Here is a 144,179-nt window from a genome sequence, read left to right as displayed (position 1 = left end):
CAGTATCAGGTGGGACCATCATTTACCCCAATACACTGTCAGCCTTCACAGAGAGTTGAACCAGTATCAGGTGGGACCATCATTTACCCCAATACACTGTCAGCCTTCACAGAGAGTTGAAAAGCAGTATCAGGTGGGACCATCATTTACCACTGTCAATACACTGTCAGGGTATCAGGTGGGACCATCATTTACCCCAATACACTGTCAGCCTTCACAGAGAGTTGAACCAGTATCAGGTGGGACCACCATTTACCCCAATACACTGTCAGCCTTCGCAGAGAGTTGAACCAGTATCAGGTGGGACCACCATTTACCCCAATACACTGTCAGCCTTCGCAGAGAGTTGAACCAGTATCAGGTGGGACCACCATTTACCCCAATACACTGTCAGCCTTCACAGAGAGTTGAACCAGTATCAGGTGGGACCACCATTTACCCCAATACACTGTCAGCCTTCATCATTTACAGAGAGTTGAACCAGTATCAGGTGGGACCACCATTTACCCCAATACACTGTCAGCCTTCGCAGAGAGTTGAACCAGTATCAGGTGGGACCACCATTTACCCCAATACACTGTCAGCCTTCCAGTATCAGGTGGGACCATCATTTACCCCAATACACTGTCAGCCTTCGCAGAGAGTTGAACCAGTATCAGGTGGGACCATCATTTACCCCAATACACTGTCAGCCTTCGCAGAGAGTTGAACCAGTATCAGGTGGGACCACCATTTACCCCAATACACTGTCAGCCTTCGCAGAGAGTTGAACCAGTATCAGGTGGGACCATCATTTACCCCAATACACTGTCAGCCTTCGCAGAGAGTTGAACCAGTATCAGGTGGGACCACCATTTACCCCAATACACTGTCAGCCTTCGCAGAGAGTTGAAAAGCAGTATCAGGTGGGACCACCATTTACCCCAATACACTGTCAGCCTTCGCAGAGAGTTGAAAAGCAGTATCAGGTGGGACCACCATTTACCCCAAATACACTGTCAGCCTTCGCAGAGAGTTGATCAGGCTGTTGATTGGTGGCCTGTGGAATGTTGTCCCACTCCTCTTCAATGGCTGTGCGAAGTTGCTGGAAATCGGCAGGAACTGGAACACTCGTGTCGTGTATATGTCGATCCAGAGCATTCCAAACATGCTCAATGGGTGACATGTCTGGTGAGTGTGCAGGCCATGAATGAATGGACATTTTCAGCTTCCAGGAATTGCGTACAGATCGTCGCGACATGGGGGCCGTGTATTATCATGCTGAAACATGAGGTGATGGCGGCGGATCCACATGACGCCATACACATTACATATAGACACATTACACGCCATCTGCCCGGTACAGTTAAAACCGTGATTCATTCGTGAAGAACACACTTCTCCAGCGTGCCAGTGACCATCGAAGGTGAGCATTTGCCCACTAAAGTCAGTTACGACGCCGAACTGCAGTCAGGTCAAGACCCTGGTGAGGACGACGAGCACCCAGATGAGCTTACATGAGATGGATTCTGACAGTTTGTGCAGAAATGATTCAGTTGTGCAAACCCACAGTTTCATCAGCTGTCCAGGTGGCTGGTCTCAGACGATCCCGAAGGTGAAGAAACCGGATGTGGAGGTCCTGGGCTGCCGTGGTTACAAGTGGTCTGTGGTTCTGAATGTACTGCCAAATTCTCTAAAACAACATTATGATAGAGAAATGTTTGATGTCATAAGGTGAACGCACCAATTTGTAAGTCGCTCTGGATAAGAGCGTCTGCTAAATGACTTAAATGTAAATGTAAATTCTCTGGCAACAGCTCTGGTGGAGATTCCTGCAGGCAGCATGCCAATTGCACGCTGCCTCAAAACTTGAGACATCTGTGGCATTGTCTTGTGTGACAAAACTGCACATTTTAGAGTGGCTTTTTATTGTCCCCAGCACAAGGTGCACCTGTGTAATGATCATGCTGTTTAATCAGCTTCATGATATGCCACACCTGTCAGGTGGATGGATTATCTTGGCAAATGAGAAATGCTCACTAACAGGGATGTAAACACATTTGTGCTAAATAAGCACATGGAACATTTCAGATATGTTATTTCAGCTCATGAAAGATGGGACAAACATTTTATCTTTATGTTCAGTATAGGTAGAATTGATTTATTTTACCTTAATTTAATTAGGCAAGTCAGTTAAAAACAAATTCTTATTTTCAACAACGGCCTAGGAACAGTGGGTTAACTGCCTGTTCAGGGACAGAACGACAGACCAAGCTTGTCAGCTCGGGGGTTTGAACTTGCAACCTTCCGGTTACTAGTCCAACGCTCTAACCACTAGGCTACCCTGCCACCCCAGTATTGTGGTGCTATCCAGGGCTCATCTGGGAAAGAGACCTCGGTCTCAGCTTTGACTCTCTGTCAAAATAAAAGGTACAAAAAAAGAAACCCAGCCTATTGCCCTCTTCACCTCTACCATAGTAGGGTGGTTCCCCTCTCGTTCTCTCTCTCCTTCTGACAGAGAAACCCAGCCTATTGCCCTCTTCACCTCCACCATAGTAGGGTGGTTCCCCTCTCCTCTCTCCTCCTTCTGACAGAGAAACCCAGCCTACCCCTTCAACAGTAGGGTGGTTCCCTCTCATTCATCCTCCTTCTGACAGAGAAACCCGCCTCCCTACCACTGAGGAAGTACAGTTTCCCGCTCAGCCCAGTCAAAACTGTTGCTGCTCTGGCCCCTACCATAGTGGTGGTTCCCCTCTCCTCTCTCTCCTTCTGACAGAGAAACCAGCCTATTGCCCTCTTCACCACCTGAAACCCCACCTCTTTCTGAGGAATACCTAGGATAGGATAAAGTAATCCTTCTCCCCCTCCCCCCTTAAAGACCTAGATGCACTATTGTAAAGTGGCTGTTCTCTGGATGTCTGACAGAGAAACCACCTATTTGTAAGTTCACCTCTGGATAAGAGCCCCTCTGCTCTAAATTCTGACTTAAATGTAAATGTAAATGTACTATAGTAGGGTGGTTCCTCTCTCGTTCTCTCTCTCCTTCTGACAGAGAAACCCAGCCTATTGCCCTCTTCATCTCTACCATAGTAGGGTGGTTCCCCTCTCGTTCTCTCTCTCCTTCTGACAGAGAAACCCAGCCTATTGCCCTCTTCATCTCTACCATAGTAGGGTGGTTCCCCTCTCGTTCTCTCTCTCCTTCTGACAGAGAAACCCAGCCTATTGCCCTCTTCACCTCTACTATAGTAGGGTGGTTCCTCTCTCGTTCTCTCTCTCCTTCTGACAGAGAAACCCAGCCTATTGCCCTCTTCACCTCTACTATAGTAGGGTGGTTCCTCTCTCGTTCTCTCTCTCCTTCTGACAGAGAAACCCAGCCTATTGCCCTCTTCATCTCACCATAGTCGGGTGGTTCCCCTCTCGTTCTCTCTCTCCTTCTGACAGAGAAACCCAGCCTATTGCCCTCTTCATCTCTACCATAGTAGGGTGGTTCCCCTCTCGTTCTCTCTCTCCTTCTGACAGAGGAGAAACGCTTTAGCCATTGTCTCCGCTTCCTCCTCTCTTACTGCCATATCCTCCCACTGGTCAACACGGGATCCTATCCCTTCTGAACCCCACTCATCCTCTTGATCGTCCCCCACACTTCTCGCCCTTCCAATGCTAGCCTTGTGTATACGGTACGAAAGTGATTTGTCGTTTTCCAGGAAGTAGCCTCGTAGTCCATTCCCTTTTGTAGGAGTTTTGAATGGTCTTCAATGTAAAAACATAAAAATGCATCTGGGAGAAGTACATTCATCCACAAACAAGAATATAATCTGAATGCTGATTGTCTGACAGCCTTGTTATAGTAAAACAATAAGGCCCGAGGGGGTGTGGTATATGCCAATATACCATCAAGTTTATAATATTTCACAAATTTGATGATAGAATTGTCAAAGCCCGTTCAAAAAAGATGGGGACAGGACCCCGGCAGCATGAAGCAGGACGACGCCACCTGCGCATGGCATTACCAGACTGATTACCGCTGTAGTGAATCGGAACGCAAGCTCACGAGACCTCTGGATGGTTGTACCAGGCTAGATCCTCTCCACTAAAACCAGAAACCACATATGTTGAGAGGTGTCGTAATAGTGGCATGCCGTAGTGTAAATGTCATCAACAACACGTGCCGACTCCGGACAATGAAAGGACTGGCACATTCACTATCTATACTTTTATTTCCATTGTTCACGTAACATGATTATGACATCACGTAACATGATTATGACATCACATCCATATCAATATTCCACAAACACCTCATTCTGAAATGATTGTCCACACACACACACGCTTCTTTCAGCAATATCCTACTTTCTAAAACAACTAACATCGTTTGCTAAGATTATGAACATTGATATTAAAAGACAAGTTATTGTAAAGTGTTAAGAACAGGGAAGAAGAGCTATTCTATGGACTACAAACTTAATATTTTGGTTTGTTGCATAATTAGCATAGTAATCACATGAATGAACCATAATAAAATAGAAAGAACAATGATCACTTTATTAAAATGTTTATAGATCCCACCGGCTTGTTTGCTCATGTCATTTCTCACGTTGGATTGAGTGACGTGTGATAGTATGTTGTTTATCTGCTTTATACTGTTCAGTCTGCTGTCTTTATGCACCTTTTCATGCTTTCCTTTTTTTTATAGTTTAAATGTATTTGATACAAATTGGCTTAATCTTGAAACCATTAACCTTTCACAAAAACATTGCTGGCTTAAAATAAAAATACAATTCTTGGAAACATGCATCAGTGTGCAGATATATATTTTTTTACATTATGAGGTCATCATTGTTCATCATTCCCAGTCTAAACCGGCACCTCGTTAGGGGACCAACGGTCATCAAGCGGCACTCTTTCAATCATCACGATTATCCACCCTGCTAGCATCCACTAACTGTAGAGGCTCCTCCTCTTCATCTTCACCCTACTAGCATCCACTAACTGTAGAGGCTCCTCCTCTTCCTCTTCACCCTACTAGCATCCACTAACTGTAGAGGCTCCTCCTCTTCCTCTTCACCCTACTAGCATCCACTAACTGTAGAGGCTCCTCCTCTTCCTCTTCACCCTCCTAGCATCCACTAACTGTAGAGGCTCCTCCTCCTCCTCACCCTACTAGCATCCACTAACTGTAGAGGCGCCTCCCCTTCCTCTTCACCCTACTAGCATCCACTAACTGTAGAGGCTCCTCCTTCTCCTCTTCACCCTACTAGCATCCACTAACTGTAGAGGCTCCTCCTTCTCCTCTTCACCCTACTAGCATCCACTAACTGCGGAGGCAGCCTCCACTTCTTCATCATCATCAATACTCATGGAATACTCTTCACATCTTTCGTCAGAACCTCTTCAGTTTTTGTGTTCTGATGGATCTTCTTGTGTCGTCCCAGCTTCATAGAACTGGTGAATGTCTTACCACATTCGGCACAGCTGTACGGTCTCTCTCCTGTATGAGATCTGTTGTGTATCGTGAGTTCAGAAGCTTTTCTGAATGTTTTCTCGCAGACAGAGCAGGAGAAAGGCCTCTCTCCCGAGTGCGTCTGTAGGTGTTCTTTCAGGCGCCCTGCTTGAGAGAAACTATTCCCACACACAAAGCAGCTGTGGGGTTTTTCTCCTGTGTGTAACTGCTGGTGTCTTTTCAAGGCAGAGGAGAAGCTGAACCGCTTGTCACAGTGGGGGCAGGGGTACGGTTTCTCTCCAGTGTGTACTTTCTGGTGGTCTTGCAGATGTCTTTTCTGAGTGAACTGCTTCTCGCACACAGAGCAACTGAAGGGCTTCTCTCCTGTGTGGATCCTCATGTGTAACTTGAATGCGGACAACTTCTGGCAATCTCTCCTACATATGTTACAGGTATAGGGACTCTCCCCCAGGTGGACTTTGCTGTGCGTTTTGAGGTACGAAGCAGTAGTGAAGCGCTTCCCACACACAGAGCAGCAGTGTGGTTTCTCTCCCGAGTGCGTCGGGTAGTGTTCCTTCAAACGTGACAGTTGAACAAAACCTTTCCCACACACTGTGCAAATGTGAGGTTTCTCTTCTCTGTGTAACTTCTTGTGTCTATTCAGAGCTATGGTGGAACCGAACATCTTGTCGCAGTCTGAGCAACCATAAGGTTTTTCAACTGAATGTACACTCTCGTGTCTTCGCAGATGTCCTTTGTGGTTGAACTGCTTCCCACACACAGAGCAGCTGTACCTCAGAGCTGTATTGTGGTTCACCTGGTGTTGTTCAGTTTCTCCTGATGTTGACGGACTCTCATCTTCCTCAGAACTCAGAGGAGGATTGAGACGAGGAGGATCCAAGTCCAATCCAACTTCTTCTCCATCAGAATTGATCAGAACACTAAATTCCTCCTCCTCCTCATCTTCCTCCTTCAGTCCTTCGTTTTTAGCATTCATCTCTGGTGTTTGGTTGTGGTTGTCAAACTCAACAGGTTGTGGTAGTCCAGGTGGTAGATGGGTCTTCTGATGTTTCCATAGGTTGTGGGAACTGGTGAAGCTCTGGCCACATTCAGTGCAGCTGTAAGGTTTCTCCCCTGTGTGATCTCTGTGGTGTACTTTAAGGTCTGCTGGTCTTGCAAAACTCTTCCTGCATACAGAGCAGGAGTAAGGTTTCTCTCCTGTGTGCGTCCGGAAATGTTGCTTCAAACGCGATGACTGGGTAAAACTCTTCCCACACACAGAGCAGGGGTAAGGTTTCTCTCCAGTGTGTGTCAGCAGGTGTATTTTCATGGCTCCCAAATGGGCGAACTTCATCCCACAGGTGGGGCAGTGGTAAGGTTTCTCTCCAGTGTGAGTTTTCAGATGTGCTTTCAGGTGTCCCTTCTCACGGAATTGGTTTCCACACAAAGTACAGGGGTAAGGCTTCTCTCCTGTGTGAATTCTCATGTGTTTTTGTAGCGCCGATAATTTTTGGCAGTCTTTTCCACACACTGAACAGCAGTGAGAGCTCTTAGCTGTGTGATTCTCCTGGTGATGTTCAGGTTCTCCTGATGTAGAGGGACTCTCTTCAATGTCAGAACTCTGACTGGGATTATATCCTGTGTGAAAAAAATTGGAACAGGTTAAACAAAGCAGCAGACGAGTCAAGAGAAAATCCCCAGGTTTAACTGAAATCCTGGCTGGAGGATTCCGGGATTTCCTGTTTATTCTCTCCTGATTCCGTGAATCTTCCAACCAGGATTTCTGAAAAACCTGGTCATTTTTGGGAAAGTTTATCTGACTCACAAACTCATCTCAACATACCAAGAAGAGAAGAATCCCAGTCCATTTCTTCTCCATCAGAATTAATCAGCCCAACAACTTCCTCCTCCTCTTCTTCCTCTTCTTCTTCTTCCTCCTCTTCTTCTTCTTCCTCCTCCTCCAGTTCTTCAGTTTTAATCTTCAGTCCAAGTGTTTGCTCCTCCTCTTTAATGTTAACAGTCATCCCAGCAGTTTGAGTGGAGGCTTCACTATGGCTCTGGTCAGAAGGCAGAGACTCTGTGGGTTTGTGCCCAGCCTGGTGAGAAAATAAACATTTATTTAGGATGGAGAATAACAATCAAAATGGTTCAAATGGCCTTAAAACGTTATTTTTGTTCCACCAGCCACTAAAATGTCTTACCAGCTAAACTATTAATATCCCGCTTAAATGACACCAACAAAACAGATGTGCATGCTTTGTAATGTTTCAAAAACAATACAGTGTTGCTAGTAAAAAGTGGTATTTAGTCCAATCACTTTTTTGTGACCCCGTTAACCTCTTCAGTCGACCCTCTACTTTTTTGAACATTCTGTTAAAAATCGCACAACATTTCAGCGCCCTGCTACTCATGCCAGGAATATAGTATATGCATTTGCTTAGTCTGTGTGGATAGAAAACACTCAAGACGTTTAAAAAACTGGTTAAATCACTGCTGTGGCTTTACCAGAACGGCATTTACATCGAAAAGCACAGGAAAAACTGATCACTGAAAATGGGGAAAATATATCCATGCGCTACTTGAACCCATTGATAAACGTGAACCACAATTAATTGACTGAGGTTGCAGTACCTACAGCTTCCACAGGGTGTCTAGAGTCTTGTCATTTCCCTTCGAGTTTTTTCTTGGTCAAACACATACAGGACACCGTATCTAATCCGGTCTAGGACCGGATATTTTTGTTGAGTTTCTAGCCGGACATTTTTCCAGACGGACAGCTAATGATCTTTACATCGCCTCCTGATGAATTTTATCGCTTATTAACGTTTACTAATACCTAAAGTTGCATTACAAACGTATTTGAAGTGTTTTGTGAAAGTTTATCGTCGACTTTTTGAATTTAAAAAAATGACGTTACGTTTTGAAACAATGTTTTTTCGTTTATCACACAGTCTACATATAACGATATCTAGGCTTTATATGGACCGATTTAATCGAAATAAAGACCCAAATAGTGTTTATGGGACATCTAGGAGTGCCAACAAAGAAGATGGTGAAAGGTAATGAATGTTTTCTATTTTATTGTGCGGTTTGTGTAACGCCGAAATGCTAATTATTTTGTTTACGTCCCCTGTGGGTCTTTTGGGGTGTTGCATGCTATCAGATAATAGCTTCTCATGCTTTCGCCGAAAAGCATTTTAAAAATCTGACTTGTTGCCTGGATTCACAACGAGTGTAGCTTTAATTCGATACCCTGCATGTGTATTTTAATGAACTTTTGAGTTTTAACTAATACTATTAGCATTTAGCGTAGCGCATTTGCATTTCCAGAGCTCTAGTTGGGACGCAAGCGTCCCGGGTAGAAGCAACAGGTTAAATCAGCCAGTGAAAGTGCAGGGCGCCAAATTCAAACAGAAATCTCATAATTCAAATTCAGCAAACATACAAGTATCTTATACAATTTTAAAAGGTAATCTTGTTGTTAATCCCACCACAGTGTACGATTTCAAAAAGGCTTTACAGCGAAAGCACACCAAACGATTGTTAGGTCACCGCCAAGTCACAGAAAAAAACAACCATAAAGCAGAAATAGAGATAAAATGAATCACTAACCTTTGATGATCTTCATCAGATGACACTCATAGGACTTCATGTTACACAATACATGTATGTTTGTTTGATAAAGTGCATATTAATATCCAAAAATCTCATTTTACATTGGCGTGTTATGTTCAGTAGTTCCAAAACATGTGGTGATTTTGCAGAGTCAATTTACACAAATACTCATAATAAACATTGATAAAAGATAGAACTGTTATACATGGAACTTTAGATAAACTTGTCCTTAATGCAACCGGTGTCTCAGATTTTTTAAAACTTTACGGAAAAATACCATGCAATAATCTGAGTACAGCACTCAGAGACCAAAACAGCCAAACAGATATCCGCCATGTTGTGGAGTCAACATTAGTCAGAAATAGCGTTATAAATATTAACTTACCTTTGATGATCTTCATCAGAATGCACTCCCAGGAATCCCAGTTCCACAATAAATGTTTGATTTGTTCAATAAAGTTAATAATTTATGTCCAAATACCTCCTTGTTAGCGCGTTCAGCCCTGTAGTCCATATTAATAATGCCCGAGCAGACGCGCGTTTACTAGGAGCTAACTTTCACGTGACCGCGCATGGTCAGCTGCTGCTGGCAGACCTCTGACTCGTTCCCCTCTCATTCGGCCCCCATTCACAGTAGAAGCATCAAACAAGGTTCTAAACACTGTTGACATCGAGTGGAAGCCCTAGGAAGTGCAAGATTACCAATATCCCACTATCTTCAATAGGGGATGAGTTGAAAAACTACAAACCTCAGATTTCCCACTTCCTGGTTGGATTTTTTTCTCAGGTTTTTACCTGCCATATGATGAGTTCTGTTATACTCACAGACATCATTCAAACAGTTTTAGAAACTTCAGATTGTTTTCTATCCAAATGAACTAGTTTACTAGTTTACTCTGGGCACCTTATTCATCCAATACTGCCCCCAGCCATAAGAAGTTTTAAGGGCGGTGGGTCACCGTGGTAACGGGACTCATGTTTGTGCTTGTGAGATTGAGTCTGACTAGTAGAAGTGCTACGTTCTCTTCCCTAGCGTGTTGAAACTCAAACATTGAAAAACCAACCTAGCTTGTGAACAAAACCACGTAGATCGCAAAGAAACAAAGTGACACTTCAGTCGACTTTTCTTTCCAAGTAAATTAGACAAACTTTTATACCTGTGCCCAGCGCTTCTAAAAATTAATATTTTAACTCAGCTCTTCACGTGCGCACAGCCCCCAGCCAGGCAGCGTTGCAACACGAGGTGGGATAGGCTATAGGAGTCGCAGTTCTTGGACTTTGTGCGATTCATTTTCCAGTTAAGAAACAAAACCGGCAGATGGCGGGTGTTAATTTTACACCCTGGCCACCAGAATGAAGAGACGGAGTCACTTTCCCAGGTTACAGATGGCAGGTGTTAATTTTAGGCCCTGGCCACCAGAATGAAGAGACGTTGGAGTCACTTTCCCAGGTTACAGATGGCAGGTGTTAATTTTAGGCCCTGGCCACCAGAATGAAGAGACGTTGGAGTCACTTTCCCAGGTTACAGATGGCAGGTGTTAATTTTAGGCCCTGGCCACCAGAATGAAGAGACGTTGGAGTCACTTTCCCAGGATACAGATGGCGGGTGTTAATTTTAGGCCCTGGCCACCAGAATGAAGAGACGTTGGAGTCACTTTCCCAGGTTACAGATGGCATGGTGTTAATTTTAGGCCCTGGCCACCAGAATGAAAGTGGTTCCACACTTTCCCAGGTTACAGATCCACGGGACTCAATTTTAGGTGACCAAAATGACAGCGTTCAAGGATAAGATAAATTTTAGGCTCACCAGAATGAAAATCTTGGATCACTTTCCCAGGATAAAGATCTACAGGGTTCACACTTCTAAAAGAGTTAACAAAATCATCAAGGCAACAGGACAAGTTTCACACTGTCTGGGGACAGAGTCCATGAGACCAAAGGAGACAGCTGCAGGACACTGTCTAAGAGTCCACAGACTCAAAGGTGACAGGAGACAGCGTAACGTGCAAATTAAGATAAAGGCTCATTAAAATCTTGGATCTGCAGGACAGGACACTTTAAAATTGCCAGTTAACAAAATCTGCAAGGCAACAGGACTACAGGACCAAACGCTGCAGGACAGGACTAGCCAGACGCTGCAGGACAGGACTAGCCAGACGCTGCAGGACAGGACTAGCCAGGAGCTGCAGGACAGGACTGAGACGGTGCAGGACAGGACTGCAGGACAGGACTAGCCAGACGGCACAGGACTGCCAGACTCAGGACAGGACTAGCCAGGCGCTGCAGGACAGGACTACGCTGCAGGACAGGACTAGCCAGCAGGAACAGGACTAGCCAGACGCTGCAGGACAGGACTAGCCAGGCGCTGCAGGACAGGAGGGACTAGGCTGCAGGACAGGACTAGCCAGACGCTGCAGGACAGGACTAGCCAGACGGTGCAGGACAGGACTAGCCAGACGCTGCAGGACAGGACTAGCCAGACGCTGCAGGACAGGACTAGCCAAACGCTGCAGGACAGGACTAGCCAAACGGTGCAGGACAGGACTAGCCAAACGGTGCAGGACAGGACTAGCCAAACGGTGCAGGACAGGACTAGCCAGACGCCGCAGGACAGGACTAGCCAGACGCCGCAGGACAGGACTAGCCAGCCAACGCTGCAGGACTAGCCAGCAGGACAGGACTAGCCAGACGCTGCAGGACAGGACTAGCCAGACGGTGCAGGACAGGACTAGCCAGGCGGTGCAGGACAGGACTAGCCAGACGCTGCAGGACAGGACTAGCCAGACGCTGCAGGACAGGACTAACCAGACGCTACAGAACAGGACTAGCCAAACGCTACAGGACAGGACTAGCCAAACGGTGCAGGACAGGACTAGCCAGGCGCTGCAGGACAGGACTAGCCAGACGCTGCAGGACAGGACTAGCCAGACGCTGCAGGACAGGACTAGCCAGACGCTGCAGGACAGGACTAGCCAGACGCTGCAAGACAGGACTACGCTGCAGGACAGGACTAGCCAAACCTCAAGTGACATGTGCTCTTCAGAACGCTCTTTCCCCATAGTGAGAGCTGCAGACCTTGAGGTCTATAGGGAGTCCATTAGAGGGCTGCCTCACCCTTGTTAAGGGAACCACGCTCAGCTGGTATCGAGGCTTGGCCCTGCTGCACCACAGTCCTGACTAAAATGCACGCTCAATGGAGAGTCTCCCAATGGATCATTTTTGTACATTTTTTATTTTATGTTACCTTTATTTAACTACGCAAGTCAGCTAAGAACAAATTCTTACTTAAGATGATAATCCACTGTTCCCCGATAGGCTAACTGCTTTGTTCAGGGGCCTTGTAAGGTCGGGGATTCGATCCAGCAACCTTTTGGTTACTGGCCCATTGCTCTAACCACTAGGCTAATGCTTAGTCCAGGGCTAGTCTTAATCTGTGTCTGGGATATGGGCCTTTAGAATTAAAGGTGAAAGATTGGCCCAAATATGAAGGACAAAAGTTTGGTTGATAGGATAATGATTTCCACCGACCTTGACCAGTATATTCGGGAAGACAGCAGCATCTTGTAGAAGTAGAATCCCACTCCCAGTAGCCTGGTTAAGGCTCACAGCACCACAGATCCCTGAAGAGTTACGCTGGTGTCTCAGTAGGTTCTCAGAGAGCGAGAACCTCATTCCACACCCGGAGCACTGGTACGGTTTCTCTCCAGTGTGAACTCTCTGGTGTTTCAGCAGCTTTGACTCAATAGTGAAACTCTTCCCACATTCGGTGCATTGGTACAGGTTCTCCCCGGTGTGGATTCTCTGATGTTCCTTCAGCTTGGTTGAAGTGGAGAAGCTCTGGTCACAATGGATACAGTTGTAGAAGTTGACTCCAGTGTGTGACTGGGCATGTATTTTCAAAGACACCAGTTGAGCAAATCCCTTACCGCATTCTCCACATTGGTACGGCGTTTCTCCGGTGTGGAGTCGTTCATGCTTCACCAGTGTCCCAGATAGAGCAAAGCGCTTGGGGCAGTAGGAGCAGCAGTAAGGTCTCTCGCCAGTGTGCACTCTCTCGTGGTTCTTCAGCTTGGCCGCAGTGGAGAAAGTCTTGTCACAATGAGCGCAGAGGAAAGGTTTCTCCCCTGTGTGTGTCTGTTGGTGAGATTTTAGGTGCGCCAACTGAGAAAAACTCTTCCCGCACTCAGGGCAGCTATAAGGTTTCTCACCCGAGTGCAACAACTGGTGTCTCTTCAAGTCTCCCATGTGAGTAAACCTGCTCCCGCAGTCAGAGCAGGGGTACGGCTTCTCTCCACTGTGCACTTTCTGGTGCGTCTTGAGGTTTGCGGCTTGGGAGAAGCCCTTCCCACACACCATACACTCGTAAGGCTTCTCTCCTGTGTGTGTTCTCTGATGTAGCATTAGTTTGTAGGAGCTGGATAGTTCTTTTCCACACGTTGAGCAGATGTGAGGGCCCAGAGCTTTGTTGTTCTCCTGGTGTTGGTCAGGTCCTCCTAATGTAGAGGGACTCTCCTCACTCTCAGAGCAATGGTCAGGTCTCTCTGCTGTGGTAAAGAGGTCGTATGGATAAGTAAGCACCTTAAATATGTTAAGATTTGAGACTGTCAATAATATAGATGTTTCTTAATTTGGGTAATTGGAAATAAGCCATTTATTTAAAATTTCCTCAAATAAAGTAAAGGTGAATGTGTAGGCTAACCCATACCTTCATAAATTAATCTGTGAACTCACCGACAGCAGGATCTTCCTCCTCTTCTTTTACTTCTAGTACTAGACTGAGACCAGACTCCTCTACAACTGTGGGTTCAACCTGGTTGTTTTGGTCAACATAAGCCTAGGGTTAATAATCAGACAACTCACTCAGTATAATATGTCAACAGCAGCATTAATCTTAGTTATATTGTGTTAAGGGCCTTAATGACTGGTTTAAGGGTGCAAAATTCCAGTAACTTTCTTAAAAAATTCCCAAGTTTTCCAGAAATACAGGTTGGAAGATTCCTGGAATCAGAAAGAAATAAGCAGGAAATCTGGAATCCACCAACACAGATAAAAAATGTTTTAAAAAACGTATTAAGAAAATAAATACAAAATTGCACTGGATACACCATATAAACCTACCGTACTGGTACCATCCACAGAGGTGGCCTCCTGCCGCTGTGACCCACCCTGTAGACCTTCATGGATACGACGACGGTGACTGGTCCTATTCGCTGACGAGGAGAAACTCTTCCCGCAGTCGGCGCACTGGAATGGTTTCTCTCCGGTGTGAACCCTCTGGTGTCTTTTAAGGAGTGACGATGACGAGAATCTCTTCTCGCATTGAGAGCAGTGGTACGGTTTCTCTCCGGTGTGCTGGCGCATGTGTATCTTTAAGGTCCACGGCTGAGTGAACTCCTTCCCACATTCTGAGCAGCTGTACGGCTTGGCGGTACTATTCGCTTCGCTTATATGGGATTGTTCATGTCTTGTTAGAGAGCTTGGGAAAACAAAGGTCTTTTTGCATGTGGAACACTGGTACGGTCTCTCCCCAGTGTGCATCCTCTGGTGCATCTTGAGCTCTGCTGCAGAGTTGCAGCCCCTCTCACACTCAGAGCACGGGAAAGGTTTTTTCATGCTGAGTTTCTGCTTCTCTCCGGCGTGCGTCATCATGTGGACCTTCAAGTGCCACATACGTGAGAAACTCTTCCCACACACAGAGCAGTGGCAAGGTTTCTCTCCGGTGTGTGTCCGATGGTGTAGTTTTAACTCTCCTTGGCTGACAAACCTCTTCCAACAGTTCTTTTCCGGGCAGATGTACGGTTTCTCTCCTGTGTGCAACCTCTCGTGTGTTTTGAGGGTCCCTGTATCACTGAATCTCTTCCCGCACACAGAGCAAGGATATGGTTTCTCTCCTGTGTGCGTTCTAAGATGTCTCTGTAGTTTTGATGGGTGAGGAAACTCTTTCCCACACTCCGGGCAGCGGTAAAACGTCTTCTTGGCTGTGCGATTCTCCTGGCGTCGTTCTGCTGATGCCTCATCACTAGAGCTGTGGTTTGGACTCTCTCCTGTTACAACAGTAAGGATAAAACAAGTTATGGTGCGTCCCAGATGCTACCCTATTTCCTATATAGCACACTACTTTTGACCTGGCACTATACAGGAACTAGGGTATCATAATCTACTGTAGCGCTCTAGGTTCATGAATTAAAACTAATAAATCATCTCCTCGAGGGGCATTAAAGTATCGTCAGTGGGATTTAAAGTATTGTCCATCTGTGGGTAGGGGCTGTGGGTAGGGGGCTGTGGGTAGGGGCTGTGGGTAGGGGGCTGTGGGTAGGGGGCTGTGGGTAGGAGGCTGTGGGTAGGGGGATGTGGGCTGTGGGTAGGGGGCTGTGGGTAGGAGGCTGTGGGTAGGGGCTGTGGGTAGGGGGCTGTGGGCTGTGGGCTGTGGGTAGGGGACTGTGGGTAGGGGACTGTGGGTAGGGGACTGTGGGTAGGGGACTGTGGGTAGGGGACTGTGGGTAGGGGACTGTGGGTAGGGGGCTGTGGGTAGGGGACTGTGGGTAGGAGGCTGTGGGTAGGGGGCTGTGGGTAGGAGGCTGTGGGCTGTGTGTAGGGGGCTGTGGGTAGGGGACTGTGGGTAGGGGGCTGTGGGCTGTGGGTGGGGGCTGTGGGTAGGGGGTGTGGGCTGGGGTAGGAGGCTGTGGGTAGGGGCTGTGGGTGGGCTGTGGGTAGGGGGCTGTGGGTAGGAGGCTGTGGGCTGTGGGTAGGGGCTGTGGGTAGGAGGCTGTGGGTAGATGACTGTGGGTAGATGACTGTGGGTAGGGGCCTGTGGGTAGGGGCCTGTGGGTAGGGGCCTGTGGGTAGGAGGCTGTGGGTAGGGGGCTGTGGGTAGGAGGCTGAGGGTAGATGACTGTGGGTAGGGGCCTGTGGGTAGGGGCCTGTGGGTAGGGGACTGTGGGTAGGGGGCTGTGGGTAGGGGCTGTGGGTAGGAGGCTGTGGGTAGGGGGCTGTGATGGAAATAAAATAACAATAAATCTGTCTTCTGTCTCAAGACAATAAATAACCATCAAAACCATTTAAAATAGGCATTTATTTTTAGGGATAAAAAATAAATAAAGTTGGATGTGTCTGACTAGGACTTTATCGCCCCCTAGTGGTGAAGGAGACGTGTCAATGAAAGTTTGCATCACGTGGAATTAAAATCGCCCCGGGAACAAGGAAAGCAGGTCCGGGACCAGGCTAATTAATTGCCCACATGGGACAACAAAGCTGGAATCTTTTAATATTTCAAGAAAGACGTTACTGTAAAACAACCAACACTGTTCTTTCCCCCTCAGACATCATTACAACCAACACTGTTCTTTCCCCCTCAGACAGACATCATTACAACCAACACTGTTCTTTCCCCTCAGACATCATTACAACCAACACTGTTCTTTCCCCCAGACATCATTACAACCAACACTGTTCTTTCCCCTCAGACATCAGTACAGCCAACACTGTTCTTTCCCCTCAGACATCATTACAACCAACACTGTTCTTTCCCCCAGACATCATTACAACCAACACTGTTCTTTCCCCTCAGACATCAGTACAGCCAACACTGTTCTTTCCCCTCAGACATCAGTACAGCCAACACTGTTCTTTCCCCTCAGACATCAGTACAGCCAACACTGTTCTTCCCCCTCAGACATCATTACAACCAACACTGTTCTTCCCCCTCAGACATCATTACAGCCAACACTGTTCACCCCCCCCAGACATCATTACAGCCAACACTGTTCTTCCCCCTCAGACATCATTACAGCCAACACTGTTCACCCCCCCCCTCAGACATCATTACAACCAACACTGTTCTTTCCCCCAGACATCATTACAACCAACACTGTTCACCCCCTCAGACATCATTACAACCAACACTGTTCTTCCCCCAGACAGACATCATTACAACCAACACTGTTCTTTCCCCCTCAGACAGACATAATTACAACCAACACTGTTCTTTCCCCTCAGACAGACATCATTACAAACAACACTGTTCTTTCCCCTCAGACATCATTACAACCAACACTGTTCTTTCCCCTCAGACATCAGTACAGCCAACACTGTTCTTTCCCCTCAGACATCAGTACAGCCAACACTGTTCTTTCCCCTCAGACATCATTACAACCAACACTGTTCTTTCCCCCAGACATCAGTACAGCCAACACTGTTCTTTCCCCTCAGACATCAGTACAGCCAACACTGTTCTTTCCCCTCAGACATCAGTACAGCCAACACTGTTCTTCCCCCTCAGACATCATTACAACCAACACTGTTCTTTCCCCCTCAGACAGACATCATTACAACCAACACTGTTCTTTCCCCTCAGACATCATTACAACCAACACTGTTCTTTCCCCCAGACATCATTACAACCAACACTGTTCTTTCCCCTCAGACATCAGTACAGCCAACACTGTTCTTTCCCCTCAGACATCATTACAACCAACACTGTTCTTTCCCCCAGACATCATTACAACCAACACTGTTCTTTCCCCCAGACATCAGTACAGCCAACACTGTTCTTTCCCCTCAGACATCATTACAGCCAACACTGTTCTTCCCCCTCAGACATCATTACAACCAACACTGTTCTTCCCCCCTCAGACATCATTACAGCCAACACTGTTCACCCCCCCAGACATCATTACAGCCAACACTGTTCTTCCCCCTCAGACATCATTACAGCCAACACTGTTCACCCCCCCCCTCAGACATCATTACAACCAACACTGTTCTTTCCCCCCCAGACATCATTACAACCAACACTGTTCACCCCCCCCTCAGACATCATTACAGCCAACACTGTTCTTCCCCCCTCAGACATCATTACAACCAACACTGTTCTTTCCCCCTCAGACAGACATCATTACAACCAACACTGTTCTTTCCCCTCAGACAGACATCATTACAACCAACACTGTTCTTTCCCCTCAGACATCATTACAACCAACACTGTTCTTTCCCCTCAGACATCAGTACAGCCAACACTGTTCTTTCCCCTCAGACATCAGTACAGCCAACACTGTTCTTTCCCCTCAGACATCATTACAACCAACACTGTTCTTTCCCCCAGACATCATTACAACCAACACTGTTCTTTCCCCTCAGACATCAGTACAGCCAACACTGTTCTTTCCCCTCAGACATCAGTACAGCCAACACTGTTCTTTCCCCTCAGACATCAGTACAGCCAACACTGTTCTTCCCCCTCAGACATCATTACAACCAACACTGTTCTTTCCCCCTCAGACAGACATCATTACAACCAACACTGTTCTTTCCCCTCAGACATCATTACAACCAACACTGTTCTTTCCCCCAGACATCATTACAACCAACACTGTTCTTTCCCCCCATCATTACAACCAACACTGTTCTTTCCCCTCAGACATCATTACAACCAACACTGTTCTTTCCCCAGACATCATTACAACCAACACTGTTCTTTCCCCCAGACATCATTACAACCAACACTGTTCTTTCCCCTCAGACATCAGTACAGCCAACACTGTTCTTTCCCCTCAGACATCAGTACAGCCAACACTGTTCTTCCCCCTCAGACATCATTACAACCAACACTGTTCTTCCCCCTCAGACATCATTACAGCCAACACTGTTCACCCCCAGACATCATTACAGCCAACACTGTTCTTCCCCCTCAGACATCATTACAGCCAACACTGTTCACCCCCTCAGACATCATTACAACCAACACTGTTCTTTCCCCCAGACATCATTACAACCAACACTGTTCACCCCCCTCAGACATCATTACAGCCAACACTGTTCTTCCCCCTCAGACATCATTACAACCAACACTGTTCTTTCCCCTCAGACAGACATCATTACAACCAACACTGTTCTTTCCCCTCAGACAGACATCATTACAACCAACACTGTTCTTTCCCCTCAGACATCATTACAACCAACACTGTTCTTTCCCCTCAGACATCAGTACAGCCAACACTGTTCTTTCCCCTCAGACATCATTACAACCAACACTGTTCTTTCCCCCAGACATCATTACAACCAACACTGTTCTTTCCCCTCAGACATCAGTAGAGCCAACACTGTTCTTTCCCCTCAGACATCAGTACAGCCAACACTGTTCTTTCCCCTTAGACATCATTACAACCAACACTGTTCTTTCCCCTCAGACATCAGTACAGCCAACACTGTTCTTTCCCCTCAGACATCATTACAACCAACACTGTTCTTTCCCCCAGACATCATTACAACCAACACTGTTCTTTCCCCTCAGACATCAGTACAGCCAACACTGTTCTTTCCCCTCAGACATCAGTACAGCCAACACTGTTCTTTCCCCTCAGACATCAGTACAGCCAACACTGTTCTTCCCCCTCAGACATCATTACAACCAACACTGTTCTTTCCCCCTCAGACAGACATCATTACAACCAACACTGTTCTTTCCCCTCAGACATCATTACAACCAACACTGTTCTTTCCCCCAGACATCATTACAACCAACACTGTTCTTTCCCCCAGACATCATTACAACCAACACTGTTCTTTCCCCTCAGACATCATTACAACCAACACTGTTCTTTCCCCCAGACATCATTACAACCAACACTGTTCTTTCCCCCCAGACATCAGTACAGCCAACACTGTTCTTTCCCCTCAGACATCAGTACAGCCAACACTGTTCTTTCCCCCCAGACATTTACAACCAACACTGTTCTTCCCCCTCAGACATCATTACAGCCAACACTGTTCACCCCCCTCAGACATCATTACAACCAACACTGTTCTTTCCCCCAGACATCATTACAACCAACACTGTTCACCCCCTCAGACATCATTACAGCCAACACTGTTCTTCCCCCCTCAGACATCATTACAACCAACACTGTTCTTTCCCCCTCAGACAGACATCATTACAACCAACACTGTTCTTTCCCCTCAGACAGACATCATTACAACCAACACTGTTCTTTCCCCTCAGACATCATTACAACCAACACTGTTCTTTCCCCTCAGACATCAGTACAGCCAACACTGTTCTTTCCCCTCAGACATCAGTACAGCCAACACTGTTCTTTCCCCTCAGACATCATTACAACCAACACTGTTCTTTCCCCAGACATCATTACAACCAACACTGTTCTTTCCCCTCAGACATCAGTACAGCCAACACTGTTCTTTCCCCTCAGACATCAGTACAGCCAACACTGTTCTTTCCCCTCAGACATCAGTACAGCCAACACTGTTCTTCCCCCTCAGACATCATTACAACCAACACTGTTCTTTCCCCCTCAGACAGACATCATTACAACCAACACTGTTCTTTCCCCCAGACATCAGACAACCAACACTGTTCTTTCCCCAGACATCATTACAACCAACACTGTTCTTTCCCCAGACATCATTACAACCAACACTGTTCTTTCCCCTCAGACATCATTACAACCAACACTGTTCTTTCCCCCAGACATCATTACAACCAACACTGTTCTTTCCCCCCAGACATCAGTACAGCCAACACTGTTCTTTCCCCTCAGACATCATTACAGCCAACACTGTTCTTTCCCCTCAGACATCATTACAGCCAACACTGTTCTTCCCCCTCAGACATCATTACAACCAACACTGTTCTTCCCCCTCAGACATCATTACAGCCAACACTGTTCACCCCCCAGACATCATTACAGCCAACACTGTTCTTCCCCCTCAGACATCATTACAGCCAACACTGTTCACCCCCCTCAGACATCATTACAACCAACACTGTTCTTTCCCCCAGACATCATTACAACCAACACTGTTCTTTCCCCCAGACATCATTACAGCCAACACTGTTCTTCCCCCTCAGACATCATTACAACCAACACTGTTCTTTCCCCCTCAGACAGACATCATTACAACCAACACTGTTCTTTCCCCTCAGACAGACATCATTACAACCAACACTGTTCTTTCCCCTCAGACATCATTACAACCAACACTGTTCTTTCCCCTCAGACATCAGTACAGCCAACACTGTTCTTTCCCCTCAGACATCATTACAACCAACACTGTTCTTTCCCCCAGACATCATTACAACCAACACTGTTCTTTCCCCTCAGACATCATTACAAGCCAACACTGTTCTTTCCCCTCAGACATCAGTACAGCCAACACTGTTCTTTCCCCTCAGACATCATTACAACCAACACTGTTCTTTCCCCTCAGACATCAGTACAGCAACACTGTTCTTTCCCCTCAGACATCATTACAACCAACACTGTTCTTTCCCCCAGACATCATTACAACCAACACTGTTCTTTCCCCTCAGACATCATTACAACCAACACTGTTCTTTCCCCTCAGACATCATTACAGCCAACACTGTTCTTTCCCCCTCAGACATCAGTACAGCCAACACTGTTCTTCCCCCTCAGACATCATTACAACCAACACTGTTCTTTCCCCCTCAGACATCATTACAACCAACACTGTTCTTTCCCCTCAGACATCATTACAGCCAACACTGTTCTTTCCCCCAGACATCATTACAACCAACACTGTTCTTTCCCCCAGACATCATTACAACCAACACTGTTCTTTCCCCTCAGACATCATTACAACCAACACTGTTCTTTCCCCCAGACATCATTACAACCAACACTGTTCTTTCCCCCAGACATCAGTACAGCCAACACTGTTCTTCCCCCTCAGACATCAGTACAGCCAACACTGTTCTTTCCCCTCAGACATCAGTACAGCAAACACTGTTCTTCCCCCTCAGACATCATTACAGCCAACACTGTTCACCCCCCTCAGACATCATTACAGCCACACTGTTCTTCCCCCTCAGACATCATTACAACCAACACTGTTCTTCCCCCTCAGACATCATTACAACCAACACTGTTCTTTCCCCCAGACATCATACAACCAACACTGTTCTTTCCCCTCAGACATCATTACAGCCAACACTGTTCTTCCCCCTCAGACATCATTACAACCAACACTGTTCTTTCCCCCAGACATCATTACAGCCAACACTGTTCACCCCCTCAGACATCATTACAACCAACACTGTTCTTTCCCCCAGACATCATTACAACCAACACTGTTCTTCCCCCAGACATCATTACAGCCAACACTGTTCTTTCCCCCCAGACATCATTACAACCAACACTGTTCACCCCCCAGACAGACATCATTACAACCAAAACTGTTCTTCCCCCAGACATCATTACAACCAACACTGTTCTTTCTCCCCATCAGACAACCAACACTGTTCTTTCCCCCTCAGACATTACAACCAACACTGTTCTTTCCCCCTCAGACATCATTACAGCCAACACTGTTCTTTCCCCCCAGACATCATTACAGCCAACACTGTTCTTTCCCCCCTCAGACATCATTACAGCCAACACTGTTCTTTCCCCCACAGACAGACATCATTACAACCAACACTGTTCTTTCCCCCCTCAGACATCACTACAACCAACACTGTTCTTTCCCCCAGACATCGCTACAACCAACACTGTTCTTTCCCCCTCAGACATCATTACAGCCAACACTGTTCTTTCCCCCCTCAGACATCAATACAGCCAACACTGTTATTTTCCTCCTCAGACATCATTACAGCCAACACTGTTCTTTCCCCCTCAGACAGACATCATTACAACCAACACTGTTCTTTCCCCCCTCAGACATCATTACAGCCAACACTGTTCTTCCCCCAGACATCATTACAGCCAACACTGTTCTTCCCCCAGACATCATTACAGCCAACACTGTTCTCCCCCCCAGACATCATTACAACCAACACTGTTCTTCCCCCAGACATCATTACAGCCAACACTGTTCTTTCCCCCTCAGACATCACTACAACCAACACTGTTCTTTCCCCCTCAGACATCACTACAACCAACACTGTTCTTTCCCCAGACATCATTACAGCCAACACTGTTATTTCCCCCAGACATCATTACAACCAACACTGTTCTTTCCCCCTCAGACAGACATCATTACAACCAACACTGTTCTTTCCCCCCTCAGACATCACTACAACCAACACTGTTCTTTCCCCCCTCAGACATCACTACAACCAACACTGTTCTTTCCCCCTCAGACATCACTACAACCAACACTGTTCTTTCCCCCTCAGACATCAACCAACACTGTTCTTTCCCCCAGACATCATTACAGCCAACACTGTTCTTCCCCCCTCAGACATCATTACAACCAACACTGTTCTTTCCCCCAGACATCATTACAACCAACACTGTTCTTTCCCCCTCAGACATCATTACAGCCAACACTGTTCTTCCCCCCTCAGACATCATTACAGCCAACACTGTTCTTTCCCCCAGACATCAACCAACAGACATCATTACAGCCAACACTGTTCTTTCCCCCTCAGACATCATTACAGCCCCCCTCAGACATCATTACAGCCAACAACCCCCTCAGACATCATTACAGCCAACACTGTTCAAACCCCCTCAGACATCATTACAGCCAACACTGTTCACCCCCTCAGACATCATTACAGCCAACACTGTTCTTCCCCCTCAGACATCATTACAGCCAACACTGTTCTCCCCCCAGACATCATTACAACCAACACTGTTCTTTCCCCCAGACATCATTACAACCAACACTGTTCTTTCCCCCAGACATCATTACAGCCAACACTGTTCTTCCCCCAGACATCATTACAGCCAACACTGTTCTTCCCCCTCAGACATCATTACAACCAACACTGTTCTTTCCCCCAGACATCATTACAACCAACACTGTTCTTCCCCCCCAGACATCATTACAGCCAACACTGTTCTTTCCCCCAGACATCATTACAACCAACACTGTTCTTTCCCCCAGACAGACATCATTACAACCAACACTGTTCTTTCCCCCCAGACATCATTACAACCAACACTGTTCTTTCTCCCCTCAGACATCATTACAACCAACACTGTTCTTTCCCCCTCAGACATCATTACAGCCAACACTGTTCTTTCCCCCTCAGACATCATTACAACCAACACTGTTCTTTCCCCCTCAGACATCATTACAACCAACACTGTTCTTTCCCCCTCAGACATCATTACAACCAACACTGTTCTTTCCCCTCAGACATCATTACAACCAACACTGTTCTTTCCCCCTCAGACATCATTACAACCAACACTGTTCTTTCCCCTCAGACATCCCCAACACTGTTCTTCCCCTCAGACATCATTACAACCAACACTGTTCTTCCCCCTCAGACATCATTACAGCCAACACTGTTCACCCCCCAGACATCATTAAAGCCAACACTGTTCTTCCCCTCAGACATCATTACAGCCAACACTGTTCTTTCCCCCCTCAGACATCATTACAACCAACACTGTTCTTTCCCCTCAGACATCATTACAACCAACACTGTTCTTTCCCCTCAGACAGACATCATTACAACCAACACTGTTCTTTCCCCTCAGACATCATTACAACCAACACTGTTCTTTCCCCTCAGACATCAGTACAGCCAACACTGTTCTTTCCCCTCAGACATCAGTACAGCCAACACTGTTCTTTCCCCTCAGACATCATTACAACCAACACTGTTCTTTCCCCCAGACATCATTACAACCAACACTGTTCTTTCCCCTCAGACATCAGTACAGCCAACACTGTTCTTTCCCCTCAGACATCAGTACAGCCAACACTGTTCTTTCCCCTCAGACATCAGTACAGCCAACACTGTTCTTTCCCCTCAGACATCAGTACAGCAAACACTGTTCTTCCCCCTCAGACATCATTACAGCCAACACTGTTCTTCCCCCCTCAGACATCATTACAACCAACACTGTTCTTCCCCTCTCAGACATCATTACAACCAACACTGTTCTTTCCCCCAGACATCATACAACCAACACTGTTCTCCCCCAGACATCATTACAGCCAACACTGTTCTTCCCCCTCAGACATCATTACAACCAACACTGTTCTTTCCCCCCCTAGACATCATTACAGCCAACACTGTTCTTTTCCCCCTCAGACATCATTACAACCAACACTGTTCTTTCCCCCAGACATCATTACAACCAACACTGTTCTTCCCCCAGACATCATTACAGCCAACACTGTTCTTTCCCCCAGACATCATTACAACCAGTTCACCCCCCCAGACAGACATCATTACAACCAAAACTGTTCTTCCCCCAGACATCATTACAACCAACACTGTTCTTTCTCCCCCAGACATCATTACAACCAACACTGTTCTTTCCCCCTCAGACATCATTACAACAACACTGTTCTTTCCCCCTCAGACATCATTACAGCCAACACTGTTCTTTCCCCCTCAGACATCATTACAGCCAACACTGTTCTTTCCCCCTCAGACATCATTACAGCCAACACTGTTCTTTCCCCCAGACAGACATCATTACAACCAACACTGTTCTTTCCCCCTCAGACATCATTACAACCAACACTGTTCTTTCCCCCAGACATCATTACAACCAACACTGTTCTTTCCCCCTCAGACATCATTACAGCCAACACTGTTCTTTCCCCCTCAGACATCATTACAGCCAACACTGTTCTTTCCCCTCAGACATCATTACAGCCAACACTGTTCTTTCCCCTCAGACATCATTACAACCAACACTGTTCTTTCCCCCTCAGACATCATTACAGCCAACACTGTTCTTTCCCTTCCCCCAGACATCATTACAGCCAACACTGTTCTTTCCCCCAGACATCATTACAACCAACACTGTTCTTTCCCCTCAGACATCATTACAGCCAACACTGTTCTTTCCCCCTCAGACATCACTACAACCAACACTGTTCTTTCCCCCTCAGACATCACTACAACCAACACTGTTCTTTCCCCCAGACATCATTACAGCCAACACTGTTCTTTCCCCCTCAGACATCATTACAACCAACACTGTTCTTTCCCCCTCAGACATCATTACAACCAACACTGTTCTTTCCCCCTCAGACATCATTACAACCAACACTGTTCTTTCCCCCTCAGACATCACTACAACCAACACTGTTCTTTCCCCCTCAGACATCACTACAACCAACACTGTTCTTTCCCCCTCAGACATCACTACAACCAACACTGTTCTTTCCCCCTCAGACATCATTACAACCAACACTGTTCTTTCCCCCAGACATCATTACAGCCAACACTGTTCTTTCCCCCTCAGACATCATTACAGCCAACACTGTTCTTTCCCCCAGACATCATTACAACCAACACTGTTCACCCCCTCAGACATCATTACAGCCAACACTGTTCACCCCCTCAGACATCATTACAACCAACACTGTTCTTTCCCCCCAGACATTACCAACACTGTTCTCCCCCTCAGACATCATTACAACCAACACTGTTCTTTCCCCCCCCAGACATCATTACAGCCAACACTGTTCTTTCAGACATCATTACAGCCAACACTGTTCCCCCCTCAGACATCATTACAGCCAACACTGTTCTTCCCCCTCAGACATCATTACAACCAACACTGTTCTCCCCCCAGACATTTACAACCAACACTGTTCTCCCCCCAGACATCATTACAACCAACACTGTTCTTTCCCCCAGACATCATTACAGCCAACACTGTTCTTTCCCCCAGACATCATTACAACCAACACTGTTCTTTCCCCCCAGACATCATTACAACCAACACTGTTCTTCCCCCAACACTGTTCTTCTTCCCCCAGACATCATTACAGCCAACACTGTTCTTCATTACCCCCTGTTCACCCCCCCCAGACAGACATCATTACAACCAACACTGTTCTTCCCCCAGACATCATTACAACCAACACTGTTCTTTCCCCCTCAGACATCATTACAACCAACACTGTTCTTTCCCCCTCAGACATCATTACAACCAACACTGTTCTTTCCCCCTCAGACATCATTACAACCAACACTGTTCTTTCCCCCTCAGACATCATTACAACCAACACTGTTCTTTCCCCCTCAGACATCATTACAGCCAACACTGTTCTTTCCCCCCTCAGACATCATTACAACCAACACTGTTCTTTCCCCCTCAGACATCATTACAACCAACACTGTTCTTTCCCCCCAGACATTACAACCAACACTGTTCTTCCCCCAGACATCATTACAGTGTTCTTTTCAGACATCATTACAACCAACACTGTTCTCCCCCCCAGACAGACATCATTACAACCAACACTGTTCTTCCCCCAGACATCATTACAACCAACACTGTTCTTTCCCCCTCAGACATCATTACAACCAACACTGTTCTTTCCCCCTCAGACATCATTACAACCAACACTGTTCTTTCCCCCTCAGACATCATTACAGCCAACACTGTTCTTTCCCCCCAGACATCATTACAGCCAACACTGTTCTTTCCCCCTCAGACATCATTACAGCCAACACTGTTCTTTCCCCACAGACAGACATCATTACAACCAACACTGTTCTTTCCCCCTCAGACATCATTACAACCAACACTGTTCTTTCCCCCAGACATCATACAACCAACACTGTTCTTTCCCCCTCAGACATCATTACAGCCAACACTGTTCTTTCCCCCTCAGACATCCCCAACACTCAGACATCATTACAGCCAACACTGTTCTTTCCCCCTCAGACAGACATCATTACAACCAACACTGTTCTTTCCCCCTCAGACATCATTACAGCCAACACTGTTCTTCCCCCAGACATCATTACAGCCAACACTGTTCTTCCCCCAGACATCATTACAGCCACCAACACTGTTCTTCCCCCAGACATCATTACAGCCAACACTGTTCTTTCCCCCTCAGACATCATTACAACCAACACTGTTCTTTCCCCCAGACATCATTACAACCAACACTGTTCTTTCCCCCTCAGACATCATTACAACCAACACTGTTCTTTCCCCCTCAGACATCATTACAACCAACACTGTTCTTTCCCCCAGACATCATTACAATAACACTGTTCTTTCCCCCTCAGACATCACAACCAACACTGTTCTTTCCCCCTCAGACATCATTACAACCAACACTGTTCTTTCCCCCTCAGACATCATTACAACCAACACTGTTCTTTCCCCTCAGACATCATTACAACCAACACTGTTCTTTCCCCCAGACATCATTACAGCCAACACTGTTCTTTCCCCCTCAGACATCATTACAACCAACACTGTTCTTTCCCCCAGACATCATTACAACCAACACTGTTCTTCCCCCTCAGACATCATTACAGCCAACACTGTTCACCCCCTCAGACATCATTACAACCAACACTGTTCTTTCCCCCAGACCCCAACACTGTTCAGACATCATTACAGCCAACACTGTTCTTTCCCCCTCAGACATCATTACAGCCAACACTGTTCACCCCCTCAGACATCATTACAGCCAACACTGTTCTTTCCCCCCTCAGACATCATTACAGCCAACACTGTTCACCCCCTCAGACATCATTACAACCAACACTGTTCTTTCCCCTGTTCTCCCCAGACATCATTACAGAACACTGTTCTTTCCCCCAGACATCATTACAACCAACACTGTTCTTTCCCCCAGACATCATTACAACCAACACTGTTCTTTCCCCCAGACATCATTACAGCCAACACTGTTCTTCCCCCCAGACATCATTACAACCAACACTGTTCTTCCCCCAGACATCATTACAGAACACTGTTCTTTCCCCCAGACATCATTACAACCAACACTGTTCACCCCCTCCAGACATCATTACAGCCAACACTGTTCTTCCCCCAGACATCATTACAACCAACACTGTTCTTTCTCCTCAGACATCATTACATTCTTTCCCCTCAGACATCATTACAGCCAACACTGTTCTTTCCCCCTCAGACATCATTACAACCAACACTGTTCTTTCCCCCTCAGACATCATTACAACCACATCAGACATTACAGCCAACACTGTTCTTTCCCCCTCAGACATCATTACAACCAACACTGTTCTTTCCCCCTCAGACATCATTACAACCAACACTGTTCTTTCCCCCAGACATCATTACAACCAACACTGTTCTTTCCCCCAGACATCATTACAGCCAGACAGACATCATTACAACCAACACTGTTCTTTCCCCCAGACATCATTACAACCAACACTGTTCTTTCTCCCCTCAGACATCATTACAACCAACACTGTTCTTTCCCCCTCAGACATCATTACAACCAACACTGTTCTTTCCCCCTCAGACATCATTACAGCCAACACTGTTCTTTCCCCTCAGACATCATTACAGCCAACACTGTTCTTTCCCCCTCAGACATCATTACAGCCAACACTGTTCTTTCCCCACGACAGACATCATTACAACCAACACTGTTCTTTCCCCCTCAGACATCACTACAACCAACACTTATCGCTACAACCAACACTGTTCTTTCCCCTCAGACACAGCCAACACTGTTCTTTCCCCCTCAGACATCATTACAGCCAACACTGTTCTTTTCCCCCTCAGACATCATTACAGCCAACACTGTTCTTTCCCCCTCAGACATCATTACAGCCAACACTGTTCTTTCCCCCTCAGACATTATTACAGCCAACACTGTTCTTCCCCCCCAGACATCATTACAGCCAACACTGTTCTTCCCCCTCCCCCAGACATCATTACAGCCAACACTGTTCTTTCCCACCCCAGACATCATTACATCACTTAGACATCATTACAGCCAACACTGTTCTTTCCCCCTCAGACATCATTACAGCCAACACTGTTCTTTCCCCCTCAGACATCACTACAACCAACACTGTTCTTTCCCCCAGACATCATTACAGCCAACACTGTTCTTTCCCCTCAGACATCATTACAACCAACACTGTTCTTTCTCCCCTCAGACATCATTACAACCAACACTGTTCTTTCCCCTCAGACATCATTACAGCCAACACTGTTCTTTCCCCCTCAGACATCACTACAGCCAACACTGTTCTTTTTCCCCTCAGACATCACTACAGCCAACACTGTTCTTTCCCCCTCAGACATCATTACAACCAACACTGTTCTTTCCCCCAGACATCAGACATCATTACAGCCAACACTGTTCTTTCCCCCCAGACATCATTACAACCAACACTGTTCTTTCCCCCAGACATTACAACAACACTGTTCTTCAGACATCATTACCCCACTGTTCACCCCCTCAGACATCATTACAACCAACACTGTTCTTTCCCCCCAGACATTACAACCAACACTGTTCTCCCCTCAGACATCATTACAGCCAACACTGTTCTTTCCCCCTCAGACATCATTACAGCCAACACTGTTTCAAACCCCCTCAGACATCATTACAGCCAACACTGTTCACCCCCCCTCAGACATCATTACAGCCAACACTGTTCTTTCCCCTCAGACATCATTACAACCAACACTGTTCTCCCCCAGACATTACAACCAACACTGTTCTCCCCCAGACATCACAACCAACACTGTTCTTTCCCCCAGACATCATTACAACCAACACTGTTCTTTCCCCCAGACATCATTACAGCCAACACTGTTCTTCCCCCAGACATCATTACAACCAACACTGTTCTTCCCCCCAGACATCATTACAACCAACACTGTTCTTCCCCCCCAGACATCATTACAGCCAACACTGTTCTTTCCCCCTCAGACATCATTACAGCCAACACTGTTCTTTCCCCTCAGACATCATTACAGCCAACACTGTTCTTTCCCCCAGACATCATTACAACCAACACTGTTCTTTCCCCTCAGACATCATTACAGCCAACACTGTTCTTTCCCCTCAGACATCATTACAACCAACACTGTTCTTTCCCCTCAGACATCATTACAGCCAACACTGTTCTTTTCCCCCTCAGACATCATTACAGCCAACACTGTTCTTTCCCCCTCAGACATCATTACAGCCAACACTGTTCTTTCCCCCTCAGACATCATTACAGCCAACACTGTTCTTTCCCCCCAGACATCATTACAGCCAACACTGTTCAGACATCATTACATCTTTCCCCCCAGACATTACAACCAACACTGTTCTCCCCCCCCAGACATCATTACAGCCAACACTGTTCTTTCCCCCTCAGACATCATTACAGCCAACACTGTTCTTTCCCCAGACATCATTACAGCCAAAACTGACAGACATCATTACAACCAACACTGTTCTTTCCCCCTCAGACATCATTACAACCAACACTGTTCTTTCCCCCTCAGACATCATTACAACCAACACTGTTCTTTCCCCCAGACATCATTACAACCAACACTGTTCTTTCCCCCAGACAGACATCATTACAACCAACACTGTTCTTCCCCCCAGACATCATTACAGCCAACACTGTTTTTCCCCTCAGACATCATTACAACCAACACTGTTCTTTCCCCCTCAGACATCATTACAACCAACACTGTTCTTTCCCCCTCAGACATCATTACAACCAACACTGTTCTTTCCCCCTCAGACATCATTACAACCAACACTGTTCTTTCCCCCAGACATCATTACAGCCAACACTGTTCTTTCCCCCTCAGACATCATTACAGCCAACACTGTTCTTTCCCCCAGACATCATTACAACCAACACTGTTCTTTCCCCCTCAGACATCATTACAACCAACACTGTTCTTTCCCCCTCAGACATCATTACAGCCAACACTGTTCTTCCCCCAGACATCATTACAGCCAACACTGTTCTTTCCCCCAGACATCATTACAGCCAACACTGTTCTTCCCCCCAGACATCATTACAACCAACACTGTTCTTCCCCCCAGACATCATTACAGCCAACACTGTTCTTTCCCCCCAGACATCATTACAACCAACACTGTTCTTTCCCCCAGACATCATTACAGCCAACACTGTTCTTTCCCCCTCAGACATCATTACAACCAACACTGTTCTTTCCCCCTCAGACATCATTACAACCAACACTGTTCTTTCCCCCTCAGACATCACTACAACCAACACTGTTCTTTCCCCTCAGACATCACTACAACCAACACTGTTCTTTCCCCCTCAGACATCACTACAACCAACACTGTTCTTTCCCTCAGACATCATTACATCATTACCAACACTGTTCTTTCCCCCTCAGACATCATTACAACCAACACTGTTCTTTCCCCCAGACATCAACCAACACTGTTCACCCCCTCCAGACATCATTACAGCCAACACTGTTCACCCCCTCAGACATCATTACAACCAACACTGTTCTTTCCCCCCCCAGACATTACAACCAACACTGTTCTCCCCCTCAGACATCATTACAGCCAACACTGTTCTTTCCCCCCTCAGACATCATTACAACCAACACTGTTCTTTCCCCCTCAGACATCATTACAGCCAACACTGTTCTTTCCCCCCTCAGACATCATTACAGCCAACACTGTTCTTCCCCCTCAGACATCATTACAACCAACACTGTTCTCCCCCAGACATCATACAACCAACACTGTTCTCCCCCAGACATCATTACAACAGACATCATTACAGCCAACACTGTTCTTTCCCCCAGACATCATTACAACCAACACTGTTCTCCCCCCCAGACATCATTACAACCAACACTGTTCTTTCCCCCCAGACATCATTACAACCAACACTGTTCTCCCCCAGACATCATTACAACCAACACTGTTCTTTCCCCCAGACATCATTACAGCCAACACTGTTCTCATTCCCCAACACTGTTCTTTCCCAGACAGACATCATTACAACCAACACTGTTCTTCCCCCAGACATCATTACAACCAACACTGTTCTTTCCCCCTCAGACATCATTACAACCAACACTGTTCTTTCCCCCTCAGACATCATGTTCTTTCCCCCTCAGACATCATTACAACAACACTGTTCTTTCCCCTCAGACATCATTACAACCAACACTGTTCTTTCCCCCTCAGACATCATTACAGAACACTGTTCTTTCCCCCAGACATCATTACAGCCAACACTGTTCTTTCCCCCTCAGACATCATTACAACCAACACTGTTCTTTCCCCCAGACAGAACACTGTTCTTTCCCCCTCAGACATCATTACAGCCAACACTGTTCTTTCCCCCTCAGACATCATTACAGCCAACACTGTTCTTTCCCCCTCAGACATCATTACAACCAACACTGTTCTTTCCCCCTCAGACATCATTACAACCAACACTGTTCTTCCCCCAGACATCATTACAGCCCCTGTTCTTCCCCCAGACATCATTACAGCCAACACTGTTCTTTCCCCCTCAGACATCATTACAACCAACACTGTTCTTCCCCCTCAGACATCATTACAACCAACACTGTTCTTCCCCCAGACATCATTACAGCCAACAGACATCATTACAGCCAACACTGTTCTTTCCCCCTCAGACATCATTACAACCAACACTGTTCTTTCCCCTCAGACATCATTACAACCAACACTGTTCTTTCCCCCTCAGACATCATTACAACCAACACTGTTCTTTCCCCCTCAGACATCATTACAACCAACACTGTTCTTTCCCCCCAGACATCATTACAACCAACACTGTTCTTTCCCCCAGACATCATTACAACCAACACTGTTCTTTCCCCCTCAGACATCATTACAGCCAACACTGTTCTTTCCCCCTCAGACATCATTACAGCCAACACTGTTCTTTCCCCCCAGACATCATTACAGCCAACACTGTTCTTTCCCCCAGACATCATTACAACCAACACTGTTCTTTCCCCCTCAGACATCATTACAACCAACACTGTTCTTTCCCCCAGACATCATTACAGCCAACACTGTTCAGACATCATTACAACCAACACTGTTCTTTCCCCCTCAGACATCATTACAACCAACACTGTTCTTTCCCCCTCAGACATCATTACAACCAACACTGTTCTTTCCCCCTCAGACATCACTACAACCAACACTGTTCTTTCCCCCAGACATCATTACAACCAACACTGTTCTTTCCCCCCTCAGACATCATTACAACCAACACTGTTCTTTCCCCCAGACATCATTACAACCAACACTGTTCTTCCCCCCCCAGACATCATTACAGCCAACACTGTTCTTCCCCCTCAGACATCATTACAACCAACACTGTTCTTTCCCCCAGACATCATTACAGCCAACACTGTTCTTTCCCCCCTCAGACATCATTACAGCCAACACTGTTCACCCCCTCAGACATCATTACAGCCAACACTGTTCTTTCCCCCAGACATCATTACAACCAACACAACCAACACTGTTCTTTCCCCCCATCATTACAGACATCAGACATCATTACAGCCAACACTGTTCTTTCCCCCAGACATCATTACAACCAACACTGTTCTTCCCCCCATCATTACAGACACTGTTCTTCCCCCAGACATCATTACAGCCAACACTGTTCTTTCCCCCTCAGACATCACTACAACCCACTGTTCTTTCCCCAGACATCATTACAACCAACACTGTTCTTCCCCCAGACATCATTACAACCAACACTGTTCTTTCCCCCAGACATCATTACAGCCACACTGTTCTTTTCCCCCAGACATCATTACAACCAACACTGTTCTTTCCCCCCCAGACATCATTACAACCAACACTGTTCTTTCCCCCTCAGACATCATTACAGCCAACACTGTTCTTTCCCCCTCAGACATCATTACAACCAACACTGTTCTTTCCCCCTCAGACATCATTACAACCAACACTGTTCTTTCCCCCTCAGACATCATTACAGCCAACACTGTTCTTTCCCCCCAGACATCATTACAGCCAACACTGTTCTTTCCCCAGACATCATTACAACCAACACTGTTCTTTCCCCTCAGACATCATTACAGCCAACACTGTTCTTTCCCCCTCAGACATCATTACAGCCAACACTGTTCTTCAGACATCATTACAGCAAACACTGTTCTTCCCCCTCAGACATCATTACAGCCAACACTGTTCTTTCCCCCTCAGACATCATTACAGCCAACACTGTTCTTTCCCCCTCAGACATCATTACAACCAACACTGTTCTTTCCCCCCAGACATTACAACCAACACTGTTCTCCCCCCCTCAGACATCATTACAGCCAACACTGTTCTTTCCCCCTCAGACATCATTACACCAACACTCCCCCTCAGACATCATTACAGCCAACACTGTTCTTTCCCCCTCAGACATCATTACAACCAACACTGTTCTTTCCCCCCAGACATCATTACAACCAACACTGTTCTTCCCCCAGACATCATTACAACCAACACTGTTCTTTCCCCCAGACATCATTACAACCAACACTGTTCTTTCCCCAGACAGACATCATTACAACCAACACTGTTCTTCCCCCAGACATCATTACAACCAACACTGTTCTTTCCCCCTCAGACATCATTACAACCAACACTGTTCTTTCCCCCTCAGACATCATTACAGCCAACACTGTTCTTTCCCCCTCAGACATCATTACAGCCAACACTGTTCTTTCCCCCAGACATCATTACAGCCAACACTGTTCTTTCCCCCTCAGACATCATTACAGCCAACACTGTTCTTTCCCCCACAGACAGACATCATTACAACCAACACTGTTCTTTCCCCCTCAGACATCATTACAACCAACACTGTTCTTTCCCCCTCAGACATCATTACAGCCAACACTGTTCTTCCCCCAGACATCATTACAGCCAACACTGTTCTTCCCCCCAGACATCATTACAGCCAACACTGTTCTTTCCCCCAGACATCATTACAACCAACACTGTTCTTTCCCCCAGACATCATTACAGCCAACACTGTTCTTTCCCCCTCAGACATCATTACAACCAACACTGTTCTTTCCCCCAGACATCATTACAGCCAACACTGTTCTTTCCCCCTCAGACATCATTACAGCCAACACTGTTCTTTCCCCCTCAGACAGACATCATTACAACCAACACTGTTCTTTCCCCCTCAGACATCATTACAGCCAACACTGTTCTTTCCCCCTCAGACATCATTACAACCAACACTGTTCTTTCCCCCTCAGACATCACTACAACCAACACTGTTCTTTCCCCCTCAGACATCATTACAGCCAACACTGTTCTTTCCCCCAGACATCATTACAGCCAACACTGTTCTTCCCCCCTCAGACATCATTACAACCAACACTGTTCTTTCCCCCAGACATTACACAACACTGTTCACCCCCTCAGACATCATTACAGCCAACACTGTTCACCCCCTCAGACATCATTACAACCAACACTGTTCTTTCCCCCAGACATTACAACCAACACTGTTCTCCCCCTCAGACATCATTACAGCCAACACTGTTCTTTCCCCCCTCAGACATCATTACAGCCAACACTGTTCTTCCCCCTCAGACATCATTACAGCCAACACTGTTCTTTCCCCCAGACATCATTACAGCCAACACTGTTCTTCCCCCTCAGACATCATTACAACCAACACTGTTCTCCCCCAGACATTACAACCAACACTGTTCTCCCCCAGACATCATTACAACCAACACTGTTCTTTCCCCCAGACATCATTACAGCCAACACTGTTCTTTCCCCCAGACATCATTACAACCAACACTGTTCTCCCCCAGACATCATTACAACCAACACTGTTCTTTCCCCCAGACATCATTACAACCAACACTGTTCTTCCCCCAGACATCATTACAACCAACACTGTTCTTCCCCCAGACATCATTACAGCCAACACTGTTCTTTCCCCCCAGACATCATTACAACCAACACTGTTCACCCCCCAGACAGACATCATTACAACCAACACTGTTCTTCCCCCCAGACATCATTACAACCAACACTGTTCTTTCCCCCTCAGACATCATTACAACCAACACTGTTCTTTCCCCCTCAGACATCATTACAGCCAACACTGTTCTTTCCCCCTCAGACATCATTACAACCAACACTGTTCTTTCCCCCTCAGACATCATTACAGCCAACACTGTTCTTTCCCCCTCAGACATCATTACAGCCAACACTGTTCTTCCCCTCAGACATCATTACAGCCAACACTGTTCTTTCCCCCAGACATCATTACAGCCAACACTGTTCTTTCCCCCAGACAGACATCATTACAGCCAACACTGTTCTTTCCCCCTCAGACATCATTACAACCAACACTGTTCTTCAGACATCATTACAGCCAACACTGTTCTTCCCCCAGACATCATTACAGCCAACACTGTTCTTCCCCCAGACATCATTACAGCCAACACTGTTCTTTCCCCCTCAGACATCATTACAACCAACACTGTTCTTTCCCCCTCAGACATCATTACAACCAACACTGTTCTTTCCCCCAGACATCATTACAGCCAACACTGTTCTTTCCCCAGACATCATTACAGCCAACATCTTTCCCCCTCAGACATCATTACAACCAACACTGTTCTTTCCCCAGACATCATTACAACCAACACTGTTCTTCCCCCAGACATCATTACAGCCAACACTGTTCTTCCCCCCAGACATCATTACAGCCAACACTGTTCTTTCCCCCTCAGACATCATTACAACCAACACTGTTCTTTCCCCCTCAGACATCATTACAACCAACACTGTTCTTTCCCCCTCAGACATCACTACAACCAACACTGTTCTTTCCCCCTCAGACATCATTACAGCCAACACTGTTCTTTCCCCCTCAGACATCATTACAGCCAACACTGTTCTTTCCCCCAGACATCATTACAACCAACACTGTTCTTCCCCCCAGACATCATTACAACCAACACTGTTCTTTCCCCCCAGACATCATTACAACCAACACTGTTCTTTCCCCCTCAGACATCATTACAACCAACACTGTTCTTCCCCCAGACATCATTACAGCCAACACTGTTCTTTCCCCCCAGACATCATTACAACCAACACTGTTCACCCCCCCAGACAGACATCATTACAACCAACACTGTTCTTCCCCCCAGACATCATTACAACCAACACTGTTCTTTCTCCCCTCAGACATCATTACAACCAACACTGTTCTTTCCCCCTCAGACATCATTACAGCCAACACTGTTCTTTCCCCCTCAGACATCATTACAACCAACACTGTTCTTTCCCCCTCAGACATCATTACAGACAACACTGTTCTTTCCCCCCAGACATCATTACAGCCAACACTGTTCTTTCCCCCCAGACATCATTACAACCAACACTGTTCTTTCCCCTCAGACAGACATCATTACAACCAACACTGTTCTTTCCCCCAGACATCATTACAACCAACACTGTTCTTTCCCCCAGACATCATTACAACCAACACTGTTCTTTCCCCCAGACATCATTACAACCAACACTGTTCTTTCCCCCAGACATCAGTACAGCCAACACTGTTCTTTCCCCTCACATCAGTACAGCCAACACTGTTCTTTCCCCCAGACATCATTACAACCAACACTGTTCTTTCCCCTCAGACATCATTACAGCCAACACTGTTCTTTCCCCTCAGACATCAGTACAGCCAACACTGTTCTTTCCCCCAGACATCATTACAGCCAACACTGTTCTTCCCCCTCAGACATCATTACAGCCAACACTGTTCTTTCCCCTTCAGTACAGCCCACTGTTCTTCCCCCTCAGACATCATTACAGCCAACACTGTTCAGACATCATTACAACCAACACTGTTCTTTCCCCCTCAGACATCATTACAACCAACACTGTTCTTTCCCCCTCAGACATCATTACAGCCAACACTGTTCTTTCCCCCAGACATCATTACAGCCAACACTGTTCTTTCCCCCCAGACATCATTACAGCCAACACTGTTCTTTCCCCCACAGACAGACATCATTACAGCCAACACTGTTCTTTCCCCCTCAGACATCATTACAGCCAACACTGTTCTTTCCCCCTCAGACATCATTACAACCAACACTGTTCTTTCCCCCTCAGACATCATTACAACCAACACTGTTCTTTCCCCCTCAGACATCATTACAACCAACACTGTTCTTCCCCCAGACATCATTACAGCCAACACTGTTCTTCCCCCAGACATCATTACAGCCAACACTGTTCTTTCCCCCTCAGACATCATTACAACCAACACTGTTCTTTCCCCCTCAGACATCATTACAACCAACACTGTTCTTCCCCCCAGACATCATTACAGCCAACACTGTTCCCCCCAGACAGACATCATTACAACCAACACTGTTCTTTCCCCCTCAGACATCATTACAACCAACACTGTTCTTTCCCCCAGACATCATTACAACCAACACTGTTCTTTCCCCCTCAGACATCATTACAACCAACACTGTTCTTTCCCCCTCAGACATCATTACAGCCAACACTGTTCTTTCCCCCTCAGACATCATTACAGCCAACACTGTTCTTCCCCCAGACATCATTACAACCAACACTGTTCTTTCCCCCAGACATCATTACAACCAACACTGTTCTTCCCCCAGACATCATTACAGCCAACACTGTTCTTCCCCCAGACATCATTACAACCAACACTGTTCTTCCCCCAGACATCATTACAGCCAACACTGTTCTTTCCCCCCAGACATCATTACAACCAACACTGTTCACCCCCAGACAGACATCATTACAGCCAACACTGTTCTTTCCCCAACCAACACTGTTCTTTCTCCCCTCAGACATCATTACAACCAACACTGTTCTTTCCCCCTCAGACATCATTACAGCCAACACTGTTCTTTCCCCCTCAGACATCATTACAACCAACACTGTTCTTTCCCCCCTCAGACATCATTACAGCCAACACTGTTCTTTCCCCCCTCAGACATCATTACAACCAACACTGTTCTTTCCCCCTCAGACATCATTACAACCAACACTGTTCTTTCCCCCTCAGACATCATTACAACCAACACTGTTCTTTCCCCCTCAGACATCATTACAACCAACACTGTTCTTTCCCCTCAGACATCAGTACAGCCAACACTGTTCTTTCCCCTCAGACATCAGTACAGCCAACACTGTTCTTTCCCCCAGACATCATTACAACCAACACTGTTCTTTCCCCTCAGACATCATTACAGCCAACACTGTTCTTTCCCCTCAGACATCATTACAGCAAACACTGTTCTTCCCCCTCAGACATCATTACAGCCAACACTGTTCTTTCCCCCTCAGACATCATTACAGCCAACACTGTTCTTTCCCCTCAGACATCATTACAGCCAACACTGTTCTTTCCCCCTCAGACATCATTACAGCCAACACTGTTCTTCCCCCTCAGACATCATTACAGCCAACACTGTTCTTTCCCCCCAGACATCATTACAACCAACACTGTTCTTTCCCCCTCAGACATCATTACAGCCAACACTGTTCTTTCCCCCTCAGACATCATTACAACCAACACTGTTCTTTCCCCCTCAGACATCATTACAGCCAACACTGTTCTTTCCCCCTCAGACATCATTACAACCAACACTGTTCTTTCCCCCCAGACATCATTACAACCAACACTGTTCTTCCCCCAGACATCATTACAGCCAACACTGTTCTTTCCCCCCAGACATCATTACAGCCAACACTGTTCTTCCCCCAGACATCATTACAACCAACACTGTTCTTCCCCCCAGACATCATTACAACCAACACTGTTCTTTCCCCCTCAGACATCATTACAGCCAACACTGTTCTTTCCCCCTCAGACATCATTACAGCCAACACTGTTCTTTCCCCCTCAGACATCATTACAGCCAACACTGTTCTTTCCCCCACAGACAGACATCATTACAACCAACACTGTTCTTTCCCCCTCAGACATCATTACAACCAACACTGTTCTTTCCCCCTCAGACATCATTACAGCCAACACTGTTCTTCCCCCAGACATCATTACAGCCAACACTGTTCTTCCCCCAGACATCATTACAGCCAACACTGTTCTCCCCCCCAGACATCATTACAACCAACACTGTTCTTCCCCCTCAGACATCATTACAGCCAACACTGTTCTTTCCCCCTCAGACATCATTACAACCAACACTGTTCTTTCCCCCTCAGACATCATTACAGCCAACACTGTTCTTTCCCCCACAGACATCACATGTTTTTCCCCCAGACATCATTACAACCAACACTGTTCTTTCCCCCTCAGACAGACATCATTACAACCAACACTGTTCTTTCCCCCTCAGACATCACTACAACCAACACTGTTCTTTCCCCCTCAGACATCATTACAACCAACACTGTTCTTTCCCCCTCAGACATCACTACAACCAACACTGTTCTTTCCCCCTCAGACATCATTACAGCCAACACTGTTCTTTCCCCCAGACATCATTACAGCCAACACTGTTCTTCCCCCCTCAGACATCATTACAGCCAACACTGTTCTTTCCCCCAGACATCATTACAACCAACACTGTTCTTCCCCCTCAGACATCATTACAGCCAACACTGTTCACCCCCTCAGACATCATTACAACCAACACTGTTCTTTCCCCCAGACATCATACAACCAACACTGTTCTCCCCCTCAGACATCATTACAGCCAACACTGTTCTTTCCCCCCCCAGACATCATTACAGCCAACACTGTTCTTCCCCCCAGACATCATTACAGCCAACACTGTTCACCCCCAGACATCATTACAACCAACACTGTTCACCCCCCCTCAGACATCATTACAACCAACACTGTTCTCCCCCCCAGACATCATTACAACCAACACTGTTCTCCCCCAGACATCATTACAACCAACACTGTTCTTTCCCCCCAGACATCATTACAGCCAACACTGTTCTTTCCCCCAGACATCATTACAACCAACACTGTTCTTCCCCCCCAGACATCATTACAACCAACACTGTTCTTTCCCCCCAGACATCATACAACCAACACTGTTCTCTCCCCCAGACATCATTACAACCAACACTGTTCTTCCCCCAGACATCATTACAGCCAACACTGTTCTTTTTCCCCCAGACATCATTACAACCAACACTGTTCACCCCCAGACAGACATCATTACAACCAACACTGTTCTTCCCCCAGACATCATTACAACCAACACTGTTCTTTCTCCCCTCAGACATCATTACAACCAACACTGTTCTTTCCCCCTCAGACATCATTACAGCCAACACTGTTCTTCCCCCAGACATCATTACAGCCAACACTGTTCTTTCCCCCCCAGACATCATTACAACCAACACTGTTCTTCCCCCAGACATCATTACAGCCAACACTGTTCTTTCCCCCTCAGACATCATTACAACCAACACTGTTCTTTCCCCCTCAGACATCACTACAACCAACACTGTTCTTTCCCCCTCAGACATCACTACAACCAACACTGTTCTTTCCCCCTCAGACATCATTACAGCCAACACTGTTCTTTCCCCCTCAGACATCATTACAGCCAACACTGTTCTTCCCCCCTCAGACATCATTACAGCCAACACTGTTCTTCCCCCTCAGACATCATTACAGCCAACACTGTTCTTCCCCCCCAGACATCACTACAACCAACACTGTTCTTTCCCCCTCAGACATCATTACAACCAACACTGTTCTTTCCCCCTCAGACATCATTACAACCAACACTGTTCTTTCCCCCTCAGACATCACTACAACCAACACTGTTCTTTCCCCCTCAGACATCATTACAGCCAACACTGTTCTTTCCCCCAGACATCATTACAGCCAACACTGTTCTTTGCCCCAGACATCATTACAGAACACTGTTCTCCCCCCAGACATCACTACAACCAACACTGTTCTTTCCCCCTCAGACATCATTACAGCCAACACTGTTCTTTCCCCCTCAGACATCATTACAGCCAACACTGTTCTTTCCCCCTCAGACATCATTACAGCCAACACTGTTCTTCCCCCCTCAGACATCATTACAGCCAACACTGTTCTTCCCCCCCTCAGACATCATTACAACCAACACTGTTCACCCCCTCAGACATCATTACAACCAACACTGTTCTCCCCCAGACATCATTACAGACAACACTGTTATTTTCCTCCCCAGACATCATTACAACCAACACTGTTCTCCCCCAGACATCATTACAGACAACACTGTTATTTTCCTCCTCAGACATCATTACAACCAACACTGTTCTTCCCCCCAGACATCATTACAGCCAACACTGTTCTTTCCCCCAGACATCATTACAACCAACACTGTTTCCCCCCAGACATCACTACAACCAACACTGTTCTCCCCCAGACATCATTACAGCCAACACTGTTCTTCCCCCCAGACATCATTACAGCCAACACTGTTCTTCCCCCCAGACATCATTACAACCAACACTGTTCTTCCCCCCCAGACATCACTACAACCAACACTGTTCTCCCCCCCAGACATCATTACAGCCAACACTGTTCTTCCCCCAGACATCATTACAACCAACACTGTTCACCCCCCCAGACAGACATCATTACAACCAAAACTGTTCTTCCCCCAGACATCATTACAACCAACACTGTTCTTTCTCCCCTCAGACATCATTACAACCAACACTGTTCTTTCCCCCTCAGACATCATTACAGCCAACACTGTTCTTTCCCCCAGACAGACATCATTACAACCAACACTGTTCTTTCCCCCTCAGACATCATTACAGCCAACACTGTTCTTTCCCCACAGACATCATTACAACCAACACTGTTCTTTTCCCCTCAGACATCATTACAGCCAACACTGTTCTTTCCCCCTCAGACATCATTACAACCAACACTGTTCTTTCCCCCTCAGACATCATTACAACCAACACTGTTCTTTCCCCTCAGACATCATTACAGCCAACACTGTTCTTCCCCCAGACATCATTACAGCCAACACTGTTCTTCCCCCTCCCCAGACATCATTACAGCCAACACTGTTCTTTCCCCAGACATCATTACAACCAACACTGTTCTTTCCCCCAGACATCATTACAACCAACACTGTTCTTTCCCCCTCAGACATCATTACAACCAACACTGTTCTTTCCCCCTCAGACATCATTACAGCCAACACTGTTCTTTTCCCCCTCAGACATCATTACAGCCAACACTGTTCTTTCCCCCTCAGACATCATTACAGCCAACACTGTTCACCCCCCTCAGACATCATTACAGCCAAGACTGTTCTTTCCCCTCAGACAGACATCATTACAACCAACACTGTTCTTTCCCCCTCAGACATCATTACAACCAACACTGTTCTTTCCCCCTCAGACATCATTACAGCCAACACTGTTCTTTCCCCCTCAGACATCATTACAGCCAACACTGTTCTTTCCCCCAGACATCATTACAGCCAACACTGTTCTTTCCCCCTCAGACAGACATCATTACAGCCAACACTGTTCTTTCCCCCAGACATCATTACAGCCAACACTGTTCTTTCCCCCAGACATCATTACAGCCAACACTGTTCTTCCCCTCAGACATCATTACAGCCAACACTGTTCTTTTCCCCCTCAGACATCATTACAGCCAACACTGTTCTTCCCCCTCAGACATCATTACAGCCAACACTGTTCTTCCCCCTCAGACATCATTACAACCAACACTGTTCTTTCCCCCTCAGACATCATTACAGCCAACACTGTTCTTTCCCCTCAGACATCATTACAGCCAACACTGTTCTTCCCCCTCAGACATCATTACAATACACTGTTCTTCCCCCTCAGACATCATTACAGCCAACACTGTTCTTTCCCCCAGACATCATTACAGCAAACACTGTTCTTCCCCCTCAGACATCATTACAGCCAACACTGTTCTTTTCCAGACATCATTACAGCCAACACTGTTCTTTCCCCTCAGACATCATTACAGCCAACACTGTTCTTTCTCCCCCAGACATCATTACAGCCAACACTGTTCTTTTCCCCTCAGACATCATTACAACCAACACTGTTCTTTCCCCCAGACATCATTACAGCTCTGTTTCACTGTTCTTTCCCCTCAGACATCATTACAGCAACACTGTTCTTTTCCCCTCAGACATCATTACAGCCAACACTGTTCACCCCCCTCAGACATCATTACAGCCAACACTGTTCTTCCCCCCTCAGACATCATTACAGCCAACACTGTTCTTCCCCCCTCAGACATCATTACAACAAACACTGTTATTTTCCTCCTCAGACATCATTACAGCCAACACTGTTATTTTCCTCCTCAGACATTGCATGGGTGACAGAACAGCAGATACTGCAACAACAAAAATACCACGCTGCTCACATCCGTTTCATCTACAAAACATAACAAAGAGCCTGTCTGAGGCAAAGAGTGTCTCTGTTTCCACTAATAGGGCAAAGAGTGTCTCTGTTTCCACTAATGGGGCAAAGAGTGTCTCTGTTTCCCCTAATGGGGCAAAGAGTGTCTCTGTTTCCCCTAATGGGGCAAAGAGTGTCTCTGTTTCCCCTAATGGGGCAAAGAGTGTCTCTGTTTCCCCTAATGGGGCAAAGAGTGTCTCTGTTTCCCCTAATGGGGCAAAGAGTCTCTCTGTTTCCCCTAATGGGGCAAAGAGTCTCTCTGTTTCCCCTAATGGGGCAAAGAGTGGCTCTGTTTCCCCTAATGGGGCAAAGAGTGGCTCTGTTTCCCCTAATGGGGCAAAGAGTGGCTCTGTTTCCCCTAATGGGGCAAAGAGTGGCTCTGTTTCCCCTAATGGGGCAAAGAGTGTCTCTGTTTCCCCTAATGGGGCAAAGAGTGGCTCTGTTTCCCCTAATGGGGCAAAGAGTGGCTCTGTTTCCCCTAATGGGGCAAAGAGTGGCTCTGTTTCCCCTAATGGGGCAAAGAGTGGCTCTGTTTCCCCTAATGGGGCAAAGAGTGGCTCTGTTTCCCCTAATGGGGCAAAGAGTGGCTCTGTTTCCCCTAATGGGGCAAAGAGTGTCTCTGTTTCCCCTAATGGTGCAAAGAGTGGCTCTGTTTCCCCTAATGGGGCAAAGAGTGGCTCTGTTTCCCCTAATGGGGCAAAAAGTGGCTCTGTTTCCCCTAATGGGGCAAAGAGTGGCTCTGTTTCCCCTAATGGGGCAAAGAGTGGCTCTGTTTCCCCTAATGAGGATTCCATCTTTAAAGACTCATCAAATTGAACTGTCCCCTTGAGAGAGAACCATTTTATTTCTAGTTAACATTCAGTCGGCTACTTACCTGTATAATTAAAACTCCACTCCTCTAAATCTTCCTCCTCCTCTTTGACTACGATGTTAAATCTAGGTATTTCACTGAAGCTGTCAAGGCCTCCAGGGTAACCAATCTCCTGCCCCTGCGGTGTGTGGTCCCGGTCACCGTGGTTACCGTCAGGACCTAGTGACAGCGTTGGATGGGGTTCAGTTGAGCAGGATGGGGACGGCTCACCAAAGTCCTAGAATACAGAATCAAGTCAAATTGTATTTAAAGCGCTTTTTTTTTATCGCAACACACTGTAGAGTAAAACAAAACGGTCAGTGCCACTTGTCAGTTTAAAAAAACGACATCATTTAAGAACCACCTTCTTCTGACTCATTAGCCTGCTGTGGGTTTACAAGCCTGTATGAAAGGTATTCTACGGTGACCCTTGACCCTATTCCGTCAGGGAATATGCACACACACAAACAAAAAAACACATTTCCAATTCACACATGTGTGTATTAATACACACTGGCACATGTGTGTATTAATACATACTGGTAAATGTGTATATTAATACATACTGGTAAATGTGTATATTAATACATACTGGTAAATGTGTGTATTAATACATACTGGTAAATGTGTATATTAATACATACTGGTACATGTGTATATTAATACATACTGGTAAATGTGTATATTAATACATACTGGTAAATGTGTATATTAATACATACTGGTACATGTGTATATTAATACATACTGGTAAATGTGTATATTAATACATACTGGTAAATGTGTATATTAATACATACTGGTAAATGTGTATATTAATACATACTGGCACATGTGTATATTAATACATACTGGCACATGTGTATATTAATACATACTGGTAAATTATTAATACATACTGGTAAATGTGTATATTAATACATACACATTTATATTAATACAGTAAATGCTTCAACTTTGCGAACCAAAACAAAGATATAAAACTGTATTTTTTTGTGAAGAATCAACAACAAGTGGGACACAATCATGAAGTGGAACGACATTTATTGGATATTTCAAACTTTTTCAACAAATCAAAAACTGAAAAATTGGGCGTGCAAAATTATTCAGCCCCGTAAAAGCTCTGGAGCATCACTTTAACACTAAAGTGCGTCGTTAGAACCTTCGTAGAAGCATCACTAAATCTCTGAGCTGTTTCTCTGTTGGCTTCATAGAAGCATCACTAAATCTCAATCAGTTGCACTTGAAAATGCTTGTTATTCACTAACCGCCTCAGACCACAGAACAGCTCAGTGTGTCGTTAGATGACTTTATATATACATACATAGAAGATCTCTGCTAAATATAGAATCAAGATGTTTATCTGTCTCTGTGACCGCTGGTAACTTCAGAACAACGTTCACATCAAAAAAGACCTACAAAATTGTCATTGTCTTGGCACCTATTATAAACAACAAGTGAAGAATAAATAGAAACTTCTAATGAAAATGGAGATGACAGCAGTATAAGGCTCAGTCTAGGCTACATAGGTCTACAACTCATGTTGAAATACATATTATCTTCAAGCAATTTCTATTTTGCTTATTTTTCGGCTACTGTCTGATGTGTCACGTGTACAATGATGTGCCAAATCTATGATTTAGTGCAATATTATAGGGTAGGCTAAATGCTTCTCCGCCGAAACAGTTCGGAAGAGTTCGTCATGCATATATGTTGTAACGGGGTGGCAGGGTAGCCTAGTGGTTAGAGTGGAGGGGTGGCAGGGTAGCCTAGTGGTTAGAGTGGAGGGGTGGCAGGGTAGCCTAGTGGTTAGAGTGGAGGGGTGGCAGGGTAGCCTAGTGGTTAGAGTGGAGGGGTGGCAGGGTAGCCTAGTGGTTAGAGTGGAGGGGTGGCAGGGTAGCCTAGTGGTTAGAGTGGAGGGGTGGCAGGGTAGCCTAGTGGTTAGAGTGGAGGGGTGGCAGGGTAGCCTAGTGGTTAGAGTGGAGGGGTGGCAGGCAGGTAGCCTAGTGGTTAGAGTGGAGGGGTGGCAGGGTAGCCTAGTGGTTAGAGTGGAGGGGTGGCAGGGTAGCCTAGTGGTTAGAGTGGAGGGGTGGCAGTGGTGGTTAGAGTGGAGGGGTGGCAGGGTAGCCTAGTGGTTAGAGTGGAGGGGTGGCAGGGTAGCCTAGTGGTTAGAGTGGAGGGGTGGCAGGGTAGCCTAGTGGTTAGAGTGGAGGGGTGGCAGGGTAGCCTAGTGGTTAGAGTGGAGGGGTGGCAGGGTAGCCTAGTGGTTAGAGTGGAGGGGTGGCAGGGTAGCCTAGTGGTTAGAGTGGAGGGGTGGCAGGGTAGCCTAGTGGTTAGAGTGGAGGGGTGGCAGGGTAGCCTAGTGGTTAGAGTGGAGGGGTGGCAGGGTAGCCTAGTGGTTAGAGTGGAGGGGTGGCAGGGTAGCCTAGTGGTTAGAGTGGAGGGGGTGGCAGGGTAGCCTAGTGGTTAGAGTGGAGGGGTGGCAGGGTAGCCTAGTGGTTAGAGTGGGGGGGAGGCAGGGTAGCCTGAGTTAGTGGTTAGAGTGGAGGGGTGGCAGGGTAGCCTGTGGTTAGAGTGGAGGGGTGGCAGGGTAGCCTAGTGGTTAGAGTGGAGGGGTGGCAGGGTAGCCTAGTGGTTAGAGTGGAGGGGTGGCAGGGTAGCCTAGTGGTTAGAGCGTTGGACTAGTAACCGGAAGGTTGCAAGTTCAAACCCCCGAGCTGACAAGGTACAAATCTGTCGTTCTGCCCCTGAACAGGCAGTTCCCAGGCCGTCATTGAAAATAAGAATTTGTTCTTAACTGACTTGCCTGGTTAAATAAAGGTAAAATAAAATAAAAACTTTAATGTGTTACAGAGTTAATGTTTAAGTTAATTCATTAAGCTGTATCTAAAGATATTTCTTTACAGTTATTTACATATGTAATTGTATTGGTTTGTATTGAATTACGCTTTTTGACTGCAAGTTCCAGAATGACTTGCGACATCGTGGTGACTGAGACGGCATGTGGTTTACATCGTGGTGACTGAGACGGCACGTGGTTTACATCGTGGTGACTGAGACGGCATGTGGTTTACATCGTGGTGACTGAGACGGCATGTGGTTTACATCGTGGTGACTGAGACGGCATGTGGTTTACATCGTGGTGACTGAGACGGCATGTGGTTTACATCGTGGTGACTGAGACGGCATGTGGTTTACATCGTGGTGACTGAGACGGCATGTGGTTTACATCGTGGTGACTGAGACGGCATGTGGTTTACATCGTGGTGACTGAGACGGCACGTGGTTTACATCGTGGCGACTGAGACGGCACGTGGTTTACATCGTGGTGACTGAGATGGCATGTGGTTTACATCGTGGTGACTGAGACGGCACGTGGTTTACATCGTGGTGACTGAGACGGCATGTGGTTTACATCGTGGTGACTGCCACGGCACGTGGTTTACATCGTTTTCATGCTCATCAAACCACTTTATTAGGATCTCTTTTAGTCCTCATTTGGACTAATCTTCTAAGAGTCCTTAAACATTCAAATACAATGTATAAAACAATCCCATGTCCACATATAGAACAGAGTCCCAACAGTATAAATAATACACTCTCATATTGACCACATAAATACTCTCCGAACAGACAGGCTCCTTCATCTACCATAGTCCTGCACAACCTTCACATGTGTTATTTAAGTGGTTCTAAAATATTATATGAATGTATATATTTAAAAAGGCTTCTGGTTTGCTCAGATACATTTTTCAATTTCTGAATCTAAATGTTGTCTTTCCCCATTTCTCTTTTCTGCCGGGATAAGATAAGATGGTGGACAATCGATTCCAGGTATTGATTGAATGTCTCTTACCAACTCAATACTGTTGTGAATGGAGTTGGGCCGTTTTAAATGGTGTAACATTGTGAAATAAAATAAGCAATGTTTTTATTCCCCCCCTCTTCTCTCAATTATCTTGTTGATTGTTGACCACCCGAGAGCATTATGAATGACAACCTGAAGAATCACATCTCCTCAAAAACAATCCTCCCTGCTTTGTTCTGTCCGATCTGCAGCATCCTCGTGGCACTTAATGTTGTTCTGTCCGATCTGCAGCATCCTCGTGGCACTTAATGTTGTTCTGTCCGATCTGCAGCATCCTCGTGGCACTTAATGTTGTTCTGTCCGATCTGCAGCATCCTCGTGGCACTTAATGTTGTTCTGTCCGATCTGCAGCATCCTCGTGGCACTTAATGATGCGTTACATTTAGTAGCCACTCGTGCATCGTGGGGGGGGATTGTCATCCTGGATGGATGGGGGATTGTCATCCTGGATGGATGGGGGATTGTCATCCTGGATGGATGGGGGGATTGTCATCCTGGATGGATGGGGGATTGTCATCCTGGATGGGGGTGGGGGGGGGGATTGTCATCCTGGATGGATGGGGGATTGTCATCCTGGATGGATGGGGGATTGTCATCCTGGATGGATGGGGGATTGTCATCCTGGATGGATGGGGGGGGGATTGTCATCCTGGATGGATGGGGGGGGATTGTCATCCTGGATGGATGGGGGATTGGGATGGATGGGGGGATTGTCATCCTGGATGGATGGGGGGATTGTCATCCTGGATGGATGGGGGGATTGTCATCCTGGATGGATGGGGGGATTGTCATCCTGGATGGATGGGGGGATTGTCATCCTGGATGGATGGGGGGGATTGTCATCCTGGATGGATGGGGGGGATTGTCATCCTGGATGGGGGTGGGGGGGGGATTGTCATCGTGAATTAAATGATTCACCATAGGTTGACGGTGATCAGTCAGAATGGCTGTGTATTCAATTCAAGGGGCTTTAATGGCATGGGAAACATGTGTTAACATTGCCAAAGCAAGTGGGGTAGATAATATACAGTGTATTTATTGGAGTTTACCTTGCTCTATGGGGTTGATTGGACCTAACCTATGGGGTTGATTGGACCTGACCTATGGGGTTGATTGGACCTGACCTATGGGGTTGATTGGACCTGACCTATGGGGTTGATTGGACCTGACCTATGGGGTTGATTGGACCTGACCTATGGGGTTGATTGGACCTAACCTATGGGGTTGATTGGACCTGACCTATGGGGTTGATTGGACCTGACCTATGGGGTTGATTGGACCTAACCTATGGGGTTGATTGGACCTAACCTATGGGGTTGATTAGACCTGACCTATGGGGTTGATTGGACCTAACCTATGGGGTTGATTGGACCTAACCTATGGGGTTGATTGGACCTGACCTATGGGGTTGATTGGACCTAACCTATGGGGTTGATTGGACCTGACCTATGGGGTTGATTGGACCTAACCTATGGGGTTGATTGGACCTGACCCATGCCAGGACCACAACATAACAGAGGTGCCTGAACCCATTTTACCATGGGATACTTTGTATTCCTCATTTACTGAAGTGTTTCCTTTATTTTGGTAGTTTACCTGTAGGTCGAACAGAGCAGCCAGAAAACTAATTGACTCAAGTGTTTCCTTTATTTTGGTAGTTTACCTGTAGGTCGAACAGAGCAGCCAGAATACTAATTGACTCAAGTGTTCCCTATATTTTGGCAGTTACCTATAGGTCTATGTGGGCTTATTAGTTTAGTGGTTCTTAACCTGGGGATCCCAGGGGTTGCACTTTTTGCCTTAGCACTACACACCTGATTTCAATTATCAAAACTTGACGAATTGATCATTTGAATCAGCTGTGTGGTGCCAGGGTTTATCATTAACTTTCAGAAAACTGCCTTTTAAAAACGCAGACCTAAAACAATAGGCGTGTTGCACCATTTAACCTGTGTTTTATATTGAAAGGTAGTGGTGTTTTTATTCTTCAATAGAGTGATCAGGGGCAAATACAGTGATTAAAGTGATTAAAGTACAGCTATTAAAGTAGTGATTAAAGTACAGCTATTAAAGTAGTGATTAAAGTAGTGATTAAAGTAGTGATTAAAGTACAGTGATTAAAGTAGTGATTAAAGTAGTGATTAAAGTAGTGATTAAAGTACAGTGATTAAAGTAGTGATTAAAGTAGTGATTAAAGTACAGCTATTAAAGTAGTGATTAAAGTAGTGATTAAAGTAGTGATTAAAGTAGTGATTAAAGTACAGCTATTAAAGTACAGCTATTAAAGTAGTGATTAAAGTACAGCTATTAAAGTAGTGATTAAAGTAGTGATTAAAGTAGTGATTAAAGTAGCTATTAAAGTAGTGATTAAAGTAGTGATTAAAGTAGTGATTAAAGTAGTGATTAAAGTGATTAAAGTACAGTATTAAAGTAGTGATTAAAGTAGTATTAAAGTAGTGATTAAAGTAGTGATTAAAGTAGTGATTAAAGTAGTGATTAAAGTACAGTGATTAAAGTAGTGATTAAAGTAGTGATTAAAGTAGTGATTAAAGTACAGTGATTAAAGTAGTGATTAAAGTAGTGATTAAAGTACAGCTATTAAAGTAGTGATTAAAGTACAGTTAAAGTAGTGATTAAAGTACAGCTATTAAAGTAGTGATTAAAGTACAGTGATTAAAGTACAGTGATTAAAGTAGTGATTAAAGTAGTGATTAAAGTAGTGATTAAAGTACAGTGATTAAAGTACAGCTATTAAAGTAGTGATTAAAGTACAGTGATTAAAGTACAGTGATTAAAGTAGTGATTAAAGTAGTGATTAAAGTACAGTGATTAAAGTATTAAAGTAGTGATTAAAGTACAGCTATTAAAGTACAGCTATTAAAGTAGTGATTAAAGTACAGTGATTAAAGTAGTGATTAAAGTACAGCTATTAAAGTAGTGATTAAAGTACAGTGATTAAAGTAGTGATTAAAGTACAGCTATTAAAGTAGTGATTAAAGTACAGCTATTAAAGTAGTGATTAAAGTAGTGATTAAAGTAGTGATTAAAGTACAGCTATTAAAGTAGTGATTAAAGTACAGTGATTAAAGTACAGTGATTAAAGTACAGCTATTAAAGTAGTGATTAAAGTAGTGATTAAAGTACAGCTATTAAAGTAGTGATTAAAGTAGTGATTAAAGTAGCTGATTAAAGTAGTGATTAAAGTACAGCTATTAAAGTAGTGATTAAAGTAGTGATTAAAGTAGTGATTAAAGTACAGTGATTAAAGTACAGCTATTAAAGTAGTGATTAAAGTAGTGATTAAAGTAGTGATTAAAGTAGTGATTAAAGTAGTGATTAAAGTAGTGATTAAAGTACAGTGATTAAAGTAGTGATTAAAGTACAGCTATTAAAGTAGTGATTAAAGTACAGCTATTAAAGTAGTGATTAAAGTAGTATTAAAGTAGTGATTAAAGTAGTGATTAAAGTACAGCTATTAAAGTAGTGATTAAAGTAGTGATTAAAGTACAGCTATTAAAGTAGTGATTAAAGTAGTGATTAAAGTAGTGATTAAAGTAGTGATTAAAGTACAGCTATTAAAGTAGTGATTAAAGTACAGCTATTAAAGTAGTGATTAAAGTAGTGATTCAAGTAGTGATTAAAGTACAGCTATTAAAGTAGTGATTAAAGTAGTGATTAAAGTACAGTGATTAAAGTACAGTGATTAAAGTAGCGTCATTTATATCAGATGACAACAGAAGTCTAGCAGCCACATTCAGTAAAATAGCTTAAAATCCAGGCAACAAGTCAGATTTTTAAAATGCTTTTGGCCCAGCATTATCTGAAAAATACCCCAAAAAGACCCGAGGCGTCAAAATTTAGCATTTCTTTCATTCATTACCATCTTCTTTGTTGGCAATGAAAGAGCAAGGTATTTCTTGCAAAGATGATGCATGGCTACCGGAGAGACACATGACGTCACAGGCGAGAAGTACACATTAGTCAGAGTGAAGTCAACTGATCGAATGCACAATGCCCATGTTAGCCAGACTGCCAGCATAATGGAGTCTGCCACTAGTACAGTCAGTGTAGTCAGATCCCCATTGAGACCGTGTCTGTGCCTCGATCTAGGTTGGGCAAAACTAAACATGGCGGTGTTCGCTTTAGCAATCTCACTGGAATAAAGACCTCCTCCATTCCTGTCATTAGTGAAAGATATTCTGATATCTCACATCTCAAAATAGGGCTACTTCATGTTAGATCCCTCACTTCCAAGGCAGTTATAGTCAATGAACTAATCACTGATAATGATCTTGATGTAGTTGGCCTGACTGAAACATGGCTTAAGCCTGATGGATTTACTGAGTTAAATGAGGCCTCACCTCCTGGTTACACTAGTGACCATATCCCCCGTGCATCCCGCAAAGGCGGAGGTGTTGCTAACATTTACGATACCAAATTTCAAATTAACAAAAAAAAACGACTGCGTTTTCATATTTTGAGCTTCTAGTCATGACATTGATGCAGCCTCCCCACTTTTTATAGCTACTGTTTACAGGCCTCCTGGGCCATACACAGCGTTCCTCACTGAGTTCCCTGAATTCCTATCGGACCTTGTAGTCATGGCAGATAATATTCTAATCTTTGGTGACTTTAATATTCACATGGAAAAGTCCACTGACCCACTCCAAAAGGCTTTCGGAGCCATAATCGACTCAGTGGGTTTTGTCCAACATGTCTCTGGACCTACTCACAGCCACAGTCATACTGGACCTAGTTTTGTCCCATGGAATAAATGTTGTGGATCTTAATGTTTTTCCTCATAATCCTGGACTATCGGACCACCATTTTATTACGTTTGCAATCGCAACAAATAATCTGCTCGGACCCCAACCAAGGATCATCAAAAGCTGTGCTATAAATTCTCAGACAACCCAAAGACGTCAGAGTACAAAAATCAGTTAGCCAACTGAGGAACTAAATGTAACCTTGCGTAATACCTTAGATGCAGTCGCACCCCTAAAAACAAAAAAACATTTGTCATAAGAAACTAGTTGCCTAGTTTGTTTTCACTATTTATTTTACCTCTTGGTGATGTCATTCGGAAACATAATGTTAACTTTCACTGCTCTGCGGACAATACACAGCTGTACATTTTGATGAAACATGGTGAAGCCCCAAAATTACCCTTCCTGGAAGCCTGTGTTTCAGACATAAGAAAGTGGATGGTGGCAAATGGTTTACTTTTAAACTTGGACAAAACAGAGATGCTAGTTCTATATCCCAAGAAACAAAGAGATCTTCTGTTGGATCTGACAATTAAATCTTGACAGTTGTATAGTCATCTCAAATAAAACTGAAGGACCTCGGCGTTACTCTGGACCCTGATCTCTCTTTTGACGAACATATCAAGACTGTTTCAAGGAGAGCTTTTTTCCATCTACGTAACATTGAAAAAATCAGAAACACTCTGTCCAAAAATGATGCAGAAAAATTAAGCTATGCTTTTGTTACATCTAGGTTAGACTACTGCAATGCTCTACTTTCCGGCTACCCGGATAAAGCACAAAATGAACTTCAGTTAGTGCTAAACACGGCTGCTAGAATCTTGACTAGAACTCAAAAGTTTGATCATACTACTCCAGTGCTAGCCTCCCTACACTGGCTTCCTGTTAAGGCAAGGGCAGATTACAAGGTGTTACTGCTAACCTACAAAGCATTACATGGGCTTGCTCCTACCTATCTCTCTGATTTGGTCCTGCCGTACATACCTACACGTACGCTACGGTCACAAGACGCAGGGCTCCTTATTGTCCCTAGAATGTATATTTCTTATTGTCCCTAGAACAGCTGGAGGCAGGGCTTTCTCCTATAGAGCTCCATTTTTATGGAATGGTCTGCCTACCCATGTGAGAGACGCAGACTCAGTCTCGACCTTTAAGTCTTTACTGAAGACTCATCTCTTCAGTAGGTCCTATGATTGAGTGTAGTCTGGCTCAGGGGTGTGAAGGTGAATGGAAAGGCACTGGAGCCACGAACCACCCTTGCTGTCTCTGCCTGGCCGGTTCCCCTCTCTCCTCTGGGATTTTCTGCCTCTAACCCTATTAAGGGGGCTGAGTCACTGGTGCTCTTCCATGCCGTCCCTAGGAAGGGTGCGTCACTTGAGTGGGTTGAGTCACTGACGTGATCTTCCTGTCCGGGTTGGCCCCCCCTCGGGTTTGTTTCCCATGGGGGAGATCTTCGTGGGCTATACTCGGCCTTGTCTCAGGGTAGTAAGTTGGTGGTTTGAAGATATCCTTCTAGTGGTGTGGGGGCAAAGTGGGTGGGGTTATATCCTGCCTGGTTGGCCCTGTCCGGGGGTATCGTCGGACGGGGCCACAATGTCTCCTGAACCCTCCTGTCTCAGCCTCCAGTATTTATGCTGTAATAGTCTACGTGCTGGGCGGCTAGGGTCAGTCTGGTGTATTTCTCCTGTCTTATCCGGTGTCCTGCATGAATTTAAGCACAACCCCTCTAATTCTCTCTCAATTTCTTCTCTCGGATGACCTGAGCCCTTGGCCTCAGGACTACCTGGCCTGATGACTCCTCTCCACGCTTCTTCCATGGTTCCTGCTGTTCTAGGGAGTTTTTCCTAGCCACTGTACTTCTACATCTGCATTGCTTGCTGTTTGGGGTTTTAGGCTGGGTTTCTGTACAGGCATTGCTTGCTGTTTAGGGTTTTAGGCAGGGTTTCTGTACAGCACTTTGTGACATCATCGGTTAATGTAAAAGGGACTTTATAAATACATTTGATTGATTTTAAACATTAGAAAGTAGTAAACTGAGTGGGACTTCCTGTGGTTTAAAGAAGGATCACATAATTCCATCCAGGTAGGCAGGAGGGACCTGCCAATTAATTATACTCATGAGCAAACATACCATAACTGCGGGCCAACCTTGGCTTTATATCTGTTTAAATAACACCCTCCAGGTGGCAGTACGCTCCCTTTCAGGTTGTTTACCAACTCATAGAAGGAGTAGTAAATTGACTACTTCAAAATGGAGATGGCCTCAATGGCGCTGCCCGTGCGCTCAGAGACGCCTTAATGAGAGGTACAACGCTGTGATCTTAAGACATCTCTATTCTCCCAACCGCCACAATCAGAGACCGGTTAGATCTGGTTCAGGGCACCGGAGCGGAACTCCACGACGTCCGGTCTCTGCTCTGTTCTTTAGAAACTTCCTTCACCATGGAGTTGAGTAACCTAGCTAGGTCTGGGAGACATCTGTAGACCCAACCAACAGAAATAACAACGGCATTCCACTAGTGCTGAGCAATTTGCCAAAATAACTGCTATTCTTCATTTTTTTTAAACAACTAATTGACCAACGTTTCATTTCTTTCTGTGAGCTCAATGCGCACACTGCAGTTTCTCTAGAGATACACCAGATCCAGCCTGAACTGTGAGATGTAGTTTCCAACAATAATATTCCACATAATTACCACGTTTAATGTGCTAAACATGGGGCGGCAGGGTAGCCTAGTGGTTAGAGTGTTGGACTAGTAACCGGAAGGTTGCAAGTTCAAACCCCCGAGCTGTCGTTCTGCCCCTGAACAGGCAATTAACCCACTGTTCCTAGGCAGTCATTGAAAATAAGAATTTGTTCTTAACTGACTTGCCTAGTAAAATAAACGAACTACAATGACCATAATCTAATGTGCATTTATTTGTCTGGTCTGTGTTTCTTTTATGCCTGCTACAGCATGATTTGAGAGGTATCTATACCTGAAAATACATGATTGATAGTTGCATGAAGAGGCAGGTAGCCTAGTGGTTAGAGCTTTGGGCCAGTAACCGAAAGGCTGCTGAATCCAATCCCTGAGTTGACAAAGTAAAAATCTGTCGTTCTGCCCCTGACATGGTGGATGTTGAGTAAGGCAGCCCGCCGCACCTCTCTGGTTCAGAGGGGTTGGGTTAAATGTATTAGACACATTTCAGTTAAAGTATTCAGTTGTACAACTGACTAGGTATCCCAATTTCCCCAATCAGCAGTCATAAAAGTATGCCTTCTTTACTTTAAAGAACTACAAAATAGTGATTGTCAGGCAGCAGCTGAGATGACTTGGCATGAAATGAAAGTCATAAAATAAAACAAATGTAAGAAACACACAACTGACATATTTTAGAGTAAATTAATGGTTAATATGTGAAACGCAGTAACTGTCATCACTACCATCATGGGAGTTTTATTAATAGTTGTATCCTGTGCATTCAACCCCAATAATCGAAACAGAAAATAGTTTATTTTTCTGAATCGAACCGACCTCAAAAATAACGAATCGCTCAGCGCAGCGGGGAATGGTCGTGTTCGTGTGTAAACCAAGTATATGTCGGGAGAAGAGTGGAGAATGCTAAAGGCTAGCTACTATTCTGCCGACGTGTACTTGGTTTACACAAGATCAATCCCCGCTACTGATAGCTAACGCTAGTTATCTCCATCCAGCCACTACCTATTGTGCTAAAACCAATCCGATACTTGTTTTAAATCTGGGAGTGCACATTTTGGGAAAAGGGTGGAGAAACGGGACGCAACTAGCTAGCTAGAGAACGTTTCGTTTGCTAGCAACCAAAGTCGTGGTTCTCACCTCCTCCATCTTGAATCCTCCAGGAATTGTTGAAGCAGCTAGCTAAATGCTGTAGCGGGAAATGAATTTCTGAAATCGTCCACGTCCTTTCTCTGAAATGAAATGTTCACCACGAGGTCACGTTAGCTGGTTAGCTAGCGAATTAAACAGCCTCGCTACTAGTAGCACTTGCCATTACAATTTGACAAAGGTTAGCTAGCTAGGCTAACGGCAGCCAGGAAGCTAGCTAACTGCTTTGCTAAACCCGATTACAAAACTATAAAAATAGTAGTTGGAAATATTGCCTGCTCCGTGTTTACAGTTCAAGTTTGGCAACGTCACAGCATATTTTTCAACCGTATCATTGTGATATTTGACGAATTTCAAACAGAATTACGTGGACAGCTAATCCAGACTGCTGGCTAGCTACATCAGCGTCTTTCTGCTTCCGGTCTAACTTCCGGCCCGGATTAGCTTCTACTGTGGACTCCGCTATACCGCCACCACCAGTTCAGGAGCACATTTGCAGTGGTGTTTCACAACATATATATTTCAATTTCTTAATCCAAATAATGTTATTTTAATAATACTGAGTTGACTGTTATTGATATTTCATATGCCGATCTCCTGAAACATCACCTAAATGTGTAATAGACAGAGTGGAAGAGGAGAAGTCCAGGGGCTACATGACTCAGGCTGCTTCCCTGATTTGACCTCTACAAGATTATCAGCAGATTCCATCACCGTCATCTACCATCCTCTGACCACTCCCTCCGCTCAAACCATGAACTGACCCGCTCCTCTTCGGAGGATGCAGCGTTCAAAGACTCGGCCTCTATTCGTCGACCTGTCATGATATATTGCTTGTCATTTTTGTTGTTGCAGGGTAGCCTAGTGGTTAGAGTGTAGGGGCGGCAGGGTAGCCTAGTGGTTAGAGAGTTGGACTAGTTAACCGAAAGGTTGCAAATTCAAATCCCCGAGCTGACAAGGTACAAATCTGTCATTCTGCCCCTGAACAAGGCAGTTAACTGTTCCTAGGCCGTCATTGAAAATAAGAATGTGTTTTTTAACTGACTTGCCTAGTAAAATAAAGGTAAAATACAATTTTTAAATGTGTTGTGTTTGAAGCGTTTTGGGATTCTATGAAAAACCCTATAGAAGTGTAATAAATGATTAGTAGTGGTGTATTGTAAATCCCAGTAATATACTTCTAGCGAGGGGTAGCCAACCCTTCTCACGCATCACTAGTGGAGAAAAGCAACGAGTAGTAACAACTTTTACAAGTTGTAGATCCCAAATTCTTACTCTTAATACAATTAATGGTCTTCATTTTTCGGTTCCGCTTCCTGAACCATGAAACTCATTATTTGAAGCCTGTTTTGTTGAGTGGGCCTTAGAATTTACTTCCATGAAAATTAGACCATTGGAATTTACTTCCTGGATTGAAATAGCTGTGAAAGCGACGGCAAAGATGATGGATAATACTGACAGGATACAGTACATGTCTCTCCGTTGGGAGTCGTTGTCCACAAAAGCGGCACCGCGGGCTGTCAAGCTTCGGTCTATCCTTTCTTTGGATTGGTGAATACATCTCATCTCATTATTGTAATCCAGTTTTGAATATTCAATGAGGGTTGTTGACGTCAACCGCCGTTATTCAATGGAGAGAGATGCTATGCCCCATTTCATGAAAATGCATAGCCATCTTGAGACACCGCGGATTTAAAGTGTTTTTTTTTTCTTAGAGTTGCGGGGATGTCACGTGTCCTACTTATATAAGTACACTCGTAACAACTTCAACTATACGCCTATTAGACAAAATAACTCAGGTAGCAAATTATTTGTTGTTGAACAAATCCGACAATCTCTTTGGCCTCCATACAAAACTCCTTGCTTGGTGGGCGAAACAACGCCACCTGCTGGAGAGAGAAAGATTTCCCGCCGAGTTGGACACTCCGTTCCTTTTCCTCTGGTGAGGGCCCCTTCCACGTTACTTCTGGCTCATGTCCCATAATCCCTTGAATGGGCTTCAAGATTATATGATCAAAGTCACGAAAACACGGTCATTTAAGATATATACATTTGCTCATAAACCGTTGCCTTTTATCAAAATATTTGACGCTCAGAAACGAATTACCCATCTCCTAAAGTTAGACATTTGAACTACCACTCTTGCAGCCTTGTTACCATACTGGAGCGTGGTAAAAATATTATACTGGGTTTTGTGACTGAACCTGCCAGTAGTTTTTTTGTAGACCTGCAAACCAGACTGTATAAAATAAGGAGGAAGCCATCAACGGCGTCACCCCATTGTTTCCTATGTGAAGTCTCAGTGGCGCGTTTGAAGATCAGGAAGTGTCATTACAGCATGTCGCCATCTTGCTATATGGAGGAGTTTTTGGAAAGATCACATGCAGTTTGAGCTACTCCAGGAAGTGACGTTGAAGGCTAGCTCAGCACTGCTCCCTTTCATTGGGATGTGTGTGATTTTTAAAAAATCGGTTCAAGGTAGTCACCTGCAGTGGTGTAAAGTACTGAAGTTAAAATACTAGTTACATTTTGAATGCTTAGCAGGACAGGAAAATGGTCTAATTCACACACTTATCAAGACAACATCCCTGGTCATCCCGACTGTCTCTGATCTGGCGGAATAACTAAACAGAGAACATCCCTGGTCATCCCTACTGTCTCTGATCTGGCAGAATAACTAAACAGAGAACATCCCTGGTCATCCCTACTATCTCTGATCTGGCGGAATAACTAAACAGAGAACATCCCTGGTCATCCCTACTGTCTCTGATCTGGCGGAATAACTAAACAGAGAACATCCCTGGTCATCCCGACTGTCTCTGATCTGGCGGAATAACTAAACACAAATGCTTCGTTTGTAAATGATGTCCGAGTGTTGGAGCCCCTGGCGGCTCTCTGTAAATAAAACTAAAACAAAAAACAATTGTCCCATCTGGTTTTCTTAATACAAGGAAGTTGTAATTAGTAATACTTCTACTTTTGACAGTTAAGTATATTTCAAATCAAATACTTTTAGACTTTTACTCACGTAGTATTTTATTGGGTGACTTTCACATTTACTTAAGTAATTTTCTATTAAGGTATCTATACTTTTACTCTTATGACAATTTAGTACTTTTTCCACCACTGGTGACCTGGAATGCATTTCAATTAACAGGTGTGCCTTGTTCAAAGTTCATTTGTGGAGTTTCTTTCCTTCTTAATGTGTTTGAGACGATCAGTTGTGTTGTGACAAGGTAGGGTTGGTTTACAGAAGAGTCCTATTTGGTAAAAGTACACATTATGGCAAGAACAGCTCAAAATAACAAAGAGAAACAACAGTCCATTACTTTAAGACACGAAGATCAGTCAATCCGTAAAATGTAAATAACTTTGAAAGTTTCTTCAAATGCAGTCGCAAAAACCATCGAGCGCTATGATGAAACTGGCTCTCATTTGTTTTTCAACAGGACAATGACCCAAAACACACCCCCAGGCTGTGTAAGGAGAGTGATAGAGGGCTGCATCAGATGACCTGGTCTCCACAATCACCCGACCTCATCCCAATTGAGATGGTTTGGGATAAGTTGGACCGCAGAGTGAAGGAAAAGCAGCCAACATGTGCTCAGCATATGTGGGAACTCCTTCAAGACTGTTGGGAAAAAAAGCATTTACTCATGAAGCTGGTTGAGAGAATGCCAAGAGTGTGCAAAGCTGTCATCAAGGCAAAGGGGGGCTACTTTGAAGAATCTCAAATATATTTTTGTTTAACACTTGGTTACTACATGATTCCATATGTGTTATTTCATAGTGTTGATGTCGTCACTATTATTCTACAATGTGACTGGTGGAAAAACCACAATGAGTAGAAACCTTTGCCTGGTACATCTCTAATGAGTAGGTGTGTCCAAACCTTTGCTGGTACTCTTCAATGAGTAGGTCACAAACCTTTGCCTGGTAAACAATGAGAACAAACCTTTGCCTGGTACTATATATCTTCAATGAGTAGGTGTGTCCAAACCTTTGCCTGGTACTATATATCTTCAATGAGTAGGTGTGTCCAAACCTTTGCCTGGTACTATATATCTCAAATGAATTTGAAGATGACAATTTGGAGCCCATTTTCAGCCTACAAAACCAGAACCCAGAAGTTAAAATGACACGTCACTTTCATAGGGTATTGAAATTCACCCCAACCCTGCAGTGCCATCTCTATTATCCTCTCCTCCATACCAGGTAACTAAGGTGTATCTTCTAACACACCTGAGGTAACTCTGTCAATGGCATTTGCTTACTGTGTATCACAAATGAAAGAACCAATCAAAGTCATTATTTACTTGGCTCTTTATTTTTCGACACAACACTACAGATAAACATATTTTCATAATATTTAGCCGTCTTTGTTGAGTATAAACATCGAAATAAAAGAGAGCTTCTTGTAAACATACACCCGTGTTCTTCCAAGAAGCACAGTGCATTCAGAAACTATTCAGACCCCTTGACTTTTTACACATTCTGTTACGTTACAGCCTTATTCTAAAATGGATTCATTATAAAATCATCATCTATCTCCACACAACGACACAATAAGACAATACCACACAATACCCCATAAAGACCCAATACCCCAATGCCCCATTACCCCACAACGACACAATGCCCCACATTGACTCAATACCCCACAACGACTCAATACCCCACAACGACTCAATGGTTACCCCATGACACAACAATAACCCACAAGTGAACAACACCCCACAACCCTACAATGCCACAATACCCCACAATGCCCCAATACCCCATAAAAACCAATTACCCATAATGCCAAAAATGCCCCAATACCCCACAATGCCCCATTAAGGCAAATGCCCCAATACCCCACAATGCCCCATTTACCCCACAACAACAACACAATGCCACAATACCCCATAAAAACCAAATACACCACAATGACTCAATATACCACAACGACTCAATACCCCACATACCCCACAATGCCCCATAAAACCCAATACACCACCGTGACTCAAAAATAATGATAATGCCACAATGCCCCATAAAACCCAAACCCCACAACGACTCAATACCCCAATAATGCCCCAATTCCAATTTGCCCCACTAAAAATGAGTAGGTGACCAAACCTTTGACTGGTACAATATATCTCCCAAACGACATTTGAAGATGACAATTTGGACACATTTTCAGCCTACAAAACCACACAACCCAGAACAAAATGACACGTCACTTTCATAGGGTATTGAAATTCACCCCAACCACTGCAGTGCCATCACTATTATACCCCTCCATACCAGGTACACTGTGTATCTTCTAACACACTGTACCCCTCTGTCAATGGCACTTTGCCCCCAAAAAACGACACTGTACCCCAAAGTACATTACCCCACAACGACACTGTATTTTTCCACAACACACTGATAAACATATTTTCACTAATATTTAGCCGTCTTTGTTGACATAAACCCCATCGAAAAAAAGACACTTCCCCGTAAACATACACCCGTGTTCCCAAGAAGCACACTGCATTCCCAAACTATTCCCCCTTGACACTGTACCCACAAAGTCACTGTACCCCACAACCTTACTGTAAAATGGACACTATAAAATCATCATCTATCTACCCACAACGACACAATAAGACAATAACGACACTGTACCCCACTATACCCTAAACGACCCAATACCCCAATGCCACCATACCCCACAACGACACTATACCCCACATTGACTCACATATACCCCACAACGACTCAATACCCCACAACGACTCAATACCCCATGACACAACAATAACCCACAACGACACAACACCCCACAACCCTACAATGCCACAATACCCCACAAAAACCCAATACCCCACAACAACTCAATACCCCATAATGCCAAAATGCCCCAATACCCCACAATGCCCCATTACCCCACAATGCCCCAATACCCCACAATGCCCAATACCCCACAACAACAACACAATGCCACAATACCCATAAAAACCAAATACACCACAATGACTCAATATACCACAACAACTCAATACCCCACAACGACACAACAATACCCCACAATGCCCCATAAAACCCAATACACCACCGTGACTCAATACCCCATAATGCCACAATGCCCCATAAAACCCAATACCCCACAACGACTCAATACCCCATAATGCCCCAATTCCCCACAATGCCCCATAAAAACCCAACACGACTCAATAACCAACAACGACACTATACCCCACAACGACACTATACCCCACAACGACACTATACCCCACAACGACACTATACCCCACAACGACACTGTACCCCACAACGACACTATACCCCACAACGACACTATACCCACAAAACAACCCACAATACCCCACAACTATACCCCACTATACCCCACACAATGACACTATACCCCACAATGACACTATACCCCACAACGACACTATACCCCACAACGACACTGTACCCCACAACGACACTGTACCCCACAACGACACTGTACCCCACAACGACACTGTACCCCACTATGCCCCACTATTACCCGCAACGACACTATACCCCACTATTACCCACAACGACACTATACCCCACAACGACACTGTACCCCACTATACCCTACAACGACACTATACCCCACAACGACACTATACCCCACTATTACCCACAACGACACTATACCCCGACAATGACACTGTACCCCACAACCCCACAACGACACTGTACCCCACAACGACTACTGACCTGTACCCCACAACGACACTCTACCCCACAACGACACTCTACCCCACAACGACACTATACCCCACCCCACGACACTATACCCCGCAACGACACTATACCCCACAACGACACTATACCCCACTATACCCTACAACGACACTATACCCCACAACGACACTATACCCCACAACGACACTATACCCCACTATTACCCACAACGACACTATACCCCACAACGACACTGTACCCCACTATACCCCACAACGACACTATACCCCACAACGACACTGTACCCCACTATACCCCACAACGACACTATACCCCACAACGACACTGTATATACCCCACAACGACACTATACCCCCAACGACACTGTACCCCACCCCATACCCCACAACGACACTATACCCCACAACGACACACTATACCCCACAACGACACTGTACCCCACAACGACACTGTACCCCACAACGACACTGTACCCCACAACGACACTGTACCCCACAACGACACTATACCCCACAACGACACTATACCCGACACTGTACCCCACAACGACACTGTACCCCACAACGACACTGTACCCCACAACGACACTGTACCCCACTACACTTACCCCACAACGACACTATACCCCACAACGACACTATACCCCACAATTACACCCCACAATGACACTGTACCCCACAACGACACTGTACCCCACAACGACACTATACCCCACAACGACACTATACCCCACAACGACACTCTACCCCACAACGACACTGTACCCCACAACGACACTACACCCCACAACGACACTGTACCCCACAACGACACTATACCCCACAACGACACTATACCCCACAACGACACTACACGATATACCCCACACACACTATACCCCACAATGCGACACTATACCCCACTATACCCCACAACGACAAAGCTGAAACAGGTTTTTAGACACGCTGGCAATTTTATTGTTGGCAAAAAAAAAACAACAAAAAAAACTTATTTACATAAATATTCAGACCCTTTGCTGAGACTCTAAATTGAGCTCGGGTGCATCCTGTTTCCATTGCTCAACCTTGAGATGGATCTACAACTTGATAGGAGTCCACCTGGTGTAAATTCAATTGACTGGACATGATTTGGAAAGGCACACACCTGTTTTTCAGCAGAAGGGACTGAAAGTCAGGAGGGAAAGAAGAACAGAGCAAAGGACAGAGATCCTTGAAGAAAACCTGCTCCAGAGCGCTCAGACCGGGGCGAAGGTTCACCTTCCATCAGGACAACAACCCTACAGCACACAGCCAAGACAACGCAGGAGTGACTTCGGGACAAGTCTCAATGTCCTTGAGCGGCCCAGCCAGGGCTCGGAATTGAATCATCTCTGGAGAGACCTGACCTGAAAAATAGCTGCGCAGCGACGCTCCCCATCCATCCAAACCTGACAGAGTTTGAGAGGATTTGCAGAGAAGAATGGGAGGAACGCCCCAAATACAGGTGTGCCAAGCTTGTAGCGTCATACCCAAGAAGACTATGCTATAATCGCTGCCAAAGGCGCTTCAACAAAGAACTGAGTAAAGGGTCTGAATATTTACAGTTGAAGTCAGAAGTTTACATACATTTAGGTTGGAGTCATTAAAACCTGTTTTTCAACCACTCCACAAATGTCTTGTTAACAAACTATAGTTTTGGCAAGTCGGTTAGGAAATCTACTTTGTGCATGACACAAGTAATTCTTCCAACAATTGTTTACAGATTATTTAACTTATAATTCACTGTATCACAATTCCAGTGAGGGAGGAAAATGATGTGGATATATTGAAGCAACATCTCAAGACATCAATCAGGAAATTAAAGCTTGGTTGCAAATGGGTCTTCCAAATGGACAATGACCCCAAGCATACTTCCAAAGTTGTCACAAAATGGCTTCAGGACAACAAAGTCAAGGTATTGGAGTGGCCATCACAAATCCCTGACCTCCATCCTATAGAAAATGTGTGGGCAGAACTGAAAAAGCGTGTGTGAGCAAGGAGGCTTACAAACCTGACTCAGTTACATCTTTTAAGGAGGAATAGGCCAAAATTCACCCAACTTATTGTGGGAAGCTTGTGGAAGGCTACTCGAAACGTTTGACCCAAGTTAAACAATTTAAAGGCAATGCTACCAAATACTAATTGAGTGTATGTAAACTTCTGACCCACTGGGAATGTGATGAAAGAAATAGAAGCTGAAATAAATAATTCTCTCAACTATTATTCTGACATTTCACATTCTTAAAATAAAGTGGTGATCCTAACTGACCTAAGACAGGGAATTTTTACTAGGATTAAATGTCAGGAATTGGGAAAAACGTATTTTAAATGTATTTGGCTGAGGAATATGTAAACCTCTGACTTCAACTGTATGTAAATGTGAAATTTCCAGGAAAAAATACCTGTTTTTGCTTTGTCATTTGGTATTGTGTGAATGTTGATGAGGGGAAAAAACAATTTAATCCATTTTAAAATAAGGCTGTAACGTAAAAAAAATGTGTAAAAAGTCAAGGGGTCTGAATACTTTCCGAATGCACTGTGTATATTTTACGTCAAGATGTTCAGGGCTAGTTCTTGTTTCCCCCTTTCCACCATGCTAGCGTTGACATAAGAGGTTGCCTCCTCCTCTTCATCTATGACACTATTGGCTCTTCAGTCTTGACCCCGCCAGCCTGGTCCTCCTCAGGAAGTGAGATGTGGCGTCTCTTCTTGTGTCTCCCAAGACTCTGAGAAGTGGTAAGTCTCTGGCCACATTCGTCACAGCTGTAAGTTCTCTCTCCTGTATGAACACTATTGTTAAGGTCTGATGATCTTGTTAAAACCTTCCCACAGACAGAACAGGGGTAAGGTTTCTCCCCGTGCGTCTCCTTTGTGTGTCCAAAAGTGATGCTTCATCAGGTCTGCTCGTCTAAAACTCTTCCCACAAACAAAACATCTGTACGGTTTCACGTGTCATGTGTCTTTTTCAGATCAAATAACCGTTGCCAGTCCCACACACAGAGCAACTGTATCTCTGAGCTTTGAGATTCCTCTAGGTTTCTTTAGGTTCTCCTGATGTAGAGGTTCTCCCCTCCGAACTCTCGTCTGTGTGAATGAGAAAACATAGGTTAGAAGGTCCAGTAACGTCAAACATGTGATTTCCTGTCTTTTATACACATTTCCACACTATGAGGTTGGGAAAAAAATCCTGTGAAATTATGAAAATAATACAATTCTTGCTTGAGAATTTGCTCTTATCTACGAAGATATTTGTTTATTTTAATTGAAAACACACAGCCGGGTACTTAATAAAATTTAAATTCATATGGAGTTAAAAAACAGTGGCATTGGATTTTTAAATAAAAGAGCGATGTCAATATTGTATTCATGTAATTCATGGCTGTTCTGCTTCCACTTACCGAGACGATGAAGATCCCAACCAACCTCTTCTCTAGCTGAATGAATCAGACCACCAACTTCCTCACCTTCTCGCTCCCCTTCAATTGTAACAGGGTTTTGAAACTCAACAGGTGTTAAACCAGCATGAGTTTTCTGATGTCTCTGAAGTTTTTGAGAACTAATGAAGCTCTGGCCACATTTAGGACAGCTGTAAGGTTTCTCTCCTGTATGATATCTGAGGTGGACTTTAAGGCCTGCTGATCTTGCAAAACTCTTATCGCAGACAGTGCAGGAGAAAGGTTTCTCTCCAGTGTGTGTCCGGAAATGCTCCTTCAAGTAACGTGCTTCAGAAAAATTCTTCCCACACACAGAGCAGGAGTGGGATTTCCCTTCTATGTGCAACAGTCTGTGTTTACGCAGGGACGAAGCACATCCAAACCTCTTGTCACAATCAGGGCAAGGGTGTCGTTTCTCTCCAGTGTGCACTGACCGGTGGTCTTCAAGATATGCCTTCTCGCTGAAACTCTTCCCACACACAGAGCAACTATAAGGTCTCTTTCCTGTGTGAGTCTTCTCATGCTTCAGGAGTTGTTTAGACAAGGCAAAGCTTTGCTCACAGACAGAACAGTGGTGGGGTTTCCCTGTGTGTTGCAGAGAGTGGTCCTTTAACTGATCTGGACGGCTGAAACTCTTTCCACAGACAGAGCAGGAGTGGGGTTTCTCTCCTGAGTGCATCAGGAAGTGTTCCTTCATGCGCGATTGTAAGCTAAAACCCTTCCCGCACACAGAGCAGGAGTAAGGTTTCTCTTCTGCGTGTAACCACTGGTGCCTTTTCAAGGCTGAGGCGAAACCAAACCTCTTGTCACATTTGGAGCAGACGTAAGGTTTCTCTCCAGTGTGCACTATCTGGTGGTCTTGAAGATGTCTTTTTACACGGAACTGCTTTCCACACACAGAGCAAGGGTATGGCTTTTCTCCTGTGTGTATTCTCATATGTATTAGCAGTTTTGATAACTTTTTGCAGTCTTGTCCACACACTGAACAAAAGTGAATCTTCTTAGCTGTGTGATTCCCCTGGTGTTGTTCAGGTAATCCTGATGTAGAGGGACTCCCTTCACTGTCAGAGCAGTGGTCAGGTCTCTCTGCTGTGGGATAAGATGGGATGGATAAATTATGCGAGAATTTGGAACTGTAACAAAAAAAAAAAATTTGTCCTTTGAATAACTAAAAGTTATACAAAGATGTATAAAAAAAATGTTTTGCAATTCAAGCCCTTACAGAATAAGTACCTTAAACTTACCAAAAGCAGGATCCTCTTCCTCCTCTTTCACTATGATAACGAGTGGTGGTGTAAAACCATGACTCTCTCCTGTGTGCGTTCTCTGGTGCTTGGTTAGAATTGACGATGAAGAGAAACTCTCCCCACACACGGAGCAACTGTACAGCTTCTCTCCTGTGTGCAACGTCTGGTGTTTTTTCAGGTTTCCTTTGTCACTGAATTGCTTCCCGCAGACAGAGCAGGAGTAAGGTTTTTCTCCTGTGTGAGTTCTCATGTGTATTTGTAGTTTTGATAACTTGTGACAGTTTTTTCCACACACTGAACAGCAGTGAATCTTCTTAACTGTGTGATTCCCCTGGTGTTGTTCAGGTAGTCCTGATGTAGAGGGACTCACTTCACTCTCAGAGCAGTGGTCAGGTCTCTCTTCTGTGGTAACGACATAAATATGGATTAACTCAAATTAGTCAACGACTAAGTCAAAATGTTTGTTCCTGACGAAACAGAAAATAAATATTGTAAAATTATAGGGTCCATACTTTTCTCGAAAATGCTACATGTTAGCTTTTCCCATGAGATAACCTGGCACAGTTAGCCCTAAGCTAACCACCAGAGGGATATTTTGAACCTCCAAATCAAGGCTGTTCCACTTCAAATCAAAAATAAAATGTTACTGGTCGTGTACACAGTATTCTGCCGTTGATATAGCAGGTGCAGTGAAATGCTTATGTTTCTAGATCCAACAGTGCAGTGTTACCTAACAATATAAAACAATACATACAAATCCCACCAAAATGTACCAGAACAGTCCAGAATATATATACAATGGTGTGTGTATAGACAGTATATGAATAGGAATACATATGAAGTGGGTAAAACAGGATGTAAACATAATTAAAGTGACCAGTGTTCAATGTCTATGACCATAGGGCAGCAGTCTAAGGTGGTAGCCGGCTAGTAACAGTGTCTATGTCCATAGGGCAGCAGTCTAAGGTGGTAGCCAGCTAGTAACAGTGACTATGTACATAGGGTGTAAGTCTAAGGTGGTAGCCAGCTAGTAACAGTGACTATGTCCATAGGGCAGCAGTCTAAGGTGGTAGCCAGCTAGTAACAGTGACTATGTACATAGGGTGTAAGTCTAAGGTGGTAGCCAGCTAGTAACAGTGTCTATGTCCATAGGGCAGCAGTCTAAGGTGGTAGCCAGCTAGTAACAGTGTCTATGTCCATAGGGCAGCAGTCTAAGGTGGTAGCCAGCTAGTAACAGTGACTATGTACATAGGGTGTAAGTCTAAGGTGGTAGCCAGCTAGTAACAGTGACTATGTACATAGGGCAGCAGTCTAAGGTGGTAGCCAGCTAGTAACAGTGACTATGTCCATAGGGCAGCAGTCTAAGGTGGTAGCCAGCTAGTAACAGTGACTATGTCCATAGGGCAGCAGTCTAAGGTGGTAGCCAGCTAGTAACAGTGTCTATGTCCATAGGGCAGCAGTCTAAGGTGGTAGCCAGCTAGTAACAGTGACTATGTACATAGGGCAGCAGTCTAAGGTGGTAGCCAGCTAGTAACAGTGACTATGTCCATAGATAGGGCAGCAGTCTAAGGTGGTAGCCAGCTAGTAACAGTGACTATGTACATAGGGCAGCAGTCTAAGGTGGTAGCCAGCTAGTAACAGTGATTATGTCCATAGGGCAGCAGTCTAAGGTGGTAGCCAGCTAGTAACAGTGAGCAGTCTATGTACCAGCTATAGGGCAGCAGCAGTCTAAGGTGGTAGCCAGCTAGTAACAGTGACTATGTCCATAGATAGGGCAGCAGTCTAAGGTGGTAGCCAGCTAGTAACAGTGACTATATACATAGGGCAGCAGTCTAAGTTGGTAGCCAGCTAGTAACAGTGACTATGTCCATAGATAGGGCAGCAGTCTAAGGTGGTAGCCAGCTAGTAACAGTGATTATGTACATAGGGCAGCAGTCTAAGGTGGTAGCCAGCTAGTAACAGTGATTATGTACATAGGGCAGCAGTCTAAGGTGGTAGCCAGCTAGTAACAGTGACTATGTACATAGGGCAGCAGTCTAAGGTGGTAGCCAGCTAGTAACAGTGATTATGTACATAGGGCAGCAGTCTAAGGTGGTAGCCAGCTAGTAACAGTGACTATGTATACATAGGGCAGCAGTATACATGTCAATGTCTGCAAGGTGGTAGCCAGCTAGTAACAGTCATTAATGAGCCAGCTAACATGTCATGTCCATAGAATGAGGATATACATGTCAATGCAGCATCATTAAGGTGGTAGCCAGCATCAGTAACATGTCAATGTCTGCAGCATCATTAATGAGGATATGTCAATGTCTGCATCATTAATGAGGATATATATTAATGAGGATATACATGTCCTGCAGCATCATTAATGAGCAAACATGTCAATGCAAATTAATGAGTATACATGTCAATCATTAATGAGGATATACATGTCAATGGTCAATGTCTGCAGCATCATTAATGAGGATATACATGTCAATGTCTGCAGCATCATTAATGAGGATATACATGTCAATGTCAGCATCATTAATGAGGATATACATGTCAATGTCTGTCTGCAGCATCATTAATGAGGATATACATGTCAATGTCTGCAGCATCATTAATGAGGATATAGCATCATTAATCAATGTCTGCAGCATCATTAATGAGGATATACATGTCAATGTCTGCAGCATCATTAATGAGGATATACATGTCAATGTCTGCAGCATCATTAATGAGGATATACATCATCAATGAGGATATACTGTCAATGTCTGCATCATTAATGAGGATATACATGTCAATGTCTGCAGCATCATTAATGAGGATATACTGTCAATGTCTGCAGCATCAATGTCTGCAGCATCATTAATGAGGATATACATGTCAGCATCATTAATGAGGATCATGTCAGCATCATTAATGAGGATATACATGTCAATGTCTGCAAATTAATGAGGATATACAGCTGCAATCAAATTAGATATACATGTGTCTGCAGCATCATTAATGAGCTGCCTTTTCAATGAGTTTGTCAATGAGCTCATTAATGAGGTTAGTGTTTGAGGATATACATGTCAATGTTGTTTTCTAAAATCCTCATTACGCTCAGGTAGGGATCAGACCCCAGCATCAAGATTCTTTGTCTTCACTCATTAATGGGGATATACATGTTTCATATATAAAACCTTTTGAGGATAAATGTAAATTAATGAGGATATACATGTCAAAGCATCATTAATGAGGATATACATGTCAATGTCTGCAGATCATTAATGAGGATATACCTTTATCATTAGAACTGTCAATGTCTGCAGCATCATTAATGAGGATAGCCTAGTGAGTTAGAATGCGTCATGGACTAGTAACTGCAATCATTAATGAGTTGCAAGTTCGAATCCCGAGCTGACAAGGTACAAATCTGCAGCATCATTAATGAGGATATCTGCCCCTGAACAGGCAGTTAACCCACTGTTCCTAGGCCGTCATTGAAAATAAGAATTTGTTCTTAACTGACTTGCCTGTATTTCATAGTTTTGATGTCTTCACTATTATTCTATAATGTAGAAAATAGTACAAATAAAGAAAAACCCCTTGAATGAGTAGGTGTGTCCAAACTTTAAACTGGTATATATAAAACACAATATGTAAAAAATATATATATATTGGCTGATGTGGAATTTGTTACAGGAAATAATCATGCTGTCAGCTGGTTGTGTTAGCATAGGGCTACGTTTTCTCATGCTGTCAGCTGGTCGTGTTAGCATAGGGCTACATTTTCTCATGCTGTCAGCTGGTCGAAAATAAGAATTTGCAACTGACTTGCCTGGTTTTGATGTTATCTCATGCTATCAGCTGGTTGTGTTTTAAACTGCACAATATGTAAAAATATATATATATTGGCTGGCTTTGTTACGTTTTCTCATGCTGTCAGCTGGTCGTGTTAGCATAGGGCTACATTTTCTCATGCTGTCAGCTGGTCGTGTTAGCATAGGGTTACGTTATCTCATGCTATCAGCTGGTTGTGTTAGCATAGGGCTACGTTTTCTCAAGGTATCAGCTGGTCGTGTTAGCATAGGGCTACGTTTTCTCAAGGTATAAGCTGGTCGTGTTAGCATAGGGCTACGTTTTCTCAAGGTATCAGCTGGTTGTGTTAGCACAGAGCTACGTTTTCTCATGCTGTCAGCTGGTTGTGTCAGCATAGGGCTACGTTTTCTCATGCTATCAGCTGGTTGTGTTAGCATAGGGCTACGTTTTCTCATGCTATCAGCTGGTTGTGTTAGCATAGGGCTACGTTTTCTCAAGCTATCAGCTGGTCGTGTTAGCAAAGGGCTACGTTTTCTCATGGTTAAAGCAAGAGGTCGCAAGTATGGACCCATTAAATATCAAAGTTATAGTACAAAACAAACACTTTTACTCACCAAAAGCAGGATCCTCCTCCTCCTCTTTCACTTTGACATCCAGTACAACAGACTCCTCTACCGCTGCAGACACCTGCTGCTGTGATCCCTGTCCAGGAGCTTGGCTCAGGCTATCCACAGGTCCTTCTCCAGCATGGAGACAGGACCGATTTGCCGACGAGGATAATTTATTTCTGCAGAGAGAGCAGGGGTAAGGTTTCACCTTAGTGTGAACTCGCTGGTGTCTTTTGTGGAGTGGTGAAGCTGAGAAACTCTTATCACACCGACAGCTGTGGTGTGGTTTCTCTCCGGTGTGCTGTTGCATGTGTATCTTGAAAGTCCACGATTGGCTGAATTCCTTCCCACATTCTGAGCAGCTGTATTGTGCGACACTAGTGTGGGATTGTTTGTGTCTTGCTAGAGAGCTACGGTGAACAAAGGTATTTTTACAGGAGGTACACCGGTAAGGTTTCTCTCTATCAGCATTGACAAAAACAACACTTTCCTCCTCCTCCTCCTCCTCCTCCTCCTTTGACATTAATTGCCAGCTCCTGTTCCTCGTCTTCGATCTTGATATTCATAGTTTGACTGCCTGATGATGCCGTATTTGCAATTCCCAGTGTACACTGGTTGCTATGGTTACTGGCATTGCTGCATTTGCGTTTGCGAAGACCTTCGGTCGAAGCGAAACCCCTCCCGCAATCAGAGCACTCGTAAGGTTTCTCTCCAGTGTGCACAGTCTGATGCTGCCTGAGCCTCGACGGTGACTCGTATCTCTTCCCACACTGTGAGCATTGGTAAGGTTTCGGTGTGGGTGCTCCTGTATGGCGTCGTACGTGTCTCGATAGAGTTCCCTTACAGCCAAAGCTCATCTCGCAGTAGGAGCACTGGTGAGGTCTCTCCCCTGTGTGCTTTCTCATATGCATCTTCAGTTCATATGCAGAGAAACATTCCTTTCCACAATCGGAGCACGGGTGCTTCTTTGTCGCGTCTGGCTGTTTCTCTCCAGGGTGGGTCATCTGATGTCTTTCCAGGTGGGGCTGTAGTGTGAATCGCTTCCCGCACACAGAGCACTGGTAAGGCTTCTCTCCTGTATGTGTTCGGAAGTGTCTCTTCAGTTTGGAGGGGTGAACAAAGTCTTTTCCACATATTGGACAGACGGAAGACTCCTTAGCAAGGTTTGTGTGTGTTCTCAGGTGTCTGTTGAAATTAGATGGGTGAGCGATCTCTATTCCACATTCTGGGCAGCGCCAAAACTTCTTAGCTCTAGGATTCTCCTGGTGCTGTTCAGGTTCTGCTGGTGCCCCATCACTAGAGCTGGTGTTAGAACTCGCTCCTCGTTCGACTGGAAAAGAAAGAGGGGGGGGTTATTCAACCTCAAAAAACACAAGAGGCTTTTAACACCCGCGTTCTGAAATCGTTTCTATAGTTCGATAACATAAGCATTCCAGAAACATTTGTGTTCAAATGATGTGATTTGATCTCTGAGGATTACAGCTAGTTGATTGCACCCAAATTGACCATTCTAATTTAAGGGATTCATATGATCTTCATGTAATCAGTAATAAGTAATACATAATAAGTACCAGACATCCAATTAAAATGGTCAAAAGTCACCCCCATCTCACCCAGACAACCAGTGTTACAGTATCAGTTCTTTACAGTGCCTTGTATATAATATATATATAATATAATAATAAGTAATATATATTTTACCTTTGTTTAACTAGGCAAGTCAGTTAAGAACAAATTCGTATTTTCAATGACTGCCTAGGAACAGTGGGTTAACTGCCTGTTCAGGGGCAGAACGACAGATTTGTACCTTGTCAGCTCGGGGATTTGAACTTGCAACCTTTCGGTTACTAGTCCAACGCTCTAACCACTAGGCTACCCTGCCGAACCCTTTACGGAATAGTGACGATAAAAAAGCCATTGCTTAAAGAAAAAAATAAGCAAACACGTTTGGTGTTTGCCAAAAGACATGTGGGTTACTCCCCAAACATATGGAAGACGGTGCTCTGGTCAGATGAGACTAAAATTGAGATTTTTTGCCATCAAGGAAAACGCTGTATGGCGAAAACCCAACACTTCTCATTACACCGAGAACACCATCCCCACAGTGAAGCATGGTGGTGGCAGCATCAGGGACTGCAGGGAGGAAACCTGGCACCATCCCCACAGTGAAGCATGGTGGTGACAGCATCAGGGACTGCAGGGAGGAAACCTGGCACCATCCCCACAGTGAAGCATGGTGGTGACAGCATCAGGGACTGCAGGGAGGAAACCTGGCACCATCCCCACAGTGAAGCATGGTGGTGACAGCATCATGCTGTGGGGATGTTTTTCTCATGGGAAACTGGTCAGAATGGAAGGAATGATGGATGACGTTAAATACAAGGAAATTCTTGAGGGAAACCTGTTTCAGTCTTCCAGAGATTTGAGACTGGGACGGAGGTTCACCTTCCAGCAGGACAATGACCCTAAGCATTCTGCTAAAGCAACACTCAATTGGTTTAAGGGGAAACATGTAAATGTCTTGTAAGGGCCTAGTCAAAGACCAGAACTCAATCCAATTGAGAAGCTGTGGTATGACTTAAAGCTTGCTGTACACCAGCGGAACCCATCCAACTTGAAGGAGCTGGAGCAGTTTTGCCTTGAAGATTGGGCAAAAATCCCAGTGGCTAAATGTGCCAAGCTTATAGAGACATACCCCAAGAGACATGCAGCTGTAATTTCTGCAAAAGGTGGCTCGACAAAGTATTGACTTTGGGGGGGTGAATAGTAATGAACGCTCAAGTTCCGTTTTTTTTGTCTTATTTCTTGTTTGTTTCACAATATAAAATATTTTGCATCTTCAAAGTTGTAGGCATGTTGTGTCAATCAAACGATACAACCCCCCCAAAAAATATATTTTAATTCCAGGTTGTAAAAGCAACAAAATAGTAAAAATGCCAAGGGAGGTGAACACTTTCACAAGTCACTGTATGTCTGACGAGAACTGCGGCTTGGAGTATTGCTTCTTTGTAATGCACTCCTTGTGAATCTGGTGATTTTATTTTATTCCCTGTTCAGACAAAATTCGCCATTGAAGATGCTTGCATTATTTGCCATTAATTATTGTGGAGGAACCAGGTTTTGCCCACTAGAGTTTGGTTAAAGCATCAGGCTGCTAAGAGATGGACAAACAATTGCTTTCATGGGAGGACTGGCTTGACTTGTGAGGATGACCACACAATTTATTTTCATTATGATAAAAAGCTATTGGTTTTCTACCCAAAGTTGAAAATGTTTTGATCCATTTGATCAATAAACACAGGAGACCAGTAAAATTGATAAAATGATGTGGCACTAGCAGGAATAGTGGCATCTATTGGGAAAAACCTGGTACTTGCACACAAATTTATGGTAAATAATGCAAGTTATTTAAATGGCTAATTTCTCTGAACAGATAAAAAAAAAACATCACCAGATTCACAGGGAATGCATTACATAGTATGGAGAAGCAATACTCCAAGCCGCAGCTTCGTACTACACACTGGTTGTTAGGGTGAGATTGGCATTGGGGTGTGGGGTCGGTTGGTGCCTTTTGAGAATTGTATTGGATTTCTCATACACTACATGGCCAAAAGTATGTGGTCACTGCTCGGCAAACATCTCATTCCATAATCATGGGCATTAATATGGCCTCACTTTGATATGGACTCACTTCCACCAAACTTTATAGTTAGCACGATGCATTCGGACAGGTAGCGTTCTTCTGGCCTTTGCCAAACCCAGATTAGTCCGTCGGACTGCCAGATGGTGAAGCGTGATTCATCACTCCAGGAAACATGTTTCCACTGCACCAGATTCCAATGGCGGCGAGCTTTCCACCACTCCAGCCGAAGCTTGGCATTGCGCATGGTGATCTTAGGCTTGTGTGTGGCTGCTCGGCCATGGAAACCCATTTCATGAAGCTCTCGGCGAACAGTTCTTGTGCTGACGTTGCTTCCAGAGGCAGTTTGGAACTCGGTAGTGAGTGTTGCAACAGAGGACAGTTTGGAACTCGGTAGTGAGTGTTGTAACAGAGGGCAGTTTGGAACTCGGTAGTGAGTGTTGCAACAGAGGACAGTTTGGAACTCGGTAGTGAGTGTTGCAACAGAGGACAGTTTGGAACTCGGTAGTGAGTGTTGCAACAGAGGACAGTTTGGAACTCGGTAGTGAGTGTTGCAACAGAGGACAGTTTGGAACTCGGTAGTGAGTGTTGTAACAGAGGACAGTTTGGAACTCGGTAGTGAGTGTTGTAACAGAGGACAGTTTGGAACTCGGTAGTGAGTGTTGCAACAGAGGACAGTTTGGAACTCGGTAGTGAGTGTTGCAACAGAGGACAGTTTGGAACTCGGTAGTGAGTGTTGCAACAGAGGACAGTTTGGAACTCGGTAGTGAGTGTTGCAACAGAGGACTGTTTGGAACTCAGTAGTGAGTGTTGTAACAGAGGACAGTTTGGAACTCGGTAGTGAGTGTTGCAACAGAGGCAGTTTGGAACTCGGTAGTGAGTGTTGCAACAGAGGGCAGTTTGGAACTCGGTAGTGAGTGTTGCAACAGAGGACAGTTTGGAACTCGGTAGTGAGTGTTGCAACAGAGGACAGTTTGGAACTCGGTAGTGAGTGTTGCAACAGAGGACAGTTTGGAACTCGGTAGTGAGTGTTGCAACAGAGGCAGTTTGGAACTCGGTAGTGAGTGTTGCAACAGAGGGCAGTTTGGAACTCGGTAGTGAGTGTTGCAACAGAGGGCAGTTTGGAACTCGGTAGTGAGTGTTGTAACAGAGGACTGTTTGGAACTCGGTAGTGAGTGTTGTAACAGAGGACTGTTTGGAACTCGGTAGTGAGTGTTGTAACAGAGGACTGTTTGGAACTCGGTAGTGAGTGTTGTAACAGAGGACAGTTTGGAACTCGGTAGTGAGTGTTGCAACAGAGGACAGTTTGGAACTCGGTAGTGAGTGTTGCAACAGAGGACAGTTTGGAACTCGGTAGTGAGTGTTGTAACAGAGGACAGTTTGGAACTCGGTAGTGAGTGTTGTAACAGAGGACAGTTTGGAACTCGGTAGTGAGTGTTGTAACAGAGGACAGTTTGGAACTCGGTAGTGAGTGTTGTAACAGAGGACAGTTTGGAACTCGGTAGTGAGTGTTGCAACAGAGGACAGTTTGGAACTCGGTAGTGAGTGTTGCAACAGAGGACAGTTTGGAACTCGGTAGTGAGTGTTGCAACAGAGGGCAGTTTGGAACTCGGTAGTGAGTGTTGCAACAGAGGACAGTTTGGAACTCGGTAGTGAGTGTTGCAACAGAGGGCAGTTTGGAACTCGGTAGTGAGTGTTGCAACAGAGGACAGTTTGGAACTCGGTAGTGAGTGTTGCAACAGAGGACAGTTTGGAACTCGGTAGTGAGTGTTGCAACAGAGGGCAGTTTGGAACTCGGTAGTGAGTGTTGCAACAGAGGCAGTTTGGAACTCGGTAGTGTTGCAACTGAGAACATATGATTTGTACACGCTACAGCACTCTGTGGTCCTGTTCTGTGAGCTTGTGTGGCCTACCATTTCGCGGCTGAGCCGTTGTTGCTCCTAGACGTCTCCACTTCACAATAACAGCACTTACAATTGACCGGGGGCAGTTGAGCTCTTCGGTCCAATGATGATGCCACGTTGAAAGTCACCGAGCTCTTCAGTAAGGCCATTCTACTACCAATGTTTGTTTATGGAGATTGCATGGCTGTGTGATTGATTTTATTTTATAAATGTTTTCAATTTAATTTGACATGTTCAAAAAAATAATTACCCCCTTTTCGTGATATCTAATTGGTTGTTCCATTCTTGTCCCATCGCTGCAGCTCTCGTACGGACTCGGAGAGGCGAAATTCGAGAGCTTTTGGCCACGTAGTGTATCTTACTCAATGGAAGGACTAAGTTTGATCCAGATCAGATGTGGGTATTTATTGACTATTATGTGAATCCTATAAATCTAAAGGGCCCATTTGGATTCAATCAATTAGCTTCATTTCTCAGAGATTAAATATAATTTCAACAAAATAATGTTGCAGGAAAGCGAATCTTATCTGTTACCAACTACAGACGCAATTTCATAAGAATCATTGTGATGGTGGTTGTCATGGCTACCTGAAATGACATGGAATGATTCAAGGGGTAAACAAAACGTATGACTATTTTATAGCTATTATCGGTCACTGTCCTGTGTTTTTATTCCAGAAACAATGAACCTTTTATTGAATTAAACAGATAGTCCATCTACAGATAGTGTGACCATCTAAACGAATAGTGTGTCCATCTGTACAGCAGCTACAGATGGACTATCTGTTGCTTAGCAACTGCCTCCCACGGTTACAGTTATGTTTAGAATAAGGGTAAGGTTAGGGTTATGTTTAGAATAAGGGTATGGTTAGGGTTATGTATAGAATAAGGGTATGGTTAGGGTTATGTTTAGAATAAGGGTATGGTTAGGGTTATGTTTAGAATAAGGGTATGGTTAGGGTTATGTTTAGAATAAGGGTATGGTTAGGGTTATGTTTAGAATAAGGGTAAGGTTAGGGTTATGTTTAGAATAAGGGTAAGGTTAGGGTTATGTTTAGAATAAGGGTAAGGTTAGGGTTATGTTTAGAATAAGGGTAAGGTTAGGTTTAGAATAAGGGTAAGGTTAGGGTTATGGGGTAAGGTTAGGGTTATGTTTGAATAAGGGTAAGGTTGGGGTTATGTTTAGAATAAGGGTAAGGTTAGGGGTTATGTTTAGAATAAGGGTAAGGTTAGGGTTATGTTTAGAATAAGGGTAAGGTTAGGGTTATGTTTAGGGTTATTATGTTTAGAATTAAGGGGGTTATGTTTAGAATAAGGGTAAGGTTAGGGTTATGTTTAGAATAAGGGTAAGGTTATGTTTAGAATAAGGGTAAGGTTGGGGTTATGTTTAGAATAAGGGTAAGGTTAGGGTTATGTTTAGAATAAGGGTAAGGTTAGGGTTATGTTTAGAATAAGGGTAAGGTTAGGGTTATGTTTAGAATAAGGGTAAGGTTGGGGTTATGTTTAGAATAAGGGTAAGGTTAGGGTTATGTTTAGAATAAGGGTAAGGTTTGGGCTAGAAGATAGATAGTTGACATGCTACTGATGTCTGTAGAGAATCTACAGGTAGATTATCCAAATAAAGTGTTACCAATTAACCTGCTATATATATAATGGAACTGTATAATCTCTGAGATGTAATTAATGAAGCATGTTTATTTACCAGTATCATCCATGTCCCAGTCTTCCTCTTCCTCCTTGACTACAATGTTAAATCTGGGTATCTCACTGCAGGTGTCCATGTCTCTGTGGTTAGAGTCAGGAACCAGTGACTCCGGAGGGTTGGGTTCAGTGGAGCAGGAGAAAGGGGGGTTGGATGGGTCGGCAGAATCCTAAAACAAAGAATGAGATGTTAAAGAGGCAATCTGCAGTTGCTACATTCATTTCATGACATATGAATTACTTCTATATACCCATTGACCCATTCTGTGGTTCCCCATCAGAACCCAAAATATAAACTTGTTTTACTCCGATGTTTGTAAATAAAGTACATGTAAACAAACACTATTTAACCTCAAAACATGGTTAAAACTATCATTTTCATATCATGGATGGTCAGTCCTTGCATCAATAGCCCTGTTTATGAATCTGAGAGTGGTTACATTTCTTCAGGCCACCTCTCAGCTTTGTTATTAGCTTCTAAGAGGGGAGACAAGACCCTTTGTGATCGTTTCAACTACTAATTGAAGCTTTAATACATAGCTGAATGAATTATCTAACTAGCTAATGCTTTAGGCATAGCCATCCCGACTGGTTTAGCATTAGTTATATTCATTCTCACCTCATCCATCGTGAATTCTTCAGAAATAGTTTCCTATGAAAGAGTTGGGTCACTGAATTAAACTAAAGCAGATTCTTCTCAAATCCCCGACAGTTCACCACGAGGTCACATTATCTAGCGGATTACTTTCCATACAACTCAGATAGCTAACTAGCTAGGCCAACGGTAGCTAGATCATTTACTTTCCTAGACCAGATAGAAAAACTATATGAAATGGTCGTTGAAAATATCGCTAGCTCCACGTATATAGTCCGAGTTGGGCAAAATCAAAGTCTAATTTAAACGACATCAAATGATATCAGACACATTTCAGACAATTCCAAACTAAGCTAGCTAGCTATCAACATAAGCATCTTCTTTCTTCCAGCCCAGCTTCCGGGTTAGATTCTTCTGTCAATCCGCATTACCCCGAAACAGCAGAAGGCTCTACGGGACACTAGCTTGTTATCAACGTTACAGTTTGAAAATATTGAAATATTTTACCGGTACAATTAATAATATATGCATGGTTAGCTACCAGCTAGCTACATTAGTGTCTTCCTGCTTCCGGCCTAACTTCCGGTCCGTCCTCGACTCTGCTGCCGACCCATTCTGCGTTACCGCCACCACCAGATCATCTTTTTCTATGGTATCATGGCGGTCCGCAAACAAACGTTTATTTGCATGCCGCCACCTACTGTGCTGGAATGTACGATCAATCATGATCTTCCAAATTCTGTACTACCATGAAAAAAACATAACAACCAAATACCAACTTCTACCACCCAGTGGCGGTTCTAGACCATTTCAACTGGGGGGGCCAAGCTGGGGCCAGTTGTACTGTTAGAGGGGCCAGTTACATTAGACGTTATTGTTGTCATATCGTTTTCTTCACTGCATTAGCAGGCAAAATACCATGTTCGGCGTTTCCACTGTCTAATAACGGATGTAAAAAAAAAAAACGATAGCAAAAATGTGTTATGTCAAAATGATTTCAAACTCCACATTTAGGGGGGCACAAGGGGGTCCAAAATTGTTGTCACAGGGGCACTGCACCCCCCTCCCCAACCCTCCTACCCTATTAAACTGTATCTACAGTGCATTGGGAAAGTATTCAGACCCCTTAATTTTTTTCCACATTTTGTTACATTACGCCTTATTCAAAACATTTATGAAATATTTTTTTCACTCATCAATCTACACACACAATACCCCATACTGTCAAAGCAAAAAACAGATTTTTAGAAAATTTTGTGAAATGTCTATAAAAAAAATAACTGAAATATTACATTTAAATAAGTATTCATACCCTTTACTCAGTACTTTGTTGAAGCACCTTTGGCAGCGATTACAGCATCAAGTCTTCTTGGGTATGACGCTACAAGCTTGGTACACCTGTATTTACGGAGTCTCTCCCATTCCTCTCTGGAGATCCTCTCAAGCTCTGTCAGGTTGGATGGAGAGCGTCGCTGCACAGCTATTTTCAGGTCTCTCCAGAGATGTTTAATCGGGTTCAAGTCCTATCTCTGGCTGAGCCACTCAAGGACATTGACTTGTCCCGAAGCCATTCCTGTGTTGTCTTGGCTGTGTGCTTAGGGTCATTGTCCTGTCGGAAGGTGAACCTTCACCCGAGCCTGAGGTCCTGAGCGCTCTGGAGCAGGTTTTCATCAAGGATCTCTCTGTACTATGCTCCGTTCATCTTTCCCTCCATCCTGACTAGTCTCCCAGTACCTGCCGCTGAAAAACATCCCCACAGCATGATGCTGCCACCACCATGCTTCACCATAGGGATGGTGCCAGGTTTCCTCCAGATGTGACACTTGGTATTCAGGCCAAAGAGTTCAACCTTGGTTTCATCAGACCAGAGAATCTTGTTTTTAGTTTTTAGGAGCCTTATGGAAAACTCCAAGGAGGCTTTCATGTGTATTTTACTGAGGAGTGGCTTCCATCTGGCCACTCTACCATAAAGGCCTGTTAGGTTCTCCCATCTCCACAGAGGAACTCTAGTCGTCTATCAGAGTGACCATCGGGTTCTTGGTCAACTCCCTGATTGCTCAGTTTGGCCAGGCAACTAGCACTAGAAGGAGTCTTGGTGGTTCCAAACTTCTATTTAAGAATGATGGAAGCAACTGGTCTTGGGGACCTTCAATGCTGCAGATTTTTTTTGGTGTGTGTAGATTGCTGAGGAACATGTTTTATTTAATCAATTTTAGAATAAGGCTGTAATTTAACAAAATGTGGAAAAGGTCAAGGGGTCTGAATACTTTCCGAAGGCACTGTGTATCATACTGAAACACTCTACCCTTGGGATTGTTCAGCATCTCAAGAACCATTTCAAATGTAACATCTTTCACCCCTAATATCTCTTTTGCTCCACAATAACCTTCAATCTGGCATTTCTTCTTTCCACAACCCGAGTCATATTGATAACCTTACCAATGAAAGTTATGAAGTCAACTTGATTCATTATTCAAAGTATCTCGAAACCAGAGTATCCTCGAAACCATGCCAGGACTAGCTGAAACACCCCGACCTTAGGTCTACTCATGGACACCATGCCAGGACTAGCTGAAACACCCAGACATTAGGTCTACTCATGGACACCATGCCAGGACTAGCTGAAACACCCCGACCTTAGGTCTACTCATGGAAACCATGCCAGGACTAGCTGAAACACCCCGACATTAGGTCTACTCATGGAAACCATGCCAGGACTAGCTGAAACACCCCGACATTAGGTCTACTCATGGACACCATGCCAGGTCCACCCCACTTAGTCTACTCATGGAAACAGCCAGGACTGCTGAAACACCCCGACATTAGTCCACTCCATTCCATCATTCCACTGTAGTTCCACCAGTCTGTCTAACAGCCTCTGCATACGATACATCATGACTCATTTTATATCTCTGACTCTCTCTCTGCACCTGGCATCCACCCCCTCCCCCAACAAACACACACACAATTACAACACAACCTTCACATTTGCATCCACCCCCATTTATCCCCCCCAACAAACACACACACAATTACAACACAACCTTCACATTTGCAGTAATCCCGTTCCCCTTCACACATCTTTTCCTTCCTTCATATTGAACCCATTCATGTCCCATTCTTTGGCATTTAAAACACTGCAATAGGGATGGGACAAATTCTCTGACATTGAAACTGATGAATCCTCTCTGTTCTTGTCTGAGCAGCACTGATAAGCTTTCCCTTCTTTAATAACCCTCGTTCCTCCTGATCAACCTGTTGGCCTCAATTACTCTGCCTCCCTCTTCACATGCTCTTTAATATCATCTATAGACAGAGATATTGGGACACCAGTGACACCACTCCCCTCAACCAATCAGAAGCACCAGGAACATGGGTTTTTAATCTTCTTCTCATCACCACTTTTCACTCCAACACATTACTGCTCTTACTTCCTACCTTCACCACCAGTTCAGTTCAACCAATCAGAAGCACCAGGAACATGTTTTTTAAAATCTTCTTCTCATCACCACTTTTCACTCCAACACATTACTGCTCTTACTTCCTACCTTCACCACCAGTTCAGGAGCTCATCAATGTGCCTCGTTACAGAAAGCTGGGCGCATGACGCATGACGTCACTATTTCACAGGAGAGGCGCATGACGTCATGACGTCACTATTTCACAGGAGAGGCGCATGACGTCATGACGTCACTATTTCACAGGAGAGACGCATGACGTCACTATTTCACAGGAGAGGCGCATGACGCATGACGTCACTATTTCACAGGAGAGGCGCATGACGCATGACGTCACTATTTCACAGGAGAGGCGCATGACGCATGACGTCACTATTTCACAGGAGAGGCGCATGACGCATGACGTCACTATTTCACAGGAGAGGCGCATGACGCATGACGTCACTATTTCACAGGAGAGGCGTTTGAACGTCATTAAAATGTTGTTTGTTTTTTTCTTCTTCCAGAAATGCCTTCTTGAACATCTGAACTTGCATGTACCTTAATAACAAACTCGTATATAATATATAAATTAAATATGAAATCACAAAGCTGTTTAGATGCAGAGAAAATACAGAATCTTGCCAAGCCATGATTGGTGGTGATATTCGTCGTAGCACTTCATCCCAACCTGTATGATCTGTCAAAAAGGGAAAAGCTAGCAGGTGGAATAAATTGGGGGAAGTGGATGCTGAGTTCAAAGTTCAAAGTTGGTGAAGATTAATGTCCTGAATGGACAACAGTAGTGTCGAAAAAAAAACTGGAACAACGATGAAATTGTGTCAAATTGGAGTGGAGGTAAATGTCTATGAATGATGACGATTCGCTTCTTGTTCGGGTGCGTCTGTTGAGCGAGGATGCATATGTAGGAAACCCGTTTGAGCGAGGATGTAGGAGACCCGTTTGAGGTGTTGAAAATAGTGAAGTACGCACTGGGAAAAGTGGAGTCTGTCAGAGTGACCAGGACAGTGGAGTCTGTCAGAGTGACCAGGACAGTGGAGTCTGTCAGAGTGACCAGGAGTGGAGTCTGTCAGAGTGACCAGGACAGTGGAGTCTATCAGAGTGACCAGGAGTGGTCTTATTTTGATTCGTTGTATTTCTGAAGAACAGAGGAAGTTTGCAGTGGGCTTCAAGAGAATCCGGACAACAGAAGTATCGTGCTTTGAACTCGGGAGTAGAACTCCCGTCAGAGGAGTCATCTGGGGGTGAAGACGGATGTTCAGGTTGAATACATGAAGACAATTCCTGGTGTGGTTGGTTCCCGGCGTCTGACCCGCTGGGTGAATGGAGAAACAGAAGTCTGTCGGTGCTGTTGTTTTACGACGAAGAGCATCTACCTACACATGTGAAGCTTGGTTATGTCAGATACACTGCAAGAGCTTTCATTCCCAAACCACTGCAGAGGAAGAGCTGTAAAGGATCACGGTTCAGGTGTGTGCAGACTGACGGAGTATAATGAACAACGGTGTGTAGAAGGACGACAGTGTGGTAATTGTGGTGGGGATCCTGAGTTCCTGGAGTGTCCTGTAAGGGTGAAGGAGATTAAGGTGTCAAAAGTTAGAGCAGTCAATCGAATCTCCTATGCAGAGGCAAATTAAAATAATTGATAAAACAAGTGATGCTTGTGAAGGTGTGGTGGTGGACTCACCACAGCCTGTAGTAAATGTTTACTGCCAGTCAAAAGATTACAAAAAGGTGGATTTTGTGGCGTTCATTGCCACAGTTATAAACTGTACGGCTCAAGTCTCAAAGAAACTGGACATTATTGTGGCGTTCATTTCCACAGTTATAAACTGTACAGCTCAAATCTCAAAGAAACTGGACATTATTGTGGCGTTAATTTCCACAGTTATAAACTGTACGGCTCAAATCTCTAAGAAACTGGACATTATTGTGGCTGCGGCAGAAAAGTTTCAGGGACTTTTAAGGATTTTACAACGAAAGACTTGCCGGAACACGGCCAACCCCTCCCAGGATCCCTTGGGCCTGATCTTATCTGCTGTTTGACACGGCCCGCCCTCCCAGGATCCCTTGGGTCTGATCTTATCTGTTGTTTGACACGGCCCGCCCTCCCAGGATCCCTTGGGCCCGATCTTATCTGCTGTTTGACACGGCCCGCCCTCCCAGGATCCCTTGGGCCCGATCTTATCTGCTGTTTGACACGGCCCGCCCTCCCAGGATCCCTTGGGCCCGATCTTATCTGCTGTTTGACACGGCCCGCCCTCCCAGGATCCCTTGGGCCCGATCTTATCTGCTGGATCCCTTGATCATCTGGTTTGACCCGCCCTCCCAGGATCCCTTGGGCCCGATCTTATCTGCTGTTTGACACGGTCCGCCCTCCCAGGATCCCTTGGGCCTGATCTTATCTGCTGTTTGACACGGTCCGCCCTCCCAAGATCCCTTGGGCCCGATCTTATCTGCTGTTTGACACGGCCCGCCCTCCCAGGATCCCTTGGGCCCGATCTTATCTGCTGTTTGACACGGCCCGCCCTCCCAGGATCCCTTGGGCCTGATCTTATCTGTTGTTTGACACGGTCCGCCCTCCCAGGATCCCTTGGGCCTGATCTTATCTGCTGTTTGACACGGTCCGCCCTCCCAGGATCCCTTGGGCCTGATCTTATCTGTTGTTTGACACGGTCCGCCCTCCCAGGATCCCTTGGGCCTGATCTTATCTGCTGTTTGACACGGTCCGCCCTCCCAGGATCTCTTGGGCCCGATCTTATCTGCGGTTTGACACGCCCCGCCCTCCCAGGATCCCTTGGGCCCGATCTTATCTGCTGTTTGACACGGCCCGCCCTCCCAGGATCCCTTGGGTCTGATCTTATCTGCTGTTTCAGTTGTTCTGGGGGGAATCCTGTTTCCATCCCGCACAGTAGGCGGCGGGATGCACATTATATTGTGAAATTAAGCAATTAGACCCGAGGAGGTGTGATATATGGCCAATATACCACGGCTAAGGGCTGTTCTTAAGCGAACAGCCCGACGCAACGTGGAGTGCCTCGACGCAGACCTTAGCCGTGGTATATTGGCCATATATCACAAACCCCTGAGGTGCCTTATTTCGATTATAAACTGGTTACCAAAGTAATTAGAGCAGTAAAACTAAATGGTTTGTCATACCCGTGGTATACGGTCTGATATACCATGACTTTGAGCCAATCAGAATTCAGGGATCAATAGGGGGATGTTTCCTTTTTTATTTTACGGATGGGATAGGGTATTTGTATATTTTTTCCAAGCAAAGTATAAGAGAGTTATACTCCAGTCCAGTAGGTGGCGGTAATGCAGCATTTACCGGATGCCAACCGCCGTCAAACCTCATCGAAGAAGAAGCAGCCATGATTGGTTGAGATATTAATGGGGTTTGGACATTCACGAGAAAGACTCCATTATTTCGCTCAAGGCTTCTCTGTCAAATGGCACCTCCTGCTCTCTGTTACCGTGGAGATTTGAAAGATCCATTGGATATATAAACATGATCATCATGGACAACATGCAACGTGTAGCTACAGGTCTCAATGATAATGATTGGATGTATAAACATGATCATCATGGACAACATGCCACGTGTAGCTACAGGTCTCAGTGATAATGTTGTCCAGTGGTGATTTCAGCATGTCGTTGGGGGAAACACCATGGTTTAGATGAATGCCTCGTTGGGGGAAACACCATGGTTTAGATGAATGCCAGCAAAGCCACGACACTATAACTGTAAACAAAACATTAAATATGAACTATAAAACGGTGACAAACGTTGCCCACAAACTTTTAGGGTCTACACATGAATCTGTCACAAGAGAGTGGAGCTGATGGCCGACGAGCTTCAATAAGGTTTCTACTGACTCCTTGTGGATTTGTGTAACTGGATAAGAACCGCATTCTCCTTCAATAAAAATAATGAATGTCGACATGAGTTTTAACTTTTGAAGCCAAAACACACACACATGATTACATTCACGTTCAGTAAATTCACAAATGATTGTTCTTTTATAATTAACACTAATAGGCAACTGTAAGAAAACGAGCTGCGACGAGGCCTATTCGTTCAGCAATTCCGAAATGGACAGCGACAGAAATTCAGATGATGTTGAGGCCTCACAGAGAAAGACAGAAACCCAGACTCAGCGGTTAGCCTACTATTTGAAGTACTTTATTAGGCTAAAAAGGAATGAATCATCTTCACTCTGGGTTATGAAAAGAGAACAGAATGAATCATCTTCACTCTGGGTTATGAAAAGAGAACAGAATGAATCATCTTCACTCTGGGTTATGAAAACAGAACAGAATGAATCATCTTATGAAAACAGAACAGAATGAATCATCTTCACTCTGGGTTATGAAAAGAGAACAGAATGAATCATCTTCACTCTGGGTTATGAAAAGAGAACAGAATGAATCATCTTCACTCTGGGTTACGAAAACAGAACAGAATGAATCATCTTCACTCTGGGTTATGAAAAGAGAACAGAATGAATCATCTTCACTCTGGGTTACGAAAACAGAACAGAATGAATCATCTTCACTCTGGGTTATGAAAAGAGAACAGGACAATACAATCACGAGGATTCACTTTTATAGACAGACAGACGCACTGAAAAAGCATTGGGAAAACAACCCTCGCAATACGAGCTGGAATTACATGGGTCTATTTACTGAACTTTTTGACAAACAAAAATATTTGAATGAGAAGAGACTAATATGTTGTTGGGTCTCTATCTCACCACCCTCATGGAGAAGAGACTGTCACTGGCAAACATGGTTATGAGGAAGGGATACTATAATATAACGTGTTGTTGGGTCTCTATCTCACCACCCTCATGGAGAAAATCACAAGAGATAATTATAACACACAAAGTAAAGAAAAAACAATTAAATGCATCATTCTTACATTACCTAAAATTATTAATAAGCTACTAATGAGATAGACCTATATAAGCAATATAACAATGCAGATGTACAAACTATGGCAAAAAGCTCTGGCCACATTCAGCACAGCTGTAAGGTTTCTCTCCTGTATGAACTCTATTGTGCATTTTAAAGGTCTGATGATCTTGCTTAAAACTTTTCCCACATACAGGACAGCTGTACGATTTCTCTCCTGTGTGCACTGTCATTTTGTCTTTTTCAGATCAAATAACCGTTGCCAGTCTTTCCCACACACAGAGAAACTGTATCTCTGTGCTTTGAGATTCCCCTAGGTTTCTTTAGGTTCTCCTGATGTAGAGGTTCTCCCCTCCGAACTCTCGTCTGTGTGATTGAGAAAACATAGGTTAGAAGGTCCAGTAACGTCAAACATGTGATTTCCTGTCTTTTATACACATTTCCACACTATGAGGTTGGAAAAAATACTGTTTATTTTAAATTATGATAAAACCCTTTTACCGTAAGTGCTGTTTGAATTTAGACATTTCAATCTGGTGGGATGGAGTTTTGGCCTGTCTGGTGACATCACCAGACGGTAAAGTAGTTAACAGACCAATAAGAAAGAGAGTTCCAAACCTCTCTGCTAATAACAGCTCATTTTCAGTTTTCCCCCTCCCTACTCAGACAACTCCCAGACAGTCTTAGCAAAATTCTTGCTTGAGATGTTGCTTGTTTATCTTTGACCATTTAAATTGAAAACAGTCAAAGCAAGGTACTTCATTTTTACCCAGAAATGATTTCACATGGAGTAAAAAAATGTCTGCATTGGATTTTTAAATAAAAGAGCGATGTTCATTCAAAGTCAATATTGTATTCATGTAATTCATGGCTGTTCTGCTTCCACTTACCGAGACGATGAAGATCCCAACCAACCTCTTCTCCATCTGAATTAATCAGACCACCAACTTCCTCATCTTCTCCCTCCCGCTCTCCTTCAATTGTAACAGGGTTTTGAAACTCAACAGGTGGTAAACCAGCATGAGTTTTCTGATGTCTCTGAAGTTTTTGAGAACTAATGAAGCTCTGGCCGCATTTAGCGCAGCTGTAAGGTTTCTCTCCTGTATGATATCTGAGGTGGACTTTAAGGCCTGCTAATCTTACAAAACTCTTCTTGCAGACAGGGCAAGGGTGTCGTTTCTCTCCGGTGTGCACTGACTGGTGGTCTTCAAGATACCTCTTCTCACTGAAACACTTCCCACACACAGAACAGTAGTGGGGTTTCCCTGCATGTTGCAGAGAGTGGTCCTTTAGCTGATCTGGACGGCTGAAACCCTTCCCACACACAGAACAGCAGTGGGGTTTCCCTGCATGTTGCAGAGAGTGGTCCTTTAACTGATCTGGACGGCCAAAACCCTTCCCACACACAGAGCAGGAGTAAGGTTTCTCTTCTGCGTGTAACCACTGGTGCCTTTTCAAGGCTGAGGCGAAACCAAACCTCTTGTCACATTTGGAGCAGACGTAAGGTTTCTCTCCAGTGTGCACTTTCTGGTGGTCTTGAAGATGTCTTTTTACACGGAACTGCTTTCCACACACAGAGCAAGGGTATGGCTTTTCTCCTGTGTGTATTCTCATATGTATTAGCAGTGATGATAGCTTTTGGCAATCTCTTCCGCACACTGAACAGCAGTGAGAGCTCTTTGCTGTGTGATTCTCCTGTTTTTTTTTAGGTTCTCCTGATGTAGAGTGACTCACTTCACTGTCAGAGCAGTGGTCCTGTTTATCTGCTGTGGGATAAGATGGGATGGATAAACTACGTGAAAATGTGGAATTGTCACCATAGTTTTTTTCCCGTTGAATAACTGAAAGTAATATAAATAATTATTAATAAAATATTTTTGCAATTCAAGCCCTTACAGAATAAGTACCTTAACTTACCAAAAGCAGGATCCTCGTCCTCCTCTTTCACTTTGATAACGAGTGGTGGTGTAAAACCATGACTCTCTCCTGTGTGTGTTCTCTGGTGTTTGGTAAGATTTGACGATGAAGAGAAACTCTCACCGCACACGGCGCAACTGTACAGCTTCTCTCCTGTGTGCACCGTCTGGTGTTTTTTCAGGTTTCCTTTGTCACTGAATTGCTTCCCACAGACAGAGCAGGAGTAAGGTTTTTCTCCTGTGTGAGTTCTCATGTGTATTTGTAGTTTTGATAACTTCTGACAGTTTTTTCCACACACTAAACAGCAGTGAATCTTCTTAACTGTGTGATTCCCCTGGTGTTGTTCAGATAATCCTGATGTAGAGGGACTTCCTTCAGTCTCAGAGCAGTGGTCAGGTCTCTCTGCTGTGGGATAAGATGGGATGGATAAACCATATGTAATGTGGAACTATATATTTTTTCCCCCTTTGAATAACTGAAAGTAACGCAATGATTGTTTTAATTTTTTTTTTTAAATTTGGCAATTCATGCCCTTACAGAATAAGTCCCTTTAACTTACCAAAAGCAGGATCCTCTTCCTCCTCTTTCACTATGATAACGAGTGGTGGTGTAAAACCATGACTCTCTCCTGTGTGTGTTCTCTGGTGATTGGTAAGAATTGACGATGAAGAGAAACTCTCCCCGCACACGGCACAACTGTACAGCTTCTCTCCTGTGTGCAACGTCTGGTGTTTTTTCAGGTTTCCTTTGTCACTGAATTGCTTCCCGCAGACAGAGCAGGAGTAAGGCTTTTCTCCTGTGTGAGTTCTCATATGTATTTGTAGTTTTGATAACTTTTGACAGTTTTTTCCACACACTGAACAAAAGTGAATCTTCTTAGCTGTGTGATTCCCCTGGTGTTGTTCAGGTAGTCCTGTTGTAGAGGGACTCCCTTCGCTGTCAGAGCAGTGATCATGTCTCTCTGCTGTGGGATAAGATGGGATGGATAAACTATGCGAAAATGTGGAACTAACTATATATTTTTCCCTTCGAATAACAAAGTTATACAAAGTTCGATAAAAACAAATGTTTTGCAATTCAAGCCCTTACAGAATAAGTACCTTTAACTTACCAAAAGCAGGATCCTCGTCCTCCTCTTTCACTTTGATAACCAGTGCTGGTGTAAAACCACACTCTTCTACAGACACTTGATTCTCTCCTGTGTGTGTTCTCTGGTGATTGGTAAGAATTGACGATGAAGAGAAACTCTCCCCACACACGGAGCAACTGTACAGCTTCTCTCCTGTGTGCAACGTCTGATGTTTTTTCAGGTTTCCTTTCTCACTGAATTGCTTCCCACAGACAGAGCAGGAGTAAGGTTTTTCTCCTGTGTGAGTTCTCATATGTATTTGTAGTTTTGATAACTTGTGACAGTTCTTTCCACACACTGAACAGCAGTGAATCTTCTTAGCTGTGTGATTCCCCTGGTGTTGTTCAGGTAGTCCTGTTGTAGAGGGACTCCCTTCACTCTCAGAGCAGTGGTCAGGTCTCTCTTCTGTGGTAAAGACATAAATATGGATTAACTCAAATTAGTCAACACCCTGACTAAGTCAAAATGTTTGTTCCTGACGAAACAGAAAATAAATATTGTAAATTTATAGGGTCCATACTTTTCTCGAAAATGCTACATGTTAGCTTTTCCCATGAGATAACCTGGCACAGTTAGCCCTAAGCTAACCACCAGAGGGATATTTTGAACCTCCAAATCAAGGCTGTTCCACTTCAAATCAAATAAAATGTTACTGGTCGTGTACACAGTATTCTGCCGTTGTTATAGCAGGTGAAGCTAAATGCTTATGTTTCTAGCTCCAACAGTGCAGTGTTACCTAACAATACATTTTGGTGGGATTTGTCTGTATCAGAACAGTCCGGAATATATATATATATATTTTTTTTACCTTTATTTAACCAGGCAAGTCAGTTAAGAACAAATTCTTATTTTCAATGACGGCCTAGGAACAGTGGGTTAACTGCCTGTTCAGGGTCAGAACGACAGATTTGTACTTTGTCAGCTCGGGGGTTTAAACTTGCAACCTTCCGGTTACTAGTCCAACGCTCTAACCACTAGGCTACGATGTGAGCAAATGAGCTAAGATTAGGGAGGTAAGGCAATAAATAGACGGTAGTTTGAAAGTAATTGCAATTTAGCAATTAAAACACTGGAATGAGATGTGCAGAAGATGAATGTGCAAGTAGAGATACTGGGGTACAAAGGAGCAAAATAAATAAATAAATACCAGTATGGGGATGAGGTAGGTAGATAGATGGGCTGTTTACAGATGGGCTGTGTACAGGTGCAACTCTGACAGCTGATGCTTAAAGTTAGTGAGGGAGATATGAGTCTCCAGCTCCAGTGATTTCTGCAATTCGTTCCAGTCATTGGCAGCAGAGAACTGGAAGGATAGGCGGCCAAAGGAGGAATTGGCTCTGGGGGTGAGGAACAGTGAACGGAGGAAATGTCATGCTGAAACAGGAAAGGGCCTTCACCAAACCGTTGCCACAAAGTTAGAAGCACAGAATCGTATAGAATGTTATTGTATGCTGTAGCTCTAAGATTTCCCTTCACTGGAACTAAAGGAGCCTAGCCCGAACCATGAAAAACAGCCCCAGACCGTTATTCCTCCTCCACCAAACTTTACAGTTGGCACTATGCATTCGGGCGTGATTCATCACTCCAGAAAACGCGTTGGCACTGCTCCAGAGTCCAATGGCAGCGAGCCTTACACCACTCCAACCGACGCTTGACATTGTGATCTTAGGCTCATGGAAACTCATTTCATGAAGCTCCCGACAAACAGTTCTTGTGCTGAAGTTACTTCCAGAGGCAATTTTGGAACTCGGTAGTGTGTGTTGCAACTGAGGACAAGACGATTTTTACGTGCTACAGCACTCGGCAGTCCCGTTCACGTGAGCTTGTGTGGCCTACCACTTCGCGGCTGAGCCGTTGTTGCTCCTAGATGTTTGCACTTCACAATAACAGCACTTACAGTTGATTGGGGCAGATGAGCTCTTCAGTACGGGCCATTCTATTACCAATGTTTGTTTATGGAGATTGCATGGCTGTGTGCTTGATTTTATACACCTGTCAGCAACGGGTGTGGCTGAAATAGCCAAATCCACTAATATGACTTTTGTCCACATACTTTATCTTACTCAATGGAAGGACTAAGTTTGATCCAGATCAGATGTGGGTATTTATTGATTATTATGTGAATCCTATAAATCTAAAGGGCCCATTTGGATTCAATCAATTAGCTTCATTTCTCAGAGATTAAATGTAATTTCAACAAAATAATGTTGCAGGAAAGCGAATCTTATCTGTTACCAACTACAGACGCAATTTCATAAGAATCATTGTGATGGTGGTTGTCATGGCTACCTGAAATGACATGGAATGATTCAAGGGGTAAACAAAATGTATTACTATTTTATAGCTATTATCGGTCACTGTCCTGTTTTTATTCCATAAACAATGAACCTTTTATTGAATTAAACAGATAGTCCATCTACAGATAGTGTGACCATCTAAACGAATAGTGTGTCCATCTGTACAGCAGCTACAGATGGACTATCTGTTGCTTAGCAACTGCCTCCCACGGTTACAGTTATGTTTAGAATAAGGGTAAGGTTAGGGTTATGTATAGAATAAGGGTAAGGTTAGGGTTATGTATAGAATAAGGGTAAGGTTAGGGTTATGTATAGAATAAGGGTATGGTTAGGGTTATGTATAGAATAAGGGTATGGTTAGGGTTATGTTTAGAATAAGGGTAAGGTTAGGGTTATGTATAGAATAAGGGTATGGTTAGGGTTATGTATAGAATAAGGGTATGGTTAGGGTTATGTTTAGAATAAGGGTAAGGTTAGGGTTATGTTTAGAATAAGGGTATGGTTAGGGTTATGTTTAGAATAAGGGTATGGTTAGGGTTATGTTTAGAATAAGGGTAAGGTTAGGGTTATGTTTAGAATAAGGGTAAGGTTAGGGTTATGTTTAGAATAAGGGTAAGGTTAGGGTTATGTTTAGAATAAGGGTAAGGTTAGGGTTATGTTTAGAATAAGGGTAAGGTTATGTTTAGAATAAGGGTAAGGTTAGGTTTAGAATAAGGGTAAGGTTAGGGTTATGTTTAGAATAAGGGTAAGGTTAGGGTTATGTTTAGAATAAGGGTAAGGTTAGGGTTATGTTTAGAATAAGGGTAAGGTTAGGGTTATGTTTAGAATAAGGGTAAGGTTAGGGTTATGTTTAGAATAAGGGTAAGGTTATGTTTAGAATAAGGGTACGGTCAGGGCTAGTAGATAGTTTGCTCAGGTGGTAAATCATGGCACTTCTAATGCCAGGGTTGTGGGTTCGATTCCCACGGAGGACCCGTACAACAACAAAAACGCATGTAGCAGACTCTCTGATCCAGAGCCACTACAGTAGTGAGTCATTTAGCAGACTCTCTGATCCAGAGCCACTACAGTAGTGAGTCATTTAGCAGACTCTCTGATCCAGAGCCACTACAGTAGTGAGTCATTTAGCAGACTCTCTGATCCAGAGGCACTACAGTAGTGAGTCATTTATCAGACTCTCTGATCCAGAGGCACTACAGTAGTGAGTCATTTAGCAGACTCTCTGATCCAGAATTTCTACAGTAGAGAGTCATTTAGCAGACTCTCTGATCCAGAGCCACTACAGTAGTGAGTCATTTAGCAGACTCTCTGATCCAGAGGCACTACAGTAGTGAGTCATTTAGCAGACTCTCTGATCCAGAGTTAATACAGTAGAGAATCATTTAGCAGACTCTCTGATCCAGAGTTAATACAGTAGAGTCATTTAGCAGACTCTCTGATCCAGAGCCACTACAGTAGAGAGTCATTTAGCAAACTCTCTGATCCAGAGCCACTACAGTAGTGAGTCATTTAGCAGACTCTCTACTGTAGTGCCTCTGGATCAGAGAGTCTGCTAAATGACTCACTACTGTAGTGGCTCTGGATCAGAGAGTCTGCTAAATGACTCACTACTGTATTAACTCTGGATCAGAGAGTCTGCTAAATGACTCACTACTGTATTAACTCTGGATCAGAGCATCTGCTAAATGACTCACTACTGTAGTGGCTCTGGATCAGAGAGTCTGCTAAATGACTCACTACTGTAGTGGCTCTGGATCAGAGAGTCTGCTAAATGACTCACTACTGTAGTGGCTCTGGATCAGAGAGTCTGCTAAATGACTACAATGTAAATGTATTCGTTGACATGCTACTGATGTCTGTAGAGAATCTACAGGTAGATTATCCAAATAAAGTGTTACCAATTAACCTGCTATATATATAATGGAACTGTATAATCTCTGAGATGTAATTAATGAAGCATGTTTATTTACCAGTATCATCCATGTCCCAGTCTTCCTCCTCCTCCTTGACTACAATGTTAAATCTGGGTATCTCACTGCAGGTGTCCATGTCTCTGTGGTTAGAGTCAGGAACCAGTGACTCCGGAGGGTTGGGTTCAGTGGAGCAGGAGAAAGGGGGGTTGGATGGGTCAGCAGAATCCTAAAACAAAGAATGAGATTGAATTAGTTATATATACCCATCAGAACCCAAAATATAAACCTGTTTTACTCAGATGTTTGTAAACAAAGTACATGTAAACAAACACTATTTAACCCTAAAACATGGTTAAAACTCTCATTTTCATATCATGGATGGTCACTCCTTGCATCAATAGCTCTGTTTATGAATTTGAGAATGGTTACATTTCTTCAGGCCACCTCTCAGCTTTGTTATTAGCTTCTAAGAGGGGAGGCAAGACCCTTCGTGATCGTTTCAACTACTAATTGAAGCTTTAATACATAGCTGAATGAATTATCTAACTAGCTAATGCTTTAGGCATAGCCATCCCGACTGGTTTAGCATTAGTTATATTCATTCTCACCTCATCCATCGTGAATTCTTCAGAAATAGTTTCCTATGAAAGAGTTGGGTCACTGAATTAAACTAAAGCAGATTCTTCTCAAATCCCCGAAAGTTCACCACGAGGTCACATTATCTAGCGGATTACTTTCCATACAACTCAGATAGCTAACTAGCTAGGCCAACGGTAGCTAGATAATTTAGTTTCCTAGACCAGATAGCAAAACTATATGAAATGGTCGTTGAAAATATCGCTAGCTCCACGTATATAGTCCGAGTTGGGCTAAATCCAAGTCTAATTTAAACGACATCAAATGATATCAGACACATTTCAGACACTTCCAAACTAAGCTAGCTAGCTATCAACATAACTCTCTTTCTTCCAGCCCAGCTTCCGGGTTAGATTCTTCTGTCAATCCGCATTACCGCAAAACAGCAAAAGGCTCTACGGGACACTAGCTTGTTACTAACGTTACAGTTTGATAGAAACCTGAGGAATTATTGACAATATTTACCTGTACACTAAATAATATATGCATGGTTAGCTACCAGCTAGCTACATTAGTGTTTTCCTCCTTCCGGCCTAACTTCCGGTCCATACGAAGACTCTGCTGCCGACTCATTCTGCGGTACCGCCACCACCAGTTCATCTTTTTCTATGGTCTCATGGCGGTCCGCAAACAAACGTTTATTTGCATGCCGCCACCTACTGTGCTGGAATGTACGATCAATCATGATCTGACCAATTCTGCACAACCATGAAAAAAACATAACAACCAAATACCAACTTCTACCACCCCCCCTCCTCCCCCCAAAAACACTCCCCAACCCTCCTACCCCCTTAAACTGTATCTATATCATGCTGAACCCCCTCCCCCATAGTATTGTTCAGCAGGTTAAGAACCATTTCAAATGTAACATCTGTTACCCCCCAATATCTCTTTGCTGTCTCCACAGTAACCTTCAATCTGGCATTTATTCTTTCCACAACCCGAGTCGTATTGATAACCTTACCAATAAAAGCTACAAAGTCAACTTTATTCATTATTCAAAGTGTCCTTTGACACCAGACATTCATGAGAGCAAGATTTCTGAACAGGCTTCCAAACCAGCAGAAACACAACCAACCTTAAGTACAGTTGTTCTATCAGTCCTCGCTGTAGTCCCACCAATCTGTTTTAACAGCCTCTGCATACTATACATCATGACTCATTCTATAATCTCTGAGCCTCTCTCTACCTGGCATCTACCAAATGCTGCACTATATTTGTCACATCCTCCCGAATACAACAGGTGTAGTTGACCTTACCGTGAAATGCTTTACTTACAAGCCCCTAACCAACAATGTAGTTCAAGAAAATGATTTACTAAATAAACTCAAGTTTAAAAAATTATTCAAAAAGTAAGAAAATTACATAACAATAACGAGGGTATTTACAGGGGATACCGGTACAGAGTCAATGTGGGGGTTACAGGTTAGTCAAGGTCATTTGTACATGTAGGTAGGGGCAAAGTGACTATGCATAGATAATAAGCATCGAGTAGCAGCAGTGTAAAAATAATGGAGGGGGGGTCAATGTAAATAGTTCGGGGGGTCAATGTAAATAGTTCGGGAGGTCAATGTAAATAGTTCGGGAGGTCATTTGATTCATTGTTCAGCATTCTTATGGCTTGGTGGTAGAAGCTGATCAGGAGCCTCTTAGACATAGACTTGGCGCACCGGTACCACTTTCCATGCGGTAGCAGAGAGAACAGTCCATGACTTGGGTGACAGGAGTCTTTGACAATTTTTGGGGCCTTCCTCTGACACAGCCTAGTATAAACAGTACCAGTCAAAAGTTTGGACACGCCAACTTATTCAACCTGTCAAATGTCAGTGACGACACAGTGAGGACCTGTTTATAGGTCTTGCTCACATCGGCTACAGAAAGTGTGATCACACAGTAGTCCGGAACAGCTGGTGCTCTCATGCATGCTTCAGTGTTTCCCCGCTCCTTGAAAGTGGCAGCTCTAGCCTTTAGCTCGGTGCGGATGTTACCTGTAATCCATGGCTTCTGGTTGGGACATGTATGTACAGTCACTGTGTACAGTCTGTGCTAGCAAAACAGTCCTGTAGCGTAGCATCTGCGTCCTCTGACCACTTACGTATTGAGCGAGTCACGGGTACTTCCTGCTTTAGTTTTAGCTTGTAAGCAGGAATCAGGAGGATAGAATTATGGTTAGATTTGCCAAATGTTGTATTTGTATTTATTAGGGATCCCCATTAGTTCCTGCCCAGGCAGCAGCTACTCTTCCTGGGGTCCAAACACACCAAAGCATCCAGATTACATATAAAACAAAAGATAAAACAGTGAACTATGTTTATACTGAATTAACTATTTTATTTTATTTCACCTTTATTTAACCAGGTAGGCAAATTGAGAACAAGTTCTCATTTACAATTGCGACCTGGCCAAGATAAAGCAAAGCAGTTGGACACATACAACAACACAGAGTTACACATGGAGTAAAACAAACAATACAGTCAATAATACAGTGGAAACAAGTCTATAAACAATTTGAGCAAGTGAGGTGAGATAAGGGAGGTAGAGGCAAAAAAAAGCCATGGTGGCGAAATAAATACAATATAGAAAGTAAAACACTGGAATGGTTGATTTGCAGTGGAAGAATGTGCAAAGTAGAGATAGAAATAATGGGGTGCAAAGGAGCAAAATAAATAAAGTAGGGAAATAGGTAGTTGTTTGGGATAAATTATAGATGGGCTCTGTACAGGTGCAGTAATCTGTGAGCTGCTCTGACAGCTGGTGCTTAAAGCTATTGAGGGAGATAAGTGTTTCCAGTTTCAGAGATGTTTGTAGTTTGTTCCAGTCATTGGCAGCAGAGAACTGGAAGGAGAGGCGGCTAAAGGAATAATTGGTTTTGGGGGTGACCAGAGAGATATGCCTGCTGGAGCGTGTGCTACAGGTGGGTGCTGCTATGGTGACCAGCGAGCTGAGATAAGGGGGGACTTTACCTAGCAGGGTCTTGTAGATGACATGGAGCCAGTGGGTTTGGCAACGAGTATGAAGCGAGGGCCAGCCAACGAGAGCGTACAGGTCGCAATGGTGGGTAGTATATGGGGCTTTGGTGACAAAACAGATGGCACTGTGATAGACTGCATCCAATTTATTGAGGACGGTATTAGAGGCTATTTTGTAAATGACATCGCCGAAGTCGAGGATTGGTAGGATGGTCAGTTATACAAGGGTATGTTTGGCAGCATGAGTGAAGGATGCTTTGTTGTGAAATAGGAAGCCAATTCTAGATTTAACTTTGGATTGGATATGTTTGATGTGAGTCTGGAAGGAGAGTTTACAGTCTAACCAGACACCTAGGTATTTGTAGTTGTCCACATATTCTAAGTCAGAGCCGTCCAGAGTAGTGATGTTGGACAGGCAGGGAGGTGCAGGCAGCGATCGGTTGAAGAGCATGCATTTAGTTTTACTTGTATTTAAGATCAATTGGAGGCCACGGAAGGAGAGTTGTATGGCATTGAAGCTTGCCTGGAGGGTTGTTAACACAGTGTCCAAAGAAGGGCCAGAAGTATACAGAATGGTGTCGTCTGCGTAGAGGTGGATCAGAGACTCACCAGCAGCAAGAGCGACATCATTGATGTATACAGAGAAGAGAGTCGGTCCAAGAATTGAACCCTGTGGCACCCCCATAGAGACTGCCAGAGGCCCGGACAACAGACCCTCCGATTTGACACACTGAACTCTATCAGAGAAGTAGTTGGTGAACCAGAGGCAATCATTTGAGAAACCAAGGCTGTCAAGTCTGCCGATGAGGATGTGGTGATTGACAGAGTCGAAAGCCTTTGCCAGGTCAATGAATATGGCTGCACAGTATTGTTTCTTATCGATGGCGGTTAAGATATCGTTTAGGACCTTGAGCGTGGCTGAGGTGCACCCATGACCAGCTCTGAAACCAGATTGCATAGCAGAGAAGGTATGGTGAGATTCGAAATGGTCGGTAATCTGTTTGTTGACTTGGCTTTCGAAGACCTTAGAAAGTCAGGGTAGGATAGATATATGTCTGTAGCAGTTTGGGTCAAGAGTGTCTCCCCCTTTGAAGAGGGGGATGACCGCAGCTGCTTTCCAATCTTTGGGAATCTCAGACGACACGAAAGAGAGGTTGAACAGGCTAGTAATAGGGGTGACAACAATTTTGGCAGATCATTTTAGAAAGAAAGGGTCCAGATTGTCTAGCCCGGCTGATTTGTAGGGGTCCAGATTTTGCAGCTCTTTCAGAACATCAGCTGACTGGATTTGGGAGAAGGAGAAATGGGGAAGACTTGGGCGAGTTGCTGTGGGGGGTGCAGTGCTGTTGACCGGGGTTGTGGTAGCCAGGTGGAAAACATGGCCAGCTGTAGAAAAATGCTTTGTCACGTATGAATAGGAGTGGAAGGTAGGAGTCAGGTGCAGAGAGCAGAGGGTTCAAGAAAAATAGGCACTTTATTCCGGTCATGCCCAAACATAGGGCGGAAAACACTGACCAACCCAAAACACGGTCCGGAGCACAAAACCACAGCCAACACTAAACGTGAACACAAAATAATCCTGCACAAACTAGAGCCTAACAAGCTAAAATAGGCTGACGTGCGGCCACCGGCCCCGTGCGCGACCCGGGGGGGCGAGTGGAAGTCCCTCAGAAGTGAAGGGTCCAAAATGTCCCCCACCGGTACCCAGCACCTCTCTTCCGGACCGTACCCATCCCAGTCCACGAGGTACTGTATGCCCCTCACCCGGCGTCTCGAGTTTCAGGCATTGGAGTGTTTCAGGCATTGGAGCTTAAAGGATCTTGGATAACTAATCCTCTCCTGAATGTGTCCTGAAGTGATCCTTCAAGGTGGATGATTGAGTAAAACTCTTCCCCCACACAGAGCAGGAGTGGGTTTTCTCTCCTGTGTGTAACTTATGGTGTCTTTTCAAGGCTGAAGCGAAAGCAAAGCTCTTGTCACAGTCGGGGCAGGCATAAGGTTTCTATCCAGTGTGTTAGCATAGGGCTACGTTTTCTCATGCTGTCAGCTGGTCGTGTTAGCACAGGGCTACGTTTTCTCATGCTATCAGCTGGTTGTGTTAGCACAGGACTACGTTTTCTCATGCTATCAGCTGGTCGTGTTAGCATAGGGCTACGTTTTCTCATGCTGTCAGCTGGTCGTGTTAGCATAGGGCTACGTTTCCTCAGGCTGTCAGCTGGTTGTGTTAGCATAAGGCTACATTTTCTCATGCTATCAGCTGGTTGTGTTAGCATAGGGCTACGTTATCTCATGCTATCAGCTGGTTGTGTTAGCATAGGGCTACGTTATCTCATGCTGTCAGCTGGTCGTGTTAGCATAGGGCTACATTATTTCATGGGAAACGCTTAAGCAAGAGTTCTCAAGAAACTAAGCCTAAGTTTAAGCAAGAGGTCGCAAGTATCGTACAAAATAAACGCTTTAGCTCACCAAAAGCAGGATCTTCCTTCTTCTCTTTCACTTTGACATCCGGTACTAGAATAGACACCTGCTGTTGTGATCCCTGTCCACGAGATTGGTTCAGTGTCTTGCTAGAGAGCTAGGGTGAACAAAGGTATTTTTACAGGCGGTACACCGGTAAGGTTTCTCTATCAGCATTGACAAAAACACCAATTTCCTCCTCCTCTTTGACATTAATTGCCAGCTCCTGTTCCTCGTCTTTGATCTTGATATTCATAGTTTGACTGCCTGATGATGCCGTTTCTGAAATTCCCAGTGTACACTGGTTGCTATGGTTACTGGCATGGCTGCATTGATGTTTGCGAAGACCTTCGGTCGAAGCGAAACCCCTCCCGCAATCAGAGCACTCGTAAGGTTTCTCTCCAGTGTGCACAGTCTGATGCTGCCTGAGCCTCGATGGTGACTCGTATCTCTTCCCACACTGTGAGCATTGGTAAGGTTTCGGTGTGGGTGCTCCTGTATGGCGTCGTACGTGTCTCGATAGAGTTCCCTTACAGCCAAAGCTCATCTCGCAGTAGGAGCACTGGTGAGGTCTCTCCCCTGTGTGCTTTCTCATATGCATCTTCAGTTCATATGCAGAGAAACATTCCTTTCCACAATCGGAGCACGGGTGCTTCTTTGTCGCGTCTGGCTGCTTCCCTCCAGGGTGGGTCATCTGATGTCTTTCCAGGTGGGGCTTCAGTGTGAATCGCTTCCCGCACACAGAGCACTGGTAAGGCTTCTCTCCTGTATGTGTTCGGCGGTGTCTCTTCAGTTTGGAGGGGTGAACAAAGTCTTTTCCACATACTGGACAGACGGAAGACTCCTTAGCAGGTTTTGTGTGTGTTCTTAGGTGTCTGTTGATATTGGATGGGTGAGCGATTTCTATTTCACATTGGGGGCATCGCCAAGGCTTCTTAGCCGTAGGATTCTCCTGGTGTTGTTCTGTTGATGCCTCTTCACCAGAGCTGGGGTTAGGATTCTCTCCTGTTACAATAGGACAAGAAAAGTTCAATGACAAATTAGGGATGCACAATTTAATCGGTGAACATATCGGAATCGGCCGATATTAGCTAAAAATGCCAACTAGTTTTGCGCCGACGTGCAAAACTGATGTCAAAGCTGGCATGCATACCTATATAATGTAGGTGTAATTTTGCGCTACACGTGCAACACAGCATTCCTAACCTAGCCCACAATGTCTGCTGTGTGGATCGAGCAGTCAACAAGTCCAGCAGTCATTTGAAAGAGTAAGACAATTTCAGCGAGACAACTCAAAAGCGAAATCCATTAAAACGCCAAGATAATGGTATTCATTGCCCTTGACAATCAACCGTTCTCTGTCGTGGGTGATGTTGGCTTTCGCCGACTGGTTGAGCACCGGGACACATGTTGCCCTACCGGAGTTACACAGTAGTAGCGTCACTGCTATTAGCTTCACAACATACTATGGCCGTTTGGGTCTTTGTGTGTCAAAAAAGACACACGTCAAATAACACTATTTTCACTAAATTAGCATTTCATTTGACCCGTCAAATAACACAGTTCTATTATAGAATGTTATGTGTTCTGAATTTGCACGTCGAAGCCAAGCGCCACCAATACTATCAGTAGCACTGTCAAAACTGTACAAAACAAGTCTGCAAACAAGCAAACACCGGCCACGAGCGATGTGTTTACAAATACTGCGTTGGTAATAAAGCATTATTTGTTCGACCGCAACTTCTGGGGTAGCTAGCTTTTAGCTTGGTAAAGCACCAATACAACCAGCCTCGACCGCAACTTCTGGGGTAGCTAGCTTTTAGCTTGGTAAAGCTAGCACCAATACAACCAGCCTCGACCGCAACTTCTGGGGTAGCTAGCTTTTAGCTTGGTAAAGTACCAATACAACCAGCCTCGACCGCAACTTCTGGGGTAGCTAGCTTTAGCTTTAGTTTTGTATCTAGCTTTAGCTTGGTATCTAGCTAGCACCAATACAACCATCTTGAAAACAATGACCAGTTGAAACTGCAGTCATTTTCATTATTCTTAGCATTATTCTTGTGAGTAAGTATTAGCTAGGAGGCCACTTGTTTTTCACCTATTGAAATTGAACTTAAGTTCGTGAAAATAAATAGCTAGCCAGCTACTTAACTTTGTTGCCCAAAGCTAACGTTATAAACAGGCTAACTGCAAAGTCCACTATTGTAGCTAATCCTAAATTGTAGCTAGCTTCACATAGATGGGTCCGACCATTAATTAAATAAGAACTGTCTTATAAATTAGGGTTCTTTTTAGATGATGACACCTAGCTATATAGTTTGCTAGCTAACTATAGCTACTGAAACAGATTGTCGTTTTGCTATGTTTTTGGGGAAGAACATTGCTAAATCCATGAGCTAGCTAGCTTTTTTTATGACCAGCACTGTAGGTGCGTGAGACAACTTTACTAGCATCATAGCATACGTATCGATGAACCGTTGTGACATATGAAGTACGAGTGATTGTGTAATCAATGTGCAATAACTATGTAAAAAAATGTATGAATGCATTAAATTATTATGTGATGTGCAGTCATATTCAGGTCCTGATTGGTCAACAAGCTTATTTGACACATCTAATAGTGTTATTTGACACACAAAGACCCAATCGGCGTTCCATAGCATGAGAAATCCTGGTTGAGAATGAAACGATGAAACAGCACAGCAAGTAAGTCAAAGAAATTGGTTTTGATTATGTTTCACTGGTAATGGGGACACACGTCAATGTCAACAAAATAACTTTTTGGTGTGTGTGTGTGTGTGTGTAACCTTTATTTAACTAGGCAAGGTCAGTTAAGAACAAATACTTATTTACAATGACAGTCTACCCCGGCCAAACCTGGATGACACTGGGCCAATTGTGCGCCGCCCTATGGGACTCCCAATCATGGCCAGATGTGATACAGCCTGGATTTGAACCAGGGACTGTAGTGACGCCTCTTGTACTGAGATGCAGTGCCTTAGACCTCTGCGTCCATGTGTGTGTGTTAACTATTTAATTGTACTAGAATGCTTAAAAGAACGCAACCTTTTTTTAATATCGGTTTCGTTTTTTTGGGCAAGGAAAATATTAGATATTGGTATCGGCCAAAAATGTCATATCGGTGCATCACTACGACAAATACATGATTCTATTCTATTATTTGTAATTGTCCTCTGTTTTTATGCTGCAAACGAGTGAATTAACCTGCTATATATGGCAGTGTTTCCACTATATTCATTTAAAAGTGTCTCGGCAGAAATATTCGTATGCTGCAAAATTGTTTCCGCCACTCTAAAATATATGACAATTATTATAATTAAAATGTTTTACAAATATTTCTGCCAATTACGCCATTTTCTTCTTCCCCGGGGTCAGATGAAGTCGTGGATAGCATTTTTAGGTCTCTGCGTGCAGTTTAAAGGAAGCTGCTAACTAGCTTTAGCACAATGAAACTTCCCTCAAACTGCAGAAACATACAAATGGTGTCCATGAGTTCATCTGACTCTGGGGAAGTAGATTGCCCAAAATCTCGCACTTTCCCTTTAAGATCAGAGTGAAACGTTACAATGTATATTTGAACAGTGGTAGGAATGAGAGCCACGAGGGCACAGCCACTGCCTGCTCCTCTTCATCTCCCTACAGTGCAGTGGAGCAGCATCTGTTCTATTACAGATGGTGTCAACATTGTTACATTTATCATGCATTTTGGAATTGAATGCCCTTTTAAAAACAGTCCCCAGTAATGACCCCCCCCACCGCTGCTGAATCCTGGGGGAAACACTGTATGGAACAGAACTATATAATCCCATTGATATTATTAATTCAGTAACTATAGTAATACTTACCAATATTATCCACATCCCAGTCTTCCTCCTCCTCCTTGACTACAATGTTAAATCTGGGTATTTCACTGCAGTTGTCCATGTCTCTGTGGTTAGAGTCAGGAACCAGTGACTCCGGAGGGTTGGGGTCAGTGGAGCAGGAGAGAGGGGGGTTGGATGGGTCGGCAGAATCCTAAAACAAAGAATGACTTGTTATAAAATGGCGACGTTCATCATCAGCTACCACTTGCGTGTATCAGAGTTCCAAAACGTTCATCATCAGCTACCACTTGCGTGTATCAGAGTTCCAAAACGTTCATCATCAGCTACCACTTGCGTGTATCAGAGTTCCAAAACGCGTACGCACCGCAGTGTTCTAGAACTTTGGCTTTAATACTTTTTGAATTGCGTACCATTTTGTTGAAATTATGGGAAATTGTGCGTTCGGGCTGTGTCCCCCCCCGCCCGCTGTGAGTCAGAGCCGCGTAGCTGTGTCACAATGGGATGTCTGTGGACTCCGATTTACGCTTAAAGGCGTCTGCCTACATAGCTTCGGTTTGCTCCAAGCAGAAATCAGCGAAGAGAATGTCTCTGTTCACAAACTCCATAAAGACCTTTAATTGAAAAACTAGAGAAAGGCAATAATATTACTTTGTCCCTCTTGAGCTACTGTAGCAACTACACAGCCAGAAACACTTCATCAAAATAGCCAGAATTAATCTAAGATAAATCTGTAATTAATAATTTAGACGTCTTTACCGAGGAGGTCTTAGTCGCAAAATTGTAAATATCTAACTAAGATACTTGGTGCAGTATTTCTAAAGTGGAAAAATGAGCATGAAATCTAGTCGTCTCTCGTTGAATGACAACTAACACTTCATTGAAGAATCCCGTTCCTACAAGGAGAAAGAACAATGAGCCAGGATGCATAAATGTGCAGTAATAAAACGTATGTAATACTTTAAAGTACTTCAGTAAAAGTACTACATAAGTCTTTTTTGTATCTGTACTTTACTATTTATATTTTTCTAAACTTTTACTTTTAATCCAATACATTCCCGAAAGAAAATCATGTACTTTTTACTCCATACATTTTCCCTGACACCCAAAAGTACTTGTTACATTTCGAATGCTTAGCAGGACAGGGGAAATAGTTCAATTCAGGCACTTTCCAATTCATCCCTGGTCATCCCTACTGCCTCTGATCTGGTGGAGTCACTAAACAGAGAACATCCCTGGTCATCCCTACTGCCTCTGATCTGGTGTAGTCACTAAACAGAGAACATCCCTGGTCATCCCTACTGCCTCTGATCTGGTGGAGTCACTAAACAGAGAACATCCCTGGTCATCCCTACTGCCTCTGATCTGGCTCACTCACTAAACAGAGAACATCCCTGGTCATCCCTACTGCCTCTGATCTGGCGGAGTCACGAAACAGAGAACATCCCTGGTCATTCCTACTGCCTCTGATCTGGTGGAGTCACTAACAGAGAACATCCCTGGTCATCCCTACTGCCTCTGATCTGGTGGAGTCACTAAACAGAGAACATCCCTGGTCATCCCTACTGCCTCTGATCTGGTGGAGTCACTAAACAGAGAACATCCCTGGTCATCCCTACTGCCTCTGATCTGGCGGAGTCACTAAGCAGAGAACATCCCTGGTCATCCCTACTGCCTCTGATCTGGTGGAGTCACTAAACAGAGAACATCCCTGGTCATCCCTACTGCCTCTGATCTGGTGGAGTCACTAAACAGAGAACATCCCTGGTCATCCCTACTGCCTCTGATCTGGTGGAGTCACTAAACAGAGAACATCCCTGGTCATCCCTACTGCCTCTGATCTGGTGGAGTCACTAAACAGAGAACTTCCCTGGTCATCCCTACTGCCTCTGATCTGGTGGAGTCACTAAACAGAGAACATCCCTGGTCATCCCTACTGCCTCTGATCTGGTGGAGTCACGAAACAGAGAACATCCCTGGTCATTCCTACTGCCTCTGATCTGGTGGAGTCACTAACAGAGAACATCCCTGGTCATCCCTACTGCCTCTGATCTGGTGGAGTCACTAAACAGAGAACATCTCTGGTCATCCCTACTGCCTCTGATCTGGCGGAGTCACTAAACAGAGAACATCCCTGGTCATCCCTACTGCCTCTGATCTGGCGGAGTCACTAAGCAGAGAACATCCCTGGTCATCCCTACTGCCTCTGATCTGGTGGAGTCACTAAACAGAGAACATCCCTGGTCATCCCTACTGCCTCTGATCTGGTGGAGTCACTAAACAGAGAACATCCCTGGTCATCCCTACTGCCTCTGATCTGGTGGAGTCACTAAACAGAGAACATCCCTGGTCATCCCTACTGCCTCTGATCTGGTGGAGTCACTAAACAGAGAACATCCCTGGTCATCTCTACTGCCTCTGATCTGGTGGAGTCACTAAACACAAATGCCTAATTTGTAAATGATGTCTGAGTGTTGGAGTGTGCCCATGGCTATCCGTACATTTAAAAAAATCAAGAAAAATCATGCCATTTGGTTTGCTTAATATAAACCATGTGACATTATTTTTACTTTAACTTTTGATACTTAAGTATATTTTAGAATTTACACTTAGTTTTGATACTTAAGTATTTTTAAAACCAAATACTTGCTGGGTGACTCACTTTTACTTGAGTCATTTTATATTAAGGTATCTCTACATTTACTCAACTACTTTTTGCAACACTGTAAATGTGAAGCATCCGGTTGGCGTTTCCACACTACCAAATATGGTGATGAGAGGAAACCCAGTGGCCGGCTGTGGGAGAAGATGGAGTGAGATGGATTTTGGCCGAAATTCTGCATATTTTCTCATCGATTAAACATTTGATCTCCATTCAGTATTCGGTTTCCAAAACTAGAATCTGTAACAGAGTGGACTGCGTTTAGTAGACTTTACCCATAGCAAAGTAAACAAAAGAAGGGCGTATTGAGAACACACACACTTAAGAGTAGACGTTCCCTAATGAAAATATGGAAATAAATGCTAGGCTCTCACTAGCTAGTGTTTGGCTCTGCCCACTTCCTTGCTTGTTCTGCAAACTATGATACATTTTCTCCCATCGGAAACGACAGGCTCTGGTCGATCTTGGGTTAGTTTTTGGTAATACTGTTGACCAATCACCGACGAAGGGGCGTAGACTTCAGCTACGAAATTTCAACTCGCCTCAACAAAATAAAAAGTGTGCTCGAATGTCACAAATGTTCGTCATAAGGATAGGGTCAGTTTGTTATATCTGGAGTACTTCTCCTGTCCTATTCAGTGTCCTGTGTGAATCTAAGTGTGCGTTCTCTAATTCTCTCCTTCTCTCTTTCTTTCTCTCTCTCGGAGGACATGAGCCCTAGGACCATGCCCCAGGACTACCTGACATGATGACTCCTTGCTGTCCCCAGTCCACCTGGCCGTGCTGCTGCTCCAGTTTCAACTGTTCTGCCTTATTATTATTCGACCATGCTGGTCATTTATGAACATTTGAACATCTTGGCCATGTTCTGTTATAATCTCCACCCGGCACAGCCAGAAGAGGACTGGCCACCCCTCATAGCCTGGTTCCTCTCTAGGTTTCGGCCTTTCTAGGGAGTTTTTCCTAGCCACCGTGCTTCTACACCTGCATTGCTTGCTGTTTGGGGTTTTAGGCTGGGTTTCTGTACAGCACTTTGAGATATCAGCTGATGTACGAAGGGCTATATAAATAAATTTGATTTGATTTGATAATACATGTGCGCACTGTTTCGACTGGAAAGCATGCGACAGGCTTTAGGCAACAACATCCAGACTGGTTTAGCATTACCCAGCTAACATTAGCTACAGTCATTTCATAGAGATAGAGGACACAACATTGTATACATTCTATTATGGCATCTCTGAGAGCATGGGCAGCGCCATTGAGGCTATCTCCATTTTGAAGTAGTCAATGTTTTTCTTCTACTCCTTCTATGAGTTGGTAAACAACCTGAAAGGGAGCATACTGCCACCTGGAGGGTGTTATTTAAACAGATATAAAGCCAAGGTTGGCGATTCACTGTCACCTGCAGTTTTGGAACGTTTGCTCACAAATATAATTAATTGGCTGATCCCTCCTGATGACCTGGATGTAATTATGAGATCCTTCCTTAACCCACCGGAAGTCCCACCCAGTTGATTACTTCAAAATGGTGAACGTCCTCAATGGTACTAGTCCTCCATCTGTCTCTATGAGTCTTTCTCACCTCATCCATCATGAATTCTTCTATAGCTTCCTATGAATGATGTAGTTAGAGCACTGAATTATAGCAGATTATTCTGACATCACCGTTTTCATTCCACTGACCGTTCACCACGAGTTCACATTAGCTAGATAGCGGATTGCTTTCTATGCAGAACTATTTGAAAACTAGCTAAATCAGTAAGCTAGGCTTTAGCTAACAAGCTAACTTACTTTCCTAGACCCGATAACAAAACGATATGGAATTGTGGTTGGTAACATCGTTGGTTCCACGTTTATAGTTCTTGTTTGGCAATATCAAAACCTACGTTAAACCGTATCAAATGACACATTCTCACACACTTGCAAAATAACCCCGCTAGCTAACTATCAACGTTAGTATGTTTCTTCTTCCGGGTTAGATTCCTCAGACGATCCGCGTTAGCGCCACCATCTGTTCTGGAGTCCAAACAGCAACAATATGAATGGGACTTTGTCTCCAGTACAGTAGTGTACATACAGCACATTATGATATAAACAGGGTTGTGTAAGTTCTAAATGTAATCGGTTACAATCTGTTACCGGTCCAAAATGGTACTCAGTAGGATTACCCGAACTCAGTAATGTTATCTGATTACTTCCCCTTAAGAGGCATAGTTGGGTTGGTTGTTTAGCAACGAAACCAACGCATGCGCAACTATGGGGAAACAGAGTTGGCTGATGCTGCGTTCACATGCTAGTCAGAAACAAGGAGGACATTTCCGACTGGCTGATTCGTTGAATACAGCAGGTGTATAACTACAAGTTAGCAAGTCGAAAATGTCATAGTTTCGACTAGCACTTGTACTTAGCATTAGACTGTTGACAACATGTATACTATATTTAATCTCCAAGCATAAACATGACATCAGTCAAAACAAGACATCAATATAATGACCACCACCTACGATTCCCCACATGGAAACTGATTTTATTCATTTAGTGACACCTCTAGCATTGCGATGCCGTGCCTTAGACCGCTGCACAACACGGGAGGTCCCCATGGCAACCTCTTGTCACTGAGGGGGTTTGTTTATCTGGCCCGGGTTACACCGGTGGGAGGAGTTTGACCAGGTGGGAAGTGATTGCATTAGTTGTGGAAGCGGGCTGCCTCCCCGGCATGAGCCAGGTGCTCTGGCTGACATGAAGTTGCCTACTTCCTTAATAGAGTAACACGTTAATGAGTCATTACTGATTAAAACAGACACTCTTCACTTCTTGAGCTCAGCAGCTTCATAGTTTATATAAAATAAAAATGGCCATGAAGTCGCCTACTTCCTTAATAGAGTAAACACTTTAATGAGTCATTACTGATTAAAACAGACACTCTTCACTTCTTGAGCTCAGCAGCTTCATAGTTTATATAAAATAAAAATGGAGATTGTTTAAAAAAAATCATTGCAATGATTTATTTAATCATGACACGACTATTGAGCGCAGGTACTGTTGTAATCAGGTGGTGATATTCCACACAGACACGAGACCCGTCTGCGAGAACTCCAGAAGAAAACATTTAAGTGCTTATGAATGAGAGACAATTCAACAGAGTAATATGACAATAATAAAAATTAAAGTTATTCAAATAGTATATTTAGTGTAAACCAGAGACAAGCGTCCCGACTCAACGGATGGTCATTAAAAAAAAGAGGCGTTGATCACAAATCTTCATAGTAAAATAACACTTGCTTGGCTTTTCACCCGCTCCCAGAACCTGAACGTAAAGGACCAGTGCGCCTCTATGTGGCCTCCCACTGATGATGACATCACAGCCTGAACCTCTGTGTTTGGCCCTCCTCCTCTATGTGGCCTCCCACTGATGATGACATCACAGCCTGAACCTCGGTGTTTGGCCCTCCACCTCTATGTGGCCTCCCACTGATGATGACATCACAGCCTGAACCTCGGTGTTTGGCCCTCCACCTCTATGTGGCCTCCCACTGATGATGACATCACAGCCTGAACCTCGGTGTTTGGCCCTCCACCTCTATGTGGCCTCCCACTGATGATGACATCACAGCCTGAACCTCGGTGTTTGGCCCTCCACCTCTATGTGGCCTCCCACTGATGATGACATCACAGCCTGAACCTCGGTGTTTGGCCCTCCACCTCTATGTGGCCTCCCACTGATGATGACATCACAGCCTGAACCTCGTGTTTGGCCCTCCTCCTCTATGTGGCCTCCCACTGATGATGACATCACAGCCTGAACCTCGGTGTTTGGCCCTCCACCTCTATGTGGCCTCCCACTGATGATGACATCACAGCCTGAACCTCGGTGTTTGGCCCTCCACCTCTATGTGGCCTCCCACTGATGATGACATCACAGCCTGAACCTGGCCCCTCCACCTCTATGTGGCCTCCCACTGATGATGACATCACAGCCTGAACCTCGGTGTTTGGCCCTCCACCTCTATGTGGCCTCCCACTGATGATGACATCACAGCCTGAACCTCGGTGTTTGGCCCTCCACCTCTATGTGGCCTCCCACTGATGATGACATCACAGCCTGAACCTCGGTGTTTGGCCCTCCACCTCTATGGGCCTCCCACTGATGATGACATCACAGCCTGAACCCGGTGTTTGGCCCTCCACCTCTATGTGGCCTCCCACTGATGATGACATCACAGCCTGAACCTCGGTGTTTGGCCCTCCACCTCTGTTGGCCTCCCACTGATGATGACATCACAGCCTGAACCTCGGTGTTTGGCCCCCACTCCACCTCTGTTTGGCCTCCCACTGACTGATGATGACATCACAGCCTGAACCTCGGTGTTTGGCCCTCCACCTCTATGTGGCCTCCCACTGATGATGACATCACAGCCTGAACCTTTTTGGTGTTTGGCCCTCCACCTCTACAAATGAAACTCTCCACTGCAATGACATCACAGCCTGAACCCTCCCCTCCACTGTGGCCTCCCATGATGATGACATCACAGCCTGAACCTCGGTGTTTGGCCCTCCACCTCTATGTGGCCTCCCACTGATGATGACATCACAGCCTGAACCTCGGTGTTTGGCCCTCCACCTCTTTGTGGCCTCCCACTGATGATGACATCACAGCCTGAACCTCGGTGTTTGGCCCTCCACCTGTGGATCCCACTGATGATGACATCACAGCCTGAACCTCGGTGTTTGGCCCTCCACACCCACTGATGATGACATCACAGCCTGAACCTCGGTGTTTGGCCCTCCACCTCTATGTGATGACATCACAGCCTGAACCTCGGTGTTTGGCCTCCCACTGAACGCCTGAACCTCGGTGTTTGGCCCTCCATGACATTGGCCCTCCTATCTGTTTGGCCTCCCACTGATGATGACATCACAGCCTGAACCTCGGTGTTGGCCCTCCACCTCTATGTGGCCTCCCACTGATGATGACATCACAGCCTGAACCTCGGTGTTTGGCCCTCCACTCTACCTGTGGCCTCCCACTGATGATGACATCACAGCCTGAACCTGTCGGTGTTCCACCTGTGCCTCCCACTGATGATGACATCACAGCCTGAACCTCCTCGGCCCTGTTTGGCCCTCCCACTGATGATGACATCACAGCCTGAACCTCGGTGTTTGGCCCTCCCAGATGATGACATCAAATCAGCCATGTTTTTGGTGTTTGTTGCCCTCCCACCATCTACAGCCTGAAACTCTCAAGGTGTTTGGCAAACAGCTGATGATGAGCATCACAGCCTGAACCTGTTAACGGTGTTTGGCCTCCCACTGATGATGAGATCACCTGAAATAACTTTGGCCCCCACTGATGATATCATTAGCCTGAACCTCGGTGTTTTCCACTCTATATGACATCCAAAACCTCGGATGTTCCCACTGATTGACATCACAGCCTGAACCTTAAGGTTTGGCCTCCCACTGATGAGATCCTGAACCTGGTCTTTGGCCTCCCACTGATTCACTGTGAGATCCTGAGAAGAGCATACAGCCTTTCACTGTGAGATCCTGTTGTATTCAGCATTTCACTGGCAAAATCCTGTTGAATATGATATAGCATTTCACTGTGAGATCCTCTGTATTCAGCATTTCACCTGGTGAGATCCTGTCTGTATGAAGATTTCACTTTTAATCCTGGTTGTATTCAGGCATTTCACTGAAGAGATCCTGTTAAGCCTTCAGCATTTCACTGTGAGATCCTGTTGTATTCAGCCTTTCACTGTGAGATCCTGTCTGTATTCAGCATTTCACTGTGAGATCCTGTTGTATGGTCAGCATTTCACTGTGAGATCCTGTTGTATTCAGCATTTCACTGTGAGATCCTGTTGTATTCAGCATTTCACTGTGAGATCCTGTGTATTCAGCATTTCACTGTGAGATCAATGAACATGCTATTTACTGTGAGAACTAGTCTTAAATTTCACTGTGAGATCCTGTTGTTGTCAGCATTTCACTGTGAGATCCTGTTGTTAAAGCAGCATTTCACTGTGAGATCCTGTTGTATTCAGCATTTCACTGTGAGATCCTGTTGTATTCAGCATTTCACTGTGAATCCTGTTGTATTCAGCATTTCACTGTGAGATCCTGTTGTATTCAGCATTCTCACTGTGAATCTGTGTTTCAGCATTTCACTGTGAGATCCTGTGTATTCAGCATTTCACTGTGAGATCCTGTTGTATTCAGCATTTCACTGTTAAAGGAGCCTGTTGTATTCAGCATTTCACTGTGAGATCCTGTTGTATTCAGGATTTCACTGTCTGCAGTTTCAAACTGAGCCTTAAATGTTTCAGCAACAGATCTGAGAAAGGAGCAGTCACAGTTCAAACTGAGATCCTTTTCAAATGTTGTCAGCATTTCACTGGAGATAAAGGAGCAGTCTGCATTCAAGATCCTGGCATTTCAAATCCGGTGGTTAAAGGAGCTCTACTTTCAAACATGAATACTTTTAACAGTCGAGACAAAAGTAGTGAGATTAACCACAGAGATCGTATATCTGTCTGGTTTAAATGTGGGATATAGATTAAGCCTAGTCTAAAGGCCGTCTGTATGAAGACATAGATTAAGCCTGGTCCAAAGGCCGTCTATATGAATATGATATAGATTAAGCCTGGTCCAAAGGCCGTCTGTATGAAGCAGACATAGATTAAGCCTGGTCCAAAGGCCGTCTATATGAAGATGATATAGATTAAGCCTGGTCCAAAGGCCGTCTATATCAGAAGATTAAGCCTGGTCCAAAGGCCGTCTAGAAGATGATTTAATGCCAACGAACTACGGTTAAAGGAGCATATGAGATGATCATAGATTAAGCCTGGTCTAAAGGCTGTCTGGATGAAGCATCTTAAAGTAGGAGTGCTGATTGATGGTCAGCTTCCCCCTTTTTAGATCCCAATAAATACGGTTACATGGACAGGGGGACCTGATCCTAGATCAGCTCTCCTACTCTGAGACACATGATACAAAGCCCCATGGAGCAACAATGAACATGCTATTTATATGCAGAACTAGTCTTAAATCGGTGTCCGGGAAACTGGCCTTAAATGTTGTCAGCAACGTAGCGGTGGTTAAAGTCCCAATCTGCAGTTCAAACTGGCCTTAAATGTTGTCAGCAACGTAGCGGTGGTTAAAGGAGCAGTCTGCAGTTCAAACTGGCCTTAAATGTTGTCAGCAACGTAGCGGGGGTTAAAGGCCCAATCTGCAGTTCAAACTGGCCTTAAATGTTGTCAGCAACGTAGCGCTGGTTAAAGGAGCAGTCTGCAGTTCAAACTGGCCTTAAATGTTGTCAGCAACGTAGCGGTGGTTAAAGGAGCAGTCTGCAGTTCAAACTGGCCTTAAATGTTGTCAGCAACGTAGCGGTGGTTAAAGGAGCAGTCTGCAGTTCAAACTGGCCTTAAATGTTGTCAGCAACGTAGCGGGGGTTAAAGGCGCCATCTGCAGTTCAAACTAGAGGTCGTCCGGTTAATTAGGGCCCATTTCAAGTTTTCATAACAAATCGATAATCAGCATTTTTGGAGGCCGATTATGGCCATGATTACATTAAATTCCACGAGGAAACTGCGTGGCAGGCTGACCACCTGTTACGCGAGTGCAGCAAGGAGCCAAGGTAAGTTGCTAGCTAGCATTAAACGAATGCAGTGAGCCAAGGTAAGTTGCTAGCTAGCATTAAACGAATGCAGTGAGCCAAGGTAAGTTGCTAGCTAGCATTAAACGAATGCAGTGAGCCAAGGTAAGTTGCTAGCTAGCATTAAACGAATGCAGTGAGCCAAGGTAAGTTGCTAGCTAGCATTAAACGAATGCAGTGAGCCAAGGTAAGTTGCTAGCTAGCATTAAACATATCTTATAAAAAACAATCAATCTCCACATAATCACTAGTTAACTACACATGGTTGATGATATTACCAGGTTAACTAGCTTGTCCTGCGTTGCCTGTTAATTTAACATCGAATCACAGCCTACCAAACGGGTGATGATGTAACAAAAGCACAATCTTTGCACGAATGTACCTAACCATAAACATCAATGCCTTTCTTAAAATCAATACACAGAAGTATATATTTTTAAACCTGCATATTTAGTTAAAACAAATTAATGTTAGCAGGCAATATTAACTAGGGATATTGTGTCACTTCTCTTGCGTTCATTGCACGCAGAGTCAGGGTATATGCAACCGAGTGGGCCGCCTGGATCGTTGCGAACTAATTTGTCAGAATTTTACATAATTATGACATAACATTGAAGGTTGTGCAATGTAACAGCAATATTTAGACTTAGGGATGCCACCCGTTCGATAAAATACGAAACGGTTCCGTATTTCACTGAAAGAATAAACATTTTGTTTTCGAAATGACAGTTTCCGGATTTGAACATATTGATGACCAAAGGCTCGTATTTCTGTGTTTATTATATTATAATTAAGTCTATGATTTGATATTTGATAGAGCAGTCTGACTGAGCGGTGGTAGGCAGCAGCAGGCTCGTAAACATTCAAACTTTACTGCGTTTGCCAGCAGCTCTTAGCAATGTTTGAAGCACAGCGCTGTTTATAACTTCAAGCCTATCAACTCCTGAGATTAGGCTGGCAATACTAAAGTGCCTATTAGAACATCCAATAGTCAAAGGTATATGAAATACAAATGGTATAGAGGGAAATAGTCGACATGTCATAATTCCTATAATAACTACAACCTAAAACTTCTTAACTGGGAATGTTGAACCTCCCAGCTTTCATGTGTTCTCATGTTCTGAGCAAGGAACTTAAACGTTAAGTTTTTTACACGGCACATATTGCACTTTTACTTTCTCCTCCAACACAGTGTTTTTGCATTATTTAATCCAAATTGAACACGTTTCATTATTTATTTGAGACTAAATAGATTTTATTTATGTATTATATTAAGTTAAAATAAGTGTTCATTCAGCATTGTTGTAATTGTCATTATTACAAATATTACCACACTCATATATATAAAAATCGTCAGATTAATCGGTATCGGCTTGTTTTGGTCCTCCAATAATTGTATCGGCGTTGAAAATGGAAGATTTCCCATTTAAAGGTGCCAGTACTGCCAGTGAGGTCTCTCCAGATCACTCTCAACTCTAGGTAGGCCTAGAGGCATGGGTCTGTCCAGATCACTCTCAACTCTAGGTAGGCCTAGAGGCATGGGTCTCTCCAGATCACTCTCAACTCTAGGTAGGCCTAGAGGCATGGGTCTCTCCAGATCACTCTCAACTCTAGGTAGGCCTAGAGGCATGGGTCTCTCTACCCTGGGTAGAGGCATGGGTCTCTCTACTCTAGGAGCTGGCCTGGGCCTTCCCGTCCTGGGTGATTGGTTCGGTATGTCCGCGCTGGACGACTGCTTAGGCCTGCCTAGCTGGCGGGTCGGTCCGATGGGCTTGGGAGCGTGGGTCCTCTGGTGCTGCCGGAGCCCCTGTAGATAGTAGAAACTCTTCCCGCACTCCTCACACTGATGGGGCTTCTCTCCCGTGTGGACTCTGAGGTGAACCTTGAGGTCAAATTCTCTGAAGTAACTCTTCCCACAGACGGAGCAGAGGTGGCTCTTCTGTCCGGTGTGCATACGGAAGTGACATGTAAGTTGGGACTGTTGCTTGAATCTCTTTCCGCACTCGGGGCAGAGGTGGGGTCTCTCTCCCCGGTGAGCGCTCTCGTGCTTCTTCAGCCCTTCTTCTGTGATGAAGCCCTTCCCACACTCGGTGCATTGGTAAGGCCTCTCCCCGGTGTGCATTCGCATGTGGATCTTAACGTAGTAATTACTGCGGAACCTCTTGCCACAGTCGGGGCAGGGGAAAGGCTTCTTGTTGTTGTGAGCCAATCGGTGTTCTTCCAACGGTGCCTTCTCAGAGAACTGCTCCCCACACAGCGAGCAGAAGAAAGAGGCCTTCTCTCCGCTGTCCTGAGACGTCATGTGTTTCTGCGCTGGCGGTAGATCTGGACAGTTGACGTTCTCCTGAGCTGCTGATGCGACGACGGTGTGATTCTCCTGGTGGTGTTCAGGACCTCTTGATGTAGAGGGACCTAACCCACCAGCAGACAACAAACTGGGGGTCCCGTCTGCAGGGACGATAAAAGGTTGACATTTAGGTTGTGGCCCCAAAACCTACCCCTATTCCCTATATCAGGGCTCTCCAACCCTGTTCCCGGAGAGATACCCTCCTGTAGGTTTTAAATCCAACCCTGTTCCTGGAGAGATACCTTCCTGTAGGTTTTAAATCCAACCCTGTTCCTGGAGCGATACCCTCCTGTAGGTTTTAATTCCAATCCTGTTCCTGGAGAGATACCTTCCTGTAGGTTTTTGCTCCATGGTTGGAGTTAAAACCTGCAGGAGGGTATCTCTCCAAGAACATGGTTGGAGTTAAAAGCTACAGGAGAGTTTCTTTGCAGAAACAGGCGTTAAAACCTACAGGAGGGTTTCTCTCCAGGAACAGGGTTGGAGTTAAAACCTACAGGAGAGTTTCTTTGCAGAAACAGGCGTTAAAACCTACAGGAGGGTATCTCTCCAGGAACAGGGTTGGAGTTAAAACCTACAGGAGGGTTTCTCTCCAGGAACAGGGTTGGAGTTAAAACCTACAGGAGGGTAGCTCTCCAGGAACAGGGTTGGAGTTAAAACCTACAGGAGAGTTTCTTTGCAGAAACAGGCGTTAAAACCTACAGGAGGGTATCTCTCCAGGAACAGGGTTGGAGTTAAAACCTACAGGAGGGTTTCTCTCCAGGAACAGGGTTGGAGTTAAAACCTACAGGAGGGTAGCTCTCCAGGAACAGGGTTGGAGTTGTACATTCAGTACAGTGCCTTCAGTACAGTGCCTTCAGTACAGTGTCTTCAGGAAGTATTCACACCACCCAAACATCAACATACAGTACAGTGCCTTCAGTACAGTGCCTTCAGTACAGTGCCTTCAGTACAGTGCCTTCAGGACAGTGCCTTCAGGACAGTGCCTTCAGTACAGTGCCTTCAGGACAGTGCCTTCAGTACAGTGCCTTCAGGACAGTGCCTTCAGTACAGTGCCTTCAGGACAGTGCCTTCAGGACAGTGCCTTCAGGACAGTGCCTTCAGTACAGTGCCTTCAGTACAGTGCCTTCAGGACAGTGCCTTCAGTACAGTGCCTTCAGTACAGTGTCAGAGTAATGACGTCATGTTTTTAGAAGTTCTTATAAATTCATTAAAAATAAAAAAAATGAAAAGCTGAAATGTCTTGAGTCAGTTAAGTGTTCCGCCCCTTTGTTATGACAAGACTAAATGAGTTCAGGAGTAAACATGTGCTTAACAAGTCACATAATAAGTTGCATGGACTCACTCTGTGTACAATAATATTGTTTAACATGATTGTTGAATGACTACCTCATCTCTGTTCCCCACACATACAATTATCTGTAAGGTCCCTCAGTCGAGCAGTGAATTTCAACCACAGATTCAACCACAAAGACCAGGGAGGTTTTCCAATGCCTCGCAAAGAAGGGCCCCTATTGGTTGATGGGTAAACATCAAAAAGCAGACACTGAATATCCCTTTGAGCAGGGTGAAGTTAGTAATTACACTTTGAATTGTTCTCCCACTTTGACTAGAGTATTTTGTGTTTATCATTAACCATTAAAAAAATAACAATTAAACCCATTTCAATCCCACCTTGTAACACAACAAAATGTGGAAAAAGTCAAGGGGTGTGAATCCTTTCTGAAGACAGTTGTGGACCACAACATCAACATACGTTTCTGAACGTCTTTCCAAAGTCTCTCTCACCTCTGTGTGTTTTCATGTGTGTTTTCAGGTTCCCTGGCTGAGTGAAACCCTTTCCGCACAGGGAGCAGCAGTACGGTTTCTCCCCGGTGTGGATTCTCACGTGCAACTTCAGCTTGGACGCGTCGGATAGTTCTTTGCCACAGGTCTGACATCGGTGAGTCCTCTTCCCTCTCCCCCGCCGCTGTCCTGTGGTTGGACCTGCTGCCTCACCAGAGAACACACCCAGACTCTCCTCTGGAACAAACACACAGTCTATCTCAAATGGTACCCTATTCCCTATTTATTTGTACCTTTATTTAACTAGGCAAGTCAGTTAAGAACAATTTCTTATTTTCAATGACGGCCTAGGAACAGTGGGTTAACTGGCCTAGGAACAGTGGGTTAACTGGCCTAGGAACAGTGGGTTAACTGGTCTAGGAACAGTGGGTTAACTGGTCTAGGAACAGTGGGTTAACTGCCTGTTCAGGGGCAGAACAACAGATTTGTACCTTGTCAGCTCGGGGATTTGAACTTGCAACCTTTCGGTTACTAGTCCAACTCTCTACCCACTAGGCTACCCTGCCACCCCAGGGTGCACTACCTTTGACAAGAGCCTATGGGCCCCTAGTGTGCACTACGTAGGGAATAGGGTGCCATAGGGCTCTGGTCTAAAGTAGTGCACTACGTAGGGAATAGGGTGCCATAGGGCTCTGGTCTAAAGTAGTGCACTACGTAGGGAATAGGGTGCCATTTGAGGCACAACCTACTCACAGTGAATTCACTAGTAGCCCGTCAGAAAGGCTATATAATAGTGCTACAGTCATGACGTAAAAGCCGTTGTGCGTCTCCATCACAGGCTCTCTTACCGGCGTGCTCCTCCTGATGTCTCCACAGCAGCTCTCTTACCATCTACTGTATCTTGCCTATGCCGCTCTGTACCATCACTCATTCATATATCTTTATGTACATATTCTTTATCCCCATACACTTGTGGAATTGTTAGCTAGATTACTTGTTGGTTATTACTGCATTGTCGGAACTAGAAGCACAAGCATTTCGCTACACTCGCATTGACATCTGCTAACCATGTGTATGTGACAAATACAATTTGATTTGATTTCTTACCGGCGTGCTGCTCCTGATGTCTCCGCAGCAGCTCTTGGTTGTCGAACGGCGTTCCACACACGTAGCAGTTGTAATCCAGATGTGTCTGCAGGTGTAGCAACAGCTCATATTCCCGGGGGAATCCCTCTCCACATTTAAAGCAGCGACGGTTGTTAAACCTCTTGGCTTTCGGTCGCTTCTGGTTGCCTTCTTGGACGCTGGTCTTCCGTTTGACCGGTTGTTTCTTCCGGTGTTTTGTCTGTGGTCCTGATGCAGAGGGACCACCGCCACCGGTCTTGGCTGTGTGACCAAAGAGAATGGGTTTAAAGGTCAAATACATTGTCCGTCGCCCCAAATGGCACGCTATATTCCCTATTTAGGGCACTACCTTTTGAACAGAGCCCTATATAGGGGACAGGATGCAATTTATAACGCAGACAAAGTAACAGTCTATAGTTGATGTTCTGTTGACAGGGAGCCATTTTAAAACACATCCAAATTAACAGGCTATAGTTGATGTTCTGTTTCTTCAGAATTACCCGAACCATCAACGTTCACCTCTTGTTCTTCCTCCTCCTCTTCCTCCTCTTCTTCTTCAGCTCTGGCCTTCAACCGAGGTGTTTGACTGGACTGCAAACCCTGAACTGGATTGGTCACCAGGATCCTCCAATGAAAACACAAGTCATTCTTGGTTAACAGTCAGTAGTAATATAATGTTTGTTGGCTGCCTTTCTGTTCCTTGTCAAACAGGGAGTGGAGATTTTGAGTGGCGGTTGGCTAAATCAAATCAAATGTATTTATATAGCCCTTCGTACATCAGCTGATATCTCAAAGTGCTGTACAGAAACCCAGCCTAAAAACCCCAAACAGCAAGCAATGCAGGTGTAGAAGCACGGTGGCTAGGAAAAACTCCCTAGAAAGGACTCCCTAAAACTCCCTAGAAATCTATACCTAACTTTAACCTAACCCCACCCATTCTCACCATTAACCCAAACCAATTCCATTAAACCCCCTCCCCCCCAAAACAAAACCTGAAAGCGACAGCATCAGCTCACAGCAAACCAAAGCACATACCTTTCTGATGAGGGATGTAGGAGGACCCCTTCCTCCACTGCCGTAGCGAGGGCCTGTGGGGATGGGTGGGGTTGGTTCCACTATAGGCTTCCCAGGGTGCATCTGCTGCATGTGTGACCGGATGCCTGCTCTGTACCTGTAGCTCTTGCCACACTCGTGGCACTGGTAGGGCTTCTCTCCAGAGTGGACTCTGAGATGCACCCGGAGGTCAAACTCTCTGGCGAAACTCTTCCCACACAGGAAGCAGAGATGGCTCCTCTCTCCGGTGTGGATCTTGAAGTGACAGGTCAGCTGGGATTGTTGTTTGAAACACTTGCCACACGCAGGGCATCGGTACGGTCTCTCTCCTCGGTGAGCGCTCTCGTGCTTCTTGAGCCCCTCCGCTGACAGGAAAGTCTTATCACACTGGGCGCAGCGGTAAGAGATCTTCCCACTGTGGATCTTCCGGTGGATCCTGATGTAACTCTTGCTGGAGAATCTCTTCCCACAGTCTGGACAGGGGTAAGGTTTCTCTGGTTTCTCATGGGAGTGGGCGATCATCAGGTGATCATCCAGAAGGCCTTTCTGAGAGAACACTGCCCCGCAGAGAGGGCACTGCGGTTTCGACTGGTTCTCTACAGTGTGAGTTCTCATGTGTATCTGTAGAGTTGATGGAGTTTGGCATTCCTCTCCTATTGGCTTAGCTGTGTGGTTGTCATGGTATTGGTCAGGGACTCCTATTGGTTTAGCTGTGCGGTTGTCATGGTATTGGTCCAGGACTCCTATTGGCTTAGCGGTGTGGTTGTCATGGTATTGGTCCAGAACTCCTATTGGCTTAGCTGTGTGGTTGTCATGGTATTGGTCCAGAACTCCTATTGGCTTAGCTGTGTGGTTGTCATGGTATTGATCTGGGACACCTATTGTAGGAAGCCTCTCCACAATGTCAGGCCAGAAACTGGGATTCCTGACTTCTCCTGCATGGGGGAAGATAGTGTTAGTTCATGTTAAGTCTAAACAGACAATGACTGGGGCCAGGATGATACCAGTATCACCCTACTCAGATAATGACTGGGGTCAAGATGATACCAGTATCACCCTACAAACATACCAGTATCACCCTACTCAGATAATGACTGGGGTCAGGACCCAGTATCTAAAAATGACTGGGGTCAGGACCAAACCAGTATCACCCTAAAGGACAATGCCCTAGGTGACTGGGGTCAGGACAATACCAGTATCACCCTACTCAGATAATGACTGGGGTTTGATACCAGTATCAACCCCCTGGGGTCAGGACAATACCAGTATCACCCTAAAACTCACCCTACTCAGAAATCCTGGGGTCAGGACGAACCAGTATCACCCTACAGATAATGACTGGGGTCAACAAACCAGTATCACCCTACTCAGATAATGACTGGGGTCAGGACAATACCAGTAACCCTACTCAGATAATGACTGGGGTCAAATACCAGTATCACCCTACCAGATAATGACTGGGGTCAGGACCCAGTATCACCCTACTCAGATAATGACTGGGGTCAAAACAAAGTATCACCCTACTCAGATAATGACTGGGGTCAGGACGATACCAGCATCACCCTACTCAGACAATGACAAAGTATCACAGATAATGACTCCACCAGTATCACCCTACTCAGATAATGACTGGGGTCAGGTTACCAGTATCACCCTACTCAGATAATGACTGGGGTCAGCACTATACCAGTATCACCCTCCTGGGACTGCACCCTACTCAGATAATGACTGGGGTCAGGGCCCCTACTCAGATAATGACTGTGGGGATCAGGGTGGGGTACCAGTATCACCCTACCAGATAATGACTGGGGTCAGGATGATACCAGTATCACCCTACTCAGATAATGACTGGGGTCAGGAGATACCAGTATCACCCTACTCAGATAATGACTGGGGTCAGGCCAATACCAGTATCACCCAACTCAGATAATGACTGTGGGTCAGGGGAGATACCAGTATCACCCTGCTCAGATAATGACTGGGGTAGGACGATACCAGTATCTTCAGACAATGACTGGGGTCAGGGCAGTGTGGCCCTACTCAGATAATGACTGGGTCAGGTACCAGTATCACCCTCTCAGATCTGGGGTCAGGACGGTATCACCCTCAGATAATGACTGGGGTCAGCACTATACCAGTATCACCCTACTCAGATAATGACTGGGATCAGGATGATACCAGTAACACCCTACTCAGATAATGACACTCAGGGCGGTACCAGTATCACCCTACTCAGATAATGACTGGGGTCAGGATGATACCAGTATCACCCTACTCAGATAATGACTGGGGTCAGGATGATACCAGTATCACCTACCAGATAATGACTGGGGTCAGGAGATACCAGTATCACCCTACTCAGATAATGACTGGGGTCAGGACAATACCAGTATCACCCTACTCAGATAATGACTGGGGTCAGGACAATCCAGTATCAGTGTAATGACTGGGGTCAGGATGATGGATCTGGAGACAATACCAGTATCACCCTACTCAGATAATGACAGGTCAGGACGATACCAGTCACCCTACTCAGACAATGACTGGGGTCAGGACTTCACCCTACTCAGACAGGGACAATACCAGTATCACCCTACTCAGATAATGACTGGGGTCAGGAGAACCAGTATCACCCTACTCAGATAATGACTGGGGTCAGGACGATACCAGTATCACCCTACTCAGATAATGACTGGGGTCAGGATGATACCAGTATCACCTACTCAGATAATGACTGGGGTCAGGACGATACCAGTATCACCCTACTCAGATAATGACTGGGGTTGTTTATCCAGTATCACCCTACTTAATGACTGGGATCAATCTCTACTCAGATAATGACTGGGGTCAGGCGATACCAGTATCACCCTACAGATAATGACTGGGGTCAGGATGATACCAGTATCACCCTAGGATCTTGATCCAGTATCACCCTACTGATAATGACTTCTCAGGGAGATACCAGGATAATGACTGGGGTCGGCCATCCAGTATCACCCAACTCAGATAATGACTCTCAGGACGATACCAGTATCACCCTACTCAGATAATGACTGGGGGTCAGGAGAAACCCTCTTCCCCACTGGGGTCAGGACAATACCAGTATCACCCTACTCAGATAATGACTGGGGTCAGGATGATACCAGTATCACCCTACAGATGGATGACTTGGAGGACGATTCTCTATCCCCTACAGATAATGACTGGGGTCAGGATGGTATCACCCTACTCAGATAATGTGGTCAGTCCAGTATCACCCTACTGATAATGACTGGGAACTCAGGACAATACCAGTATCACCTCTCAGAAATGACTGGGGTCAGGACAATACCAGGCACCCTACTGATAATGACTGTTGTCATGGACTGGGGTCAGGAGATACCAGTATCACCCTACTCAGATAATGACTGGGGTCAGGGCGGACCAGGTCAGATAATGACTGGGGTCAGCACTATTATCACCCTACTCAGATAATGACTGGGGTCAGGGAGATACCAGTATCACCCTACTCAATGACTGGGGTCAGGCCAATACCAGTATCACCCAACTCAGATCTGGTCTGACTGGGGTCAGGACGATAGCAGTGTCACCCTTGATAATGACTCATGGTATAATGACTCTCTACCTATTGACTGGGGTCAGCTGTGTGGTTGTCAGATAATGGGGTCCAGGGACTATCAGGTATCACTTCAGATAATGACTGGGGTCAGGAGTATCACCCTACTCAGTTGTCATGGTGATTGGTCCAGGACAATACCTATCACCCTAGTCAGATAATGACTGGGTGGTTGTAATGACATGTATCACCCTACTCAGATAATGACTGGGGTCAGGTGATACCAGTATCACCTATCAGATAATGACTGGGGTGGTTGTCATGGTAATGACTGGGGTCAGGGATACCAGTATCACCCTACTCAGATAATGACAGGGTTGATCTGGTATTGGTACCAGTATCACCCTACTCAGATACTCCCAGTATCACCCTACTCAGATAATGACTGGGGTCATTGGCTTACTGTGATAATGTCATACCAGTATCACCCTACTCAGATAATGACTGGGGTCAGGACGATATAATGACTGGGGTCAGTATCACCCTACTCACTCTGGGGTTAGACAATGTACTTGTTGGATCTGGGGTCAGGATGATACCAGTATCACCCTACTCAGATAATGACTGGGGTCAGGACGATACCAGTATCACCCTATCAGATAATGACTGGGGTCAGGACGATACCAGTATCACCCTACTCAGATAATGACTGGGGTCAGCACTCCAGTATCACCCTACTCAGATAATGACTGGGGTCAGGAGATACCAGTATCACCCTACTCAGATAATGACTGGGGTCAGGCCAATACCAGTATCACCCAACTCAGATAATGACTGGGGTCAGGACGATACCAGTATCACCCTACTCAGATAATGACTGGGGTCAGGAGATGTATCACCCTACTCAGATAATGACTGGGGTCAGTACCAGTCACCCTACTCAGATAATGACTGGGGTCAGGACTTACCAGTATCACCCTACTCAGATAATGACTGGGGGCACTATACCAGTATCACCCTACTCAGATAATGACTGGGGTCAGGACCCAGTATCACCCTACTCAGATAATGACTGGGGTCAGGACAATACCAGTATCACCCTACTCAGATAATGACTGGGGTCAGGACAATACCAGCATCACCCTACTCAGATAATGACTGGGGTCAGGACAATACCAGTATCACCCTAGTCAGATAATGACTGGGGTCAGGACAATACCAGTATCACCCTACTCAGATAATGACTGGGGTCAGGACAATACCAGTATCACCCTACTCAGATACTCAGATAATGACCAGTATCACCCTACTCAGATAATGACTGTCAGGACAATACCAGTATCACCCTACTCAGATAATGACTGGGGTCAGGACGATACCAGTATCACCCTACTCAGACAATGACTGGGGTCAGGACGATACCAGTATCACCCTACTCATATAATGACTGGGGTCAGGACAATACCAGTATCACCCTACTCAGATAATGACTGGGGTCAGGGAGCTACCAGTATCACCCTACTCAGATAATGACTGGGGTCAGGATGATACCAGTATCACCCTACTCAGATAATGACTGGGGTCAGGACGATACCAGTATCACCCTACTCAGTTCTTCCTCCTCCTCTTCCTCCTCCTCTTCTTCAATGACTGGGGTCAGGACGATACCAGTATCACCCTACTCAGATAATGACTGGGGTCAGGACGATACCAGTATCACCCTACTCAGATAATGACTGGGGTCAGGATGATACCAGTATCACCCTACTCAGATATTGACTGGGGTCAGGACAATACCAGTATCACCCTACTCAGATAATGACTGGGGTCAGGATGATACCAGTATCACCCTACTCAGATAATGACTGGGGTCAGGACAATACCAGTATCACCCTACTCAGATAATGACTGGGGTCAGGATGATACCAGTATCACCATACTCAGACAATGACTGGGGTCAGGACAATACCAGTAACACCCTACTCAGATAATGACTGGGGTCAGGACAATACCAGTATCACCCTACTCAGATAATGACTGGGGTCAGGATGATACCAGTATCACCCTACTCAGATAATGACTGGGGTCAGGGAGATACCAGTATCACCCTACTCAGATAATGACTGGGGTCAGGACAATACCAGTATCACCCTACTCAGATAATGACTGGGGTCAGGACGGTACCAGTATCACCCTACTCAGATAATGACTGGGGTCAGGATGATACCAGTATCACCCTACTCAGATAATGACTGGGGTCAGGACAATACCAGTATCACCCTACTCAGATAATGACTGGGGTCAGGACGATACCAGTATCACCCTACTCAGACAATGACTGGGGTCAGGACGATACCAGTATCACCCTACTCATATAATGACTGGGGTCAGGACAATACCAGTATCACCCTACTCAGATAATGACTGGGGTCAGGGAGCTACCAGTATCACCCTACTCAGATAATGACTGGGGTCAGGGCGATACCAGTATCACCCTACTCAGATAATGACTGGGGTCAGGATGATACCAGTATCACCCTACTCAGATAATGACTGGGGTCAGGACGATACCAGTATCACCCTACTCAGATAATGACTGGGGTCAGCACTATACCAGTATCACCCTACTCAGATAATGACTGGGATCAGGATGATACCAGTAACACCCTACTCAGATAATGACTGGGGTCAGGGCGATACCAGTATCACCCTACTCAGATAATGACTGGGGTCAGGATGATACCAGTATCACCCTACTCAGATAATGACTGGGGTCAGGATGATACCAGTATCACCCTACTCAGATAATGACTGGGGTCAGGGAGATACCAGTATCACCCTACTCAGATAATGACTGGGGTCAGGCCAATACCAGTATCACCCAACTCAGATAATGACTGGGGTCAGGACGATACCAGTATCACCCTACTCAGATAATGACTGGGGTCAGGGAGATACCAGTATCACCCTACTCAGATAATGACTGGGGTCAGGACAATACCAGTATCACCCTACTCAGATAATGACTGGGGTCAGGATGATACCAGTATCACCCTACTCAGATAATGACTGGGGTCAGGACGATACCAGTATCACCCTACTCAGATAATGACTGGGGTCAGGACAATACCAGTATCACCCTACTCAGATAATGACTGGGGTCAGGACAATACCAGTATCACCCTACTCAGATAATGACTGGGGTCAGGACATACCAGTATCACCCTACTCAGATAATGACTGGGGTCAGGACAATACCAGTATCACCCTACTCAGATAATGACTGGGGTCAGGATGATACCAGTATCACCCTACTCAGATAATGACTGGGGTCAGGACATACCAGTATCACCCTACTCAGATAATGACTGGGGTCAGGACGATACCAGTATCACCCTACTCAGATAATGACTGGGGTCAGGACATACCAGTATCACCCTACTCAGATAATGACTGGGGTCAGGAGATACCAGTATCACCCTACTCAGATAATGATGGGGTCAGGGATACCAGTATCACCCTACTCAGATAATGACTGGGGTCAGGACAATACCAGTATCACCCTACTCAGATAATGACTGGGGTCAGGACGATACCAGTATCACCCTACTCAGATAATGACTGGGGTCAGGTACCAGTATCACCCTACTCAGATAATGACTGGGGGTCAGGACAATACCAGTATCACCCTACTCAGATAATGACTGGGGTCAGGACGATACCAGTATCACCCTACTCAGATAATGACTGGGGTCAGGTACCCTACTCAGATAATGACTGGAGGACAATACCAGTATCACCCTACTCAGATAATGACTGGGGTCAGGAAATACCAGTATCACCCTACTCAGATAATGACTGGGGTCAGGACAATACCAGTATCACCCTACTCAGATAATGACTGGGGTCAGGACATACCAGTATCACCTACTCAGATAATGACTGGGGTCAGGACAATACCAGTATCACCCTACTCAGATAATGACTGGGGTCAGGACAATACCAGTATCACCCTACTCAGATAATGACTGGGGTCAGGAGATACCAGTATCACCCTAACTCAGATAATGACTGGGGTCAGGACAATACCAGTATCACCCTACTCAGATAATGACTGGGGTCAGGACAATACCAGTATCACCCTACTCAGATAATGACTGGGGTCAGGACATACCAGTATCACCCTACTCAGATAATGACTGGGGTCAGGACAATACCAGTATCACCCTACTCAGATAATGACTGGGGTCAGGACGATACCAGTATCACCCTACTCAGATAATGACTGGGGTCAGGACAATACCAGTATCACCCTACTCAGATAATGACTGGGGTCAGGACTACCAGTATCACCCTACTCAGATAATGACTGGGGTCAGGACAATACCAGTATCACCCTACTCAGATAATGACTGGGGTCAGGACAATACCAGTATCACCCTACTCAGATAATGACTGGGGTCAGGATGATACCAGTATCACCCTACTCAGATAATGACTGGGGTCAGGACGATACCAGTATCACCCTACTCAGATAATGACTGGGGTCAGGACAATACCAGTATCACCCTACTCAGATAATGACTGGGGTCAGGACAATACCAGTATCACCCTACTCAGATAATGACTGGGGTCAGGACTATACCAGTATCACCCTACTCAGATAATGACTGGGGTCAGGGAGATACCAGTATCACCCTACTCAGATAATGACTGGGGTCAGGACAATACCAGTATCACCCTACTCAGATAATGACTGGGGTCAGGACGATACCAGTATCACCCTACTCAGATAATGACTGGGGTCAGGACAATACCAGTATCACCCTACTCAGATAATGACTGGGGTCAGGACGATACCAGTATCACCCTACTCAGATAATGACTGGGGTCAGGACAATACCAGTATCACCCTACTCAGATAATGACTGGGGTCAGGACGATACCAGTATCACCCTACTCAGATAATGACTGGGGTCAGGACGATACCAGTATCACCCTACTCAGATAATGACTGGGGTCAGGACAATACCAGTATCACCCTACTCAGATAATGACTGGGGTCAGGACAATACCAGTATCACCCTACTCAGATAATGACTGGGGTCAGGATGATACCAGTATCACCCTACTCAGATAATGACTGGGGTCAGGACAATACCAGTATCACCCTACTCAGATAATGACTGGGGTCAGGACAATACCAGTATCACCCTACTCAGATAATGACTGGGGTCAGGACAATACCAGTATCACCCTACTCAGATAATGACTGGGGTCAGGATGATACCAGTATCACCCTACTCAGATAATGACTGGGGTCAGGACGATACCAGTATCACCCTACTCAGATAATGACTGGGGTCAGGACAATACCAGTATCACCCTACTCAGACAATGACCACCTCTGGCCTGCTCGCCTCCCTACCACTGAGGAAGTACACCCTCTCAGATAATGACTGGGGTCTGGCCCCCAATGGTGGAACAAACTCCCTCACGACGCCAGGACAGCGGAGTCAATCACCACTTCCGGGGACACCTGAAACCAGTATCACCTCTTTAGACCTAATGATGGGATAAAGTAATCCTTCTCACCCCCTCCCCCTTAAAAGACCTAGATGCACTATTGTAAAGTCTGTTCCACTGGATGTCATAAGGTGAAAGCTCTGGATAAGATAAAATGACTGGGGTCAGGACGATACCAGTATCACCCTACTCAGATAATGACTGGGGTCAGGACAATACCAGTATCACCCTACTCAGATAATGACTGGGGTCAGGACAATACCAGTATCACCCTACTCAGATAATGACTGGGGTCAGGATGATACCAGTATCACCCTACTCAGATAATGACTGGGGTCAGGACAATACCAGTATCACCCTACTCAGATAATGACTGGGGTCAGGATGATACCAGTATCACCCTACTCAGATAATGACTGGGGTCAGGACAATACCAGTAACACCCTACTCAGATAATGACTGGGGTCAGGACAATACCAGTATCACCCTACTCAGATAATGACTGGGGTCAGGATGATACCAGTATCACCCTACTCAGATAATGACTGGGGTCAGGACGATACCAGTATCACCCTACTCAGATAATGACTGGGGTCAGGACAATACCAGTATCACCCTACTCAGATAATGACTGGGGTCAGGACAATACCAGTATCACCCTACTCAGATAATGACTGGGGTCAGGATGATACCAGTATCACCCTACTCAGATAATGACTGGGGTCAGGATGATACCAGTATCACCCTACTCAGATAATGACTGGGGTCAGGATGGTACCAGTATCACCCTACTCAGATAATGACTGGGGTCAGGACGATATTAATTAATTCTTCACACCTCTTTAGTCACACCTTCTGTCTGACACCTCTTTAGTCACATCTTCTGCCTGACACCTCTTCAGTTACACCCTCTGTCTGACACCTCTTCTCTTTAGTCACACCCTCTGTCTGACACCTCTTTAGTCACATCTTCTGTCTGACACCTCTTCAGTCACACCTTCTGTCTGACACCTCTTCAGTCACACCTTCTGTCTGACACCTCTTCAGTCACACCTTCTGTCTGACACCTCTTTAGTCACACCTTCTGCCTGACACCTCTTCTCTTTAGTCACACCTTCTGTCTGACACCTCTTTAGTCACACCCTCTGTCTGACACCTCTTTAGTCACTCCTTCTGCCTGACACCTCTTCTCTTTAGTCACACCTTCTGTCTGACACCTCTTTAGTCACACCTTCTGCCTGACACCTCTTTAGTCACACCTTCTACCGACACCTCTTTAGTCACACCTTCTGTCTACACTGACACCTCTTTAGTCACACCTTCTGCCTGACACCTCTTTAGTCACACCTTCTGCCTGACACCTCTTTAGTCACACCTTCTGCCCACACTGACACCTCTTTAGTCACACCTTCTGCCTGACACCTCTTTAGTCACACCTTCTGTCTGACACCTCTTTAGTCACACCTTCTGTCTACACTGACACCTCTTCTCTTTAGTCACACCTTCTGCCTGACACCTCTCTAGTCACACCTTCTGTCTGACACCTCTTTAGTCACACCTTCTGTCTACACTGACACCTCTTCTCTTTAGTCACACCTTCTGCCTGACACCTCTTTAGTCACACCTTCTGTCTGACACCTCTTTAGTCACACCTTCTGCCTGACACCTCTTCTCTTTAGTCACACCTTCTACCGACACCTCTTTAGTCACATTTAATCCCATTTTTCTGTCTCTGTGTCCAGTATAAAGGAAGTTAAAAGTTGTTTTGTGAGCCAATGCCAACTAACGTTAGCGCTACGCTAGTTAGCAATTATTATTATTTTTAGATGTTTTATTTAACCTTTATTCCACTAGGCAAGTCAATTGTGCTGCCGCTAGTCAGCAACTTCCTTCAAACTGCAAGCAGAAACATAAACATGGTATCCAAGAGTTTGGGGACGTAGATAAAGGGCCTCAATACCAAATCCCAAAGTATCCCTTTAAAGAGAACAAAGATATTTCCAGAGTTGGGTCACTGGGCAGATGTACGACTTCCCACCTTTTAAAGAGGACAAAGATATTTCCAGAGTTGGGTCAACTGGTCAGATGCACGACTTCTCACCTTTGTGCACACTCTGGTGTATTTTCAGATTTCCTTTCTGAGCGAATCTCTTCCCGCACACAGAGCACTGGAAAGGCTTCTCTCCCGTGTGTATCCGCTCGTGCATCATCAGTTTATGTGCATCGGATGCTTCGTATCCACACGTTGAGCAGCGGTGAACCTTCTTGGTTTTGAACATGGTCGTTCCATCTATATGAATGGTCTGGTGTAAGAGCATGTCGTAGACGCGGGAGAATCCCTCTCCACATTTAAAGCAGCGGTGGGTCATCTTAGCTTTCTTCTGCTTCGGATTCTTTTCCTTCTTCGGTTTCTCTTTTCTCTTCGGTTGCTTTTGTTCTGGACTCTTCTTCCGTTTGGTCGCCCGTGTCTTCTCTTTCTCCCGGTGTTGTCGTTCCACCGCTTCTGGTGTTGAGGTAGTTCCCTCACTACCGTGGCAGGAATTAGGACTCATTCCTGTGGAGAGAAGAGAGTTCAGTGGGTCAGTACAGGTAGAGTTCCCTCACTACCGTGGCAGGAGGTAGGACTCATCAGTATGAGTAGAGTTCCCTAACTACCGTGGCAGAAGGTAGGACTCATCAGTACAGGTAGAGTTCCCTCCCTACCGTGGCATGAGGTAGAACTCATCAGTATGGGTAGAGTTCCCTCCCTACCGTGGCATGAGGTAGAACTCATCAGTACGGGTAGAGTTCCCTCACTACCGTGGCAGGAGGTAGGACTCATCAGTATGAGTAGAGTTCCCTAACTACCGTGGCAGAAGGTAGGACTCATCAGTACAGGTAGAGTTCCCTCCCTACCGTGGCATGAGGTAGGACTCATCAGTATGGGTAGAGATCCCTCACTACCGTGGCAGGAGGTAGGACTCATCAGTACAGGTAGAGTTCCCTCCCTACCGTGGCAGGAGGTAGGACTCATCAGTATGGGTAGAGATCCCTCCCTACCGTGGCATGAGGTAGGACTCATCAGTATGGGTAGAGTTCCCTCACTACCGTGGCATGAGGTAGAACTCATCAGTATGGGTAGAGTTCCCTCACTACTGTGGCATGAGGTAGGACTCATCAGTATGGGTAGAGTTCCCTCACTACCGTGGCAGGAGGTAGGACTCATCAGTATGGGTTGAGTTCCCTAACTACCGTGGCAGGAGGTAGGACTCATCAGTATGGGTTGAGTTCCCTAACTACCGTGGCAGGAGGTAGGACTCATCAGTACGGGTAGAGTTCCCTCACTACCGTGGCATGAGGTAGAACTCATCAGTATGGGTAGAGTTCCCTAACTACCGTGGCAGGAGGTAGGACTCATCAGTACGGGTAGAGTTCCCTCACTACCGTGGCATGAGGTAGGACTCATCAGTATGGGTAGAGTTCCCTAACTACCGTGGCAGGAGGAAGGACTCATCAGTACGGGTAGAGTTCCCTCCCTACCGTGGCATGAGGTAGGACTCATCAGTATGGGTAGAGTTCCCTCACTACCGTGGCAGGAGGTAGGACTCATCAGTATGGGTAGAGTTCCCTCACTACCGTGGCAGGAGGTAGGACTCATCAGTATGGGTAGAGTTCCCTCACTACCGTGGCAGGAGGTAGGACTCATCAGTATGGGTAGAGTTCCCTCACTACCGTGGCAGGAGGTAGGACTCATCAGTATGGGTAGAGTTCCCTCACTACCGTGGCAGGAGGTAGGACTCATCAGTACAGGTAGAGTTCCCTCACTACCGTGGCAGGAGGTAGGACTCATCAGTATGGGTAGAGTTCCCTCACTACCGTGGCAGGAGGTAGGACTCATCAGTATGGGTAGAGTTCCCTCACTACCGTGGCAGGAGGTAGGACTCATCAGTACAGGTAGAGTTCCCTCACTACCGTGGCAGGAGGTAGGACTCATCAGTACGGGTAGAGTTCCCTCACTACCGTGGCAGGAGGCAAGACTCATCAGTATGGGTAGAGTTCCCTCACTACCGTGGCAGGAGGTAGGACTCATCAGTATGGGTAGAGTTCCCTAACTACAGTTGCAGGAGGTAGGACTCATCAGTACAGGTAGAGTTCCCTCCCTACCGTGGCATGAGGTAGGACTCATCAGTATGGGTAGAGTTCCCTCACTACCGTGGCAGGAGGCAAGACTCATCAGTACAGGTAGAGTTCCCTCACTACAGTGGCAGGAGGTAGGACTCATCAGTATGGGTAGAGTTCCCTCACTACCGTGGCAGGAGGTAGGACTCATCAGTATGGGTAGAGTTCCCTCACTACTGTGGCATGAGGTAGGACTCATCAGTATGGGTAGAGTTCCCTCACTACTGTGGCATGAGGTAGGACTCATCAGTATGGGTAGAGTTCCCTCACTACCGTGGCACGTAGCGTACATGCTATTGTGTGAAAACAGTGGCCACACATTCCCTATAAAGGGAATATTGTGCCATTTGGGATGAACACGTTCTTTAACTCACCTTTCTGTCACCACTTGTAAACAGGATATGTTTACATATCTTACATTACTCATCTCATATGTATCTACTGTATTCTATCCTACTGTATTTTAGTCTATGCATTACTCATCTCATATGTATCTACTGTATTCTATTCTACTGTATATTAGTCTATGCATTACTCATCTCATATGTATATACTGTATTCTATTCTACTGTATCTTAGTCTATGCATTACTCATCTCATATGTATATACTGTATTCTATCCTACTGTATTTTAGTCTATGCATTACTCATCTCATATGTATATACTGTATTCTATTCTACTGTATATTAGTCTATGCATTACTCATCTCATATGTATATACTGTATTCTATTCTACTGTATATTAGTCTATGCATTACTCATCTCATATGTATATACTGTATTCTATTCTACTGTATCTACCAATAACATCTGCTAACCATGTGTATGTGACCAATAACATCTGCTAACCATGTGTATGTGACCAATAACATCTGCTAACCCTGTGTATGTGACCAATAACATCTGCTAACCATGTGTATGTGACCAATAACATCTGCTAACCACGTGTATGTGACCAATAACATCTGCTAACCATGTGACCAATAACATCTGCTAACCATGTGTATGTGACCAATAACATCTGCTAACCATGTGACCAATAACATCTGCTAACCATGTGTATGTGACCAATAACATCTGCTAACCATGTGTATGTGACCAATAACATCTGCTAACCATGTGTATGTGACCAATAACATCTGCTAACCATGTGTATGTGACCAATAACATCTGCTAACCATGTGTATGTGACCAATAACATCTGCTAACCGTGTGTATGTGACCAATAACATCTGCTAACCGTGTGTATGTGACCAATAACATCTGCTAACCATGTGTATGTGACCAATAACATCTGCTAACCATGTGTATGTGACCATTAACATCTGCTAACCATGTGTATGTGACCATTAACATCTGCTAACCATGTGTATGTGACCAATAACATCTGCTAACCATGTGTATGTGACCAATAACATCTGCTAACCATGTGTATGTGACCAATAACATCTGCTAACCGTGTGTATGTGACCAATAACATCTGCTAACCATGTGTATGTGACCAATAACATGTGATTTGACTTTGATTTACCAAGATGAGGAGTATCCCAGGAAGCTTGTTCTACTACAGAATTCAACAGATCACCAACTTCCTCTTCCTCCCCTTCCTCCTCCTCTTCTTCATCTTCACCCTCTTCTTCCTCTTCCCACTCTTCTTCGTCCTCTTCTTCTTCCTCCTCCTCTTCTTCTTCTTCCTCATCCTCCTCTTGTTCAATATGAATGTTCATCCCAGGTGTTTGAGTGATGTCCTTCTCATGTCTTTGGTCAGGGCCCAGAGACTCTGTCGACCCCGATTGAGCCCCAGGATCCTAGAATAAAGACGGGACTGTTTCTAGTAAAGTTACCATGGAAACCATGTTGGAACAAAAACGGGTTCAATAGAACAGTGAAATATATAATAATAATGTTTATAATGGTAACAATATCTCCTATTAAAATGTTTGTTATTATTGTCTCCCACCTTGTTGGTGTGTGATGTAAGGGGACTTCCTCCTTCACTACCAGAGTCACGGACAGGACTCTCACCTGTAGAGAGAGGTTGGTATTATGGGTTATAATGAGACTACCAGGACTCTCACCTGTAGAGAGAGGTTGGTATTATGGGTTATAATGAGACTACCAGGACACCTGTAGAGAGAGGTTGGTATTATGGGTTATAATGAGACTACCAGGACACCTGTAGAGAGAGGTTGGTATTATGGGTTATAATGAGACTACCAGGACACCTGTAGAGAGAGGTTGGTATTATGGGTTATAATGAGACTACCAGAGTCATGGACAGGACTCTCACCTGTAGAGAGAGGTTGGTATTATGGGTTATAATGAGACTACCAGAGTCATGGACAGGACTCTCACCTGTAGAGAGAGGTTGGTATTATGGGTTATAATGAGACTACCAGGACTCCTGTAGAGAGAGGTTGGTATTATGGGTTATAATGAGACTACCAGGACTCTCACCTGTAGAGATAGGTTGGTATTATGGGTTATAATGAGACTACCAGGACACCTGTAGAGAGAGGTTGGTATTATGGGTTATAATGAGACTACCAGGACACCTGTAGAGAGAGGTTGGTATTATGGGTTATAATGAGACTACCAGAGTCATGGACAGGACTCTCACCTGTAGAGAGAGGTTGGTATTATGGGTTATAATGAGACTACCAGGACTCTCTCCTGTAGAGATAGGTTGGTATTATGGGTTATAATGAGACTACCAGAGTCATGGACAGAACTTTCACCTGTAGAGAGAGGTTGGTATTATGGGTTATAATGAGACTACCAGGACTCCTGTAGAGAGAGGTTGGTATTATGGGTTATAATGAGACTACCAGAGCCACGGACAGGACTCTCACCTGTAGAGAGAGGTTGGTATTATGGGTTATAATGAGACTACCAGGACTCCTGTAGAGAGAGGTTGGTATTATGGGTTATAATGAGACTACCAGGACTCTCTCCTGTAGAGATAGGTTGGTAATATGGGTTATAATGAGACTACCAGGACTCCTGTAGAGAGAGGTTGGTATTATGGGTTATAATGAGACTACCAGGACTCCTGTAGAGATAGGTTGGTATTATGGGTTATAATGAGACTACCAGGACTCTCTCCTGTAGAGATAGGTTGGTAATATGGGTTATAATGAGACTACCAGGACTCCTGTAGAGATAGGTTGGTATTATGGGTTATAATGAGACTACCAGGACTCTCTCCTGTAGAGATAGGTTGGTAATATGGGTTATAATGAGACTACCAGGACTCCTGTAGAGATAGGTTGGTATTATGGGTTATAATGAGACTACCAGGACTCTCTCCTGTAGAGAGAGGTTGGTATTATGGGTTATAATGAGACTACCAGGACTCCTGTAGAGATAGGTTGGTATTATGGGTTATAATGAGACTACCAGGACTCCTGTAGAGAGAGGTTGGTATTATGGGTTATAATGAGACTACCAGGACTCTCTCCTGTAGAGATAGGTTGGTAATATGGGTTATAATGAGACTACCAGAGTCATGGACAGGACTCTCTCATGTAGAGATTGGTTGGTAATAGGGGTTAGACCAGGGGTCTGTGTTAGACTCAGGCCCCCTGGGAGGGGGGGGGGGGGCATTTCCAGCATTGGGGGGGACCCCTCCCCCAGACACGCCATGTCTATTTCTATGGGCACCAGCACTGTTCATGACACACACCGTTCACACGCCTCTTGTTGGTGGAGAGGATTTTGCAGGTTTAAAGTGTATTTCCTGCAGTTCTACACATTTAGTCATCGGGGAGCAGGGAACATTCTGCTGTATTGAAGTCATGTCTAATGTGTATTCATGTGATATCTGAGTGACTCAAACATGGCATCAAAATCTATGAGCTGAAAAACGTTAGCTGACATGGGCTAGTTGACCAGGACATTTCAGACCAGTTATATATATCTCTCTATGGTATGGAATGACTAACATGACAAGAGGAACTGAACGATGAACTACCCAATTTCGACATTGCACCTTGTGCATTCTACTATTACAACTTTCAAGAGTACGTTTAAAGCCAGACTGAGTTCCTTAAAACCCCCGGGTTAGATAATGAGTCAGACTATTACTGTGTAACTGGAGAACAGTCAAGTGTTCTGCTTCCACTTACTATGTTGAACAGAATCCCAGTCAACTAAAGAACAGAGTTCTGCCTCCACTTACTATGTTGAACAGAACCCCAGTCAACTAAAGAACAGAGTTCTGCATCCACTTACTATGTTGAACAGAACCCCAGTCAACTAAAGAACAGTCAAGTTTCTGCCTCCACTTACTATGTTGAACAGAACCCCAGTCAACTAAAGAACAGAGTTCTGCCTCCACTTACTATGTTGAACAGAACCCCAGTCAACTAAAGAACAGAGTTCTGCCTCCACTTACTATGTTGAACAGAACCCCAGTCAACTAAAGAACAGAGTTCTGCCTCCACTTACTATGTTGAACAGAACCCCAGTCAACTAAAGAACAGAGTTCTGCCTCCACTTACTATGTTGAACAGAACCCCAGTCAACTAAAGAACAGAGTTCTGCCTCCACTTACTATGTTGAACAGAACCCCAGTCAACTAAAGAACAGTCAGCGTTCTGCCTCCACTTACTATGTTGAACAGAACCCCAGTCAACTAAAGAACAGTGTTCTGCCTCCACTTACTATGTTGAATAGAACCCCAGTCAACTAAAGAACAGTGTTCTGCCTCCACTTACTATGTTGAACAGAACCCCAGTCAACTAAAGAACAGTGTTCTGCCTCCACTTACTATGTTGAACAGAACCCCAGTCAACTAAAGAACAGAGTTCTGCCTCCACTTACTATGTTGAACAGAACCCCAGTCAACTAAAGAACAGAGTTCTGCCTCCACTTACTATGTTGAACAGAACCCCAGTCAACTAAAGAACAGTGTTCTGCCTCCACTTACTATGTTGAACAGAACCCCAGTCAACTAAAGAACAGAGTTCTGCCTCCACTTACTATGTTGAACAGAACCCCAGTCAACTAAAGAACAGTCAGTGTTCTGCCTCCACTTACTATGTTGAACAGAACCCCAGTTAACTAAAGAACAGAGTTCTGCCTCCACTTACTATGTTGAACAGAATCCCAGTCAACTTCTTCTCCATCAGAATTAATCAGCCCTCCAACTTCCTCTGCATTATCCGTCGCCCCTTCTCCATCCTCCTCCTCTTCCTTCTCCTCTTCCTCCACCTCTTCCTCCACCTCTTCCTTCTCCTCTTCCTCCACCTCTTCCTTCTCCTCTTCCTCCCCTCTTCGACTTTAGCCTTCAGCCCCAGTGTTTGACAGAGATCCTGTAGGTTATCAGATACCATCTCCTGCCCCTGTGATGTGTTCTCCTCCTCACAGTGGATGGGGTTCTCTGCTTCTGTTGTGTGTGACCTCTGGTGCAAGTTCAAACTTCCTTTTGTAGCAAAATTCTTCCCACAGTCGGGGCAGGGGTATGGCTTCTTTCCCGTGTGGATTTTCATGTGGATCTGTAGAGACGATGAATTTTTTAAATGTTTCCCACATTCTGAGCAGCAGTGAGACGACGTCTTAGTTTTGTGATTCTCCTGGTGTTGTTCAGGTTCTGCTGCTGATGCAGAGAGACTCTCCTCTACTTTTTTGCCGTGCGATCGCTGGTGTATTTCTTTCAAACTTAGCGAGTCCGGTTTCTCTCCTGTGTGTTGCAGCTGGTGTCTTTTCAAGGATGTACAGAAGGTGAACCTCTTGTCACACTCAGAGCAGGCGTACGGCTTCTCTCCAGTGTGCAGTTTCTGGTGTTGTTTAAGATATGCTTTCTGAGTGAAGCCCTTCCTACAGACGGAACAGGAGAAAGGCTTCTCTCCTGTGTGGGAGAGCTGGTGGGCAGTCAGGTTGGCTTTCTGGGTGAAGCACTTGCCACAGACAGAGCAGGAGAAAGGTTTCTCACCAGTGTGCACAAGCATGTGTTGGTTCAAATTTCCCTTTTGGTTGAAGCTCTTCTCACACACAGAACATTTGTAAGACTTCTCCCCGGTGTGTTTCAGCTCATGTGATTTCAAGGTGTGTAGATAAGTATAACTCTTCCCACACACGGAGCAAGAGTGAGGTTTTTCTCCCGTGTGTGTCAGCAGGTGTCTGCGTAGTTTGTAAGCGCTAGAGAACTCTCTTCCACACTCCAGGCAGCAGTTCTTTGCCTGTTCAGGATCTCCCGATATAGAGGGACTGCCCTCCCCATTAGAACAGTGGAACCTCTGGTGTGTCTTCAGATGTTCCTCCCGAGTGAAACTCTTCCCACAGTCAGAACAGAAGCAGGGCCTCTCTCCTGTGTGAGTCAGAAGGTGTCGTTGTAGTTTAGATGGACATGGGAACTCCTTCCCACAGTCCAGGCAGCTGTAGCTCTTCCTGGGTTTGGGACTGGTCTTCTTCTCTCCTGTGTGTGTTGTGTTACGATGTTTTCTTAGATAATGCTGGGTAGGGAACTCCTCTCCACACTCTCTGCAGCTGTGTGTGTTCTTGGCTGTGTGATTGTCCTCCTGTTGTTCA

General features: G+C 44.9%; 5 protein-coding genes across 11 annotated transcripts; all 5 read right to left on the bottom strand.

The window, feature by feature from the left end:
• Positions 1–4,174: 4,174 nt before the first annotated feature.
• LOC115117432 (zinc finger protein 721-like) lies at positions 4,175–59,020 on the bottom strand. 2 transcript variants are annotated; one of them, XM_065000947.1, is made up of 7 exons: positions 58,574–59,020; positions 46,125–46,338; positions 14,153–15,078; positions 13,766–13,868; positions 12,563–13,578; positions 7,263–7,515; positions 4,175–7,057 (listed from the first exon to the last, which is right to left on the bottom strand). In XM_065000947.1, exons 1-7 carry the CDS (start codon positions 58,580–58,582, stop codon positions 5,334–5,336), a joined length of 4,245 nt encoding a protein of 1,414 aa, XP_064857019.1. In that variant the 5' UTR covers positions 58,583–59,020; the 3' UTR covers positions 4,175–5,333. The 2 variants fall into 2 exon arrangements, with proteins under 2 accessions (XP_064857019.1, XP_064857020.1); XM_065000948.1 differs by having other exon boundaries at positions 13,766–13,844.
• Positions 59,021–66,725: 7,705 nt separating this feature from the next.
• On the bottom strand, positions 66,726–82,817 carry LOC115119602 (zinc finger protein 345-like). 3 transcript variants are annotated; one of them, XM_065000945.1, is made up of 5 exons: positions 82,262–82,817; positions 81,644–81,812; positions 69,992–70,396; positions 68,712–69,836; positions 66,726–68,397 (listed from the first exon to the last, which is right to left on the bottom strand). In XM_065000945.1, exons 1-5 carry the CDS (start codon positions 82,268–82,270, stop codon positions 68,345–68,347), a joined length of 1,761 nt encoding a protein of 586 aa, XP_064857017.1. In that variant the 5' UTR covers positions 82,271–82,817; the 3' UTR covers positions 66,726–68,344. The 3 variants fall into 3 exon arrangements, with proteins under 3 accessions (XP_064857017.1, XP_064857016.1, XP_064857018.1); XM_065000944.1 differs by lacking the exons at positions 81,644–81,812; positions 82,262–82,817 and adding an exon at positions 74,404–74,863; XM_065000946.1 differs by lacking the exons at positions 66,726–68,397; positions 68,712–69,836; positions 69,992–70,396 and adding an exon at positions 74,610–75,727.
• A 7,473-nt stretch (positions 82,818–90,290) lies between these two features.
• LOC115122110 (zinc finger protein 345-like) lies at positions 90,291–99,078 on the bottom strand. 4 transcript variants are annotated; one of them, XM_065000939.1, is made up of 8 exons: positions 98,973–99,078; positions 98,480–98,512; positions 97,929–98,097; positions 93,644–94,066; positions 93,092–93,496; positions 92,533–92,937; positions 91,506–92,381; positions 90,291–90,981 (listed from the first exon to the last, which is right to left on the bottom strand). In XM_065000939.1, the coding sequence occupies exons 1-8, from the start codon at positions 98,994–98,996 to the stop codon at positions 90,929–90,931; spliced, it is 2,388 nt and encodes a 795-aa protein (XP_064857011.1). In that variant the 5' UTR covers positions 98,997–99,078; the 3' UTR covers positions 90,291–90,928. The 4 variants fall into 4 exon arrangements, with proteins under 4 accessions (XP_064857011.1, XP_064857013.1, XP_064857014.1 ...); XM_065000941.1 differs by lacking the exon at positions 98,480–98,512; XM_065000942.1 differs by having other exon boundaries at positions 98,480–99,045.
• Positions 99,079–99,518: 440 nt separating this feature from the next.
• LOC135559992 (zinc finger protein 239-like) lies at positions 99,519–112,796 on the bottom strand. Its single transcript, XM_065000938.1, has 3 exons — positions 112,023–112,796; positions 107,800–107,968; positions 99,519–104,938 (listed from the first exon to the last, which is right to left on the bottom strand). Exons 1-3 carry the CDS (start codon positions 112,032–112,034, stop codon positions 104,073–104,075), a joined length of 1,047 nt encoding a protein of 348 aa, XP_064857010.1. The 5' UTR covers positions 112,035–112,796; the 3' UTR covers positions 99,519–104,072.
• Positions 112,797–118,847: 6,051 nt separating this feature from the next.
• On the bottom strand, positions 118,848–141,795 carry LOC115117766 (zinc finger protein 420-like). Its single transcript, XM_065002186.1, has 9 exons — positions 141,776–141,795; positions 139,609–139,673; positions 139,180–139,456; positions 135,591–136,043; positions 124,390–125,342; positions 123,922–123,979; positions 123,337–123,615; positions 122,233–122,466; positions 118,848–120,548 (listed from the first exon to the last, which is right to left on the bottom strand). Exons 3-9 carry the CDS (start codon positions 139,373–139,375, stop codon positions 119,527–119,529), a joined length of 3,195 nt encoding a protein of 1,064 aa, XP_064858258.1. The 5' UTR covers positions 139,376–139,456; positions 139,609–139,673; positions 141,776–141,795; the 3' UTR covers positions 118,848–119,526.
• Between the last annotated feature and the right edge of the window lie 2,384 nt (positions 141,796–144,179).

This window comes from Oncorhynchus nerka, linkage group LG15 (assembly GCF_034236695.1).
Source record: "Oncorhynchus nerka isolate Pitt River linkage group LG15, Oner_Uvic_2.0, whole genome shotgun sequence".
Taxonomy (NCBI): Eukaryota; Metazoa; Chordata; class Actinopteri; order Salmoniformes; family Salmonidae; genus Oncorhynchus; species Oncorhynchus nerka.
This window is presented reverse-complemented; position numbering and strand designations above follow the sequence as displayed.

What these genes read in the sequence shown, in the direction of transcription:
- LOC115122110 (XM_065000939.1), bottom strand. Translation starts at nt 98,996, where the DNA reads ATGCATATATTATTTAGTGTACAG. An exon ending in ATATATTATTTAGTGTACAG is followed by an intron (nt 98,513 to 98,972) that starts GTAAATATTGTC and finishes ACTCTTTCATAG; the next exon opens with GAAACTATTTCTGAAGAATT. An exon ending in GGACGAGGATCCTGCTTTTG is followed by an intron (nt 92,382 to 92,532) that starts GTAAGTTAAGGT and finishes CTTATCCCACAG; the next exon opens with CAGATAAACAGGACCACTGC.
- LOC115119602 (XM_065000944.1), bottom strand. Translation starts at nt 74,707, where the DNA reads ATGCAACAGCACACCGGAGAGAAACCACACCACAGCTGTCGGTGTGAT. An exon ending in GGAGGAGGATCCTGCTTTTG is followed by an intron (nt 70,397 to 74,403) that starts GTGAGTAAAAGT and finishes TCGTTACCACAG; the next exon opens with AAGAGAGACCTGACCACTGC. An exon ending in TTGGGATCTTCATCGTCTCG is followed by an intron (nt 68,398 to 68,711) that starts GTAAGTGGAAGC and finishes TCATTCACACAG; the next exon opens with ACGAGAGTTCGGAGGGGAGA.
- LOC115117432 (XM_065000947.1), bottom strand. An exon ending in GGAGGAAGATCCTGCTGTCG is followed by an intron (nt 13,579 to 13,765) that starts GTGAGTTCACAG and finishes TCTTTACCACAG; the next exon opens with CAGAGAGACCTGACCATTGC. An exon ending in TCCCGAATATACTGGTCAAG is followed by an intron (nt 7,516 to 12,562) that starts GTCGGTGGAAAT and finishes TTTTCTCACCAG; the next exon opens with GCTGGGCACAAACCCACAGA.
- LOC115117766 (XM_065002186.1), bottom strand. Translation starts at nt 139,375, where the DNA reads ATGAACATTCATATTGAACAAGAGGAGGATGAGGAAGAAGAAGAAGAG. An exon ending in CTACATCCCTCATCAGAAAG is followed by an intron (nt 123,980 to 124,389) that starts GTATGTGCTTTG and finishes TTTTCATTGGAG; the next exon opens with GATCCTGGTGACCAATCCAG. An exon ending in GTCAAACACCTCGGTTGAAG is followed by an intron (nt 123,616 to 123,921) that starts GCCAGAGCTGAA and finishes TTGGTCACACAG; the next exon opens with CCAAGACCGGTGGCGGTGGT.
- LOC135559992 (XM_065000938.1), bottom strand. An exon ending in CTGGGATGTGGATAATATTG is followed by an intron (nt 104,939 to 107,799) that starts GTAAGTATTACT and finishes CTATTGTAACAG; the next exon opens with GAGAGAATCCTAACCCCAGC.